We start from the raw sequence: 144,179 nt of genomic DNA, 5'->3' as shown, positions 1-144,179 counted from the left end.
GAGTCAATCATTGGGTGGAAGTGTACCTTAGGCATTATTGTCATGACACACAAGCTTCATGGGATCGTTGGATCCACCTTGCTGAATTTTGCTATAATAACATGCATCACATGAGCATTGGGATGTCTCCGTTTGAAGCTCTTTATGGGTATAAAGTCCAACTTCCATCAGTTTTATTCCATGAAGACATCAACCCACAAGCAAAGGAAGAGTTGGAAAGAATGGAGTTGCTCATGAGGCAATGCAAGGACAGCATAAGGAAAGCACAAGAGGTAATGAAGGTCTATGCAGATGAGAAAAGAAGACATTTAGACTTCAAGGTTGGAGATTGGGTATTTCTCAAAGTGCCCAAGACGCATTATGCTTCATTAAAGGGTGGGAACAATAAGCTTGCTCATAGGTTTTATGGGCCATACTTGATCTTGGATAAAATTGGAGAGCTTGCTTATAAACTTCAGCTACCATCTTCCACTAGAATACATGATGTATTCCATATTTCACAGCTGAAGAAGTATGTTGGGCCCGATGTACAAGTATTGGAAGAGTTACCACCATTGGATGAGGCAGGACTGATCATATATGAACCTGAAAGCATTATTGGAAAGAGAGAGAAAGTTCTCAGAAATCGTACTCTTTGCCCATTGAAGAGTCTTCTTGGCAACCATCCACTTATGTCAGTAACTTTCCTTGGTTATTACAGGATGATATATGATGCAGTATGCAGTGACTGTGCAGAGACAGCTTGTTGTATGAAATTTCTGCAGACAATAAAACTGTCCTGACTTCATCAAAATTTGATTCTGATGTTATGGGGTGATGCTTGGGAGTGTATACTTCGTTTCTACACCTCATACGCCTCATTTGGACCAATACATCAAAAGTTATGGCAGTTTTAGTGAATCAGCCCTGTTTGGACAGCAGCCAGTTTTCTCACAGTTTGGCATGCAAAAAGGTTTTCTTTTCATGGACAGTGCTTTCTTATCACTTGGAAGATGAATGGGCATGATTACTATCATCCTTGACTTGGATTTAGTCCATTACTTCTTGGTTTTGAGGACAAAACCATCTTCAGGACGGGATGGTTTGTCATGAAGGAAAATACAACATTAATATTTGCACCTTGGATTAATTCCAGCCTTTGTAAATTTAGCCCTAGCCTATGTGTACATGTGTGAACAGCCCTTAAGTCTGGAAAGAGGGTTAGAATAAAAAGGGACTAGAGGCCAAAGGCAAGACATCTTTTGATCATTCAATAATCTTGGCTTTACCATTTTTCTTGGAGTTAGCTTCTTCTTAGCCTATGAAGCACTCAGCCATGGCCGTCACGTATTCTTGAATCCCCGACCATTAATACATGATGAGGATGTCTTGGTGCAATAGATTTGTTAATTCTTTGCTGTAGCTTAGTTAATTTTCAATTTCAGTTAGATTTCATTCCATGGTTGATTGCTTTCTTACAGCTAGTTCAATGGACTGGCCACCATTGGTAGACTGCGGTGTCAAGTCCCTAAGCACATCAGAAGTGTCCATGTCTTTTGTTGCCCTTTGCGCATTCACTTGTGGAAATTGAGCATCAATTAAGCTAGTCACGATGGATTGCAAATGCATATCCTTAGGCTGAGAGCTAAGGGTGGTGTCATGTCCCACCTCTTGGACATTTGGAAGCTTAGATGGAGATAGAGATTGGGATTGAGTAGCTGCACTTGACGATTGTTGTTGTGCTTCTTGTGTCCGCTTAGGGAAAGAGGGTGTAGGAGATTTGGGACTCCTAGGTGGACTTAGCACTAGTTGGAAGATTTACTCGTGGCTGTTAGGTGATCCTGCCATTTGCTTTGTTGAGCAATCAATCTTACCATGAGCAATGTTGCGCCCATGATGCTCATCATCCTCTTGGGAAATAAAAGGTTCCTTGGGCACTAGTGGCTTTTGTGCACTCTCAATGACCACATCTAACATTTGCTTATCAATCACGCTAGGTTGAGGATCTACCCTTTGAATAGTCCCATTTGGTTTCTTGATTTCGATCGTGAGGGGGTCGGTCACTCCAATGTCTTTGACTCAAGACTTGGGTTTTTCATTTAGATTTCCTCCTATGCTTCTTTGCTCTTAATACGTCTTGGCCTTTGGCTGATAGAGGTGGTTTAGTAGGGGGTTTTGGTACCCAATTCCATCAGTTACCTACGTAATGCCCTTGAGCACATAGCAATGCTTTGGATATCCATCATGGCGTTGTGTTGGCTCTCCATTGATGCCTTCATCTATAAGGTTTGGGCTTCTTTTGTGGTCTTCTACGATATTTATAAGTCCAAAGCCTATCCTTGGCATTTTCTCCTGACCTTCTTGTTTCAAGCATGGCCTTGCTCACTGGTTCTCTCTGTTCAACCTACGCTTCTATCAACTCTTTCAACAAGTCCTTGCTCTCATTACTAGGTTTGCATGGCATGTCAGAATGTTCCTTATCTTTCCCCTGAGGTTTGATGAGGCCACCTTTACTAAAGGTTGTGACTATCCTCACACCTAGTAGTGTCAAGTGTATCCTCTATGCTACATAATCGGCCTTACACTTCGTCGCCTTTTTGAAGGGTCACCCTAGGAGGGTTTCCTTTTCGCAAGTAGCACTATTTGGAGGAACATGGAATAGGATATGTAAGCTTTCCCTTTCAATGGTTACAAGGATTTTCACTTTCCTATAAGTGCTTGGGAGTGTCCCCTGTAAGGACTAAGAGTTGCATTAGCCGGTGTGAGCTCTGGTTGGCCTAATAGGGTCCATGCTTCATAGATCAAGATATTAAAATCAACTCCTTCATCGATGAGAGCGTCGACACAGTGCTCCCTTTTTGCAGTGAGTTTGACCCTAAGATAAGCAGGCGGTACTATGTCTTCATCTTCCAAGCCTTGGCTTATAAATTTAAGCCTTCTGATAAATGCCTTTGAGTTTCCAACTGCACGACCATATGTGGACTCTCCCCTAATGTTCTGGGTCGTGTGTGCAGTGCCATTCAAGGTGCATCTATCATCGGGATTGTCATGTCTAGTCATCCTTGCAGTTGTAGCTTGATGTTGTTTCGTTCCACTCTGGCTAGATGCAATCTGAATGCAACCTATGCATGTTTTTGTGGTGTGGCCTATTTGCCCTTGTTGGCTAGATTGGCCCATTGAGATTCTAGGGTCTCTATTTGTCTTTGCTTAGGTATGGGATTTTCGTTGTTGTTTTGCAAGTAAGAATTTATGCTTGTGTAGAGCCACTACTACACTCGGATCTAATTTGGTGGAGGACCTATCGCGGTGCGCATTTTCTCTCCAGCCTACTTGGGGGAGGTGTGGAGGGGCAGAACCCCCTTTGCGGGGATCTGGGGGCAGTCCCTCTCGGCCCACAGGGCCATTACGCTAAACACCATGTGCAATTTGAAGGACCCCATTCGTAGCCAAGTTTTGAACTATTTGCTCTAGATTTCAGCCTAGTGATAGAGCTATGATGTGCTTTCAGGTATATATGGTCTCTAGGTCAGTTTCAAGGTCTACAGAATACAAAATTTGACAAAATCCAAACTCGGCCCAACAGGTATGAATTGTAGGGGCCGAATGCTGGATTCGGCCCATCCGAATGGCCGAGGGCCGAATGCAACTGGGCCGAATGTCAAATTTGGCTAATCTGAATGTGGTTGTGTCCGAGGGTCGAATGGTCGAATGATAGTGGGCCGAATTGACTGGCTGAGGGCCAAGTGGTTCATCCGAATGGGTTTGGACCAAACGGCTGAGGGCTGAATCAGGTGGGCCGAATGCAAAGTTGGTCCAAATGGTGAATTCGGCTAGGCCGAATGTCAACTTGTCTGAGTGGGATTGGGCCGAGTCGACAGGACCGAGGGCTGAATCAAGTGGTCCGAATGATTGACTCAAACGGGGGCCGAGCGATGAGTGTCCAAGTCAAGTGGTCCGAGGGTCAATTCTAGGACTCAACCTAGAATCATTGTCACTCGGAAGGGCCGAACGCGGTGCAAATTCAGCCGGCGCAACAATAATTTGCTCAAGTCCCATGATCTAGGTCACAGTGTCATGCCACTACGTGAACATGGTGTGAAAAAATCTGGAATGCATCATCATTCGACTTTCTTATTGATTAAGAGAGTTAATGTGATCTAAGTCATTAGTACTAGTGTGAGTTACATGGATCATCCAAAAAAACTAGATTTTTGGATAATTTTAGCCTATTTTTTATATTATTTATTATAAAATTTTGAAAAGTTTAGAAAAGCTTCTAGATTAGGATGGCATGTAAAAAGCAAGTTGCTTTTTCAGCCAATTAGGAGATTTTTCACAAAAAAAGACAGATTGGCAAAATCGCACTCGTCACAATCATTGTAAAGAGGCCGAAAACTACAGTTTGAATTGGAAGAGGAAGAAAAAGTGATCTAGGAGATCCATGACTAAGTGTCTTGGCAAGTGTCTTGGGCATTTACTCCCCTTTCAAAGCCAACAGAGCCATCAGATTTGGGTTCCGAGTAGCAGAGAAGGAGTTGTAATTTTGATGCACGTTTTGTTCTACGAAGAAGTTCTAAGAGATCTAATGCCTAAAGATTGCTTCTGAGTAGTGCAAGGATTCCAAGTTCTTTCAATACATATTGATTCAATTCATTGTGCTTTGTCTTTGTCGTGTTTACCACGTGTATTCTCTTTCTTCTCTTCCTTCTCCTATCTCTACTTCCTTCTACCTTTGATACCTAGTGGATTCAACATTTCGACAAAAACCCCCTCCGACATTGGTGAACCTAACGTGAAAGGTCGTTCAGAAGAAGGAAAGACAAGATGGGAGAATCTTTGAACACAATCTCTAGTGATGTTTTGCAACAATTGGTGCAAAATATGAATATGCTTATGTAGGTACAACAACAACAACAGGTGATACAGGCTTCTGCTCAAACAAAAAGTGTTGTGATGAATGCTTTGCAAGCAATTGAGCATGAGGTGGAGTTATTCAATGGTAGGAATGTATCTGCATATGTACATACCTATGCTCAAAAGATGGAATTCTTTTGGGTGGCTCAATCTGCATGGAGCCAGTATTTTGTACGTGTTATTGTACATAAACTGAAAGCATGGATTATTGAATTATACTTGTAGGATGTTGACTAGGTAGCTTTCAAGAAGACACTCAAGGAAGAATTTTACATTGAAGATACTAGTTTGATTATGCGCAAGACTTTTCAAAAGTGGGTTTTACAACCCAATAAGGGTCTTGTGGCTACATATTTGTTAAGAGAATTTGAAAGTCAATTTGAGCAGTTGGATCTTGCTGAACAGCAAGCTCTTGCAAGTCAGAAAATTGAATTGTTTCTACAAGTAGCTAATCCTGAGCTTCAAGAGGAGCTTGATGATTTGCTAGAGGATCAGACTACAAAGATAGGTCTTAAAACAGAGTGGAGATATGTCAAGGAAGCCATTACTGCACTTGTGAAGAAGCATAGAAGAAGAGAAAGGTTGCATGTCTCTAGGTTGCCCACTCTTATGGGCAAGACAGTTGATGTATCCAGTAAGCCACCTACTTCTGTGGCTAACCTTATGGGTGTACCTGTTATTGTTCCCTCTATTAGGGAAGATGTCTTAGATGAATTGGTCAAAGGTATGCGGGATCTTCAATTGAAGGTTGCAAAAGGACAGGACAAGATGAAAGGGGATGGGCAGCAGTCCCTAAGCCAGGAAAAAGATGTATGTGGTGTGATAGTTTGCAGCATGAGAGAAAGGATTGTGCTGCCTATTAGGAGGCCTTGGCATGACAGCTCATCTTTTGGAAATATGGCAAGATCCATGCACAAGAAATGGGATTGCCTCTTGCTTTGAATTTCAAAAAGGGAGGTATGCAGAAGTTGTTGGAAGACTTGGCAATTTGAAATGCTTATACAATGGTATATGCTTCTACTTTTGGTCTATAGTTGGATAGAATGCATGACCACGTGAAGGTTGGTCTAAAGGCTGAAATATGGACACATGCTTTACATGCAACTAAAAAGAGAAAGGTCACTAATAGTGAAATGTATCATGTAGGGCAAGACATTCGTGGCATAACTGGTTGGGAATCACCGGTAGATGCATATTTAGCAAGGTACAAAACACGGATGTACTTGTGGAAGAAAAATGAAAAAGAGAATAAGATAATGCAAGGACATCTAAAAGAATGACAAGAAGAAGTGTGGATCAGCCTAAAGCTGCAAATCAGCCACCTCTCGAGCATGTTATGGAAGAGATCAGTCTCAAGAGAAAAAACAAGATAGCAAACAAGAGGGCAAAAAGAAGGGCAAGTAGCCAGGATATAAGTTGCAATCTAACATTGAGATAGCCATAGATCTTGAGAAGGTTCTTGAAGAACGAATCTTAAACAGTCGGGTGGAATTCACCTTGGGAGAGGTGCTTGGCATCGCCCAAGCGAGAATTTCATGATGAGATCATTGACATAATTAAGAGGAAGCGTCAGTTTCTTGGTGATACCACTAGTGCATTGCTGCAATTTGAAGAGGAAACTGGTTTGTTGGGTATTCAAACTGAATATGAGCATGAAGTAAGTACTCGATTATCTATGTAGGATGCTACTAATCAGTGGACAGCATGTGGAAAAGAGAAGAAAGTGGCTGAAAATGCATTGTCTTGTAGCAATATGCATGGTGGAGTAAGGCAAATGCAACAATATGGGGAAGAGACTCTATGATTTATTCCTCGAAGTCATTACACAAGGAATCATTGGGCTAGGGCTACCACTGAAATAGTAGTGAAAATAGGGGAACGTGAAACTCCTTATGTTGCTTTACTTGACCATGGGTCTGAGATAAATGTCATTGAGCATGGATTGTATGAAAATGGTGCATGGCATGTAGACATTGATCATGGTTGGCATATGAGGGATGCAAATAATTCTTCGAGAGAGCTCTATGCTGCATGTCCTAATGTAAAAGTGACAATTGGTGATTTACAAGAAGAGCAACACTTCTTTGTGCAAGATAATTCCTCATATGCAATGATTTTGGGATAGCCCTATATTATAGGAGTGCATATAGAAACAAAGGTGCTTGATGATGGTTCTGCTTATGCAAGAGTTAGAAGCAAGGATGGGAGGACAGCAGTCCAATTTCTTACTGTTTGTGTTAATCATCCTAGAAATCGGGATACACTTCGAGAGTTTTCTTTGACTCCAAATGCAAGGAAATTCAAAGACCTGGATTTTCATTAAGCATTGTTGTAATGCGGGGCTACAGTTGTGATGTTCAAAGGATGTACTCGCCTCTTGATGGAATGAAGCATGTATTTACTATTGGTTATTATCAATTTATAGCAAGCAATTCATGTTGGTTTAAGCCTATGGAAGCTATGTGCAAGGCTGAACGCATATCTATGAAACGAGCTACTAAGGAACTAAGAGCATTGGGACTGTTAGCTGAAAATGAAGGCATTCCATGCATCTTTTATGGGCTGAATATCAATGGCACTATGGCTGAAATTTCAACAACTATACATGCAGAAAATGAGGCTGAAAATAGAGTTTTGTTAGTATGTTGTTGGATATTGTAATATTCTCGTGCTCCCCATAGGAAGCCCCCCCCCCCCCCCCCCCCAAGAGAAAAATTGTTAAATTTTTTTAAATTTTTTTACTCCCTCTCTCTCCCCCTGCCGACTGCATGGCAGGGAGAGAGAGAGACAGAGAGAGTAGGAGTGATAAAGGAAGGGGGGCATGCATCCCCCAGGTGGTGGTGGACAGCTGCACCCCCTCTTATAAAGCCTTCCCCCCCCCATCAGAGACGTTGTAACCCCCCTCCATTGCGGCACATCGGCCCCTCTCTAGCCGAACATACAAGCCGCCCCCTGTTGGGCGTGAGCAATAGTGCCCCCCCTCCGGATTTGAGGTAACACCTCCTGGGCTTCCGACTAAAGCACCCCCCCCCCACGTGTTCGCCAATCAGCTCTGCGAGGCCCGTGAAGGAAGAGAAGGAGAGAGAGAAGAGGAAGAAGAGAAGGAGTGGGAGAGAGAAGGGAAGAAGAGGGAGAGAAGAGAAGAAGAGGGAGAGAAGGAGAAGGAGAGAAGAAGAAGGAGTGGGGGAGAGAAGAGAAGGAGAAGGAGAGAAGAAGAAGGAGTGGGGGAGAGAAGGGAAGAAGAGGGAAAGAAGAGAAGAAGAAGGAGTGGGCGAGAGAAGGGAAGAAGAGGGAAAGAAGAGAAGAAGGAGGAGGGAGAGAGAGAGTAGGAGAATAAGAGAAGAGGTAGAAGAGGAAGAGGAGTGGGAGAGAAGAAGTGAAGGGAGAGAGAGAGAGGGAAGAAGAAGAAGAAGAAGAAGAAGAAGAAGAAGAAGAAGAAGAAGAAGAAGAAGAAGAGTAGGAGGAAGTGAGAGAGAAGAAGAGAAGAAGAAGAGGAAGGAGGGAGAGAGAGAAGAGGAAGAGAAGAAGTGAGAGAGAAGAGGAGGAAGGAGAGAGAGAAGGGAGAAGAAGAAGAAGAAGAGAAGAGAGAGAGAAGAGAAGAAAAGGGAGAGAAGGAGAAGGAGAGAAGAGAAGGAGAGAAGAGAAGGAGAGAAGGAGAAGAAGAGAAGAGAAGGAGGGAGAGAGAGTAGGAGAATAAGAGAAAAGAAGAAGAGGAAGAGAAAGAGGAGAGAGAAATAAGGAGAAGAAGAAGTGAAGGAGAAGTAGAAGAGGTAGAAGGAGGGAAGAGAGAAGTAGAAGTAGAGAGAGAAAGAAGGAGAAGAGAAGAGGAAGAAGAAAGAGAGAGAGAGAGAAGGACAAAGAGAAAGGAAGAGAGTTGGAGACAAGTTACCCCCTCATCGACAAAGGATTCCCTTCCCGTGACCCTTCCCTCCCGAACCGATCATCCGGAAGGCGGCTAAGGGCCGGACTTCCCAAACCCCCAGTAGATATGGCTCCCAAGAAGAAAATCGCGGGAAGCGTAGGTGCCAAAGCTACCGTTGGTACCGGTAATGCGAGAGAGGCAAGCGGAGTGACCAACGTGACGAATGGCCCTACGATCACAAACCAAACCCAGGTTCTTTAAGTTTTGTAATTAATTATGTTTTATTTCTCATGAAAGAAATGAAGGGGTTAGCTACGTGCATGGAACACGGACGAGTCTTAGGCGCTAGGTTGCATGCGCAAAATGATAAAGTATGGAGTTCGCATAAGTTTATATACCTGAAATATTAGCTTTTGCACACATAGAATGATAAGGTTTTCTCATTATTTCACATAAAATAAAAGCCTTTAAACTAGTTCAGTACATAAATAGTTATTTAGAGTTCATGCTTCACAATCATGACTAAAAGAAACACATGAAATGATAGTTTCCGATGGATAGAAACCTAGACCTTCATGAGATCCGGTGCATTAGGAATAGGTATAATTGCCTGCGAGTTGTTTTATCGATCATGCTATGGACTATCGCAAAGGGATACGCTCCTAGCTTAATTGAAGCTGGTGACCTAACCCTAAATGGATTGTTGTCCCAAGTTATGCTTGGTGGTTTGAAAAGGTTGTAAATCCCTTGAGCAAGTGTTTTGATACATCCAAGTTAAATTATGATTGTGCATGCAATGGGATTGCGATGCCTTGAAGCAAGAGGTTGTGCATTCAACTGTTTGTTAATGTGGTTTTGGATGTTAACCCAAGTGGGGTGTGATTGATGATTGTATGGCCATGTCTGAGATGACTGATTGCCATGGAATCAAAAGGGATGTTTTCCCTAGTAATTGTTTTTAAGATGGTTGCTTCAGTTGATTTCCTAAAGGGATAATTAAGGAAGGATGGCTCTAGCTACCCCCCGCGAACCCCCAAACCCTAACCAAGGGGGTTGTGAATCCGCGCCGGGAATGTGGACCGAACCCGTCACGAGAGGTCTCTCCGTGGAAATTACTTGGTGTAGGAGGACGCTTGGGTGCCAGTGGGGGCTCTGGCCGTAAATCCCAATGTCTCTGGGTCCTACACAAGTGTTCAATGTGACTCGAGATGGGATCTCGAGGCCTTGATACTAGTTACAAGGCGGAATCTTGGGAGGATAAACCTTCGGGTTTTTATTGCTGGAAGACGGAAGGATTTTTATGCGGAAGCAGAAAGGAACACTTAATTCTCTTGTATGGACGGGAGACAAACATTAATCTAAAGATAAGTTTAGGAAGTGTTTGATCTTGTTTTATCTTGTTTTCATGTCAATGCCCTAAATTACGTAAAGAAACCTGTGATTAACGGGTTAATTAAGGAAGCTGCTTTTATGTGTCAAACATAATGTGGTAGGTAATTAGATAACTAAAACAACCCCTGAGGGAAGCGTGGTGGATGTGACCAATGGGTCTATCCTATGGAGGGTGGTCTCGGTTAGCCGAGAGCTTTCCTTAAAGGAAATGTTAACGAGAAATGTTAGGAAAAGTCGGACTTCAGGTCCGATCCTAGTGGAAACGGTCGGATAAGTTCCATTGCGGGGCAGACTCGAGAGACCCTAGTTGGCAAACCCTGTGTCATTTTTTGGGAGTGCTGGGCGGTGTCTTCTAGATATATCTCCCAATGGATTGCTAAGACGTGTCCCACTATTGGAAAAGCGGACACGTTACAGATATGTATGATGTTATAGCATTGTTTGCTTAGTAGGAAGGATTACAATGGGCTGAAGCACTTGTGGAGACAAAGTATAAGACAGTTGACAAAAAGGTGAAACCAATTGCTTTGCCACTTCCACCAGAGAGTGAGGGTATGTATGAAAAAGTGTCAAGGTAGCCAAGCTTATGGGATCCTAAAGATATAGGTCATCAGTTTACATCTGAAACATTACAAGAATTGAAAGTTGGTGCAAAAGGGTTTCTTTTGCCTGCTGAGAGAGAGTGTTTTATGCAGATGTTGGCTAGGCATGGAAAGGCATTTGCATTTCAGCCAAGTGAAATAGGTTGTGTGGATCCAAATGTTGTCTCTCCTATGGTCATATTTACTGTGCCACATGTACCATGGAACTTGAGGCCTATTCCATTGCCTAAAGCTTATTTGCCAAAGATGATGGATTTGCTAAATGAAAAGATTCGCATGAAGATCTTGGAGCCTTCTTTAGCCTCGTAGTCAAATCGTTGGTTTACTATGCCCAAAAAGAATGGGGCTTTGAGATTTATTTAAGATATGCAACCGGTCAATAAAGTGACCATAAGAAATGTGGGTGCGGGTCCTGTGGTTGATGAATTTGCAGAGGCTTTTGCAAGCAGAGCGATCTATTCTTTGGGTAATCTTTATTCCTCACTTTGCACATGTAGCCGATGCTCTTTATCAGCTTCTAAGGAAAGGTCAGAGATTTCAATGGGAAAGGAGGCATCAGAAAGCAATGAAGAAATTGAAGCATCTCTTAAAATATGCTCCTACATTGAGAAAGACTGACTATTCACATGGAAAGCATATCATTATTATTGTTGATACAAGCCTAGTCAGGATTGGATGGGCAACTAGGCAAGATGATGAGGAAGGGCAAAGATATGCAATTCGCTTTGGTACTAAAGTATAGACTGAACGACATAGAAGATATACACATATAAAAAGAGAATTATGGGGAATTGTGACAACCCTTAAATGCAATAAGGAGTATTTTATGGGTGCTCATGTAGTCATTGAGACCGATTGCTTGCTGGTATTGGGTATGATTACTAGTTGTGCTACCTTGGACATTGCTATGCTCCGGTGGATTGTATACATCAAATCTTTGAACCCTGAATTTCAGCATATTGCAGAAAGAGATAACCCAGTGGCGGACATGTTATCTCAGGCACGCTATGAGAATGAAGATGGGATGATGTATGAGGAGGAGGAAGATGACTTTCTTGTAGCTGAAAATGATATTGTAAGAGTGAATTTAGCAATGCAAGGTATTGCTATAGCATTAATAGAAGCTTGGACAACAAAGAGAAGACACTTTAGATGTTTTGCATCTTGTGTAGAAGTGTTTCTGGAAGACAAATATGCAAGAGAGTGGATGAGAATTGGTTAATACCTCAGTACATTAACAAAGAGAGATGAATTGTTAGATGAGGAGTTTAAAAAGATTAAGAGGAAAGCCAACGGGTTTTTCTTAAAAGATAGGTACTTATGAAAACATGCTAAAAAGAAACAGGGTATGCCATTGCGAGTTTTGGGTGACAAAGCTTCACAAGTAAATGTCATGCAAGAATTTCATGAAAGCTTATGGGCTGGTCATAGAGGTGTTTGGGATACTTTTGCAAAGATCAAAGAAAGATATTGGTGGCAAGGTATGTATAAGGATATTGCTCACTTTGTGGAAACATGTACAACATGTCAAATGTATTCATCTGTGAGACATCGGGATGGATTGTAGCCCACATATCCATTGTCTCTTCATTTTTAAGTGGGTGGTGGATTTGGTCACAATGCCTACAGGTCCTTGGAAAATGAGGTATCTTATGCTTGCCCGTGAAGACTTGACTAATCAAGTGGAAGGGAGAGCTTTACGTACTAACAACAAATGTTGTGTGTACTTTTCTCTTAGAAGTTTTCTCTTAGAAGAGATCTTTTGTAGGTATGGTTATGTGGGAAAAATTATAGCAGATAGGGGTGAGTTGGATGCAGATGAAGCTCATGATTTCTTTGCAAGGTTGGGGATAAAGCTTGCTTTAACTTCAGCCTATAACCCTGAAGGAAATGGCAAAAGTGAAAGAGGTCATCCACCTATTGTGAAGGCCTTGGCAAAAGCATGTGGAGAGAAGGTAAAAGAGTGGCCACGATTACTCCCTTATGCTTTGTGGGCTAACATAACAACTCATAGTGCCATTACAAGATATATGCCTACAAAATTGATATATGGTCAAACCTATCATGTCAATAGAAGAGATGACAGTCACATGGAGTGTGCTACCTTGGAAGGAGGAGTTGAATGGAGAGGAGTTGTTGGCCTTGCGCATTAGACAGTTGGAAAGGAAGTCAGAAGACATAGAGACAGCGGTTGCAAAATTAAGGGCAACAAGGATACATAACAAGAAATAGTTTGACAAAATACATAGACTGAGACTAAGAACTATACAAGATGGGGATTGGGTATTGGCTTATGATAGCAGTTTAGACAACTAGCATAGTGCCATGCGTAAAGTTTCCAAAAGATGGTTGGACCCTATGTGGTAAGACGGGTGTTTGATAATGCTACTTATGCATTAAATGAACTAGATGGAACAACCATAAAACTTCCGGTAGCAGGGAAAAGAATCAAATTATTCAAGAGGCGGGAATCTACTGCTTATGAGTTGTTAGAATTGGAAGAAAATGGTGGCCATGATGCAGGGGATAGCCAGGAAGATATGGAAGATGAAGAGGAAAAGGATATGGTTGTAGAGGATGAGGAGGACTCAGAATCCAATGACAACTAGGATTTTGGCACATACAGGAGGATGTGCAAATTCAGAGGGGGTGGATGTCGTGCCACTACGCAGACACGGTGTGAAAAACTCTATAATGCATTATCATCGGACTTTCTTATTGATCAAGAGAGTCAATGTGATCTGAGTCATTAGTACTAGTGTGAGTTGCATGGATTATCCAAAAATACTAGATTTTTGGATAACTTTATCCTATTTTTGATATTATCATTAGAAAAGCTTCTAGATTAGGATGGCATGCAAAAAGCAAGTTGCTTTTTCAGCCACTTAGGAGATTTTTCACAAAAAAAAACAGATTGACGAAATTGCACGCATCGCGATCGCTGTAAATAGGTTGAAAACTGTAGTTTGAATTGGAAGAGGAAGAAGAAGTGATCTAGGAGATCCGTGACCAAGTGTCTTGGTAAAGTGTATTGGGGATTTACTCCCCTTTTGAAGCCAACGGAGACATCAAATTTGGGTTCCGAGCAGTAGAGAAGGAGCTGTAATTTTGATACACGTTTTGTTCTACGAAGAAGCTCCAAGAGATCTAATGCCTAGATATTGCTTCTGAGTAGTGCAAGGATTCCAGGTTCTTTCAATACATATTGATTCAATTCATTGTGCTTTGTCTTTGTTGTGTTTGCCACTTGTGTATTCTCTTCCTTCTCCTATATCTACTTCCTTCTACCTCTGATCCGTGGTGGATTCAACCTTTCGACAAAAACCCCTCCGATAACGGCCTATCGCACACACCTCCAGATCAAAGCTATAGATGGAGGGGAAGAGTTGTATATACCTGGAATAGCAAATAAACTCCAAAATGCAAATTAGCAAACAAATCAAACCCTCATGTCCTATTATGATAACAGAAACCCCAATGCTTGTTTTTCCTCTTTTTCTTTGTTTTTTCCTACCCTAATGCATCCAAATCACAAAGCAATTACCTACACTACTCCAACATGCTTTTCTAAATCCAAAAAACCAAAAACCTACTTGCTAAGGAGATAGAATACCTCTTCAAAATCCCTCACTTCCTACCTATCTACCTTAAGCACCGATTCGGGGATGAAACCCTTACTTCAATGCTCGATTTGAAGCGTGCAAGCGCTCAAGGCTTGAATCTGTCGGTCTCGGAAACTGAACCAAAATGTAGTTGCGATCAACTACTGAGACCCACGGATCGCTTATTGTTTCAAGTATTCCAAGCCGAGCACTAATGGCCGCCTCTCACATAGTTGACCCGCTATCTATCTATGAGTGTGGTGAGCTTACCTCCATGCCCGTTTGAGTTGCCTCCTCTCTTGAGCACTACGGTAGCTCCACAATCCAAGTGCAAGCATTGAGTGAGCTCCATCCTCAAGCTCCACGCTCCAAGCTCCATTGCTGTGAGCAAGAGAAGAGAAGAGAAGAGAAGAGGAGAAGAGAGAAGAAGAATGAGAGCTTCTCCACCCTAGTCCCTCACCCTCACACAATCACTCCCTCACACTCTCACACTCCCTCTCTCAAGCACAAGCTCAAGCAAGCTCAAGCAAGCAAGAACAAGAACAAGAAGAAGAAGAAGAAGAGGAGGAGAGCCACTTTTGGCCACACACAAGAATGAGCTTCTCATTCACTTTTCAACTTTATATACAAAACCCTAAATCTCTTTTTGGGCAGTCATCCCCTTATCCCCTTTTTTTACATGGCCGGCCATAGCCTAGGCCATTTTTCCCATTGTTCTCCTATCTTCCTGGCTTCCTTCCTACCACCCATCTACCTTTACAAATTGCACGAGTGAGAGCCCAACACTCTTAAAATAAATCATGGTGCGCCTTGTGCTTTTTTACAAAAGTATAGACTCATGCTTTTTCTAGTGCACCTTTTTCCTTGATTTAGGATTTTTTTATAATTCTTGTGTTTCCAGATTCTTCTTGGCACACCTTCATATTCCGTTTCACTTTTGCCTTGGCCTTGTCTTTTGCTTTATTTTTTTCGGATTTTCCACCTTATTCGTTTGAGGGTTAACAGACACATACAGTAAATTAGTAATGCAAATAGCGGGCTGTTACAAAGAAAAAAAAATTGATAGTAGAGTAGCTACCTTGCCACCCCCCAGCACCATGTGCTGAATGATTTTTTGCAAAGCAATTATACATGGAATATACAATCATCATCAAGGCAGATGCAAAAACTACACAAAACTACAAGACTGATAACTCATAAAATAAATACAAGACTGATGATGACAACTCATAAAATTACATGGAACTATGGAGAGGAGAGTCCAAAACAAATATAGAAAGGTATCTATGAATATCACAAAATGTGATTTTATATAAAGGATGAGAAATATATCTAAGGAATGCTACATGGAAAAGGTCTGCAAAGATCACCAAAAAAGGAAATGATATACGCTCCACGAGTCCAAGTGTATGCTATAGCTCCTTGCCATCTAAAAGCTTGTCCCGGCACAATGAAACGTCAAACGGACTCTACAAAATAAACAATCAGAGTTTTGTCCACTCTACATAATGCATCACAAAAAAACTAATGACTACAAACAAGAAAGAGAATTGACTTATCGGACCACATCGCTCGCATACAATCTATCGATAAGTGCAGTGAGACCGTGCTCTCTGCATATCGAGTCTCCAAACATGTAGGATCATGGTTTGTGATGGAGTCCTGCGAATAAAATAAAATAGCATTGTTAGAAAGAAGGTTGTTAGTACAAGTGATGTTCCAAATAAGAAAGCAAGAAGAACCAAACGAAACTTACAAAGTCCTCCAAATAAGTCCTATGGCTACCACTCTCTAAATGATATATGACCTCTGCCTCCAATCATGCCCTCTTTGCCTCTGGCTACTACCACCAACCATTGCCCCTTGGAGAGTCTGTGGCCTCCTCCTTGAGTCTCTATAAATCCTTTGCATCCAACCACTTAGGCTTTGAGATGCCACTCTTGATTGCTTTGCATGCATCTGATCATCTATGTGACATGTATGCACGCATACACTCCATCACCCACCCGATGGAAAACCTCTCTGTCATCATCGTAGGTATCGAAAACTCCTTATGCAAAGATGCCACTAGATAGTTCTTACTCCCCTTCAGTATATTCTTCCAATGGTCTAAAATCTTGTGCCTAAATACTTATTGATACAACTCTCTCATGCAAGCCATCTCCCTCCTCTCGTCATCATTCATGATTACATCACCTATTTTCTCATGTACAAGGTATTCGTACACTATTGGGATATGTTTATGAGATGCATCCTCTTCCACTTGCGACCATGCTCATAGGCATAACTAGCAGACCTTTGTACATCTGGCATACCTGGGGGTGGTATCTCTCAGAGTAGCCGCCTCTACAGGGACAGCTGAGCAAAACCTAGAGTCACAGGAGTAAATGTCCCTACAGGTGTGACAAACCCTGGAGGTGACAAGTATCCACTAGATTGACAAGACAGAGACACTGCATCGATGCCTTTGCGACATCCACCTAAGCCATCCTCTCTAGAATTGGTACGAGAGAGCGAGGAGTAGCAATCTCTACATCATCCACCAGATGTACCAAGAGGTGAGTTTATATTGTGAGCATGCTCACGAGTACTTCTCAAAGAGACAGACCCTCTCTACCACTCCCCGCCTTGTAGATTCAACAGAGGATGTCTTGATCTCCTTCTATGAGATCGATTGCACTAAGTTTGATAGCTTATAAATTGCCGAGCGTAATTTTGGAGTGAGACACCCCGCAATCACAATCAATAGTAAGAACTACTAGAAATTTAAAGCATTACGAATATCGAATCGATACAAAATAGTGAAATACTAAGGTTACTTGCTATTAAGGTTGGATAAACCTAGCATATCTTGTGCCAATCATGGGATTTCAATCCTATTAGTTGGTTATCTTTAGAAAAAGCAAACCTGAGAGAATGCATCACACCCATCAGGGTACAAATAGACCTAATAATTTGCTTCAACATGAGCTCTTCTTTAGTGGACAGGACCCAAGGAGCACAAGGTACTTGTAAGCGACCATTAGAGCTCTGCAAAATTATGGCAAAAGCGCCTCCATCTTACCTACCTCCTTCAAATCCATTCATGCCCCTACAATGTCTCTCTTTCCTATGATATGGTCCCACAATAAGTTATCCACATTCTTGAAAATATGCATGGGATCCAACAAATTGTTGATCTGTAAGTGGATCCAATATGGCAACTCATAGAAAACTGAGAACCATTGCATTCTACTTAGATGTGACTCCTCATGGACCATTTTCAACTTGTACCAACTCTTTGGGCATTTAATCGTGCTAGAGGTCATCCAAGAAAACCTTCCCTCAATTCATGACCCTCCACAAGAATGCGGTGTATCACTGATATGCCATCTTCTTCATGGTCCATGACCTTCAGGAGTCTAACTATGGCCCACACAATTGACATGCATGATAACCTAAGGTAACCAAACATGTCAAAACAATATCCCTATCCAGTCAACACAAACTTGAACGTGCCATGTTAGATATCAACAATGAGAAGGGAAGCCACTTACCTGAGCACTCCCCAAATCCCAAAAAGTCATGCATGGTTCACATAAGAATGGCTCGTATATAGTGGAACGCCGACCATCATACTTGCTCATGTCTTCCACAACAACCTCCTCCTCTCACAAAATCTTGAGCTCAACAACTAATGGACTCAAGCATTGCGTTTCCAAGTGGCAACATGTAATATTTTAGCAACCTTCAAAAAAAACCAAGCATCTTTGAAGAGCATAAAAGGCATTTTTATAATGGAGCCAAAAACAAGGAAGCATAGTATATACCTAAATAACTTGGTCACACTCACATCACTCCAGTCGTACTTTGTTTGCACACTTAGGAGTGCAAGTAGCATCTTTAAGCGAGATACTCAGCACCCATCATACAATGGTATGGATGCTTCCTCTCTTAGTGGATCAGCTGACTCAGTATCCATGGGCAATAATGCATCGATCATTGCCTCCATCTCAGGCTCCAAGATTGGATGAAGGTCCAAAAGGTCCACCGTCTCTTCTGGTATCGAGGGTATAGTTAGCAGCATGCCCTCCAATGGGTTTATTGGCTCATGCAGTCCATCCATCACATGCCCATGAACTCTTATGACAAGCTGCTATAGGTGCATTTCTTGGGATGGAGTGTCACCTCTCTATAGACATTTCCAGGACACGTCTAGTATTATTGCATGTGATATTAAATTACTTGAGAATGTAAAGCATGATTGATACACACTTTTCTTACCGTTCACTCAAAGTTTGAGATTGCTTGGTCAATGATCTCCAATTGAAACTCGTCGAAGCGTCACACATGGTCTATAGACAAGCAACGCTTTCGTTCAATTGCCAGCTTGCACTAAGTGCAAGGACATGGGACACGATATGCCTCATGATCTTAAATATCGCAACCATCATCATTGTCCATTTGATCTATGTTATAGTAAATAATATGTTTTTGTTTCTATCATTGTTTCTCTTCCTCCATTTTAGTCTCTACTTATCTGTCTCGCTTTCGATTATTATATTTCCCTCCATTCCTTTTCTCTCCCCGTCTTTATTTCTCTCTCCACCTCTCTCTCTTTCCCTTACTTTGTTTGCCTCCCTTCATCTCTCTTTTTTTTTCTCTCTCCTCTCTCTCTCGTTGTTTCTCTCTCTCCCCTATCTCTCTACTTCTCTCCATTCTTTTTCTCTCCCCCTCTCTTTACTTTTATCTATTTTTATCTATCCCCCTCTCTATTTCTCTCCCCACCCCTCTCTCTCTCTCTCTCTCTCTCTCTCTCTGCATTTCTTTGTTTGCCTCCCTTCATCTCTCTTGTCCATTCTTTTTCTCTCCCCTTCTATTTATCTTTATCTATCTATCTCTCTCTTTCTCCCCCCCTCTCTCTCTCTCTCTCTCTCTCTCTCTCTCTCTCTCTCTCTCTCTCTTTGTTTGCCTCCCTTTATCTCTCTTTGCTTCTCTCTAGCCCCTCTATCTCTCATCATTTCTCTCTCTACCTCCATCTCTCTATTCATTTTCTCTTCCCCTCTCTTTATCTTTGTCTATTCCCCTCTCTATTTCTCTCCTCGATCCTCTTTCTCTCTCTCTTTCCCTTTCTTTGTTTTTGTTTGCCTCCCCTCATCTCTCTTTGCTTCTCTCTACCCCCCTCTCTCTCATTGTTTCTCTCACTACCTCCATCTCTCTATTCCTTTTCTCTCCCCCTCTCTTTATCTTCATCTATCTTTATCTATCCCCCTCTATTTCTCTCTCCATCCCTCTTTCTCTCTCTATTTCCCTTTCTTTGTTTGCCCCCCTTCATCTCTCTTTGTTTGCCTCCTCTCTCTCTCTACTTTTTATGAAGCCCCTCTCTCTTCCCTTTTTTATTTCTCTCTATCTCTCTCTTCCTCCCCCTCCCTTCTTCTCCCTATTTCTGTCCCTTCTCCTTTCCTCCCTACTCTCACTCGACGTATCTCATTGCAAACAAAATCAAACTTGATAGAAAATAAAAACCTTAAAAAATAAAATATTGAAAGCAATGTCTCCCTACCTCTCTTTATCTCTCTCTCTCCCCCCTCTCCCATTACTTTTCTCTCTTTCCCTTCTCTCTCATTCTCTCATTATTTTTCTATTTCTCTCTCCCTCTATTTTGTTTTCTCTCTATTTCTATTTTTCTCTCTATTTTCATCTCTCTTTCTCCCTCTCTCTCTCTCTCTTCTTTCCACTCTCCTTCCTCTCTTTACCTCGCCCTTCTTTTCTACCTCCTCCTTCTCTCTTCCTTCCTTCTCTCTCCCTCTATATTTCTCCCCCTCTTTCTCTCTCTCTTTCCCTTTTGTTGTTTCCTCTCTCTTTGTTTCTCCCCCTCTCTCCCTTGTTGTTTCTCTCACTCATCTCCTCTCTCCCTCCATCTCTCATTTCTTTCTTTATCTTTCTCTTTGTTTCCTTTGTCCCTTTTCTCTCCCTCTTTCTCTCATCCTTTCCCTTTCTTCTTCTCCCTCTCTCCCTCTCTTCCTCTCTTTCAATGTATCTCTTCACAAAGAAAAAAAAAAAGAAAAGGAAAAAATACAAAAAAAAGCAAGAAGAGGCAATGTACCTACCTCAAAGGCCTAAAGATGAAACCCTTTGTGCCTCCTCTTTGTGGCTTCCCTCCCTTCTCCCTTGCATACTTCTCCTTCTTCTTCATGTACGATGATAGCGATGGCAATGGCAGTGGTGGTGATGAGCTCTCCCTCTCTCTCTCTTCCTCTTTCTCTTTGTTTCCCTCTCCCTCTCCCTCTCAAAGCTTTGCACTCTCTCACTCTCTCTTTCATGCTCTCTCACAAATGTTTTCGACAAATGCCATGCTCAGGTTTTCAGCTTTTTTTTCTTAGAGTGGAATCACTATCAACATCACAATTTCTCAATTTTGTGATGCTTATAACAATGCTTTTAGAGACGTTGTTGTTTTATGTCGCAAATGGCCATCGCTATCATCCATTCCCTTGTAGTGAGATGGATACTAAGCAAGAAAATTGCCCATGCTCATGATTAATTTACCTAACAAAGAAGACATAGTTGAAAGTCTCAACTCTTCAAAACAAGAGAGGCAATGGAATCACTAGGCGTGGCAATATCACTTAGCATGACCTAGGAAAGCCAAATGAGGAGACAAGGAAAAGAGATCCCTCATGAGAAGTCTAATAAGGAGTCCAATAATTTAGTCACCAAACCAATTGAGGGCATAGAATCTCCTAAGTCCACACCCTCACTATCCAAGAGAATAAAAAGGAAGCTAATGAAACAACAACAATAGCAAGCAACTATAGAAGCCACAAAAAAGGAGTCCACAAAGCCAAGAAAGAAGCCAATGGCCTTGATAGAAAACCAATCCATAAATATCTCCATGGATGCTTCTCCGAAAAGCATTTAGCCATTGAATCCTTCTGAAGGTTCTAAGGATTTCAAGCAACAAGTGCTTCCAACCATTGCAAATAAAAGTTAATCAACTAATAACAAAGAGCCCGATCCCCAATCAAGTGTGAAAACCAAGTAGTCATAACTAATAGTTGTGACTACACCTATCACATCCAATAAGGAATAAGATGTGGTAGCCATAGAGCCTCAGAATAAACAGAAGAATCCCAAAAGCACAAGCAATCCTATGATCCTGCAATCTTGCCTAGCTCATCCTAAACCAGTGTCTATGTTAAAGCCCAAAGAAACGATCAAAACCTCAGAGTAACTTGCAGTAGAACAAGCTCACTTAGAAAATAGGAATATCGTTGAGTATCTCATAGAATTGAATGCTAGGTTGAGGTTCTTGCATGCATCTGCATCTAGCCAACAATGGGTATGTTGCCTAAAGAATATGAGGAATACCTATAGCATAATAACATATTGGGGAGCACTATGATGGGCTACTTGACAATCTTCTATGGCACATCCCAAATGAGGAAGTCAAAGAGTGCCACTTATAGCTATAGTCAAATGAAGTGCTTTGTTAGTATGGTTCATCTGAGATTGGGAAGTTCAAACAACAAGCTGAGGTATGAAGCTAATTTGAGAAATGTTGGTATAATAATTGGGCTTTGATGGTGCTTGGAATCAAAAGCCATCTAAGAGGAGTGACGAGCCGTGTGGCAGTCTCAAAGAGACCCAACCTATATAGCCCCTACTTCCTTTTGCATATTGGCTATTTTCTATTGTATGACCCTAGCAAGCCCCATCCTAGACAATCCACTACTTTATAAAATTCTAACAGAAGAGGAACTACATGTTGCTACTAGGCTAGGACAAGGAATGGTACTCCTTGATGTCACACAATACTTATCCTTCCTGGTAAAGTCCCAATGGTGGCGGTTTGATGCTTGCACTACACTAGAGTATAATCATGAGTTCTACAATTGGCTTCTAACAACTCAAAGTTGACATGGATTCATAGTTGTAAATATGTACATAAATTAAATATGTTTTCAATGGTTGTATATGGATCAAACAAACTTTTATTTATTTATATTTTTTTAAAACTACACATCCTACAAGAAATGACTATCAAGCAAAGGTAGCCACAATCAAGGTCAACACAACTAGACTCAAGTAAGTGGTACTTTTTTCAAAAAAATCCAATTTAAGGGATTTTCAAGCACATCACTATACATACTCTCATATTTCATCAAGTGAATGCAAGACAACCAACTGATTATGTGGACAAATAAAATGATTGAAGCCACCAAGGGCTATCGTCCCTTGGAAATTTTACCAAAAGCACCACCGAGCAATGAAGGCCTACTTGGAACATATCATTGGAAGCAACTAAAAAGGACCTATCGAGAAGGAGCATGCTCCATATACAAGTGTGTCTCCATAGGTATTCTGTTAGTACTCTCTCTACCAACAAACATGCCACAATATCAATGAGAAGGCGAGTTGCTATCAATGACAATAGCTCCTTCATCAAGCAAGCCATAATTTTAGTGACACCTGGCCTCAAGTCCCATGAACCACTCTAGCATTACTTATTCAACATCAACCAAGTTATCCCTCCTTAAGATCCTCCTTAAGTCTCTTGATCTTGTCATATTCCTCCCACCAAGGCTAGAAAGTATTTTTTACTACATCAAGAGCCTTCTCAAGTCTCTCGATCTCGGCATGTTCACAATATGTATATCCTCTATATCACGTAAGTTCAAACTGTCTTTATAAATACCCTTATCTATGAATGTTTCCTGAATAAAATGCAGTCCTTTTCTATTCAATCTATAAATAATCCATTTATATGACACTCTTTTGTATGTTTAAAATGTATAAAAATAGCTTTTTAAATATCTCTTACTTTGAATCCATGTGATATATGTATATATTCATGAATAAGCCCCCTAGGCTCTCGATCTTGTCATATGCTTCTCACCAAGGATGGAAAGTCTTTTTATACTATGTTGTATTTCAAAGGAAAGAAAAGAAAGAAAAAAGAGAAGAAACAAGAGAGAAAGAGAGAGAGAGAAAAAGAAGAAGAGAAAAGCATGCATGCATAGACATGGCACCGCACCTAGGGGTCGTTACGTTAGGTATACCTATAGCCTTGGTTGGCTAGCTCCGTCCCTAACTCCCTAGCCCCACTTCCTACTTCCATACATAAAATTAAGGCATATCAAGGGTGAGACACACCCAAGGAGTCTCCGCTTGCCTTAGTTAGACGTCTCCCTAAGTCACTCGTATAAGTTTTTCTAATTCTTTCCAATCTCTCACAACTATGGCAACACTATAGGAAGCATGACTTTAGCAAGTCAATCATGTACTTATCATTGTAGTTTGTATTCATTAAAAAGAAAGCCTCCTCATCACACTTATGTTTGTGAATCCCATGGATCTCATAGTACTTTGAGGTTCTTCTCCTGCCCTATTAAATCATCATGATATCTTCGAACTATGTAATAGCTTATGTAAGCACATGCACTCACATAATAATCACACTATAACCTATGCATAAATTGGGTCCTCGAGTGTGGGATAATGCTTTAACTTTTTCCTGGAGTTCAACCCATCTGCCAATCCATATATATGTCCTATGTGCACAAACAAATTAGCACTCCCCTAGGGAGAGAGCATAAGAGGTTTCCCTTGTAGGTGTAAGTGAAATTGGGAGCTAACAATTTCTACCTCATGTAAACATTTTATAAGTTACCTAGCTTCAACCAATCCAATTGATTCCAAATGGCCTGCCACTAGGAGATCCTAGTTCTGTGAGATGCATCTAGTCCACATTATCACTTCATGCTTTACATCTAATATGCAGAACAATGATGATTCCCACAATGAGTTTCCAATAACTTTAGCATCCAAATCAATCTTCAATGATAGCCACCACTCTCCTCACAATGATTCCACAATTGTACCTAACATTCCTCATTGTCAGTGTAAGCCAAAGCATGCTATCTCCAATGAAGAGTGCCATGGAACTGGTACTTGGATAGGAGGGGGGTAATGTTAATTGTAAAATGGAAAGGTATCAAACAAAAGAATAAATCGGCAAAACAAAAGCAAAGAGAAGTGCAAGTCAAGCAAAAGGCACAAATACAATAACTTTCAGCCAATGTCCACAATCGTTGTCGAAGGGCAATCACATCACGCAACAAATCCATGGAGGATCAGGTATGAAGCAAGATGAAAGAAGTCACTAAATTGCAACATGTGAGAATCCTTTTTACTTATAGAAGCACCTCTAAGAAGTTCAAGTCAATGATAGCTTGATATATAGATCATTGCCTCTTCTAAACAGTAACAGAGGAGTAACATATGAAGATAAGATGCTACATGTGTGTAGACACAAGTGTGTGTACGAAACAAGTTTGGTTCTTGTGATTCATATAAGGTAAAGAGTATGAAGGTAAGGGGAGGCTAATCATTAATCCATGAGTGTGACTATGTGATCCTCAACTTCAACAATGATTTCATGACGGTGTCCTTCCTCATTTAGTTGGCAATGATGACATTGCTTTGGGTAGCAACAAAGTTAGCGCTTCAATGCGCCATCAACTTTCAAGACCTTTTAGAAGCTAACTTCCCAAATATTGTAGAAAGATGGTGAGATGCCTCTCTTTTGAAGTTTTCGACACTAGTGACACCTCCAAACTTAGTGCATCTATCCTTCATCATTGTCTCTTCTTCTCTCTTCCAAGCAATCTGTCTGCTTCTTTTACACTATTTGCCTTCTCCTTTTGTCAACAATCTCAAGTTCATCAACGTATTCTCCACTTTGCATGTCTTCAATAAGGACCTCAACAACAGTAGCACGTAGTCATCACATATCCTCTCTACCTTTAGATACCATGGTGCATATAACATATTTTGAGAGTTGTGAGGACTAACCTCCTTCCCATCTTCATTGAGCTCGATAATAGGTGCATAATTAACCTTCTACTTCTTTCCTTAACTCATGATCAAGAATGGTGACTCAGGAACATGCTCTCACATCTTCTCAATTAGTGCCCTTCTAACATCCACAACTTGATTCTTTCAGCTTTACTGCTCTCAAAATAATGGTGGCTTCTCCTTTTCTAGCAAGTTGATGACCCTCATACAATTATCTCCTTCATTGGAGGCTTGCAGATCACATTACAAAATTAGATGTACCAGGTCCCTCATGCCATCTCCTCAAAAAGCTCTATCATGTTTAGAAGGGTTGAGCCAGCCCTCTTTACAATCCCATGGGTGGTTATCCACAAGCCCCGTTGCTTTTTCTTCTCGTTGACATTAGCTTTTTTTCTTCTTTTTTTACATGCCATAAGCATGCAATCCTTCATGCTTTGTTTGCCTTTCTCCAATATATCTCCTCCTTTGCTTCTTTTCTCCCCTTTTTGCATTTATTCCCCCCTCACACATGAATGACCTAAGCCCATTAATTGAGCCCTACCTCATTACATTAGACTTCATCAAATCAACACCCTTAGAAGGGAATTTATCCTTAACCATTAAAGCCACATGCACCAAACTTTCCTCAACTCTTCAACTCAAAGATTTAGCCATCATCTCAATGCACTCAACATACAACACTTTGAGCTCCACATGAATCTTGTATCCCAAAATATCATTGAATATTTACTTCCTCTCCAAGAAAAACAATGAACCACATTATTTCTCCTCTTAATCAACTACTAAGAAACTAGTAAACCACATAAAAGTGACACCTTCTTATTTAAACTCCACAATCTTGGTTTTTTATGTGTGAATGCATGGCGTCACAACATTGTACAATTATTTGTAATATTATTTTAAGAGCCAAGCACATCACCTATGTAAGTTGGAATATTTTCTACCAAGAAGACCCATAGCTTGGCAAGGGTGCGGGCACTAGCTTTCATTCACTTTCATGACCATCGATATGATCTAAGCATATATGCATAAACTAGGGAAGACAAACCAACATCCAAATAGGAGGGAAGGGTGCCCAACTTAAGTGGAAGCCCAACCTCAAAACCCATGCATAAAAATTGGAAAGTGAATGGCTAAGCTCATTCTTTTGGTATGCAAACTTTAGAGCATGCTTCTTCCTCTTGCTTCTATTCTATCTACTTGTGTTCCATCTTGAGAGTGAGGGAGAGAGTAAGGGACTTGAGAGGTGAAACTCCTTCCTTGAGTGCACTCTTCTTTTCTTCCCCTTCTTAGGTGAGAGGTGGATCAAAGGAGAGGTTTGGGTTGCTTCTCTTCTTCTTCGTATTTCCTCTCATAGATCAGATGCTTGCAGATTGGATTGGGAGCATGGAGTAGAGGTGGCAGATCAAGTACCACCATACAAATCGTAGAGCCACCATCGAGCCTTTGATTTATGGTGTTGAGGAGAAGACAAGGCGCTAAGTTCCCTACACCCTCGTCAATTTGTTTATTCTTACTTTCATGTGGTTTGGGAGAAGAATGGATAAATCGATGAGTACACAAGATGTATAGGCTATGTGAGAGGTAACCACAACCATTGCCAAATCGAATGAAGTGCTTCAAACAATAAGCCTTCCATCAAGTCCAGCAGTCGAAAGAGCTTGCAAAAGCTCTTACCAGCCTTGTGCAAGCAAGATGTATTTGGAAGCTTATCAATGTTGTCCTTATTCATAGCCTTGAGTAGCTTAAAAGCATCAGATAGTTGATGGAGTGGTATAATAGGACATATGCAACACAATATCTTGGACCACCTAGCACACAATTTATTACATTACACATCTTTGATACCACTCAGTATGCAATCCTTCCAATGAAAACCTTCTCTTTTGATCCCTTGCCTCACGTAACCACCATTAAACATATCCCCTCACCATCACCACACAATCCCCTCATTGTGACCGCCACCTTTGCATGTCTCCATACCTCATACTCTCACCATACTCTCATCCACTCATCACACCTCATACTCTCACCATATTCCTCTCATCCACTCACCATACCTCACCCCTTCATGTCATATACATAGACACCTCCTCACCTCACACCCTACGTATTCTCTCATGAACCACTCACTTCACAAACTCCACCTAACATGTCATGGCAATCTCACCACCTTGTTTCTTACTCTCACCACTCCCCTACTTCACACCTATCCATTATGTGACTTACTATGCCATACCCCTATTCCACTTGCACTACTTTAGTGACTATCGTCTCCCTATCCCCCGTCCTACCTTAAAACTCCTTCATACCCTCCTTACCACCACACTAAACTTACCTTCCAATTGCCCCTAACCACTACCATAGCTACTACTCCCCTAGCCAACCCTCATAATCACGATCCTTATCCCTTTACTTTTCATCCCCTCACAATCCTATAGACAGTCATCCATATGATCAATGAGTGTGCTTGCAACCATCATCAAGGAGTAAAATTATGTAGGGTCAAGTTTCTCATCCCTACCATCCACATGATTGCCAAGATGGCCACCCTACGAATGGCTAACCATCAAGTAAGATGGGCCCATTTTACAACCATACCCCAAAAATGCACTTGCACTTAATCTTAATATAGGGCTATGTTATGAATATGTACTCATAATTGCATCTTGATCATGATAGTATCTTGCAAATCATGTGCTAGTACATCAACAGAGTTGCAACACCATCCTTATCTCGAAAGAGTATTTGAGGTGAACTTGAGATGTCTATAACATGATCAAAGGGTGACGATCATCATGATAGCACACACGATGTGACTACAAAGCAGACCATATGAACAGTATAGCACCACACCACTCGGCAATCATCACGATTGTAATCATCACAGGCTGCAATTGATGTCATGTTGTCTAGATTGCATCATGCTCATGCTCATTGTCATTGCTGGTGTTCTTTCAACTATCTTCTTAGATGCATTGCCAACTTCTTTCCTCTCCACATTCTTGAATATTCATTGCTCCTTCTCATACTGGTTCTTAGTAGCTTCTTTGCTGCATGAAGCATCCTCATCACAACTTTGTTTTTGGGGAGATGCATCGGCAAAATTCCTAGCCAACACACATCCGGTAAGCTAGCAAACTTAACCTCATATAGAAAATGTTAAGTCCATGCTTGTCAATAATCTCTAGGGCCATAGATGGTTCATCCATCCTTCCCTAGAGAATGAATGCCCTCATTTCTTCTCTAGGGTTGGAGGGTAAAAGAGGCACATATAGGACCTTTCCCAGAGCAATAGCAATCATTCTAATCTTAGTGTTGAACATTGCATGCAAACTCAAGAAAGTGACCCAAATGAGATACTCTGATAGGAGGATCTCATTGGGAAAGAAGGTCGTGGACCTTGGCATTCTATGCACATCAAGTTGCCCTTGTAACCAATAAAGCATGAAAAAATCCAATTTCTCTCTACTTGAGAGCCATGAGCACTTGGTAAAAGCTCTTAACCACAAGCTAGTAGTATCAAAGACTACAATAAACATGATAAGTGTTGTGGAACCATTTAGAGAGCTCATCATTATTGGGGACCTTGCCCATAAAATAAAAATAAAGCCTAGCAACAGAAAAATCATAGTGTATTTTGCACATATGTCCCATCGAGAGTTCCATCTCAATCCTATGCACACACTTGGGAGTTGAGAGAGCTATCTTCTTCCTCACATTTGATATCTTGAGCATATTGCCATAGAAGGCTTGAACAATCTCTTAAACATAAGAGGGATAGGTTTCTACATCCATTGCTCCATCAGTGACTTCACTTGTGCTACCCCTTCCGCATTAGAGTCCTCCACAATCTATTTGGCTTGCATCTAGTCCAACTGGGCAACATACACCACATGTGCTATCCTCTTGGAGACTTTCTTGCCAATCTGCTCTCTCACTAGCCTAAGACAAGGATTGTTTTCTTGTATCTAAGAAACTTAAAATTTCATATTCAAGCTCAATTTTAAAGTTGAACCTCTCAAAGACCTTTAACTTCTTTCTTCTTATGCTAAATTTTAGAATTGAGCGTCCCAAGAATACCCACCTTCCACCTCCTCAAGCTTTATTTTAGAATTGAGCTAGTAAGAGCACATAGCTCATGCCTTGTTAGGTTGAATTTTAAAATTGAGTCTCTAAGAAGTCTCATGTTTTCTCTATTGTGCCTTACCAATTTGTTACTTAAACTCTATGAAATTGAGCATCCAAGAGTAATTTAGCTTCTCTCTCCTTATAATTGCTTTAAAAATCAAGTAGGCTTTATAAAGCCTCTCTTCTTACATTGAATTTCAAAATTGAGCCTCTAAGATATAAGGATTATAGCTCCTCCCTTGTTATGCTTAATCCCAAATTTGACTAGGTGAGGCCTCTTTCTCAAGTTTAATTTAAAAATTGAGCCTCTAAGATACATTCAAGTCAATTGCAAAATTAAGTCTTCCTCTCATTTTCCTTAGGCTTCATCTCAAGACATTGGGCCCTTAACTTCACTCTCCAACTATACAATTTATTATCTAACTTTAAGTTCTCAAAGAATGAATGTTATGATGCGCACATCTTATTCAATGTGAGCTAGCAAAAGTCATGCATCTATATGGTATTATTCTTACCGTTAAGAGGTTTTTAAGTACTTTGTTAAATGTTATTACTTTCAAAAGAAGACTCCTAAGTACATGCTTATTAGTCTAGCTAGTTGATCTTCAATTGGGTTGTTTAATGTGGATAGATTTATTATATTACCACAAAATTTACAATGCATATATAATAATTAGATCACATTGTAAGACTATGCTTGAAAATGACACTTTGAGTGAGTACCAAAATTAGTAAATCTAATGCATGATATTATGCTTTGTCGTGTAGCATTTTACATTAAATTATAGTTGCATTCTAAATAATTTTCCATATTATTGCATTGTAAAAAATTTGCATATTGGTTGATAATTTCATTATATATAGTTTTGTGATGAGTATATGGATGTACATTGATAACTTCTTTTAAGCAATAAAGCATATTAGATTGAATGTAGCATAAGATTTAACCATAGGATGAAATGTGATCTTCTAACAAGAAACATATCGTGCACTTTTACTAATATGTAGATTAGGCCATATTGTCAAATTGTTTCTTACAATATCATAAGTGTATCCATTAGAATATGAGATCTTCCCAGAAGTATACTATAAGTATATCCATTAGAATAGGAGATTTGGCCATATGGTCAAATCTTCTCCTTAATCCAACTCTTGACCAAAATTAAGACTATTTGCAAGAGGGAGGCATAGTTCTTGTGCAACTCATGAAGGTGTGAATCTTGGTTTAGGGTATTGGCTTCATATTAATACATTGTGATATTTCTACATACAATTAAATCTTTTTTTGCAATATGAAAATGGCATATTGTATTGAATCCATTAGAATATGGATTTGTCGATATGGTTAAATCTTTTCTTATGTTATCAATCCCATCTTTCAAAAAGCCCCTTCATTGTTCATTTACTTTGAAATGAGGTTCAATACATAATCCCAACTCTAAGAGGGAATTTACAAAGCATTATTGACCCTAAGTAGATATTTTGTCATATGGCCAATTTCATAAAAGAATACTCTCTTGTGAGCTTATGGAACATATCATAAAACTCGTTTGCCATTGTCAAATCTATAGATAGAAAATTTTAAAACATTAAGAGTAAATCTATGGTGGGTTTAATCACAAATATTCACCCACATTGGGTTTGGCTATATGACAAAAAATTTCAAGTAGAACATCCAATATACTATTCCTAAGTGGGAAGATCATTTTCAACTTGAAATCCTATAAAGACTTTGAATTATACAAGGACGTTTGGCCATGTGGTCTAATCTTGTCTTGCACCGAAGGTACCATTGTTTTTGATCCGCTATTAAATGAGATTTAGTGACATGGTCAAATCCAATATCACAATAACTTGCAATAAATTAACAGCTTTATTAATCTTATTACAAAATGAGATTTTCCTATATGGTCAATTCCAATTTTACAACATCTTGCAATAAATAAATTGCCTTGTTTCAATGAACAATTTTCTTTGTCCCCCTATAAAACAAGACTTTCTATATACTCAAATCCAATCTCACACATCTTGCAAACCATAAGATCACTTTTTTCATTCCATGACATATGGTTAAACCCAATTCATAATAATATAAATACCCCCTTTTTCATTCCACTTTAAGATGAAGGCACATATAGTTAATCCAATTTGTCCTTCACAATAAGACAAATACAATTCTATCCATGAGTCTCCTTTTAATATCATTTGTACATGATTTGTACAAAATCACTATATTTCGAGATTTTATTACATGATCAACTCTTATCTTACATCAAAACATTTGCCTATTTAACGTTGAGATTTTTCCATGTGATGAAATCCCCACGATCCACTCCTCTCAATGGACCTATTTTTCAAGAGAGGATTCAATATGTCATGAATTTGTAAGTCATATGATATAATGAGATAAACCCTTGGATTTTTCTCCCTTATGCCAAAGCCGCAAGCAAATTAAGATATAGGATAGCCAAGATATTGGTTTCCCAAATGAAATTATGGGTTTCTTAAGCTTTATAATGCATGTATATAAATCTTGAATGTGTAAATACACCGAGTTTTAAACAAAAATCCCAAAAGAAGTGTACTAGTTTCTTGTAGTTTACAATATATGTAGTTAAATCTTCAATCTATAAGGGCATTAGTGAAAGTCTATTGAAAGGAAACATATCTAATTACTATGGAGGTCTTGTTGTAGGCATTGAAAACATTTTTAAGTATTGCACCATAATAGTACACTATTGTGATGGTTGATGCACACTCCGGCAAAGCAATTGAATCACATCTAGCCAACATAGGTTAGGTCGTACACAAGTGGCTACTCTCTTCAAGGTTTTGTGCACAAACAAGGTGCTAATTAGATCACACATAATTTTAGTTGTCCACTTGTAAGAAGCCAATGAGATTAACATGCTTTGGGCAAGACTCCCATGCACAATTAGTTGAAGACTACATGAACATAATATATTACACGGACAAAGCAAGACCTTTTAGCTTATATCTTATATGAGGGTCTTGAAGTTATGAAATACACAAGTGCAAAGGAGTGTGAAGACAAAAACATTCAAAAAGTAGAAATGAATGATGACCACTAACAAGTACTTTAAAGTGGATAACATCATTTACCTTATGATGGTACTTTTAACATAAGCTTGCTTTAGTTTTGATAACCTTATGATGGTACTTTTGACATAAGCTTGCTTTCGTTTTGATAAGAGACTCTTCCATCATTAATAGGTACCTTTCAATGTCACTAGAGTTCTTTTATGAAAGTAAGTGGTCCTTTGTGATCTTAGCACTTTGTTGCATGAGCGACCAGTGAGGTCTTCCCTCCTTCAAGATGTTGACATAATATACTATTCTAATTTTGAATTATAACTTAGTTAACTATCACACGTTGCTTAGTAGGAGTCCTTGGAGACTCTCCTATCATTCAACTTGCCTTTGGTATGAAGTCACACCAATGATCGTAATATTTGAAACGCTATCATATAATTGATTACATCCTCCTTGGAGATTCACCTATCATAAAGTTGCCTTGGTATGAGGTGACAATAATTTCAAGAATCAAGACATTGTTTTTGAAAGGATAACCTTTTGAGGATTCTTGCACTTACCAACATGTGTTATGGAGGAATATTTCTTCTCATGGCCCTAAAAGGTAGACTCAAATTTCCATTATAATGAAAATTGAAAAGATGAATTTGATATCGACCATTTGTACACTTGCATATATAGTTTTCCCAAGTTGGTTCATTAAGAAAAAGAAAAACAAAGGCTACATGTGTTGTGCAAAATGTTGTTTGCCTTGAACAAAATGATATATGTGTAAGAACTTGACTCTCCTTCATTTCATCTCTTCACCCAAAAGGGTAGTTTGGACCCAAAGGTGGAATCTCATTATTGTCATTGGGTAGAGTAGCACATAGTGGAGCCTATAAGCTAATAAGGGATTCAATTTAGTAATCTTGTCAAACTCACCCACACACCCTTCTAGTTGAGCAAGTGGTTGTTGCACTATCCAAAGGTTGCTAGATCTTCCATTTTTGTCACTCAAGAGCTAGTAGACATTGCTTTGTTGATAATCAACAAGGCAATGTCTACTCAATGGCTAGTAGGCATTGCCTTGTTTGATAATCAACAGATTTGCACCATTAGGATGTTGCAAGCTATAGATTGTGTGTGCATGAACTTTATACATTGGTCTTTTTTTACTTTATGAGTTTGACACTTGCTAATGAGAAGCATTCCAATCATTTGTCCATTGCACAATTGTTGTTCATGACTAACCGAGGCTCAACTTAAAATGAACTTTAAAAAACCTTGAAATTTTTTGGATAGAAGGTTTTCAAATTCTTAATAGTTAGTTATGATTGTTTTTTAGAATTTAGAATAAATAGTATACTAGTTTTTTGGTTTCGTAATGGATAGTGCACTAGTTTTTGGATCTCATAACAATAGTTAGTTATAATACTTGGGTATGGGGTTTTCCAATTTCATAATAGTTAGTTATTATATGATATAAAAAAACTTGTGCGGAAAAGCGTAGCAAGTCAAACTAGTTTTGATGTTAACTTTGATTCCACAACATATATATTTTTTAGTATGAATGTTCTTTTTAGTTTTGATGTTAACTTTGATTTCAAAATGACAAAAGCATGTGATGCACATATATTTTTGTAGTATGCATGTTCTTTTTAGAAATGAGAACATGTTTGCCTTTCCTTTTTTGAAGGGATGCAAATAATTTAATATGAAGGTTCAAAGGCATTATGCAATAAGGGTCATTGCATGATTGAGCCTTACATAATTCTTGTTTTGTTTTTCACTCTTTTTAGTTTGGATGGGCTGTTTTCTTGGGGTTTTTTAATGTGGTTGGACCATGGGGTGGGTGGGTGCTCAGGTGGTGGGGTTTTGGGGGAAAGGGGGGGGGGGGGGGGGGGGTGAGATGAGGATTGAAGCCAAGATAAAGGTGATTGGTGGCGTGACTATGCCCTATGAGAATCTAGATGTCTCGGTCGTTATGGAGGAAACATGAGCATGTGAATGTCTACTAAGGGAAGGGTTATGGAATGATGGAGCCTAGAAGGGGTTGTTTTGAGGTCAAGATAATAGGGACCGGCTTTGTGGTTGTGCCAACCACATGCTTGGTGATTGGCGGTGCGATAGTGCCATCTACGAGAATCCATGTGCTCGGGTCACTATTGAAGAATTGTGAGCATGTGAAGGGGCTCTAATGGAAGAAGGCTAATGGAATGATTGAGGCGTTAGAAAGTTGAGACCTACAGAATCTAGCAGGAGGAAAAAGAAGGGCAAGCTGAACAAAGTTATATAAATAAAGCTAGGAATAGACAGAAAGGATCCTTTTGATGCAAGCTCTTAAAAGCGAGATTCATCCTCGAACCATTGAAGCCCCACATGGCTTTTGTAGCGAGGAAACGGGGCTGCGGTCGACTTGGCAGCATGCCTGGGCCCCCACATATACTTGCAGAAGTTGCAGTGTGCAGTTTCTTTGCGTCTTACGGCAGATGGTGACGACACCCTTCTTTGACGGGGAGGGTGACGATTGTTGGTGATGCCCATGGTGACGGCAACACGGTCGTATGCCCCGCAGCAGACCCCCAAACCCTAGCACAGACAGCTCTCTCACACGCGTAAGAAAGGACGAAAGCGCAGAAGAGACGGGAAGGTCTTCGGCATCTTTCCTCGGAGAAGAGAAAAAGCAAATATAAAATGGAAACAAAATGCAGGTTCCGGTCCTTCGATCCAAAGTAGAAGAAGAGGGAGCATAATCAGAAGAACACTAAGTAGTAGTAGTAGTAGAAGAAGAAGTAGTTGTAGAGGAGGAAGAATCTTACATCCAAGGTAGAAGAAGAAGAAGAAGAAGAAGAAGAAGAAGAAGAAGAAAAGGAGGAGGAGAAGAAGAATCCGGTTTTACATGTAGAAGAAGAAAAATCCGGTCTTACAATCGAGGTGGAAGAAGAAGAAGAAGAATCCGGTCTTACATCCAAGGTAGCGGAAGAAGGAGAATAAAAGTACAGGAAGCAGAAACTGGCCTTACATCCATTGTAGCAGGAGAAGAAGGAGAGCTATAAGAAGAACAAGAAAAAGAAGAAGTATCTAGCGGACGAAGAAGAAGAAGAATCCGGTAAGGTAGCACAAGAAGAGCGAGCAGAAGTATACTAGGACGAAGGATTCGTATTGGAATTGGAATTGGCCACCTGCACGCTGTCCACCTGAACCACAAGCCCCTGGTGGAGAGACGTGCTTGGATGAACTTCCAAAATTTTTCTTGATTTGCTATAAGCATACCAGGTCGAACTGTAGTCCTTAAGGAGCGGAAGAGCTGGAACCCCAGGAAGAGATGTTGCAATGAACCACCTTGCCACTTTCTGGGCAGTAAGTGCCATCCAGGTGCCAACGGAAATTTTTCACAAGGTCTGATTCCTCTCAATTTGCAACCACCGTTGTCAGAGGAATCACAATGGCCAACCTATCTTGCCTCAAGAGAGTGCATCTCAGTGCTTTCGACTCACGCAATGTGCACAGACAGAATACCCACTTCCTCCAATCAGTCGACATATCCCCTTTGAAAGATAAGATCACTACAAGGGTCGTTTGGGAAGCCCCAGTTGTGAAGCAACATGGTAATCGTAGCTTTGTTTTAGCGCCTTCCTACATTTCTCTGAAATGGGGAAATTGTGGTAGGAAGTGCAACAAGCGAACAGTGATTAGGGCTTCTAGCACCTCTGTTGGTGAAGCAACACAAGATGGATTGCTCAGACTAGCTAGGGCATTCCTTTCAAGTAAAGAATTGCAAATTGCAATCGGAGCTGCCATCACTGTTGTCTGTGCAGTGGCTAACAAAGTGCTGTACAAGATGGCCCTTGTTCCACTGAAGAACTACCCATTATTTCTAGCCTTGATCAACACATTCGGGTAAAACCTGCTACTTCCGAGTTGATTATTCAAGCTGTTCATATAGAACATGACAGTTTACATCTTGCATTGGTATATGTGATATGCCGAACGATCAAGGCCACAGTTATTTTTTGAACTCTTGGTGCATGCTTCTTTGTTCTTGTTTATGGTCTGTTTGTAGTTTCACATCACATTTTCGTTTATGTTCAGCTTATCTTTCTAATGATCCATTTTTGGTTACGATCAACGTTTAATTCAAACATTGGATGTCCGATGTTGTTGCTGATGAAATCATATATGCTGGAGGGTTAATTGACTGGCCTGATAGGGTGTCCTTTATTGCTGTTCCAAAGGACCAAAAAAGCCACATGGCTACTAGCAGAAAAATGGAATTTGTTGAAGCACCTGAATTGAGTCTTGCAAACCTTACAATATTTGCTGCAATCTGCATGTGTGTGGCTGTTTTGCAGGTTTAGAGTTTCCCAAGATTATGATCGCTTGATAGGGTTTGTGCATAGATTGTCAGACATAAGGACTTAAGATTGAATGTTGAAGGTTGTGTTTCAAGTTTGCTTGCTTCATTGAATATTTAATTTATGATCAGCTTTCACGTCTTATCCGGCTCTAAGATGGAGATGTGCACTGACCGTTGCAGCTTTTTATTGGGGCCCAGGCAAAACAGGGAAGAGAGAGAAAAGGGGGGGGGGTGATGTGGATGTGTTTGTGAAGCACAGCCTCCTTTCCACCACATCCAAAGCAAGCAGATACAGTTTTTATGATGATATGGCAGATGACACTGGGCAGCAGTGAAACCAGTTTTGCCATGTGGCAAAGTCAGGTTGGCCTGTTTTGCAGTCTCTGGTGGTGCGCTGTGCCATCAGCCTATTTTTAAGCACTCTCACACATTCATTGTACATAAAGGCCATCTCACGCATTCATTGTATGTATACTATGACTGGCCAATTCCAGTTTACGAGTTCAGTCCCTTTGCCTAGCATTCAGCCTGATTACAATGCATATCCTTATGTATCATATTTTCTGCCCTCCTTAGATATATAAGCATGCCCAGGCTATCAGAGACAGCACTTAAATACATTCTATGATGGGATTTCAACATTCTCTTTTCATTTAATCTTGTATGAGTTGAGTTCGTTGCTGCTTTTTGCTTGTTTAGTGGTTAAATTGACATCGTCCTCCTATTTAATGTATAACCTTCAAAAAGGGAAATTGTGTAACAAAAAATAGTGAGCATAGACATAACAGTGGGTTAGACACTGAGTTTTGTGCAAGGATGTGTAAAACTATGACATGTGGAGTGAAGGACAAGTCGTGAGGTAAGAGTGGTTGATGAATATGCTTGGATGGAGGAGAGTAGTGCAGACTATACTGTCTTATTGACCTTAAAAATCTGGAAATGAGAGGTTTGTTGCATAATTGTTTGTTCTTAGTCTTTGTTTGGAAAATCTCCAAGTAATTTTCTAGAAATGAGGATGTCACACAATAGACTTTGAAAGTTTTGGAATTCTAGTGGTGGAGAGGAACTAGTCTTTTGGATTTCACAGGTGAAAATCCTTTTGCCCTAATTTATTTTGCTGCTGTACCTTGCACAGGTATGTACTTGTGTACTTTTCTATCTTGTATATGCGGTACCAAGCAGGTATTGTTACAGATGAAATGTTGGAAATACCAAAGACTCATTTCATATTAGTGGGTGCTCTTGAAGCTCTCGGTGTGGCCTCTGGCATGGCAGCTGCAGGTAATAAAGAATTCCGTGCATCAGAATGTGTTGCATTTTAACCATACTTAAATACTTTCTGCAAATATAAGTTTCTCACTTCTATTTTTGCATTTTCTGTTTATGTTCATGGAACAAAGCAGCTGTTCTTCCTGGAGCATCAATATCAGTTCTGCTTCAGGTTGGTTTTTTTTTGCAGCTTAAATATGAGTGACTATTCACTGCTTATGGAAATCACACTGTTGTCATCCTTCTTGTTGATGACTGTGCTCAATCATACATTGTACAGACTTTCCTGGTGTGGCAACTTGCTCTTTCAACAGTCTTTCTGAAAAGACGTTACAACATGGGTCAAATTGTGGGGTGTGCTATGGTGCTTACTGGAGTTATTATTGCACTTACAGGGTAAGTGCTCTTTATGATTGTGTACTAATTAATATGTGAGTGTGTTCTTTACAACTGTGTGCTATGAGGTGGTGTTGACATTGCCTTTACAGTGCAAGTGTCCCTTATGAAGTATAAATACCCTCTCAGCACGAAAGAGATACATGGTCTCTGGTGCACTCTGTAATACCATTTTCGCAAGGGATACAACGTTGGTTCTTCTAACCTGAAAAAGACCTGCTCATTTTAGAATGCATTCTGTATGCTTTCCCGTTCCTCTTAGGAGTGTGAATGATCTTTATCCAAAGTGGACTGCATCAATCAGAGAATTGCTTCCCCCCATGCATCTGCAGACCAAATCTGTGATGTTATTATCCTATCCAAATATTGAGCTTGCTCTCTCACTTGTGCATGTGGGAGACCTGATTGCCAGATGGAGATCTTGTCAACTGGTGATTTTCTGACACATCATATTACTGGTGAGGGTCACAACTTTGAATGGAGCAGCAAACTGCCCTAAGTAATGTCACCCATTTCCAGGGTTATTGGAAAAACTGTGTCGCATGCTAGCAGCTGGACAACTCTACAAGCAATGCTCAGCTGAGGTCTATGGTAGCTGCCCCAGCTGCCACCTAAGCGAGTGAACTACTATTGGAGCTAGAAGAAATAGGTGATCTAAAGAGGTGACTGGCTGCTCCACAGCTCTACTCTTTAAGTCTCTTTGGAGCCTCATTTCAATCCTAAGACTTCTGACTGTCTCTCCTTCGCAAGGTCACCAATGCTGGTCCCATTGCTAGTGCACCTACTAGCCATGCTAAATAATCAAAATGGGACTGGCCAATAATTCCTGAATAGTCTAAAAATGGCAGGTGTTAGCTATGTGCTCACTGTCCCAGCCATTACCACTTGTGATCCTAGAGTATATGAAGATTGACATCTTTGTTGTTTCAAAATTCACCCAATAGCCAATCCCTCTGAAGCGTTTACCTCGAGGGGAACTGCGGATTTGCGCCCCACCCAGGGTGCTCTTTTTTGGGTTTTGGGGGAAGGCCAAGGCAATCTGTTGGGATGCATTGCTTTCCTAGCCACTATACACACCTTGAGGCCACACGCTACTTGTATCAAGGCATCCAAATTCAACCTTTTGCCATGTTCGGTAGTATGGGGTATGAGAATATTATTTTTGAAGATCATCAAATGGTCTTCTTGAAGCTTTGGGGCACTAGGGTTCCCTTCAGACCATTTTGGGCATTAGTGTTATAGCCCTTTGTATGCTACCTTTGTAACGCCAACCCTAATGTATTGACGGAGGGTAGAGCAATGAGGTGTGTACAAGATTGTATGGTGAATAATGGATGGATTGGCCAACAATGAAATGGATCAAGAATGAGAGTATTCAGTGGAGGGCCAATCTATTTTAGAATGAGAGTTTTCAATGGAGAGATGATCAAGAATAATGTAAATTACATAATTGGAAAGAGGATTCCAAGAGAATACATTTGGCTATAAACATGACAATATTATGTCATGATGATATGGCATGCTGATGTGGTAATGAATATACACATGGAGCATAAAGAGATGGGATGTGTCCATGGTTGCATGTATTGGAAATAGAGAGAGAGAGAGAGAGAGAGAGAGAGAGAGAGAGAGAGAGTGTGTGTGTGTGTGTGAGAACACAAGATAGTGAGCAAGAGTGGCAGCAGTCCCATACTTAAAAAATGCAAGTACTAGAATGATAGAATGAGAGTACAATAGGTTTAGACCTATCTCTACTCAACTGGAGTTAAACTAACTCTGACTTCCGAAGACTCTGAAGTGAGAAATAATAGGCCTCTTGCCAAAGAATGCCTCGTAGGGAGTCTATTGAGGGACTAGTGTGGTCAGGCATCGGTTGAGGATGTATATGGCAGTTCTAACAGCCTCAACCCATAGGTGATCGAGAAGCTTTGTTGCAAACAGCATAGAGTGTGCCATGTTCAAAATTGTCCGGTTCCTATTCTCTATGACTCCATTTTGGGACGGGGAGTTGGTAGAGGTGAGCTGACGAGAAATACCATGCTCTTGTAGAAACTCAGAAAACTCGTGGGAGATAAACTCGCCACCGCTATTACTCCTCATGGTACCTACATGGCGTCTAGTTTGGTCATGAACTTTCGGCACCCAAGCATTGAAATAGGTGAAAGCATTAGACTTGTGCTTGAGAAAGCACACCCACATGTATCGAGAGAAATCATCCACTATCAAAAAGAAGTAGAGCGTGCCATTTAAGGTGGCAGTGGGTGTTGGGCCACAAAGATCAATGTGAATCAATCTCAATGGAGCCTCAACTCAATGTGTGGACCACTATGGAAAGGGGATACATTGCTGTTTACCTAGCTCACATACTTTACAGACCTCTTGAGATAGCTTCAGGTAGGGAATGCCATCAACCATATGGTGACACAACAACTCTTAAAGAGAGTCGTATCCAAGATGTCCTAAGAGATAATGCGAGAGACGCTCAATGCTCAAAGGCTCCCGTGTAGTGGCTAAAGCCTGGAAGCGATGGAACAACCAGTTCTTGGGTGTTAGTATGGTAAGAAAGCGCGTCAGGTGATAGAGGCCATTAGGTTGTGCCTTACCACGAGCAACGACAAAACTAGTCTTGTCATCCAATGACTTTTGACTGCGGTCGATGTAAAGAAGATTACTTGTCCCAAGTGACAAAGTTGCTGAATAGACAATAAATTCACCCCAAGCTAGGGGACATGATGAACGTCATCCAGCACAGCGCGATCTTGGCCCTCATCAGTGGCAGAACTGATGCAACCACAAGCCTGAATCTTGACCAAGAAGTTGTTCCCTATTCTAACTCTCCCAATCGCAGGATGTTTAGTGGTCATTTGTAGGCGTCATGTGATGTGTAGCTCCACTATCCACCATTCAAGTAGGAGCTGAAGTGCTCGGCTGTGACAAGTGGTCCTCTGCGACCGTCTTCTCGGAAGACAACTGAGATATGGATGAGACTCACATGTGATGCCTCTAAAGAGACGATGTGGGCCTTTGTTGACCAATTAGACAAGCCCTCTAGCATTGGGAACGTTGTTGACTATGATGACTGATTGGTGACAGTGTGAGACTGAGCTTTTCACGGCCCCTGAGATTGGTTGCCACCACCCTACTCCCCTTGCTGGGGTTTACCTTGTTGGGTTGTGGGGGTCTGAGACTTGGATTTTGGCTGTGTGCCGCTTGCCTTTGATTAATGCACTTAATGGAGGCTGAAAGGAATGTGCAGTGGAAGATGAGGGAGGGATGGGTGGGAGTCCAAATGGATTTGTGATGGGTGAAGATGTGGGAAACATCATTGGTCCCTTTTGTCCATTAAATGCAACAAAATGAGATGTACCTACTTTAGTATGACAATGAGAAACAAAATTATTTGAAGGAAAAGGAAGAGAAAGGATATTTACAAGTTTTTGCTTCTTTTCTTACCTTGTTTGGAGTTTTCAAAGAAATATCTATCTTCCTCATTACTTCCAAACCAAAAAATGTTATGTATTACCCCTTCTTCAAGAGGATCTCCCGAACCATGACGAATAGAAGAATAAGATACCATAGAATGAGAAACAAGATCTTGCATACTTGGCACTAGAGAAAAGAAGTAAGATGGAAGTGATATGTAATTCATGCCAGTTTCCACTTGAGGATGACTAGTCTAAAGTGGAGATCCGTCGTACCGGCATGGTCAATAGTTTTGTGCATCGAATCTAAAGGAGGAAACTCTGGCTTACCTTCAATCTGCTGCTAAGCCCTATGCATAAGGATGAGATCGTACTCAACGGGCTAAAATCTCGTACGGTTGATGGACTTTATGGTAGTCCGAAGTTTCTTCACCCATGCCAAATCTAGCAAGGGCAAGTTGGGAGGCCCACTCTTGCTCCTTCCTTGACATGCTTGGCTGTGGAGTCTGGAGCGGTGTTTCGGTGTTCGAAGTCATTTGAACCTTTTGTTGTTCTTGCTTCTGCGAATGAGCTCTTTGATCAAGTCCAAGGTTTTTCAAAGAGAACTTGGCTCATACCATGTGAGGAGATGCTCTAAACACAAAAACACAATACCAATCGTATGACAAAGCAAAAATTGATAACACAGAACACAACCAGGGTTAGGGTAACTCAGAGACAATAAACACAAATAATAATGAAATGAATGACTGCTAAATATACAATGCTCATGCAGCAAACACACTATGCAGAGAATGAATAATGTATCACAAAATCCTGTATCTTGAGGATTAGGGTAGGGGTAATGAGTTGGAGAGAGTGTCGGAAGGTTGGATGTGATGTAGACGGCAGTGCAGGAGAGAGAAAGACTAAAAACGCAGGTGAGGAGATCAGTAATAGTAGTCAACAGGCTGAAATTAGCTTTGAACAGCTTGTGGTAGGCTGGAAACATGTGCCGGGGTATTGTAGACAGCAATGGCCAGCTTGGACCGCAATGTCCTCCGCGTTCGGGGTGTGAACAACAAGCTGAAAGACCTGAAATCTACAAAAACGAGATTAGGGAGGGTGGTGGGCTGCATGCCTATTTATAGAAAGTTTGGGACACTCAAATTAGGGTTTTGTATGTGGGACACAGTAACTCTCTAGGATCATGTTTCTTTTTAAAATAAAAGGTTTTCTTCATTAATTAAGCATGTTTTGGGGCTGTTTAAGTCAAGCTAATGTATTTTTAGCTCAGTAGGTCAGTCAATACAAGGTATAACCAAACACATTCGATTGTCACTGTGAAAACCGTCTTGTACTCAGCTTCATAAGATGAGGTAGCCATAGCAGGCTGCTTCTTGCTTAGCCAAGAAATGCATGATTGGCCTAGAAAAAAACAATGTCCACTAGTAGACTGCCTTGTATTGTGATCACCAATCCAATCTGAATCATTGTAAGCATACATTTGCAAGTTCTCCCCTCGGAAAATAGCAAACCATATGATTGTGTTCCTTGCGAATATAGTTGCATCTGTATGTTGTACGGTACTACTCGTACCATACGATACGGTACGTATCTGTACAAATTCGTACTGTCAGATATGCCGTTTTTGGCCACCGTGTTTGACATGTTTCTCCGTGTTCCTGTGCCTTCCTGCTTGCATGTTTTTGGGTCCGTGTCATCGTGTGTGGCATTTTAGGAGGCGGGAAGCCTTGGATACTTCAGCCCACCCCCTTTTCTGGCTATGCACTCCTCTCCGAACTCCACTTGGTTCCATCCAACCGGCAGTCCTCTTTGACTGTATGACTCTTCTCTCATCTACAAAAGGTGCTCCTCTCCTCCATTCTTCCACACCAATTTAGTAAGCATTTGCCATTCTCACCTCCCTCTCTTGGATCTTGAATCTCGGTGGTTATTTGTGATTCGTGAAGCTCTAGCCTCTCTCTCTCTCTCTCTCTCTCTCCTCTTTCGTGCACCCTATCAAGGCTTGAGGCTTAAGTCTCCCATCCCCTCTCTCTCACTCTTGCTCTTTCAACTTCACTCCAACCCTTTCCCTCTCTTTCAACTTTCACGAGTCAAGGCTTCAGCATCTCTCTCCCTCTCTCTCTCTCTCTCACTCTCCCTCGGGCCTCTCCAACTGACATTGGCACCCTAACTTGTGAGAAGCACGAGGCCTTCAATTTACACGCTATCCATGTGGAGAGGGACACAAAGAAGTGCAACTCCCATGCAAGTCATTGTTTGGACTTGCTCATGGAGGACATCGGGAAGCTCAAGTGGGTGAAGAGGGTGGTTTGCAAAGCTACATCAGTTGTCACCTTATTCATGGTAAAGGTAAAGGTGCTTGTGATGTATTGTGAGCATAGTACACTTGAGTTGAAGAAGCCTTCTTCAACTCGGTTTGCTTACATGTGGTTGTTGTTGGAGCGCCTTTATGAGGTGTGGTCCCCTTGCGCTAGCCAGTGGTATCCACTCTATGAAATGAGTGGGATGAGCATGAGATAGAGGAGGCCAAAGCCATGCAGCACTTGTGTCTTAATGAGTAGATTTGGTTGAAAGCTTGTGCCATTGTCATTGTTGTGACTCCCTTTTATAGGGTGCTACGTTTGAATGATTGTGAGGGGTTCACCATGGGCCTTCTCATTCACTTTTTTAGAGCGGCATTGGTGGAGGCACGTGCTTGGACGGTGATTATAGAGACAGAGTGCACATGTTCTAGAGATAGCAGAGAGGAGATGGGCATGGATGCATAAGCCATCCATGGTTTTGATGCATTGGTACATCCGGCTTACAAGTCATCGGTGGCCATGGATGATAGAGTGCTCTGTTCGGACCAGATTACTTATTTGACTCGTGTGGTCCTTGTGGACAACCACAATGTTGGACGAGCTAGGATGCTATGGGGATTAGAGAGGGCATGTGGCTTTTGCTTCTCCCACTTGTTGGATGAGAGAGTTGCTTGTGAAGCCTCTATTTTAGTGGCAAAATTTTGGATACGCATTGGAGATCCTTTAGCCCTTAGCTATGAGAGTCCTTGCTCAAGCTTGCTCTTTGGGTGCATCTGAGAGAAACTGGAGTGCCTATTCTCTCATTCACACAAAGATTCGCAATTGGCTTAGCACACGTGACATGACAATTAGAGTGGCTAGTATATTGGTTATGCATAAAATTTTATGGTTAAGTATTTACTTGCTCTATTGGTTAAGTATGGGTAGTCCAAAGCAAGTAAATACTTAACCATAAAATTTAAAATTTGTTGCTTTAAACTTTAAAGTTTATACTTTACAATTTAGACTTTAGTATTTACAATCATGTACATTGTGTAGGTGAATGTTGATGCATTTAAGTTGACGGGCAACACTCTTCCAAGTATCCATTAGGAGATGGATGAGGAGGAGGAGATGATCTTGTAGAGCTCTATAGAGAGCTTATAGCAGTAGATACTTGTGACACTCACAATCAGCGTGCTCGTGGGTGAGGAGTTCGAGTAGGTGGTAGCAAGGGCATGGCCATTTACTGCTCTTCGACATTGAGAAGGGGTGGTTCGAGTGGCTTTCAGACACTGGTAAGGCGAGGCTCTAGTAGCTCCCATCCCATGCCTCATGATGACATCCCCCCCTTGCATACACAATTGGTGCCTAGGAAGCCATCATTTAATGATGATGGTAACCTCATTAGTGAGGATGAGTATGAGTGTCTCATCATTCGATATCGAGGAGTCATCTTCAGACTCTCTTGATGAGCACTCAGGTGGTTTTGATGATGATGATAGTGATGCCTCATCATAGTCTATAGATTCATAGGTCTCTATTTTTTTTGTATCTACTATCATTGCATCCACATGCCACTATGATTCATTCTCCATGTATGTCCTAGTTTTTAGACTCTAGTGGTATGATGTATCACATGTTGCGCACAGCCTCATGTATTCATCTTATTTTGTAATGAAATGGCTATTTCCATTTTAAATATTGTACTATACCTTAACGTACCATTTAGTACCATATTTTATCGTACCGTACCATATTGTACCTTTCGTACTTGACAACTATGCTTGTGAACAGTGAAAAATGCGCTTAACAACTTGCCAATATAGTGTCCTTGGACTATTTATATATCTGCTCACTTGTGATATTGTATACTATATGTCAGGACAGGTGTTGCACAAATAGATGAGACAACTAGCAACCTAGCTCTAAATAGCAACATCTGATAGATCATTGCCATTATGCATTGAAAGCTTCAGCCTTATTTCCATAGGTATGCTCATAGGTTTACAATCTTGTATGTTAGTAACTTCTGAACATACTATGATTGGGATATAACAATACCATGCTGATTTTGGGTGAACTGAATCCTCAAAAAAAGCCTATATCTGACATATCAAAAGTAGACTGCAATTCAGCCTTGAAATTTGCAAATTTTCTCTCATTCGGTTTAGTAAGCAGCATATCATCTATGTAAAGAATGATGATGATCAAATCACCCCTTTCTTGATGTTGAGGCTTGGTTCACTTGGGCTGTTTTGGAACCCGTGTGCAGTAAAAAATGCATCTATCTTGGAGCCAAGCAGTGTAGCTTGTTTTAAGCCATATAAGGCTTTATTCAGCTTGCAAACCTTGTGCTCTTGGCCTTGCACAACAAAGCCTAGATTTTGTGCAACATATACATCCTCTTATCTCCATTCAGAATTGTTGTCTTTATATCCAATTGATGTACATCCCAACTAAAATGGGCAGCCATAGCAATTACACATCTAATAATGGTCATCTTGGATGTAGGAGCAAATGTCCCCTCATAGTCAATGCCCTTTTTCTGAGCATATCCCTTCACAACCAGCCTTGCCTTGTATCTGTCAATGGACCCATCAAATTTCCTTTTCAGCTTGTAAACCCAATGTGTGCAATGGCCGACAAGTCAAAAGACTCCAGGTATTATTCTGCTCAATAGAGCGCATAATGTGTGCCAATGGCCGGCAAGTCAACAAGACTCCAGGTATTATTTTGCTCAATAGAGCTCATCTCATCACTCATGGCTTACACCCAATGCACACCCTATCGTGTATCCTCAAAACATGTGGGCTCATCTTCATCCAAAAGAGTACTAGCAAAAGCACATACTTCCTCACCATCAATAAGATGGTTGGTATCAATAAAAGGTGCCCTTCTTGTATTTCTAGCTTTGGAATATGTGCGTTGAGGCAAAGGAGTATCCATACGACTCTCTTTAAGAGTCTGCAACAGCCATCTAGGGATTATTTTTGTTGACATTTCAAATTCAGTATGCATATGTGCTGAATTTTCAGAGAATATCAGATCTCTACTCATAAAAACATTGCATGTGGAATGGTTATACACCCTATACCCTTTGCTTGTCATGCTATACCCAACAAAAGTGCATTTTACTGCCTTGTCATTGAGCTTTTCACGAAGCTCTCTGGATACATGTGCTTATGTAACACAACCAAAAACAAAAAAGTAATCCACACTATGCTTCTTGCGATACCATGTCTCATTTGGTGTAATGGATTATGGTCTTCAATGCTTTTGTGGGAGCATGATTGAAAACATGACTTGCACACATGAGGCCTCCAAGCCAAAATCTATGAGGCAGCTCTTTGCTCTTCAACATGCATCTAGTCATTTCCATAAGAGTACGATTTTCACGTTCTGCAGCTCCATTATGTTTAGGAGTCATCCTCATTGTAGATTGATATGCAATGCCATGGGCTAGCAATCAAAGGCTTTAGACATGTACTCTTTCCCTCTATTCGTGCGAAGAGTCTACACTTTCAAATCAGTTTCAGTTTCCAATTCGGCAACCAAATCTTTGAAGTACGTAAATACATTCGATTTGTCCTTCAAACCATACACCCAAGTGTACCTAGAGTAGTCATTGATAATATCAGAAGTGAATGTAGCAACGAAAGTATGAAAGAACGTTGAAATAGATTGTTGAACACAAGACAAGAGAAAGGAATGAGAAAACACAAGAATACTGCAAAGTAGAATTTAGAGATGTGATTGGGAAATGGAATCCATATATCAAACATGAGATAGTTGCATATTTGAGTGAGTCACTGGCTACATGAGCATTGGCACTAGCATTGGATGGATTTGCAAGTGATGAACGAAATGAATGTGAAGGAGGAGCTTGAATCAACAACACAAAAGAATACCATAAATGACATTAGGTCGTTGGCTAGTATAAAATGCCAAAATAGTCATCATAATGACTATTGAAAAAAATGCCTAAATACCTTAATAATACTAGGTATAGCACAAACTATCACATATGAGCTGACTAGATTGCTAATACTCTCTCTTAGATCATGGGTGATGTGATACAATACAATGATACAATGATAATGACTCATCATAGTCCATACAACAAAAAACCACTAGAATAGAACCATGGATACCCAATTAGTGGATAATCAAGCTGCCACCAAGGTGCCTTGGAGAGAACCTGATTGTCAATGTCGATTGTACCAAAACCTGAAAATAGAGAAGAATCATAGCACCTCTCTATGTTTGTCATCAATGCCTCGCAATAGTATACATGGGCATCTTGTCAAAAATGCCTCTGAGCATACATGAACATGGATTCCTTGCCTTTGGCCAAGATTGCCAAAGTGTCCACTCGTGTAAGTGCAGATGAGAAGCCAATTCTGCCATTTGTCAAGTAACAGCCCATCATGAACGTGAAAGTCAATTCCAGCTCCAGGATTTTAAAACCTGCTAGACTTTGGTTGACGTGTCAGGGAAGTCTCTCTTTGGAACTTGTGCAATTGTATACTTGTATAGAAGAGGCTAACCTGCCCCACCTCACCACCCGCTCACACTCCCTCTCTGGTACTAGAGAGTTGTGAGGGAGGACCACATTACTTGCACTACAAAGGAGCTGGGGGGGGGGCTGCCAACCCCTTCCCGTGATCTGAAGAAGATGACCCTTTCTATGCCTTGTCCTTTGCCTTGATTGGAGGATCGGAGTAAGAGTCGAAGGAGAATTATGAGTTGGTATCCTACTATTTCTTTCTCTCCTTCTTCTTCCTTAAAGCTGCTAACTATTTGCAATCTTTGCGTAAATGTCCCTTCTTACCATAGTGATAACACTAGGCCTTCAACTTCTTCTTCCTGTCACCTCTCTTTGAAGTTGCAAAGGCTTCATTGGAGCCACCATATTGGGATGCAAGCTGCCCCTGTAACCTTTAAGACGTTTTATGCTCAAGTAGCATGGAGGACATATGGGTAAAACTCACTAGCATTGATGAGGTCTAGGCCCGCAAAGCATTGGACACTCCCACAAACTTTGGAGGGAGCTTGTAGAGCAGAGTCCTCACAAGATGAGCCTTTGGAAGGGTGGAGTGCATGTGTCAAAGCTAGTCTTATACCTATGTAACATGAAGCAAGAATGATTGGATAGTATCCTTTGGATCAAACTTCATTTGTTGGTGTTGTCTATAAAGGGTAACAACATGCATGGTTGAAGGGTCCTTCTACAACATTTGAAGCTTCGTCCAAATCGCAGAAGTCTTGCAGGAGGTTGACTGTCGGAAGAACTTCTTTGGAGAGATACAACTAAGAAGAGAAGAATAGGCATAGACATCATCGTTACCCATGTGAGCACAACTTCTTCATAGTTGTCCTTGTTGAAATTAGTGGGGAGAGTGGGATGCTCAAAATCTCTAGAAACAATGTACCATAACCACTTTTGCACAAACCATGCTTTCATAACAACACTCTAGGTTAGGTAATCGGGGTTGTCTAATTTGTCATTAGTAGAACAGCAGGAGGGAGCCATTTGGAGAGGATAGAAAGAGAAAAATAAATGAACTAGGAGGGGGGAAGAGAGAGTATAGAGGAGGAGAGAGAGAGAGAGAGTACAGCCAAAGCACACCATAGACTGCACTAAACAAAGTTTATACCTAGTGTATAGATAGGCTGAGCACAAAATAATTGCTGCAAAATGACAAAGTCTAATCAGATGCATCTACAAGCTGAAAATTACAGCCAATAGAACTTGAAAATATAGTTGCCCAGACTGTAGGAGTCAAAATGCAAACAAAATAGGCATTAAATGCAGCAATACCACAATAAAATAATGCAAAAATTGAAAACGCAAACTAGCAATAAATGCAGACTGCAGAGGTTGGAAACAAGGCAATTGGTAGTAGACAAGTGCGCTAGACTGGAAGGAGATGGTAGTAGATAGAGAAATTAGTGTCAACAGTAGAAGACCCATAATCAGCAGAAAACGATAGCATGAGCATAGATCTTGAAATCTGATACCATGTCAGAAGTGGATGCAGCAATTGAAGGATGAAACAATGCTGAAATAGACTCTTGAACACAAGACAAAAGAGAAAGGAAAGAGAAAACATAAGAAAATTGCAAAACAAAATTGAGAGATGTGCTCGGAAAATGGAATCCATATATCAAACATGAGACAGTCGCATACAACAGTGAGTCACTAGCTACATGGGCATTGGCATTGGCTCCCTCTCTCCATAGGGCATACACTGGATGTGGAAGTGATTAATGAAATGAATGTGGTGGAGTGTGAATCAATAGGCCAAAAGAATGCCATAAATGGCATTAGGTCGGCTAGCATAAAATGCCTAAATAGTCATCATAATGATAACTAGAAAATTCCTAAATACCTCAGCAATACCAGCCAGGTATAGCCTAGACTCACACATGAGCTGACTAGACTACTAGCAGATAAATGTGATGAAATAAAGATGACCCCCAAGAGCACAAGTCCGCATGGGACCACATACATCACTATGTATGAGTTGTAATTTCCGGATAACACGCGTTGTACCATCCTTTTAAAGGCAAACCTATGCATTTTGCCAAGAATGGAACCCTCACAAGCATGGGCAGGTGAAGTATCTAAAGTAGGCAAAGCATCAACCATTTGACACTTTTCAAAGTCATGAGATTGCCAAAAATCATGTATATATATCGAGCATGCCATGGTGCTGCATTTTACATAGTTGGAGTAAGTGTATTGACTATTAGAGCATGATGAGATCTCTTATTACAAGTATCCAACAAAAAGAGACCTTTGTACGAAGTACATGACAAACAAAGGGCATGATCAAGCTCTCTATCTTTGACATGCATTCATCACCTTCAAAGATGAGCTGAGAGCATTGCTTATTAAAAGTTGTAATTGAAAGTGTTGGGAATAAAGGGCCATCGTGCCTTTTATATGTGCACGGGTGTGAACACAACCTTAGCACATTGTACTTTCATACATATATCTATCTAAAAACCTAAAGTGGTACACTCGTCATTGTACCGAAAAACGTGTTCACTCTATACTCTGCTCTCTTGCACTCTCTTTAACTCTCTCACAGCGTGCAACGACTATCTACCTCGATCTCCGCGCCTAACCTCTCCCTACAAACTGGTATCAGAGCCACAATGGTTCGCTCAAGCCACAAGCATTAGTCGCCAGTTGCAAGCCCGACAGACGAGAAGCTGTAACCAGAGGCTATAGTCGACAGGAGTCAACGGATAGGTCACGACAGGCAGCATTTGACGTGAGCGATAGTCGTCAAGTCGTCGCAGCAGTTGACGAGTAGTAGTAGGCGTCAGATAGGCAGCAGCGGGGCTCACGGAGAGGGACCACAATGGTTCGCTCAAGCCACAAGCATTAGTCGCCAGTTGCAAGCCCGACAGACGAGAAGCTGTAACCAGAGGCTATAGTCGACAGGAGTCAACGGATAGGTCACGACAGGCAGCATTTGACGTGAGCGATAGTCGTCAAGTCCTCGCAGCAGTTGACGAGTAGTAGTAGGCGTCAGATAGGCAGCAGCGGGGCTCACGGAGAGGGACCAGCGGGTAGTGACCAAAACAAGGAGTAGGCGTGGTAACGTGGCAGTGCTGACGACAGATAGCTGCACATGAGTGGGCGACTGCACGACGGGCACAGCGACTAGTGCGAACGGTGACGCGATTGCAGCGGGCGCTGATGAGCCTGATCAGCCGGCGGGCGTGACGGTCAGGCAACGCCTGGCGGGTGAACGGACCCGTCCTCGTTAGAACTTTTTCAAAAAATTCATTTTTCTTTTGAAAATTGCTTCACCCATTGACGGGGTTTCGTGCGCGTAAGCACAAGATCTCAAATCTGTGCAAAATTAGCTCAGAAATTTGGGGCTTTTTCCAGATTTGGGAAATTTGATGCAGGACAAGCAAATTTGTCTCAGAAATTGCAGGAATTTGTGACATTTTGTCCCCGACATTTGGGGCTTTTCATGTACATGCACAAATTGGGCTGAAATTGACCCAATTTCTCAACATTGAGGCACATTGGACCTCGTGCAATTTGGGGTTCTTGCGATTTGGGCAAAATTTATGCAGCATTTGGTCATTTCATGTACATGCAGGTTGAATTCCACGCAATTTGGACATCAACACTTGGTAAAATTTAAGGATTTTGCTGAAATTGCTTTATTTTGGCAAATTGGACAGTCCTATGCATGACAGAGGAAATGTAGATGTGTGTTTGACGCTTTGAGCACAAAACTTTGGGGCTTTTGACCGCTCGTGTCAAATTTTATACCCGTGGGTACATGTACAACAGAAATTGCAGCTGAAATTTTGGGATTTCTCATGTAATGTGATGCACATGCCCTTTGGAACAGCTGTAATCAGTTGGATAATGTTGTAGCACTTGGTTTGATGCTTCTAAAAACTTAATTACAGATCTGAAATCTGTACTTCTGCGCGGTCATTTATTGCTGGGTACCTTGGTCACTTGGGTGACAGTTTGGGCTTGCATTTACTAGTTTTTTGGTCAAATTTGGGCTGAAAACCATGGCTGGCAGCAATGACAGCAGTAATTTGATGCATATAAAGAAGCTTGAAGGCGCACATAATTTTGCAGTGTGGCAAAAACAGTGTTACAATATCTTGTTACAAAAGAAGCAGGCAAAGCCGATCAAAATTAAAGGGCAAAGCCCGCGGACATGGATCAGGATGATTGGGATGAGTTGAATGAGCTTGCACGCTCAACTATAGAGCTATCGATTTCTGATGCCCTGCTCTTCAACGTTGAAGGTTTGGATTCTGCATATGCTATATGGACTAGACTGGAAGAACTGTATGCACAGAAGAGTGCTGCAAGTAAAGTGTATTGGTTGAAAAAGCTTATGGATTTGTGTATAAAAGAAGGTACAGCAATGTCTACTCACTTGAGTGAGTTTAACTCCATTTTCAGCCAGCTGGTTGCCTTGAAGTTCATGATTGATGAGGAATTTAAGGCTACTTTTTTACTTTGCACTCTACTAGAGAGTTGGGATACATTCAGGACTGCTATGAGCAATTCTAATGTGATCCTTTTGTATGCTGATGTAGAGAGTGCTCTACTTATGGAAGAGATGAATCGGCAGAACAATGCATCCAGTAAGTCTTCCAGTGCTTTGCATATTAGGGGCAGATCACAGCAAAAGGGCAAATATGATGGCAAGGGACGCAGTAAATCACGTGACAAAGATGTTGAATGCTATCATTGTGGCAAGAAGGGTCACTTTAAACGTGATTGCTACAAATGGAAGAAAGAGAAAGGAAAAGGCAAGAAGACATATGATTGCAAGGAAGAGAAGAAGGACAGTTAGCCTAAGAATAGCAGTGTAAAAATTAAAGAGGTGAATGTAGTCACTCATGACAGTGACAGTGGGAGTGATGTACTCTTTGTCTCTTCACATTTTGGTGCACATGCTCTACTTACAGATACAGATGATGACATGCATACCTGGATTCTTGATTCAGGTGCTTCCTTTCATATCACCCCTCATCGTGAGTGGTTTTCTGCCTATACAGGGGGTCGACATGGTATTGTCCATCTTGGGGACAACTATGCATGTGAGATTGCAGGTATTTGCACAGTTACAGTTTTAGCATGGCTTTGTCTTTATACTTCAGCATATACGGCATGTACCTCAGCTCAAGAAGAGCTTGATTAGCACAGGGCAGCTAGATGCTGATGGTTTTCATACCACCTTTGGTGATGGAAAATGGAAGATCTGTAAGGGATCTAGGGTTATTTCCAGAGGTTGCAAGAGTGATACATTGTATCCACTTCATGTATCTAGTGTGCGTGACCATGTTGTTGTCGTGACCGAGCAGCCAAGTGTTTCTTTGTGGCATGGCCAGGTGGGACACATGAGTCAAACAGGAATGAAAGTGCTTTCTCGTTTGGGTTACTTGCCTTGTCTTCGTTATGCTGATTTTGAGCACTGTGATCGTTGTATTTATGGCAAACATGCACAGACTTCTGACAAAAAGTCTCTTTCTTTAAAATCTTCTCCTCTAGAGTTAGTACATTCGGATGTATGTCAAATGCCAGGATTATCTTTAGGGAAAAATAAATATTTTGTCACCTTTGTCAATGATGCTACATGGAAAGTATGGGTTTACCCTATTCGTAGCAAGGATGAAGTGCTTGATAAGTTTAAAAAATTCTTGGCATTGGTTGAAAATCAGACAGATAAGACACTTAAGTGTCTTTGCTCTAACAATGGTGGGGAATATGTGTCCAAAGCCTTTTAGACATTTTGTGACAGCAAAGGGATAAAGAGGGAGCTCACTGCTTCTCATAATCCACCCCAAAATGGAGTTGCAGAGCGTATGAATCGGACCATACAGGATAAGGTTCGTACGATGCTGTCTCATGCTTCATTACCCCATGGTTTTTGGGCAGAGGTTGTTATGACAGCCGTTCACTTGATTAATCGGTCACCAAACAGGTCTTTGGGAGGGGGAGTTCCCCAAGAAGTGTGGTCGGGCAAGCCACCTTCATATGCTCATCTGAAAGTGTTTGGCTGCGAGGCTTTTGTGCACATTCGTAAAGAAAAACACAGCAAACTTGAGCCAAAGTCCTGTAAACGCATTTTCCTAGGATATGGTGACGAGGGTGAAATGGGGTATAAATTATGGGATCCCGAGAAAAGGAAAATAGTACGCAATAATGATGTTATTTTCTGGGAAGATCGCACGCACAAACAGCCCGAAAAGACTGAGAAGGTCCGTAGGGTTGTAGTCCGGGAAGAAATACCTTTTGGACAACAAAATGTGCCCGTTGTACAGCAGCAAATACCTGCTGTAAATGAACCTGTAAATGCAGGAAATGGTGCTGGAAATGATCAGCTAGCTATTGACCATGAAAATGAGCCACTACATGTGCAGGAACAGCCAGGACAGCAAGCTGTTAATGCTGATTTGCAGGCTGAAATGCCAGGACAGCATGCTGAAAATGGAAATCTGTAGGAACAGCCAACAAACAATGACCATTGCGTTAGGAGATCATCTAGGGCTACTAGACAACCTGGCAGATTTGTTCCTGGTGCAATTAATGTGGTTGAGTATGTCATGTTGACAGACTGTGGTGAACCGTCTTGCTTCAAGGAAGCAATGGACAGATAGGACAGCAAGAAATGGTATAAAGCCATGCTGTCAGAGATGGAATCTCTTGAAAAAAATGGCACTTGGGACTTGGTGCAGTTGCCTAAAGGATAGAAAACCCTTCCATGCAAATGGGTTTACAAAATGAAGGTCACTTCTGGTTCCTCACCCAAGTACAAAGCAAGATTGGTTGCAAAGGGGTACAAGTAGGAGCATGAAATTGACTTTGATGAGATTTTCTCTCTTGTAGTCAAGATGACTACATTGAGAACCATTTTGGGCTTGGTTGCAGTTGAGGATATGGAGCTCATACAGATGGATGTAAAAACTGCGCTTTTACATGGTGATCTTCATGAAGACATTTATATGCAGCAACCTGAAGGGTTTGTTGAACAAGGGAAGGAAAAAATGGTATGTAAACTCAAAAGGAGTTTGTATGGGCTGAAACAAGCACCAAGAGAATGGTATCATAAGTTTGATACATTCATGCAGTCCCAAGGCTTTCATAGAAGTCAAGTGGATCACTGCTTGTACACCAAGAAGGCAGCAGATGATAGCCTGATTATCTTGATCTTGTATGTTGATGACATGCTGATTGCTGGCAGGGATACTCATGCCTTGGATTCATTGAAGCAAAGTCTTCATGGCAGCTTTGACACGAAGGATCTGGGAGATGCAAATCACATTCTTGGCATGCGAATACTCAGAGATAGATCTAAAGGCTTACTCTATCTATCTGAGAAGGAGTATATCTCCAAAGTTTTGCAGCGTTTCAATATGGAGGGGGGAGGGGAAAACAATTGGGGTTCCATTGCCTCCATATGTGAAACTCAGTGCAAAGGACAGCCCTACATCTGATGATGAGAAGGCTAAAATGGCCAAGATACCATATGCTTCAGCTGTTGGCAGTTTGATGTATGCCATGGTTGCTACACATCCTGACATTGCTTTTGCAGTGGAAGTGGTTAGCAGATACATGGCAACCCTTGGCAAGAAGCATTGGGATGCAGTGAAAGGTATTATGAGATACCTCAAAGGCACAAAGGAGTTGTGTATCTGCTTTGGAAAGTAGAAGGCATTTGTTGTTGGCTTTACGGATGCAGACTATGTTGGTCATGCGGACTGCAGGAAGTCCACTTATGGGTATGTGTTTACTTTCATAGGAGGAGCGGTCTCTTGGATCTCCAGGCTACAAAAGTGTGTTTCATTGTCTACTACAGAGGCAGAGTATGTAGCTGCCACCGAGGCATGCAAAGAGGCTTTATGGCTTTCACGTCTGGTGGGAGAGCATGGCATCACAGAGGTACCTGTTCTCCATTGTGATAGTCAGAGTGCTATCATGCTAGCACGGAATCCCGTCTTTCACGCAAAGACAAAGCACATACAGGTGAAGTACCACTTCATTAGAGATGTACTTAACAGCAAGAGCATTGAGCTTGTCAAAGTGCATATAGATGATAACCTTGCAGATCTTCTTACGAAAGGTCTTCCAGCAAAGCGGTTTGCTCATTGCTGACAGATGATGGGAGTTGGATGGATATATTTATTTCAGCTTTGTACATACCTAGACTTAGCTGATTCTTTTCTCCTCTTAAGGCACATTGCCTTTAGGTGGGAGGTTGTTGGGAATAAAGGGCCATCGTGCCTTTTATATGTGTACGGGTGTGAACACACCCTTAGCATATTGTCCTTTCATACATATATCTATCTAAAAACCTAAAGTGGTACACTCGTCATTGTAAAGAAAAACGTGTTCACTCTATACTCTGCTCTCTTGCACTCTCTCTGACTCTCTCACAGCGTGCAACGACTGTCTACCTCGATCTCCGTGCCTAACCTCTCCCTACAGAAAGAAGGTGTTTGGTAATCTTAGGCACAAATAATAAATCCATAAGCTGAAAATATGATCCATCTGTAGTAGGAATCACAATTGTACCCATGCCACAAACATCATATCTAGAGCTGTTTGCACAAGAAACTCTTCAGCCCATAGGGGCTGATTGCATGGATATGAACAAACACTTCCGAAAAGTGATGTGCCTGGATGCTAATACATCCATAAGCTGAAAATTTGATCCATTTGTAGTAACAACGATCACAACTATACCAATGCCATAATCATCATAGCTAGAGCTGTTCACATAAGAAACTCTCTTTCTCGTAGGGGTTGATTGCATGGATGTGAAAAAACACTTCCAAGAAGTGATGTGTTTGGATGCCCCACTATCAAAATACCATGCATGCTTCATTTTAGCAGCATTAAATGTTAAATCAACCATAGACATGTCATAATTGTAAGTGAGAAATCCATAATCCTCGTCAACCAAGTTGGTTGTAGCATCACAGTTTGAAGACCAAGTGGCTGACGTTTCATGGATAGCCAAGTCGGAGTCTTTTTTCTACTTTGCTAATCTTTTTTGCATTCGTCTATGTAACGGCCGGGCTGCTTGCAATAGTGGCATTGACTCCTCTTTTTCCCTTTGTTTGAGTCTTGGGTGTTAAGCTAACATAAGCATTATATGCTGAATTAGCCTACTTAAATAGCCCTAAAAATGTTCAATTAATCAAAGCCCTAAAATGATGCACGGTTCAAGAGTATTTTAAAACGGTGCATGGTACAAGGTTTCGAAACTTTCTATAAATAGACATGCTACCCTCCATTTAGTCCAATCTTGTTTACGTAGGTTTTAGGCCTCCTCCTAGCTTCATTGCCCACACCTCGTTTGTGGAGGACATCTCATGTGAAGTTGCCCATTGCTGTCTACACGAGTCTAGCACCTGTTTTCAGCCTCCACTCTATTGTCCTCTCACCTTCTAGCCATCGCCTTGTTGATTGAGCCACACAGTTGCTACGTTTGTTGCCTTGTGACGCCTCTTCACAGTTGGGGACTGCTTTTGGACTACTTCCTACTATTGGCGACTATCTAAACATTGTTGCCGTACTATTTTTGTTGTGGCATGGTTGGGAGGACCACATTAGCATTTGTGTTTGTAGTTTTTTTGTTGTTGCCTAGTTTTTCTGTCTCTAGGTCCTTGCATTTTTAGACTTTCTCTCTCCTCATTGCCCGTCTGCATCAAATCCAGCTTCGACAGTTGAGTTTGCTGATGTTCGACCCTTGGAGGTTGCCTTCTTGCATTTCAGAATGGGTTCGGAGTACGACACACTCTCCACCTCATTACCCCGGCCTTGGTTCTTGAGATAGAGGAGTTCGAGGTTTAATATTCATTCACTGCATAGTATGTTTGCACTATGCACATTGTATTTTCAGTAGACATTCACTTCAGTATTCTTTGTGTTCATTGTCTAGTTAGCCTAATTCTAACTATGTTCTATCAGTTTGTGCTTTGTTGTAAGGTTGGTTTTGTGTTTTCTATGTTTAGAGCATTTCTTCACATGGTATTGGAGCCAAGTTCTCTTTGAGATATTGAGGACTTTGATTGGAAAGCTCATCTGCAGAAGTAGGAACAATAGAACGATCAGATGTTTTGAACATTTCCACACTGCTTTAGTCTCCCTACCCAAACATATCCAAAAATAATCAGGAGTGGGGCTCCTAGCTTGCCATTGATAGATCTAGCATGGCTAGAGAGACTTCAGACTATCATGGAGTCCACTGACCATAGGAGATTTTAGTTGCAGAGTACATTCTCATCCTTATGCATAGGGCTTAGCAACATATTGAATGTAAGATTGAGTTTTCTTCTTTAGATTCAATGCATGGAACTAATGACCATGCAGGAAAGACGGAATCTCCTTCACGAACTGGCCATGTGCAAGTGAAAACTGGCACGGACTATATAGTACTTCCATCATTCCACCTTAGGGGGTTTCGTCCACTTAGGCCTTTAGGATACCTCCTTCCACCTATTGATACGACATATCCGTGATGAAAATTCACCTTCCCCCTACATACTTTCGAGCTATACCTTTGGAAGTGCATCCCAAACATACCTGAGTGTGCCCCAGTTGGTAATGCAATTTGCTTCCATAGCATTACCTACTGGATTGATTGGTCATTTTTCTATTCCCTAGTCAACATTTGGATAGGACTCATGTGTCCCAGTGCCTCCACCTCCATCATTGGCACCTTATGAAAACACTCATGTTTCAATGTCTTCGCATCAATTGGCACTCCTTGGGGCTCTCACAGCCTATTTTTGCCTACTCGCCTAATCCATCTCTCTCTTATCCACCACCACTAAATCCACTTTATCCATCTCCATATCTTATTCCACCTTCTTATCCCCCACCAACATCCCATTCATCCTCAACGACCAAGCATGCGTTTTTAAACAAGACTCATTTTAACGGGTTTACCACTTAGTCCAATTTGATGAGGCATGTTTTGGATTCCTAAGGTTTGTGGGATCTTGTCCTTGGACAAGAACCCCAACCTGACCTCCGTTGGTTTCTATATGAGGTTTGTTGCTCTTGGAAGAGCCAAAATGCCATAGCCATCATCGAGTTGATGCAAGGTCTCGTTCTTCAATTCCAGTCTCAGCTTTGGCACTTTGATCTTGCCTTTTGAGTGTTGAGCCCATCTCATTGACTGCTATGCGGCATGGGATCGGACTCATCCCATCAACTTAGACCACGAGTTGCAAAACTTCACAATCATTGATAAGGATTACTTGAAAGTCAAGTTGGTTTGAGTATTGGCGTCTCCTTGCTGAGCTCTCAACCACTAGGGCTCTTAAGTCCTTTGACGATTAGGTTACATTCTTCCTTAATAAGCTGTTGAGGAAATATTACCACTTTGTATAGTAGGTGATCTCACAACCTCAGATGTCCACGTTCTATGAATTTGAGTGTGAACTATTGGGTTACGCTTGGTTGTTCGATTAGTTTCATGGAACATCCTCCACAAAGGGGTTCTTTGTTGCATCTTCTTTGAAGGGCCAGTAGGGGAAGGACTAGCAAACTCGGACTTCCAATCAAAATCCAAATCAAACCCAAGCTAGTGAGTCACAAGGAACTTCCCTGTCAAAACTCAAACCCAGGTGGCAGAATGTACCAAAGATGAGCTAAGATAATCATCACATATTGAATTAGCCACTTAAATAGTTCCAAAAATGCCTAAGTAATCAAAATCCTAAAATGGTACACAGTTTGAGAGAGTTGGTGTGCAGTACGAGGTCTCAAAACTTTCTATAAATAGGCATGCTGCCCTCCATTCAGTCCAATCCTATTTTTTCAAGTTTCAGGCCCTCTAGCTTTGATGCCTACACTTTGTTCGCAAAGGACATCTCAATTGAATCTGCCCATTACTGTCTAAATCAGTCTGGCACTTGTTTCCAGTCTCCATGCTGCTGGTCTCTCAACTTCAAGCTATTGCTTTGCTGATCCAGCCATAGAGTTGCTGCATTTGCTACCTCACAACCCCTCTCCACAGTTGGCGATTGCTTCTGGACCACTTCCTGCTGCTGGTAACCATCTAAACATTGTCACCTTGCTGTTTTTGCTATCACTTGGCTGGGAGAGCCACATCAGCATTTGCATTTGCAGGTTTTTTGCTATTGCCTAGTTTTTTTTTTTCTTCAGTTACTTGCGTCTTTAGTATTTCTATCTCCTCATTGTTCGTTTGCATTAGATCCAGCTTCCACAGTTGTGTTTGCTGGTGTTCAACCCTTGGAGACTGCCTTGCTGCGTTTTGGAATTTGTTCGGAGTACGACACTCTCTCCATCTCATTATCTCTATCTTGCTCCTTGAGATGACGGAGTTTGAGGTTTAGTATTCATTCATTGCATAGTGTGTTTGTTGCACGAGTATTGTATTTTCAGTAGGCATTCACTTCAGTATTCTCTGTGTTCATTGTCTTTCAGTTACCCTAACCCTAATTGTATTTCAATTTCTTACTTATAGAACCTTAATCACTGATCAACCTGCCATGTACACAGCACAACTCATGCAATGTCCTCAACCTACCAAAAGAGAGTTCCAAAGACAAATGACGTCATGACCGTAGACCACCAAACTGGCTATGTTGTGAGCCATTGCATTATAGTCTCCTTGTGAAGACAGCCTGAAGATGATGATCTGTGTGTGTGTGTGCGGGTGCTTTTAAAAAAAAAACTTGAATTTTGTACTTTGTGCGTGCTGCGGGATTTTGACTAAATATTTCTATCCATATATAATAAAGACATCACAGTTATATCTTTATAAAGTTGTTGTTCAACCATTGTCCTCTCAATTCTCAATGTAATTTATAATCATGATGCATCTTCTATCTTTGGTTCTATACTTTTGAATCACTTTTGAGGTAATGATATGTACTTATGAGCAGGAGCAGCTCAGGATCATCCACAGTCCAGATTAGTCATTTTCCATCTTTGCTAATGATACTTTCATGTGCATTGCAAGCTAGTTCAACCATTATCAAGGTTAGCCTCGTTATGCTTTTGATGCTGGATTTTGGTGTCTACGTTTACATTGTTAACCTTCAACTTTAAAGTATTAGCTTGAAGTTTCTAAATAAGGTTTGCTAATTATTGCAGGAGTCCATATTTCGAAATGCATCACAACATTTGAAGGTGCCTCTCTCTCTCTCTCTCTCTCACACACACACACACACACACACACACGCACACACACACACACACACACACGAAACACATGCACACACGCTGTGCTGTAGAATACCACCTGGCAGTTACCAGCCTTCTTTTTACTGGGGGATGTCATTTGAGATACTGGTTCACAATAGAGACTTCTATCTTCTTTGATCATGTCAGCCCTATTGGACAATCTTGACGTACATTTCTTTTGATGAGAAAAATCAATCACTCCTATACAAGAGCTCTCTCTTAATGACCAATTGAACCATCCCACAGAATAATGTTAATCATGATTCTTGTGCAAATCAACCCCACCTACAGTAGGAAGCGATTTTGGGTGCAAATTTTAAAAGCTGTTATTGTGTTGGGGAAAATTAAATCAAGCATGTGAACTGTTGAAATTCTAGCTACTTGTTAAGAGCAATTTCTATTAGTGTAAGGGAAAAAACGAAACTGCTATACAGGACAAAGTAATTTTCAAAAAGTGAACATGAATCAGAGGCGTGTTGTACTGAAACCAGCTAGCCTTCTTAGCAAGGGTGGTAGATGACCTAATTTAACTCAAATTACAGCAAGCATTAAATTCACAAATCCGAAATCACACACTTCAGCAGTTCATCTTGGATAGTTGTCACCCAATTGGCTTCAACAACTAATGCTTCTTACGGTATTTTTTAAATCTATATTGCCAAAGGTTGAAGGACACTGAGATATGAACTGATCTACGCCAATCTTCAATAGAATGGCTGCCATAAATGACGAGCAACCCTTGGAATACATTTGCCGCTTGATTGAGCTTCAGTGTGGGCACAATTGGGTTTCCAATTTCTTGCCTGTGGGCCGTAATAAATAGAGAATCGGTTCACCCCTCAGATCAGCTGCAAAATTTTTGATCTTTAGCTGCCACACTGAGTATGCACTCTACAGTAATTGGGCATGGTTCCCAAAGTGGTTGAGAAACCCTAATTGCTGCCTGCTGGTAGACAGCCTTCTGAGGCTGTTGCCTGCCTGTAGTGGCCTTCTGATCAGCTGCCGGCTACTTTTTGACACTCTCCAATGGCTGGTCTCTCCTCTCTGTGCTGCTCTTCACCATCAGAATGACTTCCACCAGTCTTAGCCAGTCCCAACAGCCCTCTCTCAACCTTGCATGAGAAAGTTTGCCACTTGGCAAGCTTCTAAGTGCAATTCCCAACATTTATTAACTAATTTTCAATTAATTAATTATTTACATGTCCCTATCCAATAAATTGCTGGTGCCCATTCACATTTAATGTGCGAACCTGCATGGAACATTAACTTGTTCGAGACATTAATTGGCTCAGGACTAGCATTAATTATTTAGTTAATGCCTATCACCATTGGATATTTTAATGGTCCAAATAATGTCCTAGACCCAAATTGACAAGAGGCATCCACAAGTACCTGTCTAATGTAACCTCATATAACTTTTGTCAATGTCATCCACTTGGCCTACCAAGGTTCTCATCGAATTAATTGACTTACATTACACACCTGCATCTCACATGTGCACAACTTAATAATGCCAAAGCTAAGCATTAAAAATACACATCCTTGTGATAGGCCCCCTTGGGACAATTGCACTACAATGTGACACAAGTAAAAAGATGTCGATGGAGAAAGGATACCATCATAGTTAAAGAACATTAGCAAACACTCGTTGAATCCTCTTCCATCCATTTGGTATCCATTAGTGAGTAGTTCTAAAACTTCACCAAATACCTTTTTGAAACTTTTTCTCTAATCTTCTTTGTGTGTCAAATATGCTCGGGTACCACAATTTCATCTAGCTTCTCAACCTTTGGCTGAATTTCAGCATATATATCCTTTGGCACATCACCTTGGAAAGGCCACACTAAGCTCACATGAAAGGCATTATGTATTTGCCAATGTGGAGGCAATTTCAGCTTATATGACATATCACTAAACTTTTCATCAATGGATGTCTACAGTGATCAGTTGCTCTTTCTTGCTTCTCTTTTTACCTTTTAATATTTACTTGACCTTCTGATAGGCTACATCCATGCTTTCCACATACCTATTAGTCTACATACCTATCAACCTACATACCTATTTGCCTCGAGAATCTTGTCCTTATGCAGAAGATTGATGGGATTTTCTTCCCACCCTCTACCACCTTGAAAGGAGCTTTGCTAGTGGAACTATGCATTGTGTTGTTACATGGGAACTCAATCAAGGGTAGATACTATTCTTGTTGTGCCTTATAGTCCAAAACATAGTAGCTTAAAAGATTCAATACTGTTGTATTTGCTGGTCTCTTCGGAGACCATTTGTTTGTGGATGGAAGGATGAAGAAAATCTCAGTATGGTACCCATATTTTCAGGCAGTCCCTTCCAAAAGAAACTAGTCATCTCTAGGTCTTGACCATTCAAGATTGATTCAAGCATGCCATGGTACTTAAAAATGTGTTGTAAAGATAACTATGCCATATGATCAGCCTTTTTCTTCTGTATAGAAATGAGATGGGCTTGCTTATTGAACATGCAAGTAATTGTCCAAATTCCTTCATTCCCTAAAGAAGTCCTCAAAAGATTAAAAACTGAAATCCATAGCAATGCTCTACCAAGGCCTATTAGGTGTATGCAAAGTATGTAACAAACTCGGAATCTTCTGCCTATCATATGCTTGACTGCAATGGAAGCGTAGAAGAGTGCCGTAATAGAGTGCACAACACAAGAGAATAGAGAAAACAAACGAAATCAAAAGAACATTACAAAGGAAGAACTCAGAGATACGTTTGGGAAATGGAATCCATATACCAACATGAGATAGTCACATACGTCATGAGTCACTAGCTGTGTGGGTATTGGCACTGGCTCCCTGAGGATGAGGGAACCAAATTTGTAGGCATAAAATAATGCAAAGAAATGAATAGTTCAACCCACATCATGACGCAGCTGGTCAACAATCAATACCCCAAATCATCAAAATGATGACAACAACAAATATCCAAAATAGACCATAATACCTAGACCACAATTGCACAGGCTCGTACTCACTCATGAGCTGACTAAATTGCTAACACTTCTAACACACAACGCATGTGCAAACAAACTGCATTATATCACATCTCAAAGCTGGCCATTACAAAAAGTGCACTATGGCCTTCTTAGAAATGGAGATGGCAGCTCTCAGCTGAAAACATAGTGAATAAGAGAGAGAGAGAGAGAGAGAGAGAGAGAGAGAGAGAGAGTGTGTGTGTGTGTGTGTGTGTGTGTGTGAAGACATAGCTCGACACACGATGCAATTCCCAAGTGTGTGTGAAAAGTACAAAGTACAACCCTTAGACCTTAGGATTGAGAAAGTGCCTTAAGTTGCATTGACACTCGAAAGTGTGTAAAGTACCGTAAGTGACTGAACTATGTACCATAAATACACAAATAGAGAATAATGTGATTGGGGGGAAAGACCTCTCGTACGGAGAGTAAACAGTGTTTTAGTGTCCTATTGCGGATCATCGACATTCCTCTGTGAGCGTAGGCGTGAGTGAAACCCAACAAAACTCCCTGGAGTGAAAAGTGATTAGCATACAAGGATCATCTACCAAAGGAGATCAAATTTATTGTTGCGAGGAAGAGCTTTGGTGAAGATGTCTGCCACATTGCTGTTGATAGGATAGTAGACAAGGCTGATATCCATTGCATGTATCCTCTCTCTGACAAAGTGATAGTGGATCTCTATGTGTTTTGTGTGGGCATGAAACCTTGGGTTCAGTGCCACTGCAATGGCACTCTGACTGTTAGTAAACAAAGGAGTAGACTCCGTGATAGATACATCATATCAGACAACAAATGTCTCAGCCATACACATTCAAGTGTGGTAGTGAAAGCTGCCTTGTATTTAGCTTCACAAGATGATGTGGCAACAGTGGATTGTTTCTTGCTAAGCCAAGAAATGCAAGATGAACCAAGAAAGAAACAATTTTCTTGTAGAGTGACATGAATCAAAATCACCAGCCCAATTTGAATCACTGTAAGCATGTAATTGCAACGATCCCCCCTTGGCATAAAGCAACCCAAGAGTCCTAGTACCTTGCAAGTAATGAGAACCATGCTTCATAGCTTGCCAATATGACATGTGTGGGCTGTGTATATATCTGTTCAAGGTTGAAACTGCAAACTGAATATTTGGCCTTGTGTTGCATAAATAAATGAGACATCCAACTGTTGGAGTATATGTATGAATGCCAAACAGATCCAAAGACAACTTAAGTCCATTGTCCATCGGTGCGCTAACTGGCTTGCAATCTTGGAAGTCAAATCTCTCAAGGAGTTTACTGATATATCTGGAATGTGACAATCCAATGCCTCTAGCATCATGAATAAATTGAATGCCTAAATAGTAATGCAAAGGCCGCAAATCTGACATTTCAAAAGTTTGTTGCACGCTTTTCTTGAATGCTGAAATGTGATCAGCATGTGTCCCTGTGAGCAAAAGATCAACAAATGACCAACAAGAATCCCCCCTCTTTGCATACGTAAAGAGTAGACTCTGATGGGTTGTTAATGAACCCTTGACTGAGTAAAAAGACATCAATTTTTGCATACCAAGCTTGTGGAGCTTGCTTCAAACCATACAAAGCCTTTTTCAGCTTGCATACCAAGTGTTCGGATCCTTCAACTGCAATACCAATGGGCTGCTGTACAAACGCTTCTTCTTGAAGTTTCCTATGTAAAAATGTAGTTTTAATATCAAGGTGGCGCACAATCCAACCATAATGGGCAACCAAAGCAACCATAATCTAATGGTAGTTATACTGGGCGTAGGAGCAAATGTCTCCTCATAATCAATGCCCTTCTTTTGCGTATAGTCTTTTGCCACAAGTTTGGCTGTGTACTTATCAATGGATCCATCCCCTTTTCTTTTCAACTTATAGACCCATTTAGTACCAATGGCTTTCTTTCCAACAGGCAATGTCACTAAGTCCCATGTTTGATTCTTCATGATAGAATCAAATTTAGCTTGCATTGCTGCCTTCCAATGCACACTCTATTGTGCATCCTCAAAACAATCAAGCTCCTCATCATCAAGTGTGTGTGCTTCCATAACAAACTCCATTGTGTTAGCATGATCATGCAGACATGCCTGTCTTCTAGTATGACCAGCAAGAGGAGCATCCAGATGATTGTCTTTTAAAGTTTGCAAGTACTATCTAGGCATTTATCTAAACCCTTGATTATGTGGGTGCTCTGATGAACCTCAAATTCAGCATCTTACGGAATATTCAGATCTGCGATATGTTGAATCTCTACATTGTTTAATGGAGCAGCTGGTTGAACATTTTGTTTATTTAATGAAGCTCCAATTGTATCACCAAAAGAAATAGGCAACAACCCTTCAAACACATCATTTGTAGCTTGATATGTGTCAAAAACAGCAAGAGATAATTCTGATCTTTCATAAAAAATCACATCCCTATTGACAAAGACTTTCTGAGAAACAGGACCATATAGTCTGTACCCTCACAGCTGTATCCCACAAATATGCACTTGGCAGCCTTCTTGTCCAACTTTTTTCTCAATACTTTGAAAATATGAGCATATGCAAGACACCCAAAAGTATGAAAGTTGCCAAGTGAAAGTTTACGGTTGTTCCAAGCCTCAAAAGGCGTGACATTTTTCAATGCCTTGGTAGGGTTCCTGTTCAAAACGTGACAAGCATACATAACTGCTTCCATCCAAGAACCATGTGGCAAAATTTTAGCTCTCAGCATACATCTGGCCATCTCCATGAGTGACGGATTCTTCGTTTTTGCAACTCCATTTTGCTGTGGAGTATATGCAATAGTATACTGATGGGCAATGCCTTTTTGCTTCAAAAAATTATTTAGCAAAGAAGACGTATATTCCTCCCCTTGGTCTGAATGAAGCGTTTTAATCTGACAGCTAGATTGATTTTCCACAAGTGTAATAAAATTCATAAATGTATCATACATCTCTTGACTTTTTCACCAATGAATAGACCCAAAAAAAGTGAGTAAAGTCATCAATGAAGGTGATGAAATAATAATCTAAGGAAAAAGGGAGGAGGAGATTGCTCTAATGAAAATGGAATCAAAGATTTAGCCTACAAGTTGGCACATTCCAAGAGTGAATACCTCCCAAAGCAGCAACACGCATCCTCCTTGAGTGCATTGAATGCACGTAGCCGAAGAGGAGAAGAGAAGTTGGAACAACTAAAAAGAAAACTAGAGCCAACAAGGAGGGCAGTGCAACATGGGCTCCATGCCAAGCCATGCATTGCTTTCTTTATCCTTGGCACATACAATGCATCCTACAAATGGAGAGTAGAGCCATCAATTGTCAGAGTGCAGTGGTGCGGAAGCGTAGGACTGAGAGAGAGAGAACGCAGAGAGAGAGAAGAGAGAAAGAGACAGTGGAAGATGAAGATCTGCTGTATAAAGTGTGCTGTATACAAAGATATGTAGATATATACACGGGCGCAGTGTGTTGGACTGCGTGTCTCCACCTCGACGATGCAACCTGTTGTTCACCTCGAAGTCCGCTGCAGTCTGCACTGTCTCCTGTCTGAAATTTGCGAACAGAGACGGAATCTGCGCGAGCCACCAGCCTGTAATCTGCGAGCAGAAGAATGTGTGTGCAGAAGACTGAAAACTCGGCTATAAATAGCCAGAATCAGGGCGCATAAAATATGCAGGTCGGATTGCCACGTGGCAGTCCGATTGTACAGTCCGACTGGACTGTGCAGTCCAACCAGGCAATGATCTCTAACACCCCCTCTCAGAGCCTGGGTGGGGCAGAAGCGTGAGGGATCTAGAATGTCTCCGAAGTAGAGCCTGGGGAAGTGCCTTCGTAAACAAATCTGCAAGATTGTCCTCCGTCTTGCAGTACTCCACGGTGATGGTCTCATCCAGAAGCTTCCCTCTGATGAAGTGGTACTGGATCTCTACGTGCTTCGTCCGGGCATGAAAAACAGGATTCCGTGCCAAGGCAATGCAACTCTCATTGTCGCATTGCAGCAAAGTAGGACGAGTCTGGGGGCAGCCAAGCTCCTCCAACAATCTCCGAAGCCACACAGCCTCACATGTGGTGGAAGACGTGGCCCGATACTCCGTCTCAGTAGACGAAAGGGCTACCGTGGGCTGCTTCTTGCTACTCCATGAGATAACACCTGCACCCAAGGTAAAACAGTAACCTGTAGTAGACCGCCTGTGGTCCACATCACCGGCCCAATCCGAGTCGCTCCAGCATGCAAGAACAAGATCTAAACCACCTGTGCTGGCAGGATAATGAGGCCCTAAATCAGACGTCCCCCGCAAATACCGAAGTATCCTCTGAGCAGCCTTCGTCTCTTGGACCTTCTGTGCATGATGACCTGTGACAATCAAATCATCAACATACAACACAAAAAGCACACAACCAGCCTCGGAAGTGTGGACATAAAGCTGTGGATCGGCCTTAGAACGCCGATATCCCAACTGTGACTGAAGGAACGAATCAATCTTCTCGTTCCATGCACGCCGAGCTTGCTTGAGGCCATACAAGGCCTTCTTCAACCTGTAGACTTTCCCATTTGAAGATCCAAAGCCAGGAGGCTGCTCTACGTAGATCTCCTCCTTCAGATCACCATTGAGGAAGGCCCACTTCACATCCAACTGGTAGACAGGCCATCTCCTATGGCCAGCTAAGGCAAGAACAGCTCGAATAGTTGCCATACGAGCAGTGGGGGCAAAAGTGTCATGACAATCAATCCCTGGGCGTTGTGCAAAACCTTTAGCAACAAGGCGAGCCTTGTGCTTGTCCAAAGAACCATCGCTAAGGTACTTGGTCTTGAAGACCCATTTGACGCCAATCACCTTTTTATTCGGGGGGCGTGGCATGAGTGACCAAGTGCCATTCCTCTCAATAGCCTCCAACTCAGCTTTCATAGCGTTCTTCCATGGTGCGGACTGCAAAGCCTCCTTCACGGAGGTGGGCTCTCGATCCTGCATAACACGGGTCATCAAACAATAGTTAGAGCAAACAAGCTCCGTAGAATGTGCCTGGTGCCTCCGTGACCGCCGCGGACCATCCTGCGGTCCCCACTCCTCAGGAACCCCCTCGATCCCTGAATCACGGAGTGTGTCACGGACCCAACGAGGAGGAGGCCGGACCTCTCCTCGTCTCTCTCCATTAGCTGAAGACTCTGGGATATCCACCGGTGGTAACTCCTCGGGGGTGACCGGTGGAACAGTAGACTCTGTGTCGGAAACAGAATCAGAATCAAAAGGTGTGGGCTCCAAAGGAACTGTCGCGGGAGCCCAACTCTCCCCTGGATCTCCCAGAACGGGATGCTCGTCACCCGCTGCTATGGCCGGAACCTCCACAAACCGTACATCTCGACTGGTATACACATCCCGCTTGACGGGATCATACAGTCGATAGCCTTGGGACTGGGAGCTGTAGCCAACAAATACCTGTCTTCGGAAAGCTGCTTCAAATTTATCACGGTGAGCTTTGGGAATGTGAACATAGGCATCACACCCAAAGACCCTAAAATAAGAAACATCGGGCTTCGTCCCAAAGTAAGCCTCAAAAGGTGTCATCCCATCAACGGCCGAAGTGGGGGATCGGTTAAGGATGTGGACTGTAGTAGCCACAGCCTCGGCCCACAGAAACTGAGGTGTCTGTTGGTGCTCCATCATGGTGCGCGCCATCTCGATCACACTGCGTTTTTTCCGTTCAAGAATGCCATTTTCTTGAGAAGTGTGGGTATTAGCAAACTCCTGGTGAATACCTTTATCTGCACAAAAACGAGCAAACTCATTAGAAACAAATTCACCACCCTTGTCGGATTGCAAGGTCTTCAATCTCCGGCCTGATCGGTTCTCCTCAAAGAGAAGCTAATCCTTGAAGTGGGAGAAAGCTTCTGACTTCAATGCCAAGAAATAGGCCCATGTCATCCTGCTGTAGTCATCTACGATCAACATGAAGTACGAGCTTCCTCTCAAGGACTCGTTCCTCATAGGGCCACAAAGATCCGTAGATACAAGTTCCATCGGTGAAGTAGACCGTCGCGAAGCTTTGTGGGGAATGGCATATCTATGCTGCTTCCCACGAATGCAGCAGACGCATGGCTGCTGGCTCACCACTATATCCGGCAACCCTCGAACAAGCTGTCCACGTGACGCCCTCCGAAGATAATCATAGTTGAGGTGACCAAACCGAGCATGCCATAGCTCTGACTGTGTCTGAGAGGTAAGAAGAAGAGTAGAGAGGGTGGTGGAAGACTTCAATTTATAGATGCTGTTCTCCTCATATCCGAATGAGAGAACCTTCCTTGACCCATGATCAAGGACTCGCACCGAATCACTGACAAACTCCACCAAAAGTCCAAGGGAGCAAATCTTATGAACTGACAGAAGATGATATCCTAAACCTAGTACATGCAAGACCTCTGAGGTATGGATACCGCCACGTCCATCTGGAATAAGCTGCATCTCACCCCGTCGTGCAATAGACACTGAAGAGCTATCTCCAATGAGAATTTGCCCACGCGAGGGTGGCAACTGGGCAACACCATCTGATGAAGGAGTCATGTGCCGGGAGGCACCACTGTCAACGATCCACTCTCGAGCCTGGGGAGCTGTCATTGCAGCATCAGAAGCATTCGGTGTAGAGTCCTCAATGATAGCTAGATGAAGAAATGCAGTTGATGAGGGTGCAGCCACCGCTCCAGAATCCTTCGTGTCCTTCTTGTTGGTGTCCTTCTTGTCTTTGTCAGGGCAATCCTTCTTCCAATGGCCAGTCTTGCCACAAATATGGCATGTGGATTCTTTGTCCTTGTCCTTGTCCTTCTTTGACTTGTTATCCCCCTTCTTCTTCTTTTGGTCCTTCCCCTTTTTCTGAGAGGCTTGACTTGTCAGTGCCTCCGACTTGGAAGCATTCTATCCCTTTAGTTGTTCCTCTTGGTCCAAGACCATAGGAACCAACTCTTTCCACCGAAGAGTGGACTCTCGCCCCGAAGCTATAAGGGCGGAGTAGAAAGCACCGAATTGTGGCGGCAACTGGGACAAGAGTGTAATCGCCATGTCTTCGGAGGAAATCGGCTTCCCCGCATTCTGAACTTGCATCTGAAGTTGTCTAAGCTTGTTGATGTGCTCCCGCAACGAAGAAGACTTGTTTACGGACAAGGTTCGTATTTGTACCTCCAAAGAAACCCGCTTCATAAGGGTCATCCGGTTATACATCTGATCAAGCTCTAGCCATATCTCCCGAGCCACCGTCAAGTGCTTGATGTGAGCTATCACGGCTGTAGTACAAGACAGAAAAAGAGAGGAACGAATCCTTGCATTCAGTTTGTCCCAGTGAGACTGTGCCTTGGCCAACTCCGCACGAGCATCGGAAGAGAGTTTAGACTCATCTCTCACCGAGGGCCGGTCGATCTCCTCCTGTACAAGCTCCGCCAAATCGTAGGACTCGAGGATGGCCAACATCATCACACGCCAGATGCGGTAGTTGTCGCCATCGAGCTTCTGATCTGCGAGAAGAGCCGGTAAGACAGGCACCTTCCGGTCCATAATCGTCTGGAACTCCAAGTCAATCTCTGTAGACATCTTTACCTGTAATGCCTTCACAAATGCAAAAGCAACCCCCTCTAACTGTGAAAACGCAGCCTGCTAGGGCTCTTCCGCGTCCCGAAACTTCTTCACCCGCCGGAGGCGATGAAAAAGCAAAACCTACACTTGAAAGCTGAAAACTCAAACTTCCTCCTTGTCAAACAGCAGTAAACAGCAGCAAATCCACCACCTGGACTCCTTTCCCGCGCGCCCACGCTCGCTTCAGCCTTGTTCCGAGGTGCAGCCCTCCTGCCTGCCCTCAAACGCTGAAAACGCAGCCTTGTGTCGCGATAGAAACTCCTCTTCAGGTTAGTTCTACACTCTGTCAGCCCTTCAACACTGCTCTGATACCATGTCAGAGTGCAGCGGTGCGGAAGCGTAGGACTGAGAGAGAGAGAACGCAGAGAGAGAAGAGAGAAAGAGACAGTGGAAGATGAAGATCTGCTGTATACAAAGACTGCGTGTCTCCACCTCAACGATGCAACCTGCTGTTCACCTCGAAGTCCGCTGCAGTCTGCACTATCTCCTGTGTGAAATCTGCGAACAGAGACGGAATCTGCGCGAGCCACCAGCCTGTAATCTGCGAGCAGAAGAATGTGTGGGCAGAAGACTGAAAACTTGGCTATAAATAGCCAGAATCAGGGCGCATAAAATATGCAGTCGGCTGCAGCCGACTGTACGGCAGCAGGTCGGACTGCCACGTGGCAGTCCGACTGGACTGTGCAGTCCGACCAGGCAATGATCTCTAACATCAATGGCTTTTAGGACAATCTCTCCAACACCTCTAACGGGATAAGATGCATTGTTGGCACATTGCACAGATTTACCAATAGGAGCTACAATATCAAAGGTAAACAAATCCCTGCAGGATATAATGTGCTTAGAAGTACCACTGTCAAAGAACTAGGTGCTAGCATTCTTTGTAGAGTTGGATGCTCTATCTGCCCAAGAAGAATGATAACTGCAAGTGTAAAATTATTAGTCACAGTCAACAACAAAAGACATGGACTCTATAGTAGTAGTAGAAGGTGTATTAGAAACAGACATCCCAGACTTCTTTTTCTCCTTGGCAATGCGTTTCTTGCATTTTGTGACGTGACCTTTTACGATAATGGCACTTTCCTTTCTTGGCTTGCGTGCCCCCCTTCTTGTTGCTATGTGAAGTGCCCGAACTTCCAGAACTCTGCGGAGCATTTCTAGACTAATTGCCCTTGCCCTTTTGTCTTGCCATAAAAGCTTGTTCAGAGGCTACAACATCCACTCCAGTGTTCTTCCTTGTTTGCTCTTTTTCTAGTAGCAAACTAATCAACTGAAGAGAGGTAAGTGGCTATGGAGGAATCCTCATTGTGAGATTCAAGGCCGTGTGAAAGGCCAAATAAGGTGGCAAGGAATTCAAAGTAGTAGAGATCATCTATGCATCAGAATAATACTCATATACATTCATCAACTGCTCACGCAAGTCCTGAATTTTATTAAGATGATCCAACATGGCATCACCTTCATCCATCTTCACATTTTCAAACTCCTTTTTCAAGAAAGAAATGCGTCTCTCATTTTTACCATCAAACATTTGCTCAAGTGTGAGCCATGCTACTCGTGAAGAAGTAGCAGACCATATATGCGGGATTATGGACCGCTGAATGGCCAATGCAATCGATGATAACCATGTCCTTCTTGGGGAGGAGTTGCAGGGGCTACAACTCCAGGATGGACTTCTTCACCACTAATATACTCCCAAAAGTTTTTAGCAATGAGCACATTCTTCATCATGGACCATAGAGAATAGGTATTGCCATCCAATCTATCCTCTTTAGTTACATAGGTGAATACATCACTCTGTCCTTGACTGGCCATGATAAATGTCACTCTTTCAAAAAGCACGAGAGCACGAACCAAAGTTGGAACAATCTGGAAATTTGCAGATTTCCAGAAATTATAGCATATACCAAGCTGTAATTAGCAAAGCTGTGTCACACTTGATCACAATTGTCCAATGTGCTGAAATTCCCACAGCTTTCAGTGAATAGCACACTATCCAATGCACAAACAATGCTCAGCACAACACAAAAAATGTAAAAGCCCCAAAATTTAGCTGTCCAAAGTGCATAATTTTAGTCAATTTTAGACTAAATCTTCAGTACATGTGCCAGTGTTTTCCAAATATAAAAAAACCCCAAACTTTTTGACCCGAATTCCAAGAAATTTCTGCAATTGTGCCCAAAAGCTCCTCCTGGAGTAGAAATGTACCTCTCAGGCAAAAGGCTACTTACTGTAGCTCTGATTTTCGAATAAAATAATTAAATATACCTGTCACCTCCGAAATGCGAGCGAAAGTTGAGCCAAGTGAAGGCTCGAACTAACTAGACTAGTGTTGGCGGCTTGGTGGAGCTGCGTGGCAGTAGCAGGACCTGACGGAGCTGAAGCTGTGAGATTGGAGGACTTTGTAGAGGTGCATGCATGTGGTGCTGGATAGATGAGGGGATGACAGCGATTGGACCAGGGGCACCACTACAGATGACGGCCTTTGCAGGCAGAGGATGGCGAGGTTGGACCAAGGCACGGGCAGCATAGCTGCCAAGTGACAGTGGTGGTACAAGGTGGCGAGCTTGCAGTTGGGTTGCTGGACGAGGTGGCGACAATTGGCGTAGGGGGTAGCTCAGTTGAGCTCTGAGGTGGCGGAGTTGCTAGCGGCAGGTGTAGGTGGCGAACTTGCTGGTGCAGAACTAGATAGGGCGAGAGGCTCAGTTGGATCGAGCGAGCTTGTAGCTTTGATACCAAATGTTAGAAATGGAGATGGCAGCTCTCAGCTGAAAACATAGTGAACAGTAGAGAGAGAGAGAGAGTGAGAGTGAAGACACAGCTTGACACACGATGCAATTTCCAGATGTGTTTGTGAAAAGTACAAAATACAACCCTTAGATCTTAGGGTTGAGTAAGTGCCTTAAGGTGCGTTCACACTCGAAATTGTGTAAAGTACCGTAAGTGACCAAACTATGTAACATAAATGCACAAACAGAGAATAATGTGGCTAGGGGAAAAAACCTCTCGTACGGAGAGTAAAAAGTGCTCCAGTATTCTACTATGGATCATTGACACTCCTTTGTGAGCGTAAGCGTGAGTGAAACCCAACTGACCTTCACCGTAGTGTTAGTGCCTCTATGCCTTGCATATGGGGAAGTATCACTCTCAATCATCACCTTTGGCCTCAATTGCTCTGTGACATATAATTGCCCATGTATCATGAGAAAGCTATCTCTAAGCACATAGTGCTCATGCATGTGGCTGCTACAAAGAGAATTATGCTCATTGGCAAAATCTGAATCAACAACATATTGATATTTCATGGCATCCAACTAAGTGTGATAAACCATGGTAATTGCTGAAATCAGAGGATTTTTTTGATAGTACATCAGCCGCTAAATTCTTCTTATCATCAATGTGCACAATCTAAAAGTATAACGGAGAGAGGAAGTTCGTCTATCTCATATGCTGTTTAGATAACTTGGTAGTAAGAAAGTTATGCAATCTCTGATAATCTTTCTGCACAATATGCAATAGAAGCTTTCATAGAGCTGGATCCACTAGCTCCAATCTCCTTAAGCCACTCTTTATGCTGCAAAACAAGCAGCGCTAACTCCTCCAAGAGAGAGGTCTCCTATACACTAGAGGTCAATAGACTGGTGTAGAAAACATCATACTCGAGAGATGGTAGACGAGTAAGAATGATCATTGCCATACCCCGTGAAGATATGGTGCACGTAGGGATCCAAGCTCATTTCGCATGTCCTCGATTTGGTTGATGTGCTCTTGCCTAGAAGGGGCTTGAAAAATGTAGGGAAATTGTGTTCTTCGCGACAGATTTACTCCAAATAGCAACCTAGATGTGGTTGCCTCTTGTGGAAGCCATTGCATTCTAACTTAGGCGATGATTCCATGTGAGAGAGTACAATGGTCCATGGAAGAGGAAACATGAACATAGAGAGAGAAGGAAGAGAAAGACTACAATGAAAGAAGAGAATGGAAGAAGAAAATCTACATTGAACTCTGAAAGAATGCTGAATACAAGAAGGATTGATTAGTCCCTACATGCAGCCCAAGGCTTCCGTGAGGGCATTGGATCAAGCTGATGATGGTAGACAACATTGGAAGATGGAGAAGAGTATTTGTATGTCCAAGTGTGTTGAAACTTGCGAGGATGAACGACCAGCCAACTGAAGGGGTAGGCTATATATAGTCAAATAACTGAAAAACTAGCCGACTACTATGTAGGAGTGCCAAAAATCTAGCCGACTGCATAAAATAATGGAGAAAATGCAGTAACCTACAATATGAGTTGACCGCCACAAAAGAAACAGGTGTGAATATACCATCCAGTCTTACTGAAAAAGAAATGCAGGGCTGGTATTAAACCTTAGTGTGAACACAACTAAAACTTGACTAAAAAAGAAATGCACTGTAATGCATGCTCCAGAAAGATCTGCTTCCTTTGTCAAAACACGACAGATTAAATGTCAAAGCTCCTAATGACCCTATTTAACTTAGATTGAGGTTCATAGGTGGAAGAGGACAATAGGTGGAAGAGGACAGTGTATGACAAACATGACTGCTAACATGTTTCCATAAAAGCTCTATGTGGTCTAAAGATTCTATCCATCTTTTGATTGAATGTGATAGGAGCATTTATGAGCGCCCCCAAATGGCATGTCAAGTAACTCAAAAGTCCAAAAGATGTCTTGAAAGCAGTCTTTGGTACATCCTGTGGCATCATTAATTGTGATCTTATTCAATGCACAGTACTCAATGCACATGTGCTATGAACCATTCTTCTTTTGCACCAAAAGCATTAGCGAATAGTAAGGAGACGAGCTGGCTGGAATCAGCCCTGTTTCCAATAGCTCATTTGCTTGGCTCATAATCTCCTCATATTGGGCAACACTCAACCTATATGGTGGCTTATTAGAAGGGGTACTTGCGGGGATCAAATCTGTAGCACGATCTTCTAGCCGCTCAGATGGTAGCTGCCTTGAAAGTGACTAAGAGAAGCAATCAACATACATTTTCAGAAATGAAATGCAATCCTTATCCAATTTATACACATTTCCAACATGTTCATTATATCTTTATCATTAGCAAAAACCAAGTAGGTTGAAGGATTGATTTTTCATTACTTTAGAAATAGTTGAGGTTGATACAATAGGGACTAATTCCCCTTTTGACTTTACATCCAATGAATGGACCTTGCACCTTGCACTAACGATAAGAGTTCAACTTTGTCATGGGTATTAACCATTGCATACACGTGATGACTCCAAGGCATTCTAAGTAATACATCACAACTTTCCAATGGTGCTAGGAAGAATTCTTTTCTGTCCACATAGCTCTGAACATCCTAGCGAAGCTTCCAATGATAGGTGTGATGGGCTCTACATGCTTTTTACATGCCATGCATGATGCCTGCATGCTGATCTCTAATCTTGCCCCATGCATTGCAAAGTTCTGTAGCGTCACTTAGTTCTAGCAATTTCTTTCATATGACCAGCAGCTGATGCTATGCAAATCTATTAAAAAGATTCTAATAATTCCCATTGGGGATACATCCTTCTACCATGAGCAATTGCTCATTATTGGTCGCTTGTGAATGGCTTTTCAAGCAAACTATCCACAAAAGGGATTTAAGGTCTTAATGTCGTTATGCATCTTTGGTTGTACTTCTAAGTGAGTCAATTTACTCTTGGTATAAAATCTGTGTGGCTGGTTTGTTTTAATCTTGCTTCATCTGATATCTTGAATATCTGATCAGGGTGGGAATGTTGATCTCTTTGTTGTGAACTCCTTTGGATCAGCCTTCCAGGTATTTTTTCTTTAACATTTCATGTTTGATCTGGTCAATGCATGCATAGGCTAACTTTCAGTTTCTTTGTAGGCACTTTTTGTTCTTTTGATGCTTCCCTTTTTATCTCAATTGCGGGGAGTCCCATTTAGCCATTTGCGAGGTTATTTGACTGAAGGAGCAGGTTGTTTATTCAACGTTGGCTCTATGGGCACAGGTCAAGTCTTTGCTGCACACAAAATTTGTTCCCATGATCTTCTGTCATTGGTTATAATCAGACATAATATCCTGAGATACGCCTGATAAAGCATACTGAAACTGTTGCTTTGTTTACAGAATGTGCTGGAGCGGCATCTTTGACAGCTCTTTATGTGATAGTAAACTTGTGTTTTAATATATCTCTTCTGTCCCTCTTGAAAAGGTCATCTGCTGTTGTTTCTTCTCTTTGCACAACTCTTGCAGGTATAATCTGTCACCCTATCTGAAATTACTGTCAGTTTGTTCCAGCTATGTTGCTTGTTAGATAAATTTTTTGAACTTGCAAAGCATAAAAAGTTAGTGAGGACAATGATTCCGTGAGAACACGAAATATGTCATCTCTGATTTTTTTGAGGCTTATTTGTGGTGGAATAAATTTTGTTACTTGAGGCTAACACGTTTACGATAAATTTGCAGTGCCTTTTTCCATTTTTATATTCACTTTCCCCCTTCCCTATGTTGGGGCTCCAGCTTCTCTGCATCCACAATTCTTAATTGGAACTGCAGTTCTGTTAAGTGGACTTGCTTTCTACAATATCTCTTGTAATTGCACCAAGAGTGGTAAAGAATTATACAATGTGGGTGGCAAATAATTATACGAAGAGACACGGTGATTGAGTTACTCTCTACGAACTCCCCCTTCTGATTGCAAGAAGTCCATTAAACAGCTGGACTGATCAAGATTGAGGGTTTGAAAATACCAGAGCTTGCATTAGTAGTCCACATTCCCATTAGCAATTTTGAATCTGAGGAATTGACATTGGTTCCTCAATGAAGTTGGTGGTCCCCAAGAATCAAGGGGGTTCTTTTTACAATAATCAACTTGCTGTTTGCAAGGTGTATAGATTCATGAAAACATGAATATGCAATAAAATGAAGAAGGGTTGATTTCTTGTCGAGCAAACAGCCATTGGATTGCATGTCATATGTTTGTCTGGAGGTAATATGGTCTCAAAATGCTTTAACATGCAGCTATTGGTCTCATGACAGTAGTTGAGTGTTCCTTATAACTGGAACAGTATTACTATGTGTTGACATTTTTTGCATTTCTGTGGTTGGTTGTATTAAAGTTTCCAGAGGTCTCATTCATCTCATCCATGGCATAGACTCCATGTATTTGTCTATGCATCCTGTGGCCCAATTATACTGGATCAAACAAAATGTTTGAGACTGTGGGCTTGTCCTTTGTTTGATAAACTCTTCATGATAATACCAAATGGAAACACTGTTCTCTCTTTTTTTTTAAAAGCAGAAGAAAGAATATATATTAAGTACGAAACTTACATCATCTCAGGATGTGCCATAACATGCCAAATCCCCTGCAGGTAGCCCTTTGAGAGGAGCTTGAAGGCTATCTTAAAAACCTGACTATCTTTGCTAAAGACGTTAAAGGGAGACTATAATCTCAAAGATGTTTCTCTTTCTGTACTGTATTCTTACTGTCCATGTGTTTTTTTAAAGGACTGCTCTAATGATGTTCCATAACTTCAAGGACAACTCATCAAGTGATCCCGTCTCCAGAAAAGGGCAGTTTGCATGCCTTTGGAATTAGTGCAATGAGACTTGCAAAAGAGCAGAGCGACACATAAGACAGGAAAGAGATTCCCTCTGCCTAAAACAGAGTTGATATTGTACTCACTCTCTCCTGAGCTTTGATATCTTGTTCTTGTTGGTACCACCTTACACAGCGGCAAATTCAGCTTGAGAGAAGGTGTTGACTCCCAGGCATTAGTTATTCTGCCCTTCCAATTTGCCATGATGCACGTGGGAAGATGCCTTTCCAACTGTCATTTAGTTTCAGGAATGTATCCTCTGAGCCCTTCAGAGAGTCAGCCCTCTTTTGAAGTGTGCATGCAGGCTTGCCTTTGTGATTAACTAAGCACCTCAAAAATTTTCCGCACCAACCATGCTAGATGGTGGCCAAACTCAAGTTTCTGTAGCCCTGATTGAGCCACTCCGCCTTGTCAGCCTGAGAGCTTAAATTTGAGAATGATCTTGTTCTTGGGCATAAACTCTTTAGCTTTGCCGTCCAAAATATCTAGCCATCTTCTTACTCATTTATTACAACATCTTTTCTAGATACACATCAGTGGGGCTTCGTTGGTGAGTGTCGATCACCAGATAAGGTGCAAGAGAAAGCCTTCATTGACAGCACCATGGTAGAGCTGTGCCTTTGAGAATGGGGTGACTGCTGCCACAAACATGATCACAGGATGTATTATCTTGTCTGGGAAACTAATATATCCTGGCTGGTGCGATTAGTTTCCCACCAAAACTGAAAGGCAAGGAGTTGCTGCAATGAGTCTCCCACCAAAACTGAGAGGTAAGAAGTTTACCTTTCTAGCCTTCTCCAATTTGGAGTTGCTGCAATTAGTTTCCCTACCAAAACTGAGAGGTAAGGAGTTTAGATTTTTAGCTTACTTTCCAATTTGGAAGCTAACTAGTAATACTTCTGATTTGGGGATATCCCTACTTCAATGCGGATATCACCCATTCCAATGTAGCTTTTTAGTTTACTTTCCAATTTGGAAGTTAACTAGTAATACTTCTGACTTGGGGATATCCCACTTCAATTGGGATATCACCCAATCCAATGGGAATCACAAATATCTAGATCCATTACCTGCTGCAATGACTTTAGATCCAAGTTGTTGGCTACATGAAAGGGGATCAGCCAACCCCAAGTATAGTCGTTCAGTTGTAGCATTCCTAATCTTAGAGCCAGAAATGAAGTCAAACTGGTGTTAGATGGAGAGGAAGTTTATAGGAACAGTTTATCAGCCCACAGGACATTGGAGTTATCATCCATGAAAAGTTGTTTAAAATTGAGACCTGCTGGGGATAGGCAGGCCTTTTTTGTGTTTATCAGTACACTGCCCATTTCTCTCGATAGCATACTCCATAGAGACAAAAAGATCGAGGATGGCATTGTGGATTTTTTCATCCATGTACCATATTGGTCTGCATGAAGAAAATTAGAAAGAATAAACCTAACTCAAAAAGCTAAGGCATTGACCACAAACTTATAGCATACATTGAGCTTGGTCAGAGGCCTCCATTGAGTGGGTTTGGACATCTTAAGACAGTTTGGGAGGAGTTTGATAGGTCTCTCATTTTCATAAGCTGGAAGAAACTCTATGAATTCCTACTTTGGTTGGCAAAGTCGTTGAGATCCTTAGCAAATGTCCCATTGAGCATCCTAAGATTCAATAAGAATTCCATTGGGGCCAAGGGGGTTTTCCTCTCCATCTTTTTCACAAGGAGGCCCAACACTCCTCAACAGTGAATGGTTGGGCAAGTAGCAAAGCAACCTCCTCAGCAGTAGTCCAAGCATAGTTGCACTGGTACTATGTACGGACTAGTTCATTCTGTACGGTTCGTACCATAACCATGTATCCATACCTTTTCGTACGAAAAAACAAGCTATTTTTGGCCTATGAAGGCTAGACCATACAATATCTTCCAACTCCTAAGCCTTAGGTTTATTATCATAATTTCAAGTCTGTGTGTGTGTGTGTCTCTCTCTATCTCTCTCTCTCTCTCTAAACTTCCAAGATGAGTATGCAATTCCAAGAGTTCGTCCCCCCCTTCTCTCTCTCTCCCTCTCAAAAGAATGAAGAGCCTCTTTGTCCATCCACCGTAAACTTTTCTTTGTTTTCTGATGTGTTACATATGCACTCCCATCTATCTTCTAGTAGCACATGGTGCATGTTGTGCATGAGGTTTTAACTCAAGTGGCATTGCTATTTTAGCTCTAAACATGTGCTCTATTATCTATAATCTAAAATTATTGAGTTTTTGTTTTTTTTTCGTACTAATATCATACCATACCTTATAAAATCATAAGATACCAATTAGTACCGTACCGTATCGTACCTTTCGTACCTGACAACCATGAGTCCAGGAAGTGGAATCAAGGAAGTCCTCAAGCATGCTTTGGAAATGTGGATTAAACTCAGGCTGTGCTTCAAGTATAGTTGATAGATGTTGAGCAAGCATTCTAGCAATGGAATGATCATCCACTTGAGGCCTTCCATCTTCATCTTCCATCATGAAAATCATCCTTGGCTTGGCTTAAAGAGCTGTGAAGAAACTCTCGAAAATTTGTATGATACATGGTAAACATTAAGTCATGACTGGTTTGTTGGGAACTTGTGTGAATGAGGATTTGCAAGCTATCGGATCATATCTAGAGATTGGAATGCTCCATATTTATGGCTTGGATCCTTGGATACACCATCATTATCCAATGCTTGATCCAATTTAGAAATCAATAAAACTTTTATTTGAACTCTGCAAAACATTTCCAAATATCATTGTGCAAATTGATTCCATTTAGTTTGTAGCCAATGAGGTGAAGAAATTCGTGCGAACAATCAGATAATACAGGAATCATACTTCCACATATCTCATGATGAATTTGTAAATGTTTTATTGATAGCAATATCGTATTCTATTGGCCTTTTAAAAATCTGGTGGTTTGCCAATTGTGAAGCAAGAAGCTATGGGAACATGTAAAATCTGCCATTATCAATTACCACACCACCCACTGGCACTCAAGACCTTACTGGGAATAGGTTCTTAACTTATAATCGTCCCTAGATTAGCACACAATGTTGCAAACACTTATGTCTACAATGCCTTTCAAGATTTGGTGAAATCAAAGGCAATATATGCTTGCATTGAGAACTATGCTATTTTCATTCTCACAAGGGAAAATGTATGGAAAGCTATGGCCCCTAGTGCACCTGGATAGATACTACTAACTAAGTTGTATTTCATTATGTACTATGATCTAAGGCCTCTTGTTTCTAACACGAAGTCCACTTCATACTCCATACTTGCACGTTATGGAAAACTATGGTTCTTAATACACCTTATCAAGTATGAGGTTTGAGAGAGAGAGAGAGAGAGAGGGAGTACTTCTGAATTATGATATTCTTTATAGTTTTATTTATCATACATTTGAGGCATTTGATGCAGTTTCTAATGATGAATTGGATTAATTTTTTAACACGACAAATGATTGAAAAGCTAGTCATTAAGTGATGAGCTTGATAAAAGCCTATTTAACTTCAAAATTTATAAAGGGAAAATACTTATGATCAGTGATAGATGGTTTCTTAATGAAATTTCAATGCCAAATAAACCAAGGTAGAGGATGTTGAAATGAAAGGCTAGAAAAATTACGTGTCGTAATGTGATTGGGCAATATACAAGACAAGATGCAAACACTTCACTAGGCACATTCACCTAACTGCTACTCAATTGAATCTAAGTGCAAATTAGGAGGTTTAGCGAACAGGGTAACAGATGCACTAGACGATCGCCATCGCCATTGCCGGGAAAGGGCAAGAGAGAAGACGTCTTCATCGCCATAGCAGTGGCTGCGCCGTGCATCGACATTGTCAATGTGCCACGCTGTGCGGAGACGTACTCAGGTCTTTGTAGGAAAGTGTCAGAGGGTCGAGGAAATGGATGCTGATCGAGCTGCATCACGTCTGGATTACAAGCAAGCTCTGCGCACAGAAGGTATAGACATGAAGGAGGTGGAAGTGAGTTTGAAGAATGAGCAGAAGAGATACAACGAAGCCTGCAGAGCTGCAGTCTCAGACCAGACAAGAATCCACAAAACAACAGTTTCATCGTCCCTTGATAAGATCAAGCAAATATCCATCGCCCGACTCACCGTGGTCCGGTCAGCCTTAAGAAACATGAAGGAATCGTCTGCCAAAGATTAGGGTTCAATTAAGGGACTCCCTCTACGAGATGACTCAAGCCTAGCGGCACAATTCTTTGCTGATGATAATGCGAGCATCGTGGCAACGGAGAAGCATTCTATGGACAGCCTATTAGCCGTCTACGAAGACTTTGCTGAGTTATTTGCTGCTGTCCTGTTGGTATAGGTCTAATTTAATGGAAGCCTCAAGCCCTTACATTCCCAGGACGTTTGATAGTGTCAAAAGACATTTTGACTTAAGCTACTGTCTACATGGGAGCCTTACTATCATTCAGCAAATCAGTGTGGCTGAGAATTGAGAAGATGATAAGAGACTTCATACAGTTCTCTGGTGGGAACCTGTACTGCTCTCAAATTGGATGAGACATCCTTACTGAATATAAAGCTGATGGGGTGCTGGCCTTGAAAGTCTCTATGAAAAATCTCAAAGGCATGCATTTCAACTCTTGAATAGAGCTGGTGGAATGCAACCTTGGGCCATAATATTTGGGAAATGGATCACTCAGCCTCCTATCAAGGGGATCCCTTGGCCTAGTGTTGATTGGCAAGGTGTAGTTTGCTCTCCACTACTGCAATTTAAAATTCCTCAATCTTCAGTTGCTCTTAAATCATGGGAGACGATACTTCCTCAAGCTAGTTGGTCTTCAGCTACGCTTCCCTCTGTAGAAGTTTATGGCTCTTTCCCCATGCTTATGAGCCCTCAATTACTCCCATTGATAGGTTTGCTCTGTTACCCCATGAAATGCACCTGAAGGGACTCAGGACCTGGCTAGACATATGGAATTTAGATTCTCACAAATTCCATATAATAGAATGGATTTAGCAAAAATTCAAACTGATTGAAGGTGAAAGAACTTCACATTTTGCTCCAATGGCAGTGAAAGAGGCTTACACGCTATCATACCATCTCCTGGGGTGATAGTCCTTGTACTGTCCAACTGTAGGTTGTTCAAATTTGGTGCCATTCTCAATGACAATTAGCTCTAATATGATTTGTTTATAGAGCCCAAAGTAGATCAATACACACTAATATGAGAGATTACTCAAATGAGGCACACGGAATCTACATTTATGAACCTATTTATCATGTAGAGAAAGTACCCAGATGCCATTGAAAGGTATTGTAGGACTACTAAATTTGGTACTTGCAAGTACTAAGACTACCAATAATGGTACAATGAGACAGACAATAATGGTACTAAGGAAGTACAAAAAACTATCAATTTTAGTATCTTGGGATAAAGAAAACCATCGGTAAAGATAGTCATGGACAGAAGTATGGAATGATTCTAGATACAAAATAAATATTGAGAGCTAGGGAATGTGCTATCCGAATGCAGATTGTGATGCTTAACCTTCAACCTAATCTACTTTATGTCTGTACAACTTCTATTCTATTTTTGTATACTCACTCTCTGTCTTTGTCCATCTCTATCTCTTTGTCGTTGTAGTAGTCCTATCTCTTTATAAGAGTGAGGCTAGCTTCATTTTTGTGATTGCTGAGTGTAGATGGACTTCTTAGGCGATGATGATACATATCTCTCTTTCACAATTTAAGTCTTGATTTTAGGTGTATCTCCTTGAATCTTGCAAGTAGGCATTTGCTATCTTGTAACTGTGCAGTCCTTAGAGGTAGGTCTATTGGGTTGCTAATGGTAGCGTAGAGGCACAACATTGTTCTCTATCTCTTTATATACGTGAAGCTCTTTTCTTTTATTATTGGGACCTGACAAACATTGAGAGAGTAGTTAGAGATAAAGTGATACAAATGTTGAGATATCGAGCTCCACTCGTGATACGCCAGGGTGACCGTTGTGCATTTATGTCACCGACGTGTTAGTTGCAGATGCGGTTGGTATACCGCCCATGAATAATAGCTACATGATAGCTATCCTTATCTACTCTAGTTCGTGGCTTGGTTAGTATGCCACCTTAGTTAGTTGAGTTTGGTTTTGAGACCCATATAGAGGGTTCTTCTATTTCTTTGTACGAGAGTTCTTTTGGCTTACACAACTAAGAAGAGGAAAACTGTTTTCAGCCTCCACCCTTGTGTGTCTTCCCCCATTGTGCAAGCAAGAAAGCTTCAAGCGAGACTCCTTCCTTCTCTCCCACAATCTTGACATGGTATCAGAGCCTTGTTCGTGGTAAGGAGCTCAAGAAAGCAAGCCAAGCTCGCGGTGTTCTGGTAAGAGGAGCAGTGTTGCTTTCATTTTCTGTTTTGGGAGCAGATCTCTGCAGGTAGCACAGCCGAAAATTGCAGGAGTGCATTGTCTCAGGTTGAGACGCCCTTCGCGGTGAAGCAAGAGGGCAGTATATGCTGCGGGAAAGAGCTTTAGCTCTTGGCGACCCTGTTTTTTTTATTTGAGGCCATTTCGGGGCCTGTTTTGGAGGCGGAAGTTTTCTGCACGCACTCAGGAAAAGGCTCAGTTTTATGCTGTTTAGCCACTGTTCTACAGGTCGGTGAAAAGTTACTGTAGAAATTGCATCGTATGCTTGTGCGCAGAGACATTGGGAGTTTTAGAATCATCCTTGGTTCCTGTTTATGCAAAATCGTCACTAGGAAGTGACTGTGTGGTCAAATACCACTTTCGCCAGTTTTGCAGATTTGCCCTTGTGAGGGTGAAGCTGAGTTTTTGCAGTGACAGAATTTTTTGCAGTATTCTGTGATGGCATCTGATTCTCTTTCACAGATTGTCACTGAAAAGCTTGACAAGAACAACTTCCAAGCATGGAAGTTTAGAATGACGAATTTCCTTATGGGAAAATGATATTGGGAATTTGTTGCAGGAAATGAAGAAGAACCAGTTCTTCCAGATGTTCCCAATCAACAGCAAATGCAGGCATTCAAAGCATGGCATGAGAGAGCCAGGAAAGTTATGTACTGGCTGTCTATCAGCATTTCAGACTCCATGATTGTGCATATTCAGGATGCAAGTACGCCAAAGGAGGCATGGGATACTCTGTCAAAGATATATAGCACAAATACACAAGCCAGGAAAATGCAGCTCAAGCAAGAGTTGCATAATGTGCAAAGAGAAAATATGAGCATCAATGACTACCACATGAAGGTGAAGAAGATTGCAGATGCACTTGCTTCCATTGGGTCGCCAGTGGAAGATGATGATTTAGTTTCTGTGACCTTGAATGGTCTAGGAAAGGATTATGCGCAGTTTCGGACATCCATTTCCGTCCGTGAAAGATTTCCTGACTTTGAGGAGTTGATTGCTCTTCTAATTTCTGAGGAGCAGAGAAATGGTGGTGCATCTTCTTCAGGAGGAACTTCAAAAGAAGCTGTCTTCTACTCAAATGCTGGAAGAGGTAGAGGCAGAGGTAGAGGAGGCCGATTTGGAGGCCGTGGCAGAAATCAGAATATGCAGCAAACTCAAGAAAACCAGTCCTATGGAGGAGGACGTGGTAACTCTAGAGGCAGGGGGAGCCAAAGAGGTCGTGGTGGATGGCAAAGAGGCCAAAATGCAAACAGTAATGTTGAATGCTACTACTGTGGTAAAATGGGTCATATGGCTAAAGACTGCTATAAAAAGCAGAATGACATCATGAATGGAAAACTGCAACAAGGGAATTATGCATCTTCTAGCAGACAGGGTGATGACAGAAATGAGCATTTGTTCATGCTGCAGCACATGAACAATTCTGTGACAAGTGCAGAAGAAAGCAATGATGTATGGTATGTTGACTCAGGTGCATCAAACCACATGACAGGTCATGCAGAATGGATGGAGGATGCAAGGAAAATGGAAAAACCAGGATTTGTGGAGACTGGTGATGATACTGCACATCCTATTGTGCAGATTGGAAAAATTCCATTGTCTATGCAGGATGGGAAAAAGAAATACCTGTCCGATGTATTTCATGTCCCGAATATCACCAAGAATCTGGTTTCTGTTGGTCAAATGGTTGAACAGGGCTTGCAGGTCAGATTTAATCCTCATGGATGCTTTGTTGAGGATATGAAAAATAAAGGTCGCTTGATAGCAAAAGGAAAGAAGAAGGGCAGAATGTTTACATTGGATGCAGACATGTCTGAATTGAGTGCAGCAATGTTTGCACATGGGACCGGTGTAGTTGCAGATATTGATATCTGGCATAAACGCATTGATCATGTTAATGTACAGCGACTTAAATCAATGCAGGCTCAAAATATTGTTGCAGGATTGCCAAAATTCAAGGTTGCAGAAATGCATAAGGTATGTGAAGCCTGTCAGTTTGGAAAACAGGCAAGGAAACCATTTCCTAGACATGTTCAAGAGAGTGAGAAGCCATTGGAATTAATCCACTCTGATGTGTGGACAACTAAAGCTGCATCTCTTGGAGGCTGTCATTATTTTGTCAGTTTTATTGATGACTATAGCAGAAAAGTTTGGGTGTATTTTATGAAAAAGAAAAGTGAAGTCTTTGGGCATTTCAAAACTCTTAAAGCTATGGTTGAAAAAGAAACAGGTCTGCAGATAAAATGCCTAAGGTCAGATGGAGGGGGAGAGTACCTCTCAAATGAGTTTGCAAGGTTCCTGCAGGAGCATGGCATAAAGCAGCAATATTCATGCAGTCATACCCCACAGCAAAATGGAATTGCAGAAAGGAAAAACAGACATATTGGAGAGGTATCTCGTGCCATGCTCAATGAAAAAGACTTGCCAGATTTTTATTGGGCTGAAGCAGTTGCTACAGCAGTCTACATAATGAACAGGACTCCCACTGCAGCAATACATGGAATGACTCCAGAGGAGAGGTATACTGGTAGGAAACCAGATATTTCTCATTTGAAAATTTTTGGTTGCATTGCCTATGTACATGTGCCAGATGAGCTGAGATCCAAGTTGGATCCAAAAGCTGAGAAGTGCATCTTTATTGGTTACTCTCTGCAGCAAAAAGGGTATAGATGCTATAACCCTTCTACTCGTAAGTTTACAGTGAGCAGAGATGTTGTTTTTGATGAGATGAGTAGCTGGTATAAACCAGTAAATGTGATTGATGATGTAGATGCACAAAATGGTAATGCTGCACAAAATTCACAGCAGCAGTCACAAAATATTAGTGGACCTGGAGCATCTTCTAGCAGTGGTTCACATTCTTCGCCATGGACAGGCAGATTGAGATCAGGAGAATCTTCTCAAAGCAGTGCAGATGGTGGTATGCAGGTATCACGAAAAGGAAAAGAGAAGGTTGATCAGCCCATGTTTGATGTGAATGCAGGTCACTCTTATGTGGATGGTGAATCCAGTGGCTCAGAACAGAGCATTGATGATGAGTTGGGTATTCCTTCTATTGTTACACCTGGAGTAAGGAAGACCAGGGATGTTTTGAGAGCACCTGGGAGTGAACCCACTTTGCGCAGGTCTACCAGAGTTAGGTATCCTGTGGATAGGCTGAAATATGATGGATTTACAGCCATTCACTATGCATATATGGTCAAGGTGATACAAGAACCAGAACCCACTTCTTTTGAGCAAGCCATGGGAAAAGAAAAATGGGAGAAAGCCATGGATGAAGAAATGGATGCCTTGGAAGCAAATGCTACGTGGGAATTGGTACATTTGCCTAAAGGTAAGAATGCAATTGGCTGTAAGTGGGTTTATAAGGTGAAGCACAATGCAGATGGTTCTGTGAACAGATACAAGGCAAGATTAGTGGTCAAGGGGTATGCACAAACATATGGCATTGACTATGAAGAAACATTCAGTCCGGTTGCAAGGATGGTAACCGTAAGAGCAGTCATTGCTATGGCTGCATCAAAGGGATGGTCTTTACATCAGATGGATGTAAAGAATGCCTTCTTGCATGGTGATTTGCAAGAAGAGGTCTATATGGAGCAGCCACCAGGTTATGTGCATACTGTTCATCCTGAGTTTGTTTGCAGGTTGAAGAAAGCCTTGTATGGCTTGAAGCAAGCACCTAGAGCATGGTCTGACAAGATAGGACAGTATCTTGTCACTATTGGCTTTCAGATTTCCAAGGCAGATTTCTCACTTTATGTGAGAAAAACAGAGAAAGGTATTATGCTACTTGCCATTTATGTTGATGATTTGATTATGACAGGTGACAGTGATGAAGATATCCTTCATGTGAAAATGCTATTGAAGCAGAAGTTTGAGATGAAGGATTTGGGAGAGCTGCGTTATTTCTTGGGCATTGAGGTGATTAGATCACCAAGTGGGATACAGCTCTTGCAGAGGCAGTATGGATTGGACATGCTGTCCAAATATGGGATGACAGGCTGTAAGCCTATTTCAGTTCCTTTGGAGCAAAATGTGAAGCTGAGCACAGATGCAGGTGAGCTTCTAGAAGACCCTACTATGTACAGACGCATAGTAGGAAGTTTGATTTATATGACTATTACCAGGCCAGATTTGAGCTATGCTGTTGGATTGGTAAGTCAGTTTATGCAGGCTCCAAGGAAACCACATTTGGATGCGGCTAGACGCATACTCAGGTATGTGAAGTCCACATTGCAGTATGGACTATTTTATGAGACTGGGGTTCAGATACAGTTGCATGGATACACTGATGCTGATTGGGCTGGTAGTATTTCTGATAGACGATCTACCAGTGGATATGTGTTCTCTTTTGGGAGTGCTGCAGTCACTTGGAGCAGCAAGAAACAGCCTACAGTTGCCTTGTCGAGCACAGAGGCTGAGTACAGGGGTGCAGCAATGGCTGCATGTGAGGTAGCTTGGTTGCATAAGCTACTTTATGATATGCATCAGTCTACAGATGGGCTAGTTGTCATTTATTGTGACAACATGAGTAGTATACACTTGGCAAATAACCCAGTCTATCATGCTAGAACAAAGCACATTGAGGTGCATTATCACTATGTGCGAGAGAGGGTTTTACTAGGTCTTATTGATCTAGTTTATGTCAGCACAGAGGATCAGGTAGCTGACATATTCACGAAGGCATTGGGCGCAGAGAAGCTGCGCAAGTTCAGAGACCTGCTTGGTGTGCAGGAATTGGGATTGAGCTCGAGGGGGAGTGTTGAGATATCGAGCTCCACTCGTGATACGCCAGGGTGACCGTTGTGCATTTATGTCACCGACGTGTTAGTTGCAGATGCGGTTGGTATACCGCCCATGAATAATAGCTACATGATAGCTATCCTTATCTACTCTAGTTCGTGGCTTGGTTAGTATGCCACCTTAGTTAGTTGAGTTTGGTTTTGAGACCCATATAGAGGGTTCTTCTATTTCTTTATACGAGAGTTCTTTTGGCTTACACAACTAAGAAGAGGAAAACTGTTTTCAGCCTCCACCCTTGTGTGTCTTCCCCCATTGTGCAAGCAAGAAAGCTTCAAGCGAGACTCCTTCCTTCTCTCCCACAATCTTGACAACAAACAATTCCTTTGATCATATGAATGTAAAGAAAGATAAACGATTCAAATAGCAATGCACATTTTTATAATTGGTATAAAAGCTAATCGAAGTAGGAAGTTGGATGACTTCATTGTGCAATTCCGTCCTCAGTTGTCGCAATGTGCATGTTGACCCTACCTTCATAATGATCGAAAGTTCACCATCCAACCAAACATCAATATCTTGTAATGAATTTTCAGAAAACTCCCTCATTCTTATCTAGTGGCATCAGTTTTCCACAAACATGGTGCTATCTGCTATACAAAAATGTCATGATGAAGTTTTGAGTGGCAATCATAGAATCTAATTACCACAAACTCTAAGATACTATTTACATATGGGCGCTTTACTAGGGATATAATTCTTGGGGTTCGGACTTCAGTGTTGGAGAAGAAGTCCATGAAAATGGCTATATTAGGCATAAAAGTGGATATTTTGCTTTGACTACTTGAAATGTTGGGCTTTAAGCATTTCTATACCTCATGAAATATAATACACTTGTAACTCTCACTTATTCTAGAATCTAGTAATGGCCATTCCCTACTCTTGAAATCTAGAAGGGGAAGGTTGGAGAAGACTTCCTATTGCCCATTGGAGAAAGGTGGTATGTAAAAATGATCGTAAAAGAATATAGTTCTCTTAGCCAATGCCGCTTTCTTCCTCCCCTCGTAAAGCTCTTCACCAATAGACTTGTGGATGAGATCCCAAACATCTACCACATATTCTATTGGCTGTCACTCCTGGATGCTTGATGTATACAAGTCTATTAACATCAAATGGTCTTATCAATTATAGGGTGGATAAGAAACATGGGACCTTCATTAATACCAGAAAGTAGGTGCAATCAAAATGTACCAATAGTTGGGTCTATGGAGAGGGAGATTAGAGGAAGTAGGCTCAAGGTGAAGCTCCTTATGCGTGAACACATGCTACATGCGCACTTCTTTGATTGTCTTATTGGAGCCACCAAGCCTAAAATCCGTTACTCTACCCTTCCAACATGATAAAAAAGGGTTGGCTATCGAAGATCTCTTCTACTTTCTTTGCTACATGATTATCCAACTTCCCTTCGTTATGGTCAAGTGAACCCACCTGTCCTGCTCATCGAGCATATTGAAAGTGTCTATGGACTCCATAGAAGCACTATGTCTTTTGCATTGAGAAGATGCCTCCATGGAGTAGGAAGATGGAGGGTAGAGATGCGCGGTTGAGTAGAGAGAAAACAAACAAAAACTCCAAAGGGTGCAGACTAGAGGCAAGAGAGAGGGAATGAGCATAGAACACTCAAAGATTTCAAATGAGGAGAGGCTTCCACTATCTTTTTTCCCCTTGATAAGAGAAATGGCTAAAATGTGACGGCAAAACATTAATATTGGAAAATGCCAGTACTCCGCTTTACTGTTGGAAAGCGACAATCACTTTACCCATTTCAAAAAAAACTAATAATATAAAAAATACCAAATTTATTTTTCGAGAATATGGAAATGATTTTCGAAAAAAAAGTTCCATCACAGAAGCCTTCTCATTGGTGGAGCACACTCTCCCTCTACATGCTAAACGGCCAAAAAGTGACCTCAAACTTCCACTAATCGCTTGTTCGCAACAACATTAGGAGTATCAAAATCTCACGGTGATGAGATTTGAACATGATTAATACTAGAACTAGTTAAACTTGAGGATCTTCAAGCAGAATGATTGCCCCACCCTTCTCCACCTTGTCATTCGACATTCCAATTTTCAACACTAGGAGAAGTAGAATCATACTTTAAAAATGAGTGTTCAATTGAACTTATTACATTTAACAAGCTTTAGCAAAGTAAAGCCTTCCATCTCATTCAATTAATATTCCAAGTCTAGAAAATTTTGGTTCAACTCATCTACCTTCATAATTGTTCACAATTGTCATTCCAATACCAACAAAAGATATGATGTTGATTTGCTAATCTTGATAACTTTTTATGGGAACACACATTGATGCATGTATAAAATGGATCCTAGTTTACTTGATTTCGTAAAGGTAGAAATAAATTAGTTGTTTTGGAGTCACAACTTAAGTAGTGGATGGATCATCTAAGGCATACAAGATGTATAATGTGGAAACCAAAAGAATGTGTGAGAATTTACATCCATAGATTCTAACATCCTATTTTACTAAAATAGGTTCCTCTTAATTTCCAAATAATGAACAATTTATTTTCTTTACACGTAGGGACATGATCATTGATGACTTTCAGAAACTTCCTTATCTTAAGCACATTAGATGGGCTGATGGTAAGTGAAAACAAGTTCTACAACAATCTCATTCTTTAGGACAAAGCCATTACACTACAAACTACTGCTTATGCCAAAATGATAGGTTAATTAGCTTACATTGAAATAGGAAGAGCAAATCAAATGCACTAATGATATATGGCCGAATTCCCAATGTTGCAATTTTGTGTTGTATACATAGACATAGGTTTTCCACAGGAGTATGAAAGTGTGAAACAAATTTACAATAGGTTGCATCTGGGTAGAACATACAAGTAATCATACTAAACAACATATCAAATGCAAGTTCATTGTAACAATAAAAAGTTGCACAATGCACACACTTTACCCTGTTTGGAGATGGCATGTCCTGATGTAGACTTCCCATCATATGGTTGCTCCATCAATCAAAGAGGAGCTTAACCTCTCTAACAGCAACATACAAAAGCACATTTTGCCTCCTTCACTTCCAATATTGCTCCTGACTCAAGACTATATGGATACACATGAAATGGCAAAGAACAAGACACATGCCATCTACTACATAGACGTGCTTATGGTCAATTTATGATTTTCCTACCATTTTCCATGTTCTAATAGGAGCTATTCATGTGCCCTCAAACAACCAAATCACACCCTTTCCGAGTAGTCACATCACATGGCGGCAACATGTTCCATCATATGCAAGCAAGTACTCATATCATAGCCAACAAACACTCATACAACAAGAAAGAGTTGCATCACAATAAAGAACACGCCCATCGCCGGATGGAAGAAGCAATTGTAATGCATAGAAGTTGTCACATAGGAAGCAATCCTATCGCGTAGCAACAATTGCATCACAAAAACAGAAGTTGCATGGTTTAGAACGAGACTTGTTGTAGAGGCAAGATAGCCGCATCGGTGCAAAGCAATAGGAAATCGAGGTATTATGGGTTGCGAATGATGAGTGTCGGTTCCAATACTCTTAAGAATTGCCAAGATAGGAAACTGCCCATCTTAATCTTAATGAAACCAAAAGGGCAAAAAATCATAACAATTATGCTTTTTGATTTGTTTCTATTTTATGAGCTAAGAAAAATTGTTGATGAAAGTGAACAATATGGCATTGGGCAGGCCAACAAAACCACTATAAGTAAGAAATCCTTGATATCATAGTCCATCAATCTTTGTTTGGTGAAGGGTGATCATGCTTGGTTTGTGTTGCAGCCAATTAGGGTACATGGGCCTATATATTGTCAAGGCCCAAAAGTATGCCAATTTAAAGTAGCATTAAGGGCCAAAAGCATGGCAGCGAAATATGCCTTTGTGGGGTTAGCATGACAACGTTGGAGCCCTCCGATTGGCTAACACGAGTTCAGATATGTTGCCAATCTATTGGCTCCTTGCTATGTTTTTTACAATGCTCCTTGCTCTCATGCAATGGAAGTCTTTTTTTGCACATCACATTTTCTCCTTTTTGCTTCAATAGCTCTCGCAAGTGCATCAAATGTTGAGGTTATTTTTTTCCATGTGGAGGAAGTCTATCCACTTCGATTGAGTGCAAAAGGCTTATATCTTAGCTTCCATGGTGGAAGGGTGCTCCACCTCTCGGTAGGTGGCCTAGATTGCCTTTGCTAGTTTGCCAGCCATCCTTAGGATGTATGCTTTCCTTTTGCAAGCCATTAGGATGAGGATGGACATCATCCTCCGACTTTCACTAGCCACATTGGATTTAATATTGTCACTTGGTTGAGGAATCCTTTTCGCTCTCCTCTAAAGGTTGTGGCATGTGATTGCTTACCTTTATCCCCATATTTATATTTGAAGATAGTTGTCTTGCCAATCTACAGGCTAGGAGTGACCTCCTTCTCATCCTAGGCTTTGTCAGGCTTCTCAAAAACATCAAGTTGACTGGTTTCTTGGGATAAGAGTGGGTGTCTCCTGGCAAAGGCAATGATTGTCTAGGAAGGGAGGAAGATGGACTTCAACCACAACCTCAAAACCTTACAATAGATTTCTAGGAACTTAGGAGGTTTGTTTCTGCAATCCCACAATGCACAAGCCTTTCTCTTTGTATTGAGTTTGCATGAGAGGGTAGTTGTCATGGGTACATAAAGGACTCGTCCAAGTGCTTAGGTAAGTTTATCCACTTTATCACCAAGCCAGATGGGCAAGCTAGTGAAGACGACCCATATAGGGCATTCTTAGTGGACTACCCATTTAGGTGAGAAGGATGAACACCATGACAAAATATAGACCAAGTTTCCCTAATGACCAATGTCCAACACAAGGATCCTATCCCTTTCCTCTCACAAGGCCACAAGCACAAGGTAGAAGTCTTTGCGATTGAATTGGTATTATAGCAAAGGTGGCTTTCCCTTGAAGGTGTTATTGAAGTATTGAGAGAACTTCTCCTTGCTAGGAGAGTAACTAAGAAAGTAAAACAACATACCATTAGTTACCATGTTTGCATACCTTTGTTTGACTTTGTCCAAGGAAAGATAACAAAGGTCCTATTCACCCTCTTACATGACACAACAATGGGAACATTGTACAAAGCCTGTTGACATTGAAACTCTTCATAGCTTGCAAGTAGTCCATGCACTCCCTCCTTGATGATGTTAGCCTTAGCTTGAGTCCATTATCTTTAGTCCTTTGTCTCTTACCTTTTGAATCCCTCCTTTGTGCATGCACACAAGAGGAAGGATGTGTCGCTATTGTCAAAGAATTGACACATGTGATAGTAAAAATAAAAGACAACATCTCTCCCACCTTCTTGAATCTTTCGGCTGATTTCCTTCTTATGCTAGTAACTTATTTGTTTACGATTTTAAGAATTGAGCAACATTGAGGTTTAATTAATTAATATTTGACAATACTATCTTATGAATTAAAATATATATTTTGATGTTTTATTATTAAAGTGCTTTGATAAATTACTATATTCACATCTTAATGATTCAAATGTTTTAACATTAAAATTTTAAACATTTATTATTAACTATTAAAAAAATTGAAAGCTTTCAAATTCATGTTTATTATAAAATTAAACATTGTATCATTACAAATTTCATATTAATATCAAAACATCTTTATATTAATTTGGATTGTTAAGTAACCTTTGACCATGCTAATATCATTTTATGAGAAATAATATATTTAAAAATAGATAAATATTAAAAAATCATAAATGTTTATATTAATATCTTAATGATTAAATTTTTAAGTAAAATTTTTGAACAATTAAAATTTTAAATATTTATTATTACAAAGTATATGGATTGAAAGGCTTCAATATTAAGATTTAATATAAAATTCAATGTTGGAACATTAAGATATTAATATTAATATCAAAATATATTAATATTAAAGTAGATTATTAAGTAACCATTGATGATTTTGATATTAATGTTTGAGAAATTATATATTTAAAAATATTAATATTAAAATATATTCACAAGTAATATTTTACTATGAAAGAATTTATTATATTAAAGTTGATACTCCATTGTAAAATTAATGTTTAAATACATTTTAAATATTAGGATTTAAATTTACAATGTACTTCAATTTCAAAAATGATAACCAAAATTACCTTGTAATATTATAACTTACTTACCATACAATTGAATCTTTAATATAGGATTAAATTTTTTAATAAGCTTTAATTTTGAATATTGTAATGATTATTAAAATTGAATATTGTAACAAGATGTCAATTTACAAGAAGAGATTTTTACAAGTAATGTTAATAAATGAAATATTTATCAACATTTGAGCTAATTTTTAGTATAAATTATTTTTCATAAAATTTTATTAATTTTTCTTTATAAATTCTTATTTTTAATCATAGTTTGAAATGTTAAAATCTAGTATAATATTATTTATTTTTTAATATAACTAATAATATTATCATACCATTTAAATATAATAAGTTTTCTTATTAATACTAAAATTTTTAGATCATGTAGTACTTTTACTTTAATAACAATCATATTAGTGATGATATAATGTTAGGGTTCTATAACAGTAATGAATATTATATAATGCATTAACATTACTAATATGTTTTATAATCATCAAAATTTTCTTGAATAGGAGTCCCACAACTACAGTATAAGGGATTTGGCTGATAGTGACACTAATTAGTGACCTTTTTTAAATCAACATTGGTATTGGAATCACTATTATTCTCTCTATTTGTGCCATTATATAGTGATAATAGTGATGCAAATAATGATGACTTATTATGAAAAAGAAAGCAAAAATAGACTCTTTTGAAGAGAGGAAGAGGTGGTTGAAGGAGAAGGAGAGTCTCAGAGTGAGAGGAAGAGGAAGAAAGAAGGAAAATTGAGGAGATAAGGAGAGGTTCAAGAAACAACAAGAGGTAGTGTGCAAAGGACAAGAAGAAGGATAAAAACACAAAGGAGAAGATCATGAAGGAGAGCTTCAAAGAAGCGGGTGTGTGTATCTCCGAGCCTCGAGGTAAGCCCTTTCCTCCTTGCCTTTCTCTTTCCTTTTTATAGTGTTTGAGAGAGAGAGAGAGAGAGAGAGAGAGAGAGAGAGAGAGAGAGAGAGAGAGAGAGAGAGAGAGAGAGAGAGAGAGAGAGAGAGAGAGAGAGAGAGAGAGAGAGAGAGAGAGAGAGAGAGAGAGAGAGAGAGAGAGGAGATGGAGAGGGAAATTTAAAAGGGAGAGGGAGGGATAGGGAGAGGAAGCTAGGGAGAGAGAGAGGGAGATTGAGAGGGGTAGAGAAAATGGTGAAAATAGGGGGAAAAGGGGAGGGGGAGAGAGAAAGAGAGGGGAGATGTAGATGGAGAAGGGAATGAGAGAGAAAAACCAAGAAAGAGAGAAATATATAAAAAGTAGAAAGATGTTAAAATATTTTTTTCAATTAGAAAAGCAAGTAGTTGATTGAAAGCATTCATTTTTTAAAACTTTATTTAAAATTTTATTTTAATATACAAGATAAAAGACTATGTAGTTTTTCATACATATATTTAATATATGTGAGAGAAAGAGAAGGGGAGAAAGGGAGAGAGAGTGAAAGATAGAGAAAGTAAAAGAGAGAGAAAAAAAGAGTGAGAACACACACACACACACACACACACACACACACACACACACACACACACACACACACACACACACACACACACACACACACACACACACACACACACACACACACACACACACACACACACACACACATAGAGAGAGAGAAATTAAGAGAGTAACAGTGAGAGCATAAGATGGCAACATGGATGACCTATTACTTGCATAGAAGCAAAAATGAGTAGTAATGATGACTGAGGTACTGGAAATCAAGGGTCATATCTCAATCAACGTGCCCCATATCCTTGCACTAAGTGCAAGTGAAAATTCTACCAAAAATTGAAAGGTGAGAAGAATCGAAGCTTGCACTCGAGAGCTATGGCGGGAGAGCAAGAGCAGGAAAGAGAGAGACAAGAAATGGGAACTCCAACAGTCACAATGTGTGACCGGGCCTTCCTTTATTCAAACTGTCACTAAAAGAATAAAGAATAAAGTGACGGTGACGGGCGCTCGCACTTGTAGTGTGCAGTGGCGGTGACTGTCAATGTAGTAATAAACGGGCGGCTAGGCGAATGCGCCTTTACTCCCAACAACCTCCCACTTAAAGGCAAATTTGTCCTAGTGAGGAGTGAAAAGAAAGAAAGAAAAGGACAGTACAACATGTACACATGTATAACAGGATGAGGAAAGACGTCATCTCATTCCACGCCCATCAACCTCCTGAGAAAGGCAAAGCGCTCTGTAGAGAGGCTTTTCGTGAGCAGATCTGCAGGATTTTGGTCAGTCGAGATCTTGACAAGGTCAACAGACTTGTCCTCAACGACCCCATGCATGAAGTGATACCTCACCTCAATGTGTTTCATCTTCACATGGAAGACTGGCTAACTGAATAGCACTCATAGAATCCAAATGCAGTGTAGGGATAACATCAATACTAAGGTCAGCAACCAAACGACCCAACCAAATGGCCTCCTTGCAAGCCTCAGTGGCTGCAACATACTCGGCCTCTATAGTAGAAAGGGCCATGCATTTCTGTACCCTGGACATCCAAGAAACAACACCTTCAGCATAGGTGAATACATAGCCGTAAGTGGACTTCCTACTATTTGCATGTCCTGCATAATCAGAGTCGATGTGCCCCACGACTCCTGTATCCTGGCTGCCATAGCATAGGCACATATCTGCAGTTCTCTTCAGGTACCTCATGATACCCTTCACGGCATCCCAATGCTTCTTGCCAGGTGTAGCCATGTAGCGTGCCACAACACCAACTGCAAAGGCAATATCTCGACGAGTGGCTATCATGGCATATATAAGACTGCCCACTGCGGATGCATAGGGAATCTTGGCCATCTCGGTCCTCTACTCATCTGTCAGACAATCAGCCTGTGATACCTTCACAAAAGAAGGCAATGGACAGCCAATAGGCTTTACGTCTTGCATGCGGAAGCGCTCAAGGACTTTATGAATGTACTCCCTCTGCGACAAGTAGAGGAGTCCCTGATACCTGTCGCGTCTAATGTGCATACCAAGTATATGAGCGGCCTATCCCAGATCTTTCATCTCAAAGATCTTCTTGAGCTGAGCCTTAAGAGCATCTAGCTCATCATGATCTTTCCATGCTATCAACATATCATCCACATAGAGTACCAAAATCAATAAAGAACCATCATAGGCTTTCTTCGTCTAAAGACACGGATCCATAGTACTCCTGCTCTAGCCCTATGACTGCATAAAGGCATCAAACTTATGATACCACTCCCTAGGTGCCTGCTTCAAGCCATAAAGACTTTTCTTCAATTTGCACACTAGGTGCTCCCTGCCAGGTTCTGCAAAGCCCTTAGGCTGCTCCATATAAATCTCATCATGCAAGTCCCCATGTAAGAAAGCCGTCTTGACATCCATCAAATATAAATCCAAGTCAAGTTGAGCAACCAAAGCCAAGACTAAGCGCAGGGTGGTCACCTTAACCACAGGAGAAAAGACCTCATCAAAGTCCACACCATGCTCCTGCTTAAAACCCTTTCCTACCAATCTAGCCTTGTATGCCGGCTTGGGGTGTCCAGGGGCACTTTTTAGCTTGTACACCCACTTGCATGGCAAAGCCTTCTTGCCCTCAGGCAAGGAAACCAAATCCCAAGTCTCATTCTTATGCATGGAGTCTATTTCAGACTGCATAGCCCTCTCCCAGGAGTGACTGTCACCCCTGCGCATAGCCTCATCATAAGTGAAAGGCTCTCCTGCATCTATAACCAAGACATAATGCATCGAGGGCTAAAATCTATCAGGTGGACGTCTGTCTCTAGCAGATTGTCTCATGGCAGGCTCTACTGCCTGCTCAAGTGCCTGTCCAATACCCTGACCATGAGCATCTGCTGCAGCTGGAGGTTGCCCAACTGGCTGTGGGGGAGCTCTTGGCTCCTCCTGAAATATGACCATGCGGATCTCAACAACTCTCTCAGGCTGCCTGTGCATCTTGTCTTCATGGAAGACTACATCATGACTGCGGATGACTTTCTGCACACCTGCGGATCCCAGAGAGGGTAACCCATCTCGCCTGCATCCCCATAACCAAGGAAAATGCATTTGACACTCTTAGGATCTAGCTTACTTCTCTTGTCCCTTGGCACATGGCAAAATGCCTCACATCCAAAGACACGGATATGTGCATAAGAGGGAGGTTTTCCAGTCCATACCTCCTCTACAACCTGGAAATTCAAACCACTAGAAGGTGATGTGTTTATGATATGCACAACTGTACTAATTGCCTCAGCCCAAAAGCTCTGTGGTAGGCCTGTATGGCTAAGCATACTACGTACACGCTCCTGGATGGTTCTATTCATCCGCTCAGCCAAACCATTCTGGGGGGGTGTAGGGGGCGATCAACTGATGCTTAATACCCCTCTCATCACATAACTACTCAAAAGCACGTGAGACATACTCACCCCCATTATTTGTACTTAGGCATTTTAGCCTATATCCAAACTGGTTCTCAACCAATGCAAGCCATCTCTGAAATAGAGCCAAGACATCGGATTTCAGTTTAATGGGATAAGCCCAAACTTTCCGTGAAAAATCATGTATGAAAGTAACAAAATACTTTGCACCACCCATAGACTGAGAAGGCATGGGCCCACAGACATCCGAATGTAATGCCAAGGGCTCACTCATGCGTGGCCTACTAGAATTCTTATGCGTAGACCTAGTCTGCCTGCCATAAAGACAATGCTCACATGAATCAAAACATGCATAATCAAGGGGCGGTAAGTACTGCAAACCAGAAAGCATTTTCATTCCCTTCAAAGACATATGGCCCAAATGGGCATGCCAAAGAGATACATGTGGGATAGAACCCACAGACAAAACATGATCAAGGGAAGAAGCGGATACAATCAAGGGATAGAGGCTACCAGCCTTGGCACCTCTCGCAATCACAAGTCTGCCACGAGTGATCTTCCATGCAGAGTCTCCAAAAGATACATGATAACATGCGTCATCAAGCTGTCCAATTGACATGAGACTGTGTGTCAAAATAGGTACATGATGTACATCCTGCATAACAAAACTGCTGCTAGAAGGAAACTGCAGCCTAACATCACCAATGCCCACAATATCAAGAGAGCTGTCATCACCCAAGCGCACAGAACCCAAAACAATACGGTATGAATGAAATCACTCTCGGCAAGGTGTCACATGAAAGGACGCACCTGATTCCAAGAGCCAACACTGTGCATACATAGATTGTATCTCTGTCATTTGCGAAGCACTAGAAGAAGCTGCAAGGATATAATCATCATCAACATCCTTAGGCTGCATAACATTGATCTCTTCAATTTTAACACTAGACTTTGTAGACACTATGCTGCGATCAAAAGACTTATCCTGCACTTTGTCTTTCCCCTTATCTTTGTGCCTTTCATTGCGTAGTTCACGGCATTGTGGTCTAATATGACCCTTTTTTCCACAATGGTGACAAGTAACATCTGCATTCCTGCCACGGGATTTGTTGCGTGACTTCCCACGAGACTTGGACCGAGATTTTTGAGAATCCCGTCCATGACCATTGCCACTGCCATGCTTTCCATATCCATCATTCCTGCCTCTAACTGTCATAGCATGCGACACATGAGAGGCATCCAAATTCTTACGGTTAACCTTTTCCTGCAGAAGAGCACTCTCAACATTAGTTAATTTCAAGGTAGTAGAGCAGAGGCACATAATGCAGTGCGGAATACATCCCATGACTCACTAAGAGTACGAAGCAAGAAAAGAGGAGTGGCATCCTCTGCAAAAGTGATATCCTGCAAAGTCAAGTTCTTGAGTATAGCATGGAACTGGCTCAAGTGAGCAGACATAGTCACATTCTCCTTCATGCACAGATCCATAAGCTGCTTCAGCCAATACATCCGACTCACTAGACTTTTCTTATCATAGAGACTCTTGATTTTATCCCACAACTGCCATGCACTCTGTTCTTCCTCAAATACATTGTAATGAACCTGTTCTATGAGTGATAATACAATAGTGGACTTGCATAACTCATTAAGCTCAAATCATTCCTCATCTGGCATAGTTGCAGGCGACTGCCCGCCGCTGAACCTCAGTGGTTTGATCTACGATTTCTGTACCAACACCTGCCAAATCTGGCTCTTCCAATAAGAGTAATTCGTACCATCAAGCTTAGTGATGTTGAAAATAGCATGATCAATGGATGAACTCGCCATAATGTAGGCTGAAAGACTGCAGACAGTTCAAAACTGCTTGCTTTTTACTACAGAAAATGACCAAAAAATCACAAAAATCGAGAGAAAATGGCGAGAAAAGTGTAATCAAAGTTTCTATCCACCAAGTACTAGTGAAAGTACATCATTTCAGAATATTTTAGCATGAAAAATCCATGTCAGTCTGAAGTTATATGCTTGCTGTAATAAATGACAGTAGGGTACTGTGAGAGTCAATTGTTGACCAAATCACTGCACCAAGTCAATAAATGACAGCCAAGACATGACCAGCCATAAACGGGCATAAACTAGCACCAAGCAGTCATCAAGACCCTAAGCAAACACCCAAACATGTCACCAACGCATCCGTCAGTGAGTAGGCATACCCTCTGGACAGTAGGGCAAAGTATACATAACACTGGCAAGACCTGACACCAGTAGGTGTATGCTCACAAGAGTGCAAAGCCCAAGCTCAGGTCAAAAGCAACTCCAAGATATCAGTGCATGAACCATGCAACATCTAAGTGTAAGAGATCCCAAAGTCTCAAGTATCTACAAAATGCTCAAATAGCATAAATCTCTTGCTCAATGTCGGTCAAGCATACAAGATGCTCCCACTGGCACAAAAGACGGATAAACGAGCTCAACAGCTCAATCAAACCAAGTCAAAGTGCCAAAGACAGGTAACTAAGACAATGCCTCAATAGCATCCCAAGAGCATGACGGATGCAAAGTAACTGGAGGTAGCATCCATGAGCAAGACATGCATCCCAATAAATATCTCTGACAACCAAAGTGACATCCAATACAAAATTCCGGAATAGCAAATGAGAATCCAAGCCGTCTTCAAAGAGCACTAAATCTCAACATGTACACTATGCCAAGACAAATGCATCAAGCCGTAGGCGTCAAGTAAGCATGTACCCTAATAGCATATAACTGTCAAAGCACTGACCACTGTCAAGCACAGACCAATGTCAATAAGTGCGGGCTGAAATAATCTCAAGATTCCAAAATCATCCGGATCCAATGTCAAGCTCGAAGTCGTCCCTCGATGATCAATACATCATAGCATAACCCAAGACATACACCCAGAATCAATAGGCATATGTCAAAGCATGAAAGATAGCTTCAGCCCAAGAGTATTCAGCATGCATTTACTATTATAAACTGAGTATTCCAACCCCACAATCATGCCAAAATCATAGCATTACATGTAGCTTCAATCCCCAAATCAATCGGGATGCAATAGGCATAAAATCGGTTATGTAGTCATGCCCAAACAAGCATAGGCATAAACTGTGAATGTAGCACTAGCATCAAATGTCTATGTACTATTTATAACAGACTTGAAACACTGTTTTCAGCCACCAACCAATGCCTAATCTCAAAGGATCAATGCCAAGTATGAATACATGTGCAAGAAGCCCGAAATGGAGCCCGAACAAGTGCTTAATGCAAGCTGGAGTTGGAGCTGAAGTGGCTGACTGTGTGGCTGTCTAGAAAATAGGCACAAATTTGCGTGGGGTTGCTGCTGATCTTGCTGCTCCACATGGTAGATCTAGAGTGGACTCAAACATGAGCCAAGGGGGCCTGGGAACAAGCCTCTAGTAGCCCACAACTTGGTGGCAAAGTGATATGAAGGCTGGAAGCTTCAATGGTAGCTGCCCTGTTTGCCTAGACATGTGGATTGAAATAAATCTCTAAAATAATGAAACAATACCTCAATGTCAATGCCCTGATGGTGCCTCAATAGGCCAGGAAGAAGCTCGGGAAGCTGGGGAGTGACGGGAGCTTAAGAGAATGAGCTATGGCTGCCGGGAAGGAGACCCAATGCAAGTGGGGAGTCGATGGGAAGCTGAGAATACGACGAGCCAAGCTCAAGAGTCAGGAAGTCGAGCTCTGATACCAGTTGAAAGGTAAGAAGGATCGAAGCTTGCACTCGAGAGCTATGGCGGGGGAGCAAGAGCAGGAAAGTGAGAGACAAGAAATGGGAACTCCAACAGCCACAATGTGTGACCAGGCCTTCCTTTATTCAAACTATCACTAAAAGAATAAAGAATAAAGTGACGGTGACGGGCACCCGCCACTTGCAGTGTGCAGTGGTAGTGACTGTCAGTGTAGTAATACACGGGCGGCTAGGCAGAGGCGCCTTTACCCCCAACAAAAATATCATTTGTCCATAGACCATGTGCAATGTTATAGCGAGTTCATCCAAAAATCATTGCCATGCGATCTTAAACTATGAGTTAGTGGTGAGTAAAGTGTGCAAATATATGTATTAATTGTGGTACATGGACAAGCTTTAATTGTAATATTTTGCAATACATTGTTTGTCTGTGAAGATCTTAATAAGAAAGGGGATGATGGTACATCGCAAGCAACAGATCTCCTATGCCTGGTAAGAAGAGGTTGTGGGCATATCATGCAAAGGAGCACTCAAATAGATGTATCCTCTTGAAGGTGATTCCTCTAGTGCACTGTCCAATTGGAGAAGAAATTGGGGACTAGTCGAACCATTCTTAGATATTGGAGTCTGTGATGGAAGCGATGATTGAGGCAATACTACCATGAATGATGAGTCCTCTAACCTATTGAAATAGGAGACTTCCAAACCATTGTATGACAGGTACTAGGTATCTGGCTTAAATATACCTACTATTGTGCTCCTAAGTATACAAGAAAAGTATGGATGGAGCGATGCAAGTGTGACCCAGCTACTTAGGTACATAATAAATTGGTTTATTTGTATAAAAATGTGTACCAAAATTTAAAATATTTTTAGGGTTTTGAAAACATTGAAGTATCACATATTGCTATTCGAAAACATGATGCTAGAGTAGTGTGATGATGATGCAAGGCAAGTATTGTGAAAATTAGGCATGGATTATATCATACATGCTTGTTTCAATGATCATGTGTTCTTTTGAGGAGAATATGAGTCCATGGCTATATGTTCAAAGTGTATTGTAGATAGGTATTGGCAATGTTAAATGTATGATGCTAGAGGCAATGCCAAATGTACAACAATGTAATGTTCAAAAGCAACATGTGCTATAGGCACAAAGAATTTGTATCCAAAAAGAAAAGGGAGGGAATAGTGGCATAGCTGAAAAGCTATAAAACAATGTACTTGCTTCATTATTGATTCAATCAAGACTATTTGATACCATCATGTTTCTCCACTTATGCTTTTTTCCCCCCCATAAGCTACTAATCTATTCTTGATCAACCATGTTTTGTAACATGGTATTAGAGCCTCTTTGCTCTAGGTTGTGTGGTAGAGAGGTATCCATAGCTATGCAAGTTTGAAGGAGTTCAAGACTTCGAATGTATGCTATTGAAGAGGCTCAAGCTTGGAGATTGAAGGATTGCAAAGGGTGTGGAGTCCAATTCAAGGAAGAGGTATATCTCCTGCATTGTGCTTATTACCACACTCAAATACATTTTGAAGGTTGTCATTGTGAAAGTAGAAAAGGTTGTAGTCATTTGGCCGGGATGGTTCAAAGCCTAAATTAGGTTTTTTTGGTGACTAATATCAAGCAAGGGGGTAGCTCAAGGGGCATGCTTCAAGAAAGTTGAGTGCCTATTTTGCAAAGAGGTTGGGGGATAGCTTGTTTTACAAGCTCAGGGCCTACTTGTGTGCTTGTCAAATAAAGGGAAGAGTTGATTGTTGATAGTGGTGGAGCCTAATGCTCTTTGTTGAATCACTAGCTACCTAAGAATGTTTAGCACTAGATCAAACATGGGGACAATATCTTGAAGACTTGGCACAATCAATGTCGTTTAAAATGATCGTAGGTTGAGTTGAGAGGATAATTTTCTTTCTTTCCTCTTTAAACCTTTAAACTAAGGCTTTTAAAAACCCTATTTCTTTCAGTCTAGTCACATTGAAACTAACTTGTCCTCTCCTAACCAGTTTGACAGAAAGCCTCAAATTTTTGTTCACACCATCTCTACTCATAAACTGGTTTAAAATAGAGCTATATTCACATTGAGCCTTATTAAAATTGGTTTATGCAATTATCAAGGCTAATCTTGTGCCTTCCAACAAGAAATATACATTGTAAAACACTCAAAAGTGCTACTTCTAAATAAGTGCTTCATCGGTCAACTGTCATTAGAAAGTCCCTATCCTTGTAATCAGGATTAACACTACCATTGAGTGAAAAAGAAAAGTGGTAAGACCTTTCCATATCCTGCAAAGACAATGTTCTATTGTCCAAAATCAAATCCATCAAGCCATGAAGCCATTGAGCCAAAGTTAAACAAAATCCTAAAATTTTATGTATCCCAAGATTATCTGTGTAATGAATTCATCAAGTCATGTCAAGTCATATGCTATCAAGCCAAAGCAATGTATCTTTGTGTATCCATCAAAAAGAGAATATCATAAGGCTTAAAGTTAAATATCAATAAAAGGAAATTTCAATACTATGAAGAAAAAGAAGTCCAAGAAGACAAAGAAGTCTAAGAAGATTAAGAAGAGCAAGGTCACCATGAAGATTAGTATGAAGACTGTCAAAGAATGTCAAAGACCAAGAAAGGAAGCTAGAAGAACAAAGTGGAGCCAAAGCCAAGAAGAAGAAAATCAAAAGACGAGACAACCATAACCAAGGAATCAAAATCCACAAAGCATCAGAGACAAAAAATAAAATTATAATGTCCACAATTGGCACCAATGATGTAGCCAAGGTGACAAGAAAGAATCCAAAATTTTGAGTTGTATTACCTATACTCTAATGGACATTGCATGTGCTAGAGTCCTTGCAGGCATTCTGGAGAGGAGCCTACATTCTTAGGTGCACTTGTCTACTAGAGGGTGAGCTAGCACCAAGGGGGGGTGTTAAAAGTATGGTGCTAGAGATAGTGCTAAATGCACAATGATGTAAGACTCAAAAGTGATATATGCTATAGGCATAAAGGGTTGTATCCCATAAGCAAAGAGAGGGAATAGTGGCATAATTGAAAAGCTATAAAATAACATACTTGCTTCATTGTCAATCCAATGAAGCCTATTTAGTGCCATCATGTTTCTCCACTTCTTCTTCTTTTCCCCCCATACTCTACTCTTCTAATCTTGATTAGCCATGTTTTGTAACATACAAGACTTGCAAGGTCAAATGGTCTCTCAAAATGTCCTCATATACTTTTTGCTTATATCACGTGTTTGTAATATGTTTCATATCTCAACTATGGCAGGCTTGATAACATGGAATGTGAAAATAATTCCATGGAGGATATTCAACGTATCTCAACTATGGTAGGCTTGAATCCATGGCATGTGAAAAATAGTTCCACAGAGGATATTCAACATATGCTAGCAAACTCACAATCATGACATCATATCAATTCAATGTTTTTTGGACTTTACAAGAGAGGCAAGGAATCTTTGGTTTAGTCTTGCTATGGATAGTGTGAATCCATTCAGATTGTACTTGACCTCTTACAATGTGTGGCTACTACACCTCGTTAACTACAAAATCCCACCATGGATTTCTACTGAGAAAGGACACTTGATCCTTAGCTTACTTGTTCTTGGATGATATAAAGTCAAGAATATGGATGTATATCTCTATCCATTGGTTGATGAGCTTAAGATGTTATGAAAGTGAATTACAATGGAAGACATGAGCAAGCATTCTAGGAGATACTCTCCTAATATAAGGGCCATTTTTATGTGGACCATACATGAATTTCTAGGTTTAGGAGAATGCTTAAGTAAATTAGTCTCTATTATCACTGCTTTCTCTAATATACACTTTTATAATCACATTGATTATGTATAGTGATTATTGTAAGGCCAACCACTTCATATTATCATGCATGTTTTGTGCGAGCTGGGGACTCTTGAAGGTCTTGATAGTAAAGAAGATAGTTTATTAGGGGCATGCGATATTCTTGACAAATGGCCATGATTTGAGAGAAGGATTCCTTGGGAGACCTTTTGTAAGGATGAATGCACAAAGATGGTATCATTGGAAGATGGTCCATGAAGAGTTACTTCTAAGTGGAATGCGATGGTTCTCTATTTTCTATAAGTTACTATATTAGACTCATATACAGATTAATCATCTTTTGGATCCCATGCACATTTTCAAGAATATTGATAGCTTATTGTGGGACTATATAATAAGAAATGGAGAAACTTCACGGGCAAGGATGGACTTGAAAGAAATAGGTAGAATGGAATTGTATTGGCCACAAACAAGCTCAGATAGTCATGTACAACTACCTTGTGCTCCTTGGGTTGTGTCAACCAAAGAAAAGTGCACGATAAAGAAAATCATTCAGTCTATTCACATGTTGATGGGTATGGTGCACTCTCTTAAGACAACATTTACCAAATATGACCAATAAAGAGAATTGGAATTCCATGATTGGTATAAGATATGCTAGGTTTGTATTGGGAAATATAGTCAATGACTTGCTTAAGTACTTTTTTTCCTATTCTACATTAACCTATAATAGATAATGCATTAGAATTATGATAGTTCATACTATTGATCATCATGATTACAAGTTATGTCACTCCATAGATACATTTGACCATTATAAGTTATCAAACTTAGTTTTCTAGATGTCATAGAAGGAGATAATGACATCCTAAATTCAATCACTAAGCTGAGAAGCAGTGGAAACAATTTGGGTCACAAGCATACTCACGATATAAACCCACCTCTTAGTACATCTTGTGATTGAATTGGAGGTTGTAGGGCTAGTGCACAGCTTGTGGATGTCTTTTTAAGAGCAATTTATGATAATGTTGAAAGGATTTATATGACAATGTCCTTTTTCAAAGGGCAGCATGGTTGAAGTGTAATGTCCCCATTAGTTAGTTTATTTTAATGTGCGTATACATTCCAAAGAAAATTGATTTATGTTGCACATTTATATATATAAAAAACGAGCTTATGAAATTGACTCTCATTATGAAGATAATAATTATTATTAATGAGGTGTTATATGCCAGTTCATGGAAGAAAAACTTGGGAGACCCTCCCAAGACTAGCTTATTAAAACTATGTTTGTAGTATAGAACAACAAAAAGAACTAGCCTAGTGGATAGTCACTTTGCAGTTAAGTGCAGTTGGGTGACGACACTGCCAGGATGGGTGACCTCCCGAGAAGATTTTCCTACAGGCTAGTGGGAGCTTCTCGTGCATAGCCAACGGTGCCAATGAAGCCTTCGTAACCCGTTGCCAAGTATGGCAAGGCCAAGATGCCAAGGTCTATGCCTTGGTCACCGCCTTAGTCGTAAGCCTTGGAGTGACGGCTGCCCGATGATGCACCACGTGGTGCTTGCCCATAGATTCGTACATTTTTATCTTCGAGCTACAAAAATGGAGCTCCCTCTCTAACGTCATCAATGATGTCATCAGAAGCGCTACAAGAAAGCATTCTCTCTTTGTCATCGAAATGCTAAAAAGCAAGTGTTCTCTCTTTTACTCCCCCTGCAAAACTATAAATTGAGGGCTTGGGGATGACCAAGAAGGGGAACAAGAGCAATCTTGATGAGGATGAGACATTGATTGAGAAGGAGGAGACTCTATTCCACGAGACAAAGAGACATCATTTTATTCAACCCAAGGAAGGGGATATGCAGAAGGTCTCTCATCCTCTTCTACTCTAAACCGAGAAGAGAAGACACTGAAGAACTTTATCCTATTCTATCAATCCGGTTAGAAGTCATACCTCTACTCTCGTCCCTTATCCGTCTACTAGAGAGAGAGAAGTATTACTCTCCACGAGGCAAGAAGAACCATCTGTGAGGCCTGCATCATTGAATCCCACAATAACCATAATCATCATCGAGAGTCTTACACCCTTGCCAATTGGTATTACTGCCATGTTCTTCTTCTTCTACGAATCATATTTCCGTCATGGCCCCAAAGAAAAAGAATTCAAAAGCAGAAGTCGCGAATGACCCTACTAATGTGGAAGCAACAATTGGAGTTGCGAGTACAGGAGTCACTAACGGAGTCATAGGTGCAGATAACAACCATTTACTAATTGTGATACAATAGGTTTTTCAAAAAAGAAAAATCTATCTGAATTCAATAGAAATAAGATAAGTCTTTTAAAAAATACTGCGATCTTGGAGTATTCACTTGGTAAATTATTAGAACATCTTATAGGCTAGAAACTGTTAGGAAAACTACGAAATTCTAGACCTCAAGAGAAATTATGAGGAAATTTTCAAGACAGATTTATTAAGAATGAACCTTGAAGAAATTAGTCAAGGATATAGTTTAATCTAGAAGCTTTGATAGAAGATTTTGAGACTTGAAATATCTCTAAGTTAAAGAAACTGACTCAAGGCTGAGAAACTTGGTTACAAGGATAAACCTTAAACTGGGAAGTTAGAGACCCCAAAATCTAGATACCCTTAGTTAAATTCCAAGGAGAAGAGTTCATTATGTGAAATTCAAGTATCGATTGCTACTAGATTAATCATCACTTGAAAGTTGCATGATTGATTGAAGTCATAAATGCTTGAAGACATCAATCTTGTTTGTGATTGTCTAGATTAGATCCTGATTAAATTAAGTATTGGAACATATAAAAATTGAGGAGCCCTATACCTCCCCTAAGGATAGGTGATGAATCCCCCATACCAAGAGGGGATGTTTTTACTGTCGTAGAAGCATGGACCGGCTCTGATGGCAAGAGGTTTCCTAGCAGGGATCGTATTGAGTAGGAGGTGGATATGGTGCCGGGGGCTCTGACTAGTAAATCCTTTACGCACCTAGGAACTACTTGGTCCCTGTATGGCCCAAGTTCTACTTGGGATACCTTAAAACGCTAGCTATAGGTGGATTTGATCTTGGTGACATGTAGATGTGCCGGATGAGGCAACACATGCATTGCTCTCCACGAGGCAAGAAGAACCATCCATGAGGCCTGTATCACTGAATCCCACAATAACCATTATCATCATCGAGAGTCTTTGATGGGACCTAAAATGGGCCAGCACTGGCTATAGCACTAGCCGGACCTCATGCTCATGACACACAAACACCCTCACGGCCTCGCGGACCAGGAGTGTCAATCTAAGGCTAAAGGACAAGCTGCCCTAAAGCTTAATTCCTACGTTTATAGTCCAACATTTTCCTTAAACTCCTCAGAGGGAGATCCCAAAGTACATAGGCATAACGCCTCGTCACACGCACATAGGGAGGCACTCCACCGACTAATAGTCAGAGCCCCACTGTAGCTCTCCTACATCGCAGGGATTGGCCCTTTGATGCGCTGCTAAATATATAACACAAACGAGCACAAACTCCTCTCAAGGTACCAATATTTTACGTTCCACGATGTACCATTCCTCACTACACTTTCCCCTTAGGACCCAACGACTAACCTACAGCTTAGGACATCCTCTCACATTCATCGTTGGTCACAACCTAAGGAAGACAAGTGCCATGCATCCAGGAGGTTTTTCTGATACCTTTTAATTATTATGCTTAATGAGAATCGTGTATGACTATGTGCTCAGACAAAAGAAGAAATCAGCATCGTGAATGGTGCATAAAGCATTCTTTCCATGAATTTCACTAACGCGTGCTGCGTTGAAAGGAGGCACCGAGCCATATGCTCATGCTACCATCCTCTTTATTTAAATCGTTTCCTATATGTCAAATGTAATGCATAAATCAAATCTTTTCTTTATCTTTCAATGTTTCAACCCCTCTTCATCCAACTCTTAGCATTTTGCATCATTGTGATTAGTTAGATAGGGTTTCCATGCATTTTTTCCTTTTAAAAGAACTATAAATACGCACAACACATAGAAACGGGAACAAACTGAGGCCAACCTCGTGCTTTGCCATCATTACACATTGCACAAACATAGATATAAATTTTCCTAATTTTCATCAACCCATTTCCTATTTTTTCCTAATTTTAGACCCATTTTTTTCATTTTTGGGTATTTTTCCCTATTTTTCTTTAATAAAAAATGATTGAAAACGAAAATTTATTGTGGGTTGTGGCCCTTAGGTTCATTGACAGCAAAAACTCAGATTTAGTTGGTGTGACATATCATATTTCTCATTTATATAGCAAAAAACCCAATTTTACCCTTAAAACGCATGTTTTTCATGTATTTTAACACTAATTCCGACCATATAGCCTTATATTTTCTGATTTTCAGGTTGCAAACATTTGAAACTCATGGCAAACAATATTATAATGAACTTTCATCCCATATGAACAAAGTTTCATAAAGCAAATAGCATAAAAAGATCATTTTTCTTCATAAAAGTAGCTTTACTGCTTATTTTCCAGTCTCGGTTTCTTGATCTTGATTACGGGACTGAATTCCAGTATGCATTTAATGCTCAGCATCTTCAAGAACAGCACTCTTCATTTCTTCATCCATCCGAAAGCAATCCGGTCTCATCCGGACAAGCTTTCCTCCGCCATTCTTCATTGTCTTCTTCCACACAAGAACAGCCCCTTAAGGGAGAGAGAGGGAGGAGAGAGAATGGTGCGCAGATCGGTCACTGTACGCTCACGTAATGAATCCCGGAAGGTCCCCAAGAACAATGAACTCTACCTTTTTGCACAAATTACAATGTAAAAAGCATGAACGACAAGAACAAGAGACCAAATGGGTTCAATCTCCCCCCATGCCTTGTGTGAGCGCTTCACAAAGCATGTATTTTATGTATATTTTCATCTTCATGCTCAATAATAGCCAAATTTACAAAAATATGACAAGCTTTTAGCTTTTGAGTTTGCTTTTACAAAAATAGAAATAAAGCTAGTGGATGGTGCCCAAAGAGTCTGGCACGCCCAATCACAATGTCCAAATAGAAATAACATATCCGTGCGCATAGGCATATACAAAATAATAATAAATAATCGATGCCTCAATAGACATGACAAAATATAGGCGTGGCGCCTATCAAAATATAATCCATAGGTCAAATACTCGCTAGACTCCAATGCTTTCCTCCGCCACTGCTGCTATCTCTACACATCAACTGAAGCATTCACAATCGTTAGTAAAATAATACAATTAAACCGACAAAAGTGAATAGCTATCAGTCTTCAGCTACATAAATAAATCAACTGGTTAGAAATAAATCCTAACCTTAATTTATTACGAGTGCGCACTCTAAACTCATAAACGTTTATTAATTTAATATACATTTTGCGGAATCACCCGCTATGGAATCACCCATATACACACTAAATTAATGAAACGCCCGAAAAGGACAGGCGTCCCCATCAACTTCTTGCACAAAGAATCCATTTTGTGTATAAGCCCCGGTCATCAAAGTTTACGGAATCCACCGTAAAACCTCACGGAATCCACCGTGGCACGGAATCCACCGTGAAATATACCTCCTGGCGTCAGAGAAAGACTAAATCTGGTTCTCTTCAATCAGGCCACCATTGTACGGGCAAAGACAGGCGATAAGATCGGCCAAGAAGGAGAAGTTCAGCCGCAAGATCGGTTGTATGGGGTACTCACAGCCTGTCATCTCCATCTCCATCCATGGAGGCGCCAAAAAAATGGCGTGAAGATAGTGCCCTCTTCTTCCATTCTCTCTCCACGTTTTTTCATGCTTCTTGATAAAAAATTTGAAGGGAGGGTTAAAATGTCCCAAAGGGCACCTCTTTTGGTCTTCTCCAATGTCCACCTTTTCATATCTTGACCATTTTGTGGCCATTTCCCCGTCCGGGCTCCAAATCGAGCTCTGAAAAATCCTGGGCGTCCGGCTTGATATCCCGCATAGGCTGGAAACTCCTGACAACCTACACGGCAGTCTGAAAAATGATCAAAAATCAACAAGTGTCGCTCGGGCACCTTTAAAGCACTTGACACTTAAAATCGTCATAGCTGGAGCCGCCGCCTTCGATGTTGAATATTTTTCCCTTGATATTCGTAAATTTTAGCTATTTTTAAGCACTTCTCGGCATCAAAACTCCGCTCTCATTGGCGACCATGGGATAGGGCGACTCAGCCCGTTGAATCCCACAATAGATCTGCACAAAAACAACCAAAGGAAGCATCAAGCTGATACAAAATAAATACATACCAAACACAGTACAACGCTCACCCTACCCCCTGACAGAACCAAGGCATGGCATCCACAAGGAGTAGGCCTAGCATAATCTGATAGAAGGTTCAAAGCTAGTCACTAACCGATTGCTCCAAATCACGGCCAAACTAAAAAGAACAGTCAAAGAGGTTGCCCTAAGTGGTGGTCTGAACTACCTACCTAACTAAGGACAACACAAGTAGGAGCTCCTACTAGGCAAGGACTCCTATAGCCTGATCAAGAAGTATTTTCTTATCAGAACATTTCTTCTTTTAGGGTTTTTTTAATTCTTCCATACTCAGGTATGTAAAAAGGAGGGAGCTGAGCGTAGTGACCCAAGGAGAACAGGGCATCGGCCTCAGGACTTGTCTCGGTACCCAAGAACCTACCAAGCCCTTGCAAGGCGACACTTAATCCTTTTCTGACACTCACTTTTATTTTCGCTCCAACCTTCCTTACTTTCTTCTTTTCCAGCAAGAAGCCACCCCTAGGAAGACAAGGCATCGGCCTGACTCGTCCCCAGGAACCTACCAGACCTTTGCAAGGTGATGATCAACTGCTTATAAATTTTACTTTATTTTCTTTTCTATTTTTTGATAGGGGTTAGAACCCCATTTTACACACCTTTGTATATATTTATTGTCTTTAAGATATTCAGGGTTTCTTTTCATCATCATTATTTTCTTCTTCGGCATGCTTCTCTAACTGCCTCACAACTAACAAGAACTCCTGGAACGGCTGCCTAGCAGGCTAGCAAAATAGGGTCACTAGAACTACTTTCTAAAACAGGTCTTTCAATGCTTGACAATGTCTTTACAGGAGGCAACGACTACTCAGATCTCCCTCAGACATACTTAACCTAAACTTGGGACTTCATGCCTTGGACGCTTGTCCCTAACAAGAAAAGAAAAATCCCCCAACAAGTACACAGACACATATAGCATAAAACACAGTACTCATAAAGGAGAGATATCACTTGGAGAGGGCCACGAGAAGCTTCCACGTAACAAAAGGCTCCTTCCAAGCTCTTCTTCGAACCTGTCTAGCACAAAACTAAAACAAGAAACCATTAACCACACCTATACTAAACAGACAACTGGCCTGTCAAGATTGTGGGAGAGAAGGAAGGAGTCTCACTTGTAGCTTTCTTGCTTGCAGAATGGGGGAATACACACAAGGGTGGAGGCTGAAAACAGTTTTTCTCTTCTTAGTTGTGTAAGCCAAAAGAACTCTCACACAAAGAAATAGAAGAACCCTATATATGGGTCTCAAACCAAACTCAACTAACTAAGGTGGCATACTAACCAAGCCACGAACTAGAGTAGATAAGGATAGCTATCATGTAGCTATTATTCATGGGCGGTATACCAACTGCATCTGCAACTAACACGTCGGTGACATAAATGCACAACGGTCACCCTGGCATATCACGAGTGGAGCTCGATATCTCAACACTCCCCCTCGAGCTCAATCCCAATTCCTGCACACCAAGCAGGTCTCTGAACTTGCGCAGCTTCTCTGCGCCCAATGCCTTCGTAAATATGTCAGCTACCTGATCCTCTGTGCTGACATAAACTAGATCAATAAGACCTAGTAAAACCCTCTCTCGCACATAGTGATAATGCACCTCAATGTGCTTTGTTCTAGCATGATAGACTGGGTTATTTGCCAAGTGTATACTACTCATGTTGTCACAATAAATGACAACTGGCCCATCTGTAGACTGATGCATATCATAAAGTAGCTTATGCAACCAAGCTACCTCACATGCAGCCATTGCTGCACCCCTGTACTCAGCCTCTGTGCTCGACAAGGCAACTGTAGGCTGTTTCTTGCTGCTCCAAGTGACTGCAGCACTCCCAAAAGAGAACACATATCCACTGGTAGATCTTCTATCAGAAATACTACCATCCCAATCAGCATCAGTGTATCCATGCAGCTGTATCTGAACCCCAGTCTCATAAAATAGTCCATACTGCAATGTGGACTTCACATACCTGAGTATGCGTCTAGCCGCATCCAAATGTGGTTTCCTTGGAGCCTGCATAAACTGACTTACCAATCCAACAGCATAGCTCAAATCTGGCCTGGTAATAGTCATATAAATCAAACTTCCTACTATGCGTCTGTACATAGTAGGGTCTTCTAGAAGCTCACCTGCATCTGTGCTCAGCTTCACATTCTGCTCCAAAGGAACTGAAATAGGCTTACAGCCTGTCATCCCATATTTGGACAGCATGTCCAATCCATACTGCCTCTGCAAGAGCTGTATCCCACTTGGTGATCTAATCACCTCAATGCCCAAGAAATAACGCAGCTCTCCCAAATCCTTCATCTCAAACTTCTGCTTCAATAGCATTTTCACATGAAGGATATCTTCATCACTGTCACCTGTCATAATCAAATCATCAACATAAATGATAAGTAGCATAATACCTTTCTCTGTTTTTCTCACATAAAGTGAGAAATCTGCCTTGGAAATCTGAAAGCCAATAGTGACAAGATACTGTCCTATCTTGTCAGACCATGCTCTAGGTGCTTGCTTCAAGCCATACAAGGCTTTCTTCAACCTGCAAACAAACTCAGGATGAACAGCATGCACATAACCTGGTGGCTGCTCCATATAGACCTCTTCTTGCAAATCACCATGCAAGAAGGCATTCTTTACATCCATCTGATGTAAAGACCATCCCTTTGATGCAGCCATAGCAATGACTGCTCTTACGGTTGCCATCCTTGCAACCGGACTGAATGTTTCTTCATAGTCAATGCCATATGTTTGTGCATACCCCTTGACTACTAATCTTGCCTTGTATCTGTTCACAGAACCATCTGCATTGTGCTTCACCTTATAAACCCACTTACAGCCAATTGCATTTTTACCTTTAGGCAAAGGTACCAATTCCCATGTAGCATTTGCTTCCAAGGCATCCATTTCTTCATCCATGGCTTTCTCCCATTTTTCTTTTCCCATGGCTTCCTCAAAAGAAGTGGGTTCTGGTTCCTGTATCACTTTAACCATATATGCATAGTGAATGGCTGTAAATCCATCATATTTCAGCCTATCCACAGGATACCTAGCTCTCATAGACCTGCGCAAAGTAGGTTCACTCCCAGGTGCTCTCAAAATATCCCTGGTCTTCCTTACTCCAGGTGTAACAATAGAAGGAATACCCAACTCATCATCAATGCTCTGTTCTGAGCCACTGGATTCACCATCCACATAAGAGTGACCTGCATTCACATCAAACATGGGCTGATCAACCTTCTCTTTTCCTTTTCGTGATACCTGCATACCACTATCTGCATTACTTTGAGAAGATTCTCCTGATCTCAATCTGCCTATCCATGGCGAAGAATGTGAACCACTGCTAGAGGACGCTCCAGGTCCACTAATATTTTGTGACTGCTGCTGTGAATTCTGTGCAGCATTACCATTTTGTGCATCTACATCATCAATCACATTTACTGGTTTATACCAGCTACTCATCTCATCAAAAACAACATCTCTGCTCACTGTAAACTTACGAGTAGAAGGGTTATAGCATCTATACCCTTTTTGCTGCAGAGAGTAACCAATAAAGATGCACTTCTCAGCTTTTGGATCCAACTTGGATCTCAACTCATCTGGCACATGTACATAGGCAATGCAACCAAAAATTTTCAAATGAGAAATATCTGGTTTCCTACCAGTATACCTCTCCTCTGGAGTCATTCCATGTATTGCTGCAGTGGGAGTCCTGTTCATTATGTAGACTGCTGTAGCAACTGCTTCAGCCCAATAAAAATTTGGCAAGTCTTTTTCATTGAGCATGGCACGAGATACCTCTCCAATATGCCTATTTTTCCTTTCTGCAATTCCATTTTGTTGTGGGGTATGACTGCATGAATATTGCTGCTTTATGCCATGCTCTTGCAGGAACCTTGCAAACTCATTTGAGAGGTACTCTCCCCCTCCATCTGACCTTAGGCATTTTATCTGCAGGCCTGTTTCTTTTTCAACCATAGCTTTAAGAGTTTTGAAATGCCCAAAAACTTCACTTTTCTTTTTCATAAAATACACCCAAAGTTTTCTGCTATAGTCATCAATAAAAGTGACAAAATAATGACAGCCTCCAAGAGATGCAGCTTTAGTTGTCCACACATCAGAGTGGATTAATTCCAATGGCTTCTTACTCTCTTGAACATGTCTAGGAAATGGTTTCCTTGCCTGTTTTCCAAACTGACAGGCTTCACATACCTTATGCATTTCTGCAACCTTGAATTTTGGCAAACCTGCAACAATATTTTGGGCCTGCATTGATTTAAGTCGCTGTACATTAACATGACCAATGCGTTTATGCCAGATATCAATATCTGCAACTACACCGGTCCCATGTGCAAACATTGCTGCACTCAATTCAGACATGTCTGCATCCAATGTAAACATTCTGCCCTTCTTCTTTCCTTTTGCTATCAAGCGACCTTTATTTTTCATATCCTCAACAAAGCATCCATGAGGATTAAATCTGACCTGCAAGCCCTGCTCAACCATTTGACCAACAGAAACCAGATTCTTGGTGATATTCGGGACATGAAATACATCGGACAGGTATTTCTTTTTCCCATCCTGCATAGACAAAGGAATTTTTCCAATCTGCACAATAGGATCAGTATCATCACCAGTCTCCATAAATCCTGGTTTTTCCATTTTCCTTGCATCCTCCATCCGTTCTGCATGACCTGTCATGTGGTTTGATGCACCTGAGTCAACATACCATACATCATTTCTTTCTTCTGCACTTGTCACAGAATTGTTCATGTGCTGCACCATAAACAAATGCTCATTTCTGTCATCACCCTGTCTACTAGAAGATGCATAATTCCCTTATTGCAGTTTTCCATTCATGATGTCATTAGACTTTTTATAGCAGTCTTTAGCCATATGACCCATTTTACCACAGTAGTAGCATTCAACATTACTGTTTGCATTTTGGCCTCTTTGCCATCCACCATGACCTCTTTGGCTCCCCCTGCCTCTAGAGTTACCACGTCCTCCTCCATAGGACTGGTTTTCTTGAGTTTGCTGCATATTCTGATTTCTACCACGGCCTCCAAATCGGCCTCCTCTACCTCTGCCTCTACCTCTTCCAGCATTTGAGTAGAAGACAGTTTCCTTTGAAGTTCCTCCTGAAGAAGATGCACCACCATTTCTCTGCTCCTCAGAAATTAGAAGAGCAATCAACTCCTCAAAATCAAGAAATCTTTCACGAACTGAAATGGATGTCCGAAACTGTGCATAATCCTTTCCTAGACCATTCAAGGTCACAGAAACTAAATCATCATCTTCCACTGGCGACCCAATGGAAGCAAGTGCATCTGCAATCTTCTTCACCTTCATGTGGTAGTCATTGATGCTCATACTTTCTCTTTGCACATTATGCAACTCTTGCTTGAGCTGCATTTTCCTAGCTTGCGTATTTGTGCTATACATTTTTGACAGAGTATCCCATGCCTCCTTTGGCGTACTTGAATCCTGAATATGCACAATCATAGAGTCTAAAATACTGATAGACAGCCAATACATAACTTTCCTGGCTCTCTCATGCCATGCTTTGAATGCCTGCATTTGCTGTTGATTGGGAACATCAGGAAGAACTGGTTCTTCTTCATTTCCTGCAACAAATTCCCAATATCCTTTTCCCATAAGGAAATTCGTCATTCTAAACTTCCATGCTTGGAAGTTGTTCTTGTCAAGCTTTTCAGTGACAATCTGTGAGAGAGAATCAGACGCCATTACAGAATACTGCAAAAAGTTCTGTCACTGCAAAGAACATAGGTTCAGCCTCACAAGGGCAAATCTGCAAAACTGGCGAAAGTGGTATTTGACCACATAGTCACTTCCTAGTGACGATTTTGCATAAACAGGAACCAAGGATGATTCTGTAACTCCCAATGTCTCTGCGCACAAGCATACGATGCAATTTCTACAGAAACTTTTCACTGACCTGTAGAACAGTGGCTGCACAGCATAAAATTGGGCCTTTTCCTGAGTGCGTGCAGAAAACTTCCGCCTCCAAAGAAGGCCCCGAAATGGCCTCAAATCAAAAAAACAAGGTCGCCAAGGGCTAAAGCCCTCCCCCGCAGCATATACTGCCCTTTTGCTTCACCGCGAAGGGCGTCTCAACCTGAGACAATGCACTCCTGCAATTTCCGGCTGTGCTACCTGCAGAGATCTGCTCCCAAAACAGAAAATGAAAGCAACACTACTCCTCTTACCAGACCACCGCGAGCTTGGCTTGCTTTCTTGAGCTCCTTACCATGAACAAGGCTCTGATACCATGTCAAGATTGTGGGAGAGAAGGAAGGAGTCTCACTTGTAGCTTTCTTGCTTGCACAATGGGGGAATACACACAAGGGTGGAGGCTGAAAACAGTTTTTCTCTTCTTAGTTGTGTAAGCCAAAAGAACTCTCACACAAAGAAATAGAAGAACCCTATATATGGGTCTCAAACCAAACTCAACTAACTAAGGTGGCATACTAACCAAGCCACGAACTAGAGTAGATAAGGATAGCTATCATGTAGCTATTATTCATGGGCGGTATACCAACCGCATCTGCAACTAACACGTCGGTGACATAAATGCACAACGGTCACCCTGGCATATCACGAGTGGAGCTCGATATCTCAACATGGCCCTCTTGGCCTAACGAAATCTGGACGTAATATCCAAAGCATCTAGCCTTCCTAGCTTAAAACTAGATAGGTCATTTTAGTCCATGTAATGTTGATGTTCTTGGCATATACATCACACCCTATCAGACTACCCAGGGTGCCAAAGATAGTATATCATAGGTCAACTAGCCCCATGCTACTCAGACAAGTTAGCTACAAGCTTGATCTTGTATTTTTTTATCTTAGGTTTTTTGTAGAGCTACAAGTCCAAGCCTTTCCACAAATAACTCATCAATAAGACCTATCCCTTCTTGGGCACTATGAGTTGAATGAACGGCCTCAGTGGGCTCGCATGTCCCACATTTATTATCATCCGAATAAACTGGTCGTTCAAGTGGCTGAGTGGCTCCTTTGGCACAAATAATCATCGCTTTCTCATTCGAACCTCCCCTATTTGGGTTTTCACATAAATTAGTGTTGCGACCCAAACTAGGTAGAGCTTCAAGCCTAGGCACATCACATGGGTGTATCCCAAGGCAGTGTATATTGTTAGATGTAGATCCAGTCTTATCCTCTTGGGGGGTTCAGCAAAATATATCTAGATGGGATCCTTGGCCTTGCATCCGACACTCCTGCCATAATTTTGGAGATTTTGGGTCTCCAAACCCATCTCACATTTCCCTTAATATTCTTACATTCCCTCAATTTGCTGCACTGGTGTAATGAACTTAATGCAAACTTATCCCTATGGCCAAATGGCCTCACATCCTTATGACCTTTGTGAAGCACAGGTGGACTTTTAGCATTTTGCATCCTCTTTACAAAAGATGTTTTTACTTGTTTACGTCCATACTACAATTTTTTTTCCATAAGAACCATGCTTTCACTGAAGGGAACAACATCCACCCAGAAGCATGATTCCGACACCAAAGGTCTCTCAAGAGCCTTACTAGCAACAAAATTAGAACCACACACAGAATGCTTATCAACACTCATAGGCCCAATGGTTCTATCCATGTTGCCATCACAACTACCTCTCGTGGAAGTGTTGCAAGCCCTAATGGGACTTGCATGGCTTGGAATATTTTCGTGAGAGGCATGTCATTACTGCTCATAGAATTGCCCTTTTCTGCTTTGAGATTTTGACCACCAAGGTTCCCCTCATAGGCTGCCTTGGTATCAACAAGTGAGCTGTCTCCTTGTAGAAATGGTTGGAAGCTAGGATGCACTTGTACTGAGCGGGGAAAACTCCAAAATTTTTCCCAGCATCTCTGAACATGACCCTCATAATCAATGTCATGCATTTTTGCTTCCCTTAACGACTTAGGATTTTGCAGTCCCACTTGGATTTGTGTATTAATCTCTAAGCCATTCAAAAAGAGCTCACATGGCACATCATCTGGTAATGCACTGTCTCTTCTTGGCCAAAGCCTAAGAGTACTATCAAAGGCTCTAGCATACTCTTTAACAGAAAGATAAGACTCCTGTCTAAACTCCATAAGGTGCCCTAAGACCTGAATCATAGGGAGCTTCTTTTCATACTCATCTAGAAATCTATCACAAGTCTCCTCAAATGATTTGATCGACCCTCTTGGGAGGCTCCAGTACCATTTCCTTGCCTCTCCCTTTAGGGTACTCAGGAATACAAGCATCCGATGTATATCGTCAAACCCACTTGCAATACAAGTTAGGTCATATTCTCTTAAATGAATCATCGGATCTTCATTTGGCAACCCATAAAACATTGGGAGATCCCTATAAAGAGGAGGGCATTTAGTCCTCCCTTTTGGGATCAAGACTGGGTCATCAAAATCTTCGTATTCCTCTTTACCTAATACCAGTGTGCTAGGATCTTTAATCTCTTCCATTTCCACCTTTACTGGTATGGAAGAGACACTAATTCCATGAACTTCCCTTTCCGCCAACTCACAAAGTGGTTTAGGGAGTCCAACACTATGCAATAGGGAATATATCCCATCATCTGCTAGTGGTGTTCTAGTAAGCCTATTCTCATCTGCCACCACTTTGCTAGAACTTAGGATAAGTCCTAATGAAATCTTCCTTACTAACAATGGTTTTCCACACACATGGACATCATCCAATGCTTTATGGATCTTGGCAATCACACTACGGTACCCAACTGCGTCGGGTAGATCATAATCATCACGTCCTCCTATGTGCATATTAACCATCGTTGTCACAGTCTTTTCTATGACATTATCATTATGAATGATCATAGATGATTGTGTCATCGTAGCACTACTTTCACTTTCCCTTTTCTCTAATCTCCATGGGCTGTTAATCTTAGAGGTAGCTCCATGGGTATTTTCCATACATAAAATTAACAAAACACCCGAAAAGGATAGGCATCCCTATCAACTTCTCGCACAAAGAATCCACTTTGTGTATGAGCCTCGGTAATAAAAGTTTACGGAATCCACCGTGGAATATGCCTCGTGGCATCACAAATAGATAGTTTAAAGATAAAATGTTCAATGGCAATGCTCTTTCCACTAGTGCATTGATAAATCTTTGATAGTATCTTAATGATGACAGAAAGTTGTGCACCTCTTTTGGAGTACGCAGTGGGTACTATGACCTTTATCTTTTCAGGATCAGTCGCAATACCATCTAAACTAACCACATGACCGAGTAACAACCCATAGGGTACTCCAAATACACACTTTCTAGGGTTAAGAGCAATGCATAACTGTCTACAGCACTAAAAATGTTTCCTCAGAATGATCAATTGTTTCTCCCTTGTGGTGGCTACCTCCAGATCGTCAATAAAGAATTTTAACTCCTCTAGGGAAATATCACCAAAGGTCTTATCCGTTGTTCATTGCCAAGACCCAGCAAATTGCATAGACCAAAGGCCATCACATTATACGCAAAGGTACTGAAGACTTTGATAAATGTCATTTTCAATAGGTCTTCCTCTACAATAGCCATCTGGTTATATCTAGTAAAACAATCCATAAATAAATAGATTTCCCCACCCATTAACTAATCCAAAATTTGGTCAATGAAAGGCAATGGGTAGTGATCCTTAATCTTCTTCTTATTCATCTCTCAGAAATCTATGCAAAGCCGAATCTGATTGTTCTTCTTCTTCATGATAACAACTAGTGAATACCATTCTGTGTGTTGAATCGGAAATATTAGGCCAGCATTTTGTAGCCTGCCCGCCCCTTAATTCAAAAGGCATATGCCTTACTTTCTGTCGCATAAGGATGGTGGCTATCTTGATTCAAAGGAATCGTATGAATAGCCAAGCTAGGAGGAATGCCTCTCAGCTCATCATAACTCCAAGAAAAAATATCACAAAATTCTTGAATCAAAGACACGTAGTCCTTCCTTTCTTTTGAACTGAGCATGGACCTTAGTTAGTCTTTAGTTAGTAACCTTACTAACTTATTAATTGACTAACTACTTTCAAACTAACTAACTAATTTCTATTGTGTGGAAATATTACACAGAGCCAAAACTTCGTAATCATATGTGATTGCTTAATGTATGGTTTGTAGACATATTCTAAACAGAATAACCTAAGTAGTATGGCTTGATTTTTAGGCACCTTTTGCACCCCCTGAATGTTGACATGCAAGAGAAGAAATTCCTTCTCAAGCAAATTAAGGCACCCAAATTTGATGGAGAAGGGATAGACGTCACAACAAAGGCTGAGATATGGATTGAATCGATGGATGATTATTTCTCTGCTTCGAGAACTGGATCTACCAATCATGCAATGATAGCCAAACTTAAGTTAGTTGGCCAGGATTGGATATGGTGGAAGCAATCGTGCAAAGATCAAGGTGTTTTTGAAGCCACTGTCACTTGGACTTAGCTAAAAGATGTTGTACGCAGACGATACCTTCCGCCAACCTACCAGACTTTGAGAATTTATGAATTCTTTAAGCTCAAGCAATTGAAATTAACCTTGGAATCTTACTACTCAAAGTTTGTAACCCTACTAAAATATGCGCCACCTATGGATATTGCACAGCAAGTATCCAAGATTTGCCATGGCCTGAACACTACTCTAAACCACCGTATTGAAGCAATGCATCCAGAATACTTGCAAGATGCCTTAATTCAAGCGACTCCAATCATCCAAGAACTTAAATCCGGTAGTTATAGCAAAGATGATTCCCGAGATCAGGATAGGAGATGCCACTTATGTGGAGAGATAGGGCACATCCGTAGGAGATATCCCAACCACCGATATTTTCACTGCAATGAACTACGGCACATCCAAGTAGACTGCCCTGATATGGAGCATCCAAGGAAGCAAAGCTGCACTAGTGCAGTCTTCGGATATATAGAGGAATCAAAAGAAGATGAAGACGTAGAATCCACTACACCTCTTCATGATGATTAGAAATCCTAGGGATTTTATCAACATGTAATACAACTTGTATTGGAATAAACCTTCCCCTTGTAGCTACAGTTAACCCAAATAATATAAGATGTATCTATTTTGAGCTTAGAACTTGCAAGTGATTAGAGATACTTTAGCAAGTATGACAGTTCTAACTTGCAATGAATTTATCTTAAGTCATTTCTTCTCAACTAATATGGATTGGGTCTTACCAGAATGTCGAAGCTTGGAAGTACTCTTTAGTATTAAAAGCAAAGCCGATTGTCCATGGAGCTCACTCTTGAACTAAGAAGAGGACAATCTGGGAACATAGTTTCCAAGATAAAGGACCACTTCAATCCGCTGAAAAGATCCTAAGGCAATTTGGTCTAACGAAAAAAATTCTGCCAAGGATGACCAAGAATCCTGTGACCGTAGGTGATAAATCTCCGCGTTGTTTTTATTGCATGGAGTTAGGTCATTTCAAAAGGGAATGTCCAAAGCACCCTAAACACCGATGCTCAAAGTGCCACAACATTGGACATAACTACATCAATTGTCCCAATAGAACTCAAAGAGAACTTGAGCTTACAAGGAATGAAATTGTACAAGCTCCAGTGATCCAGAATATACTAGGTACTTAGGAAAAACCTAGAAGATATCCATGAGATGTAACTACTATAAACTTTTCTCTTGTAATCCAAACTACTCAGATATATCAAATACAATAAGTTGTTATTTCAAAAGATCATGTGCTTATGAGTGCTCATAATGTCACAATGAATGTGTGATGGATCCCTACCCCATAGGTTCGAGAACGAAATCCCCAATTCTTCTGAGATGAGGACATCTCAAGTTCTCTAAGGGGGAGAGGATGTAACATTCTATTGTTATGAACACCCCCAATTTTTAACAAAAATAATGAAAAAAAATTGTTTTCCCCCCCACTATCACTGACAAGTGGCGAGGGGGAAAAGTAGAAGTTAACGTGGCTGAGGGTGGTGACGAGCATGAGGAGAAAGGAGGTGATGATGCAGCGATAAAAGAGGAAGTGAAGGTGATGATGGAGGGGGGAAGGCCATGTGGCCAAGCATGTCCCCCCCCCTTGGGCATATCACCCTATCCCGCAACCACCTCGCCCAGTCCTTGCGACCATGTATCACCCCATGTTTCTATCCCCCCTGGTTAAGCACAGGAAGGACCACCTTATATTCCTCCCCCTGTTGCAAACTGAGAGAGAGAGCGAGAGAAAGAGAGAGCGAGAGAGAGAGAGAGAGAGAGAGAGAGAGAGAGAGAGAGAGAGAGAGAGAGAGAGAGAGAGAGAGAGCGAGAGAGAGAGAGAGAGAGAGAGAGAGAGAGAGAGATAGAGAGAGAGAGAGAGAGAGAGAGAGAGAGAGAGAGAGAGAGAGAGAGAAGCTGAGGGAGAGAGAGGGAGAGAGAGAGAGAGGCACCATATCTTTCCCCCCTTTTTACTGCCAAGAGAGAGAGAGAGAGAGAGAGAAGGAGAGAGTGTGTGTGTGACAGAAAGAAAGAGAGAAAGAATCTTCTAAGAAGGTTATTCTCCCCCTCCCCTCCTTAGAGGGTGACCACACATGGTGTTCTTCTTCCCCTCTTGTTCCGTTATCCACCACCTAATTGACCCCTCTATTCAAGAAAGAGACAATTGAAGTCTTGTAGGGATTGCGTTTAAAGCAAAGAAGACCAAAAAATGGCCCCCAAGCACAGAATGTTGAATATAGCCAGAAATCCCATAATCCGTGATAAAACCTTGAGCGAGGACATCACCGCCAATCCAACTATAGTACCGGTCATAAGTAACATATTTCTAGATTGATGAATGCTTGCTTTGATTCCCGCATAAGATGCATTAGACCCACACGATAATGGTTTATTGAAAATGATAAATTCATCGCAAACATTCGAAAGGTGGAGTTTGCAAAGTGCTTACATCAAGAGAAGCAAATTCATTGCAAACTCCAAGGTACCATCGACTCTCCTTTTTTGAAAAATAATAGATAAGTATTTTTACCCCACTAAAAGTATGTTGAGCTTGCATGCTTGATAGATTATATGGTAAGTAACCTATCCTAGAGGAAATTCAATCTCCAATCTCTAATGCGTAGTTAACACAAGCAACAATCATAAGGACTAAAAACTGAGATGTCTTGAGATCTACTGATAGTGACTATGTTTATCAATCCTATTCCAGAACTGGGTTAGATGCAAACAACATTTCTAGGCCTCAAAGGCAAGGGAAGAACTTAAGGGATTGGAAACCCTGGGATCAAGTACATACCAATACTTCTAAACTTGTTGGGAAAAGGGTCGGATTTTCAATCAATGTAAGTGCTCCATAGAATTTACATTCTTGCATAATTGCATGAGACCTTGGGATATGTCTTAGCCGAAGGTTAAGTAAAGTTTGCATAGAATCACTTAGATCCCAAGGGGGGAGCAAATATGAGATGGAAGGTTATCGCAACTATTCCTGCAATGTTGGAAAAGGATATCATTGTTTTATTGACTGATATAAAATTGTCTTAAATTATTTTTGCATTAAACTAATTGTTGGAATGTGATTTGGATGAATATTCCAAGTGCTTGTGCTTGATGGTAAGTGCATGGTAGGGGTCTGTGATGACAAGTTTCCATGGGAATAAAGGAGTGTTTTTCTTGGAAAATGATATCAAGGCTGAATGCCTTGTTTGTGCTTGATTCCTAAATGGATTAATTAAGGAAGGATATTTTTCACAGGTGGATCATCTCCAAGATCACACCGCTAATTACCCTCAGAGGGCACTGCTCGATTCAGAGACCAAAGGTCGAGTGGTGAAAAGGCCAACCATGGAAGTTGTGTCTCACTCCTAGGTCACTTGGGGTTACTCGAGTTCTTGACACCCCTTTCCTAGTCCAAAACAACTTTGTATACTATTGTGAGCCCAATGTCTAGGGCATTGGAAGATACTTTTCTAGATAATGGATGGAAATTATGGTGCCATGTGATTTGGACCATGTACTTCTGTTGGACAAAAGGGATACATAATTTCTCCTATATGGGCAGGAGACAAAGAGTTAAGGAAAATTTTTGAACTTTTTTATCAAAGGATTGCTTACTCTGGGTGGGCGGAACCCCCGATGGGTCTGTCCTATGGTAGGGTGGTCCCGAAGAACTAGAAGCCTTCTCACAAGGTTTTGCCATAGTTGGACCCTTAGGTATTGTTAGGTTAGAACCCCGATTCATGCCATTTTAGGGGACCGGAATGGGACTATGCCCTATGGGCAGAGAGCTTGAGCGGTGCATCCCTCTCATTTCCCATTCTCTTTGAACCAAGCGTGGCATAGATCTACTTCAGCTTGGGTATCTTTGCGTAAAGTAGGATGTCCAAGACCCGATGCTAGAATGCTGTCAGGAGACCTTAACCACTAGGGACTCAGATTTCAGGTCGATGCTAGTGGGTTCGGCCACAAACATTCTATTGCCACGAGGACTCGAGAGACCCTAGGCAACAAACCCTGTAACATTCCAAGGGAGTGCTGGGCAGCATCGCTTAGACTCGTCTTCGATGGACTATTAAAAATGTGCTTGGACAATCGATAGGTGGGCACATTACATTAGCCTGACTGTTGTATACCAAAAGCACTATTGAATTACTTGAGGTCTAATTTACAAAAGCTTGGAATCATTGTTTTTTAATTATTTTGATATACATCTTGAATAATTTAGGGTTAATATTTTTAAATATTACCTTTAGGAAATATAGTTTAGTTTTGGGAAAATTCTTGGGAAAGAAAAAACGTGTAAGGAAGATAAATATATGGGCTTATTTTGAGATTTTTTTGTATTTTGAGCACTAAGATAATCAAATCAAAATAATTATATGCATGAGGAATGTACCCACCCATGCATGGGGGGGAAATTGTACCCGATTGGTTTCTCATTCATTTTCATCTCTCAAGTCTACTCTCTTTTGCAATTAGTGGGTCTCTCAATTCTCTTCAATTTGGTTCTAAGCTATGGTGAGAAGGCAACTTAATGACAAATCTCAAAGATGCATTTTGACCAGTTATTCAATTCAATCCAAAGACCACAAATTGTACAATCCTAATTCTAAGAAGTTTATTATCTCAAGGGATGTTTCTTTTGCTAAAGATGAAAGGTGGTAATGGGTCCCATAAAGTTTCTATAACAAAGATGACTCAGATGGTTAACCATATTTCAAAAAACATAGCCTTCACTTCAGCCCATCTAATGTAGATGTACGCCCAAAAGATGAATCAAAGAATGCACCTAGAAATTTAGCATATCCCTTAGATGATCTACAAGAGCTGCTCATACTCCAAACTATCTTTTTTATATTGCCAATCTTGATCTATACATGTAGCATTCATGTCAAAAGCATCTTCCGATATTGAACCTCAATCATATAGTGAAGCATGCAAAAAGAAAAAAGAATGGAACACAACCATGGATGAAAAGTACAAAGCTCTTATGGTGGACAATAATATATGGGAACTTACTGATCTCTCAAACTATAAGAAGGCCATTGGATGTAAGTGGGTCTAGAAAAGTAAGTTGAATCTTCATGGTGCAATCAATATATGATAATTATCTGACTTGTGATTGCTCTTGCTAGTCATTATTGATGGATGGTGCATCAAATGTATGTAAAAAATGCTTTCTTGAATGGAAATTTACATACAACATGGAATATGTAGAGGCCAACTATCCACACTAAGTATGTAGATTACAGAAGTCTCAGTATGGTTTGGAGTAAGCCCCGAGATCTTTGCACATTAAGATAAACTTCTTCTTGCAAGCTCATGGATGCTGGGATAGTAATGTTGATCCTACTCTCTATATAAAGTAGAAAGGTAAGGAAACTACACTAATCATTATCTATGTCGATGATTTCATACTCATTAGTAGTAGTCTTGCAAATATGCATGCTATCAAACATCAATTGGAAAAGAAATATGATATGAAATATATTAGTGAATTAAAAAAAATTGTGCTTCAAATCTCAATGGATATGAATCCATTTTTCTTTGTCAACATAATATGTTGATGATATCTTGAAGAGGTTTAACATGCAATCCTATAAAAACCAATCTCTACCCCAATGGAAGTCCAATCTAAATCTTGTGAAAGATTATGGATGAAAAACTTTGGGCTACTTAATGAGTCTACATCAACCTTGAAGTCCTTTGGGTATATGGGTGCTTATTGGACTAGGAATTGGAGGATATAATTCTTCAAGTTATTTTTACTTATTGTGGAAAATGATATAAGTACCTAGTCAAGTAAGAAGCATCCCACAATTATATTCTAATTTATTGAGGTTGAATATAGAGGAGCAACATATATTACTTGTGAACTTGTATGGCTAAGAATAATGCTGGTAGATAATGGCATATATATTGAGCTAAAGACTTTTGTGATAACCTCTCAAATATCTACCTTTCTAATAATATTATCTTGCAAACCACGGCTTAGATCATTGAGATACATTAAACTCCATCTGAGAGAAAGTCTTGAATCAATAAATGGTTTTGATTCATTTCTCCACACATGATCAAATCACAATATCTTCACAAATTTTCTTAGACCAGATAAGTTCACCATCTTCAGGAATGAACTACTTTTATACTTGGGAGGGGAGGGGGTTTGAACAACTATGGATTTTCTGTCAAGAATTGCGTGGTGGGGGGACTTGCTCAAGATGCTGCACCGAACACACACAAAATGCACAAGGAGACTCAAGAGACAAGAAGAAAGATGGAGGCCAAAACGTTTTCTTGCTGGTTTCTTCTTCTTCTTCTACACACTTTACAATGTACACAAAGTATAGATAAGATAAAACATAAAGGAAAGTGGCCTACTAAGTCAAACAATGCATAACCAACTACACTAGTTGACTGGCGCTATAACTATGCCAGCTGTAAATAGGTGTAACAACCTGAATATAATAAGTAATGAGTCAGTGGCCATATGAGAGTCATAATGACCACCGACGTGCTAAGTGTAGACGTGTAGACCCATCTAACCAGGCGGTCCATCATCAATGTCCGCATGTGTTGAGCTTGTCATCTCAACACTCCCCCTCAAGCTCAATTGCATCTCTACAACTCCAAGTAAGCTTCGAAACTTTTGAAGCTTCTCTGTACCCAATGCCTTCGTGAAGATATCAACTATCTGATCATGTGTGCTGACATACACCAAGTCAATCTCACATGCTAGTACCTTCTCTCTCACAAAGTGGTAGTGTACCTCAATATGTTTTATCCTAGCATGGAACATTGGGTTCCTAGAGCCAACTGTATACTGCTCATGTTGTCACAATAAATGACAATTGGACCTTCCACCTGCACATCCAAATTAGCCATTAACTTTTGTAGCCATACTACCTCACGTGCTGCAACAGTAGCACCTCTATACTCAGCCTTTGTACTCGACAAAGTAACTGTAGATTGTTTTTTTGCTACTCCAAGCACTGCTGCACTACCAAGAAAGAACATATATCCGCTGGTAGATCTTCTATCAGACATACTACCAGCCCAATCTGCATCTGTGTATCCAAATACCTGTACATCTGTACCTGCCTCATAGAAAAGTCCATAATGTAATGTGGACTTCACATATCTCAATATGCGTCTGACTGCATCCAAATGTGGCTTTCTAGGTACTTGCATAAACTGACTCACAAGACCAATAGCGTAGCTCAAGTCTGGCCTTGTAATGGTCATGTAGATCAAACTCCCCACTATCCTCTTGAACATAGTAGGGCCTTCTATCTCATCCCCAACATCAGCACTCAACTTTACATTCTGCTCCAACGGGACTGAAAGTGGTTTGCATGCTATCATACCATACTTGGACAACATATCCAAGCCATATTGTCTTTGGGACAGCCATATACCATCATCACATCTGATCACCTCAATACCAATGAAGTACCTTAGCTCACCTAAATCCTTCATCTCAAACTTCTTCTTCAAAAAGTCCTTGACTTCAGCAATCCCACTATCACTATCACCTGTAATAATCAAGTCATCCACATAGACAACTATGATGACCAAACCTGCATCTCCCTTTCTCACATAAAGTGAGTGATCAACATCAGAAACATAAAAGCCAATATTGACAAGATACTCTCTGATCTTGTCAGACCATGCTCTAGGTGCTTGCTTGAGCCCATAGAGTGCCTTCTTCAACCTGCACACATACGTGGGATGCTCTAAATCTTCATAACCTACTGGTTGATCCATATACACTTCTTCCTGCAAATCACCATGCAAGAAGGTATTCTTCACATCCATTTGCTGCAACCTCCAACCTTTGGCTTCTTCCAAAGCAATCACACATCTGACAGTTGCTATCCTAGAAACTGGACTGAAGGTTTCACCATAATCTATGCCATATGTATGGGCATAGTCTTTTGCAACCAGCCTAGCTTTGTAACTACTAATAGAACCATCTGCATTGTGCTTAATCTTATAAACCCACTTACATCCAATAGGTTTCTTGCCCTTCGGTAATGATACTAGATCCCAAGTCTTATTGGCCTCTAATGCAGCCATCTCCTCATCCATTGTTGCATCCCAATGAGTATGACCAACAACATCCTCAAAACAAGTGGGCTCAACATCCTCAACTAGTTTCACCATATAAGGTGAGCTCCATAACCTTCAAAACCAAATCTTTTAACAGGGTATCTCACCCTGCTAGACCTGTGTACCACTAGATCACTCAATGGAGTCTTTGCATTGATGCGTGCTCTCTGCACACCTGGAGTCCTCACTGAAGGAATGCCAAGCTCATCATCCAAGCTCTCCGAGCCACTGGAGTCTCCATCAAGAATTGCATCAATGCCATCTGACACTTTATTCTTTCCTTTGTCTTTACTTGTAGTGCTATTAGAGCTACTCCTTGGTCTCCCAGACCAAGGACTACCAGATGATGTCTCTGGTCCACTAAGAGTCCGTGATTCTTTCTTTTCATCCTGCACATGAGTGTCATGATCATCATCATCATCCGATGCATCACCACTAGATGCATACCAACTGCTCATTTCATCAAAGATGACATCCCTGCTCACTCTGAACTTACATGTGACAGGGTTATAACAACGATACCCTTTCTGCTCTAAAGAGTATCCAGTAAGACACACTTTTCAGCCTTTGGATCCAGTTTCTTCCGCAACTCATCTGGCACATGAACATACGCAATGCAGCCAAACACTTTCAAGTGTGAGACATCAAGCTTCTTACCTGTAAAGCATTCTTCAGGAGTCATACCATGAACTGCAGCTGTGGGGGTTCTGTTCATAATATAAACAGCAGTATGAACAGCCTCAGACCAAAAATGCTTAGGCATATTCTTTTCAGCCATCAAGGCACGTGCAACTTCTGCAATATGCCTGTTTTTCCTTTCTGCAACCCCATTTTGATGTGGGGTATACCTGCATGTGAACTGTCGCTTTATCCCATGAGACCTCAGAAAATCACTAAACTCATTCGAGAGGTACTCTCCCCCTCCATCTGACCTCAAGCACTTTACTTTCAAGCCTGTTTCTCTTTCAATTGCAGCCTTGAAAGTTCTAAAGTGCTCAAATGCTTCACTCTTTTCCTTCATAAAATATACCCATAGCTTTCTAGAACAATCATCAATGAATGTGACAAAGTATGAACTGCCTCCAAGAGATACATTTTCTGTAGGCCCCCAAATGTCTGTATGCACAACATCAAGGATATTTCTGCTTACATCTCTGTCATGTGAAAAGGGTTGTCTTTCCTGCTTACCAAACTGACATGCTTCGCATACCTTATGAAATTCTGCAACTCTAAATGTAGGCAAACCTGTAACCAACCCTTTGGACTGCATTAATTTCAGTCTTTGTATATTTGCATGTCCTATACATTTGTGCCAAATTTCAATATCTGCTACAACACCTTTTCCTTTAGCATACATAGCAGCATTCATAGTAGGAATTCCAATATCCAGAGTAAACATACGCCCAACTCTACTTCCCTTTGCAAGTAACCTGCACTTGTCATTGAAGTCTTCTACAAAGCAGCCCTTTGCATTAAATCTAACTTGCAGCCCTTGCTCTACCATTTGACCCACTGACACCAAGTTCTTTGTAATAGATGGCACATGTAATACATCTGAAAGACTCTTTGTCTTACCATCATGCAAGGACAAAGGAACTTTTTCAATGTGTAAAATTGGGTGGCATGAATCATCACCCGTCTACACATAACCTGCATTTTGCAAATTTTGCATCTCTCCAAACCATTCTGCATGGCTGGTCATATGATTGGATGCACCTGAATCAACATACCAAACATCATCATGTGTTTCCTTTCCTGTAACAGCATTCAACATATGCTGCATAACAAACAGATGTTCATTTTTATCTTCATTCTGTCGTGAAGACGATGCATAGTTTCCTTACTGCAACTTACCACTGCGGATATCATCTTTCTTAGCATAACATTGGGCTGCAATATGACCTGTTTTGCCACAGTAGTGACACACAATACCAGAGTTGTTAGAACCTCTGTTCTGCCATCCACCTCTTCCTCTAAAGCTCCCCTTGCCTCTAAAGTTACCATGACCTCCTAAAACCTGCATATCTCCAAATTGCTGATTCAATATGTTTTGCTGGTTGTCATTACCACGTCCTGTACCACGACCTCTTGAGGAGAACCTGCCATGTCCCCTTCCTGAACTGGAGTAGATAGCCTAGACCTGTTCACCACTTCTTTCAGATGTCTCACTCTGCATGTTGATCTCTTCAGTGGATCATAAGGGAGACCAACTCATCGAAATCTGGAAATGGCTTTCGGACATATACGGAAGTTACAAAAGACTCCCAAGCCTTTTCATTGTTAAGTCCACCCAAGGTAGACGATACCAAATCATCATCATCGGGCATTGCATCAATCGTTGCCAAGGCATCTGCAATGCTCCTTACCTTCAGTGCATACTCATTGATAGACATCTTCCCTTTCTTCAATGTATTCAACTCTTGCTTGAGTTGAATCTTTCGTGCCTTTGTATTTACAGAAAACATACTTTCAAGTATGGTCCAAGCTGCATATGAATTCTCTGCATTTCCAATATGTCCCAGCATATTATTGTCAATTACTGCAGACAGCCAATACATGACCTTTTTATCTTTTTCATTCCATTCCTTCCGTGCCTTTGTCTCTTCTGCAGTTGGAGGATCACTCACCTCCGGCTCCTTTTCTTCACCTGAAACAAACTCGTAGAGGCCTTTTCCAATAAGGAAGTTCGTGACACGGAACTTCCATGAAGGGTAGTTGTTCTTGTCAATCTTCTCAATGATGGGGCTTCCACTATTCTCTGCCATTATCACAAAATTAATACCAACAGTAAGCAAATTTTCTGCAAACCTCGACCTATAGTGCACAGCAATACACTAGATAGCCTTTTTCACTATCTGCTCAACAATACATGTAATTTGCAACATGTTTGCAGATAAACCTTATGTTTTCTTCCTGCAAACACCTCAAGAATTACAGATTTGCAATCTATAACCTGCGCACCCACTTTCGGTCAAAACAGCCGAAATCACAGTGTACCCTAAAACTGCTGTCCGCAACCTTGCGGCCCTAAAACGGGGCCTGAAACGGCCTTAGATGCCCAAAAGAACTACGGATTATCCCTAAAGGGCTTTTTTGTAGAATACACAGCGCTCTTCGCACACACCAAATCTCACTGCAATCTGAGATTTTTGCTTGACCCTACTTCCGGGGCCTCCACAGGTCCTATCTAGGAAAGAGAGTGGAAGAATGGGAGAGCTTCTTACCCATGGCTTGCTTGCTCGAACCTTGCTTCTTCTCCTTCGCTTCAGCCTTCGAAATCAGCCTCTCTCAATGGTGCGGCTCTGATACCATGTCAAGAATCGTGTGGTGGGGGGACTTGCTCAAGATGCTGCGCCCAACCCACACAGAATGCACAAGGAGAAGCTCACTCAAGAGACAAGAAGAAAGATAGAGGCCAAAACGTTTTCATGCTGGTTTCTTCTTCTTCTTCCACACACTTTACAATGTACACAAAGTATAGATAAGATACAACATAAAGGAAAGTGGCCTACTAAGTCAAACAATGCATAACCGACTACACTAGTCGACTGGCGCTATAACTATGCCAGTTGTAAATAGGTGTAATAACCTGAATATAATAAGTAATGAGTCAGTGGCCATGTGAGAGTCATAATAACCACCGACGTGCTAAGTGCAGACGTGTGGACCCATCTAACCAGGCGGTCCATCATCAATGTCCGCATGTGTTGAGCTTGTCATCTCAACATTTTCTACTAGAATTTACTTGTTGCTATAAGCAAGCGTTCATATATAGACTAAGAATATTTTTGGTTTTGAAGCACATGCATGTAAACATGTCATAGGATTGAAAATGCATATGAGTCGTATGAAGGGTAACTTTCATGTATGGTTCTTAGGAAAGGAAAGCCAAATAAAAGGGCCCATCTACTTCAACTAGCAGTATGTCACAATCTGTGAAAATGAACACCTTATTATGTTTATGAATCAAATTTTGACATATCAATAGGTACTAGGGGAGACTATTATGATTGTTATTTCATTTGTATTGAACAAATGTGACAAAGTATTCAAATTATTGTGTAATGTTTTAACTATATGATCAATGGCATGATTAGAGTTAGTAATCGTAAGTTATGTCCTCCGTCATAGACTTAAATGAAGTAATTCATGGAATCTTCGATCCATCACATTAAACCTTATCTAGAAGGTGATGGGCTGGCACTGGTTACGGCACTAGATGGACCTCATGCACAAAACAGACAACCCCACCACATGGTCTCACCGCCCAGGAGCGTCTATAGTATACCGATTACACTAGATAGACTTAATTATGCATTTGTAGCTGATATGTAGTCCAACGTTTACATTTCCTTCTCCTTAGAGAGGGAGATCCCATAACATATAGGCATAGTGCCTCGTAACACACACATATGGAAGCACCTCTTGGCTGATTGCCGCGGCTCCACTGCGACTCTCCTACACTTGGGGGATTGGCCCCAAGACGCGTCGCTTCAACAGAGAGTACACACAATACAAACTCCACTCTTTCATTCTAAACGCATTCCAGGAGATACCATATGTCCTCACCAAATAATTCCCTTAGAAAACGAACGACTAACCTACAGCTCAGGTTCCTTTCCATTCCATGTATACATCATATCCTAGGAAGACAATTGCTATGCAATCCACGACTGATACCATGGCATGCATCATGCATAGTACATATGATCCTAGTACACAAATAATATTCATCAAATCAACACTTTGTGATGTGGAAAAACAGCCCTTTTATGATTTTCACTAAACGTATGCTTCGATGATGTATGAAGACTAGCGTCGATTTCTCATGCTACTAGCCCCTCAAATTAAAATATCGCAATTCTAAATGCAATTCACAATCAAATATTTCAAATATTGAAACCCTCTCATCCCTCTCAATCTCTTAACATCACCCTTCCCTCTAACGTTTAGGTTATGCTGCGTTGCATAGGTGAAGGGTTTTATTTTGTATGTATTTTTTGCATAAAATAGAAAAAACATGAACTATCACACATAAACAAAGTGGACTTCATGCCTCAGCTTTTTTATATAACATAACCATGAATCATAATTTTCTAGATTTTTATAACACGAAAATCCTATTTTTCTCCATTTTTAGCTATTTTTCTCTATTTATTTGTACATAAAAATAGATTATTTTCTAATTTATGACTATGGATTTATTATGACATCTGAAAGATGTTTTGTCTCAGAATTTTATCCCATGCGCATTTCTTTTTCCCACTCGAAACCAATAAAACCTTCATTTTTACACTAAATTTTCTCTTTTCGGGCTATAATTTAATTATTGCGATTGTTTATCATTATAGATTTGCATTTTTTTAATGCATAACCCTCAATCATAATGCAAAAAAGCTCCAATTTTTTTTTTTGTTCCATATGAGTTCCATTTCAACCATTAAACATAAAAAAGAAACAAATTTCCTTCGTAAACATGAGGCATGCCGCTTATTTGTGTATTGTGGGTTTTTTGAATTATTTTTTCGGGTTGCCAATGGCCCAACCAGTAGCAAATCTTCAATGCTAAGCATCTCCCCTCACCCTCCTCTTGATCTTGGAGCAATCTGGTTCATGTCGGACAAGCATCCTTCAACCGGTCTTCATTTTTCTTCATGTGCATGAATTGCCCCTTAACAGGAGAGAGAGGGAGGAGAGAGAAAGACTAAAACTATATCTCCTCATCCAAGCAGCCAATTTTGAAGGTGAGAGTGGCCATGGAGAGCGGAAAGAATATGCATCTTGCTGGTAAGATCAGTTTACAGGGGTACATTGAGGTGGGAGATGGCCTATAGGCCCCCTCTCCCAAAATCATCGCCGTGCAGAAGAGGACACCTTCATCCATTTTTTTTCCGCCAAAAAAAATGCCCCCCCCCCTCCCCCCAGTTTGTGAAATTTTGGGGGTGCCCAAGCCCCCCCAAAGGGTGGCATCCCTTCAACTCTCAAGTGGTTCGTCAATTTTTGGCACTCCTTCCGCGGTCGGCGTCCAAATTGACTTCTGAAAAGTCCTAGGCATCCGTCTCGAAGTCCCCCACTACTGGGAATCTCCTAGAGTCTCATATGACAGTCGAAAAAATTATGAAAATTCCCCAACCGTTGCTCGGTGGGTCTTTTAAGCACTTTTGGGGCTTACCGCTTAAAATTGTACTAATTGCAACTGCCGCCTTTGATGAAGTCTATTTTTCCCTTGAAATTCGGATTTTTTGGCTATTTTTAAGCACTTCTTAGAGTCAAAAATCAACTGTCATTAGGGCGACTCAGCCCATCGAATCCCACGAACAATCGCACATAAACACAACCACAAAGAGTATCAAGTTGATACAAAATAGATACACAACAAAACACATCACAGCTCTCACCCTACCCCCTGACAAAACCAAGGCATGAAATCCACGAGGAGTAGGCCTAGCATAATCTGATAGAAATCCCAAAGCTAGTCACTAATCGATTGCTCTAACACGGCCAAGCTCAAAAGAACTATCAAAAAGGTCATCCTAAGTGGTGGTTTGAACTACCTACCTAACTACGGACAACTCAACTAGGAGCTCTTACGAGGCGAGGACTCCTATAGCCTGATCAAAAAGTATTATCATTTTGTGGACTTCTTTCTTTAGGTTTCCATACTTGGGCGTATAAAAAGGAGGAAGCTGAGTGTAGTGACCCAAGGAGAATACGGCCTCATGTACTGTCTCGATACCCAAGAACCTACCAAGCCCTCGCGAGGCGATACTTAATCCTTTTCTAACGCTCACTTTTATTTTTGCTCCAACCTTCTTTTATTTGCTTTGCTTTTCAGTTAGTTGCTACCCCTAGGAAGACAAGGCATCGGCCCCGGGTCTTGTCTCATCCCCAAGAACCTACCAGGCCTTCTCAAGGCAATGAACAACTGCTCAAGCATTTGTCTTTCTTTCCTTTTCTATTTTTATAGGGGTTAGAACCCCTTTTTACACACCTCTATATATTCATATATGTTCTTTCAAACATTTAGGGTTTTTTCCTTTTGGCTAGTTTTAGTAGGCTTCTCTAACTGCCCCACACTAACAGGAACTCCTAGAACAACCGCCTAGCAGGTCAGTAGAATAAGGTCACTAGAACTCTTGTCTAAAACAGGTCTTTTAGTGCCTGGCAATGCCCGTACAGAAGGTAATGACTACTCAGACCTCCCATAGGCATACTGAACCTAAACCTGGGACTTCATGTCTTGATTGCCGATCCCCAATCAACAAAAAGAAAGCACCCTGACATACACATATATCATTAATTGCTTAAGGGAAAAAGACTCAAAAAGGGGACGAAACCACCTGGACTGCCCACAAGATGCTCCTCCGCAACAAAGGCTCCCTCTACGACTTCATCAACCTGCATGATGTAATCATAAAACAACAAACTATTAAACGTACCTGCACCAAACAGACATAGGGCCCTCTTGACCTAAAGAAATCAATCATTAAAACTTGAAAGCATTTGGCCCTCTTGGCCTAAAGAAATCAAGCAAACCAGCTCATATAAATCCCTCATTAGAAGAAGGTAGATATACAAAAATACGCTCCATTCCAAGGGGAAAAAAATAGGCATTTTATCCCTAAATTAAATGCATCAAGTTGTGACCCATCCCTCCTGCATATATAGCAAGAGGCATACACATAACATGTCGTCTGATCAACTTATGGGTCCAAGATAATAGTGGCAGATGGGTCTCGGCCACTCTTCGCATTACCCATATCAACCATCACCTACCATATAACGCGTGGTTTGATAAAACTCCTCACAAATGACTAGGTCCTATCTCATGATCAATAGCAACATCCGGACTAGGACCACAGTTGAAGAAGAGGTCCTCTTCATAAGCAAAATTTGCTAAGGAATCCGCAAACTGATTCCAAGATCGTGGAAGTAGCTGAAGAGACACTCTCTCAAATTCATCAAATAGGGTCGTAGCAATTCGATGATACATACGAAGGATGGGATTCCGGACTGTGTATGTCCCATTTAGTTAATTTAAAATCAGCTAGGAATCCCCTTTTACTAACAACTATTGAATACCACCTTTCTTAGCAATATTCAGTCCCATAATCAAGGCTTTATACTCTGTCATATTGTTACTGAATCCTACCCTGAGATAAGCAACTAATTTCATTGTAACTCTACGTTAGGTATCTCAGATAACGACTCCAACACTCCCTTTTTTATGAGGGCCCCTGAATGCTCCATCAAAGTATAACGTGTACATCCACAATGGGTTACATAGCCAGCCATCAAGAACTCCCCCTATTTGTAATGATGATAGTCAAAATTCAACATATGTAGAGGATGAACTGATGGCTCCATCCCACCTTCATTAAACTCAACAAGAATGCTTGTTAAGATTTGTAAATAGTGATGGTAGAAAACTTTGATCTCCCACACAAAGGTATCGTCTTCTTGCTCAATCACTTTGTTTCCTTTTCTCCACGAGATAAGCTTCCCCTGATGATATCTTTGCTCTAGATATGGGTGCTCCAGATAAGGGATTAACCGCCTCATCAACCAATTTAAGCTCTCCTGCAGGTCTCAGATCAACCTCAGCATGGACCTGCAATGCATTTAGCACGTTAGCATACTCAAAAATAATAAGCTTTAATCTTATTAAGATTAATCTTATTTTTAAATTCCACTCCCTACTGCAGATTGGCTAGTAAATCCGTGGACTTATTTTTACCTATCCTAACTACCTTGTAAGGGCCATCCCATCTAGGTTTCAACTTTCCTGAAAATAGCTCCCTATCGCATCGTAGTATAGAACTAACTGTCCTTTCTTAAAGGTATACTTCTTCGCTTTTAGGTCATGCAACCACTTCATCCGATGCTTAGCCACTTTCTGGTGCAACAAACCCTACAATTTGAGCTCATCCAAGTGGGCTATAGTCATAAACCTCTTGAATAGGGCATCTTCATCACCCAAAGAACGATTGATTGTGAATCTTATGGTCGACAACTCAATTTCCATGGGCAAGACACACTCCTCCCCATAAAATAATTTGAATGGGATGTGGCTAGTGGCTGTTTAAACGTTGTATTATACGCCCAAACCGCCACATATAATTTTGTATCCCAATCCCATTTCTTTTCAAAGACTATCTTGGATACGATACCCACAATATGCTTATTGGTACTTTCAACTTGTCCATTTGCTTGCAGATTATAGGGGGTAGTCTTGTTATACTTAATTTTCCAAGTTTCAGTCATGCTTTTAATCACATTGTTCAAAAAATGGATTCCATAGTCCGATACTATTTCCTTTGGCGGACCAAAATGGCAAATAATCTGCTCAAGTAGAAAATTGGCAGTCTCTTTTGCATTATCGTACCTTGTCACCCATGCTTCTGGCCACTTTGTAAAATGTATCTCTTCTGAGTGGTAGACGACGGGGTAATGGGATCCACAAAGTCAATGCCCCACTTCTCAAACGGAAGGATAGCCATAATAGGCATAAGTGGACGCTTCTTATTCTCTCAATTATCATGTCTTTAACATCTATCGCATCTCATAACATACTCAAATGAATCCTGGAAGACGGATAGCCACCAATAACTTTCTCTTAAAGCCTTTTGTGTCGTCAATTGTCCAGCAAAATGCCCCCCCACAAGCGGAGTCATGGCACTCTTCCAAGATAAATGGAACCTCGTCAGGCATCACACATCGGCAATAGATATCATCAACACCTTGCCGATATAGTGTTCCTATGATTAAGGAAAATTCCAATGCATGCTGTTTAATTTTCCTCTTCTCGAATTTTGATAAAGTAGCTCTAGTCTCTCTTGTAGAGAGATAATGCGTTATAGCAGCATACCAAGAGGAAATAGACGCTGTATCAATCTTAAACA

General features: G+C 41.0%; 1 protein-coding gene across 1 annotated transcript; it reads left to right on the top strand.

Annotated features, from left to right (window-relative positions):
• Positions 1-34,741: 34,741 nt before the first annotated feature.
• On the top strand, positions 34,742-79,428 carry LOC148022125 (protein CLT2, chloroplastic-like). The gene is made up of 10 exons (XM_087697769.1): positions 34,742-36,257; positions 37,850-37,995; positions 38,118-38,155; positions 38,264-38,379; positions 61,523-61,619; positions 61,734-61,769; positions 78,192-78,242; positions 78,315-78,438; positions 78,558-78,683; positions 78,897-79,428. The coding sequence occupies exons 1-10, from the start codon at positions 35,803-35,805 to the stop codon at positions 79,070-79,072; spliced, it is 1,365 nt and encodes a 454-aa protein (XP_087553895.1). The 5' UTR covers positions 34,742-35,802; the 3' UTR covers positions 79,073-79,428.
• The last annotated feature ends 64,751 nt before the right edge of the window (positions 79,429-144,179 follow it).

Source organism: Lygodium microphyllum, chromosome 17, assembly GCF_053477565.2.
Source record: "Lygodium microphyllum isolate KBCC chromosome 17, Lygodium_microphyllum_v1.1.10, whole genome shotgun sequence".
Lineage (NCBI taxonomy): Eukaryota > Viridiplantae > Streptophyta > Polypodiopsida > Schizaeales > Lygodiaceae > Lygodium > Lygodium microphyllum.
The sequence above is the reverse complement of the archived record's forward strand: the minus strand, read 5'-3'. Positions and strand labels throughout refer to the sequence as shown.

Coding starts and splice junctions, on each gene's coding strand:
- LOC148022125 (XM_087697769.1), top strand. CDS start 35,803: ATGGCCAACCTATCTTGCCTCAAGAGAGTGCATCTCAGTGCTTTCGAC. Junction 61,770..78,191: donor ATGCATCACAACATTTGAAG/GTGCCTCTCTCT, acceptor ATATCTGATCAG/GGTGGGAATGTTGATCTCTT. Junction 78,439..78,557: donor CGTTGGCTCTATGGGCACAG/GTCAAGTCTTTG, acceptor CTTTGTTTACAG/AATGTGCTGGAGCGGCATCT.